This window comes from Pinus tabuliformis, chromosome 1_2 (genome assembly GCF_031772625.1).
Source record: "Pinus tabuliformis cultivar Carrire ecotype Pingquan chromosome 1_2, CPIR1, whole genome shotgun sequence".
Classification (NCBI taxonomy): domain Eukaryota; kingdom Viridiplantae; phylum Streptophyta; class Pinopsida; order Pinales; family Pinaceae; genus Pinus; species Pinus tabuliformis.
In genome coordinates, this window is record NC_142298.1 from 418,063,080 (window position 1) to 418,207,258 (window position 144,179).

Here is a 144,179-nt window from a genome sequence, read left to right on the forward strand (position 1 = left end):
AATATGGTTGTATTTAAACTTTTTTGCACCATAAGACATTGATTTTCTAATCCATATTAGCATTTTTTCATTTTCATTTCTTAAATATTTTATTTGTGGTTTAAATAATTTCATAGAATCCAATATGAGTTGAAGAATTCTATTTGGCTATATGCATTGATAGAAGTTCATAAATGTGATGCATTTTCTAAATGTAACTCTTAATGTAAGTAAATATATATATATATATATATATATATATATATATATATATATATATATATATATATATATATACAAAACAAATTATAATTAATTGATAATGAGTTTTAAGTGGTCTAAGTATGTAAATGTCACACTTTTAAAAAAAAAAAAAAATCCATATAATATGAAATGTTTTTCCCAACAACACATGGAATAATTAATTGGTAATGAATGTTAAGTAGATTGTTAAAGTTATTTAAAGGCACAAGTCATAAATAAATGTATTTAAATTTTATGCAGCATATGGTATTTGATTTTCCCACCTTTATTAACATTTCGTAAATTTCAATTCTTAAATAAATTATTTGTAATTGAAATAATCTCATAGAAACCAACAAGATGAGTATGTATTAAATTATATTTAGTATGTATGTATGTGTAAATGAAATTTATTTTTGAAATAAAGATCTCAATGTAAGTAAAAATATATATATTTTTAGAAAATTAATAATTTAAAATCAATTATTTATGAGTTCTAACTGGTTTATTCTATTTTGAATTGACAAATTTTTCTAACTATGCATTATTAAATCAATTATTCCTATATGCAATCATGTCATATAAGTCAATAAGTCAAGAAACCATTAATTGATTTTTATTTAACTATCATGTGGTTTAATATGAATGTATAAATGTGAAATTGCTATTTCTAGAATAAAAAAACCACATAAAGAAAATGAATTTTCTAATAAAACATGGATTAATGACTTCACCATGAGCATTAAGTAGACTATTTAAGCTCATTCAAGAGATGGGCCATAAATGGATGCCTTTAAACTTTTTTCACCATATGACATGCTTTTCCCATCAATATTAACATTTTGTAGATTTCAATTCTTAAATAAACTATTTGTACTTAAAATAGTCTCATAGAATCCAACAAGACTCAAAAGTTATTTATTGAATTTCATTTAGTTATATGTATTCATATAAGTTTATAATTGTAATTTATTTTTTGAAATAAAGCTATTAATGTAAGTAAAGATATATCTTATACAAAACTAATTAGAATTAATTGATAATAAACTTTAAGTGGTTTATTCAGACTACATGAAAAATCAAGTGTCATAGATGAATGCCTTTTAATACATATTTAATATTCAAAATCAATATCTTAATGATAATTTATTTGTATTTACATTACGTATTTAATAATTAAAGAACACGGGGACTTATATAAATTTCAACTAAAATACATGAGTTATGTTTCACACTTATTTCTTCCCCATTAAAAATGCTTATCATTTTCTCTTCTTAGTGAAAGTAATGATCAATCATGGCTTTCCATACAATTGGTTGACACTAAAATTACATTGAGACTATTACTGGTTTTGACATTGTTGACAAGGAGAGATCAATATCCACACTGCCATCAACAGTGCTAATATTTGAAAACCCTCGCCTCCACTACTTACAAGAAGTCACCACTAAATTTCCTTGTTTACTTCAATTTGTGAAATTGTCCATCATAATGGAATGACTTGAATACCCATTTAAGAACTCTCATTTGATGTACTTGGATTTGAGTGGAGATAGATCAATGGTGCCTAACTTTCTTGAAATACCTAGATCAACAATGTATAACTTTTATAGTGGATGCCTGCATGCTATGAAGATGAATGATGGCCCCCTCATTAGTGGTTCATAAAGGCACATAGGGACCGTAGGAAATTGAGCACAAGAACATTTTACTAAGGTTTTAGTAGACTAGTTTCAAAGAAATGCAAGGGACACTTATCATTGTCATTTATAATAAGATCTTCACATCACCATCATTCAATCAACAAATCCCCTGTAGGTTGGGGGAAAGGGGGTTAGAGTTGCCATATTAATATGATCTAGCTTAAATCAATTTCTTCTAACAATTTGATTTCACACTCCTTTTGTGTATTGATACTATTGTACATAAAAACCACATGTTTGACCTATTCATGATCTCTAATTGGTTTGAAATTACTAAAATTATTTTAATATTGAATCAAGTTAATATGATGATTTACAAAAGAATGAATGTTGTTGAAGGCCTTGTAATAAAATACTTGCAAACAAAGGTGCAATTCTTACTAAAGAAATTATAATAATTTACTTGATAAATGTTATGTGCAATATTCACTATTCACAATGCATAATTCACTAGTAAGGCTAATGAGAAATGTGTCATAGGTAAATGATTTGATATTTTTGAAGCATACGATATGTGATTTCTCAATCGATAGTTTTCATAAATTTATATGCTTGAATCAATTAATGGTTGTAAATGCAATCATATCATATTGAAAATCAACAATGTACAAAGTGAGTTATTCATTGTTTACATATAAAATGCACTGATATGAGTGCATAAATGTGATATGTAATTTTTGAGATAAAAATGTATTCTAAATAATTTTGCATTTCTTAAAAAAACATATATATGATGATAATAATTGATAAGTGGATTATCAAGGTTTGATTAGACACAATCATGGATGAATTATGTCATTGAACTTTTTGAATTGTAAGGCATCTAATTTCATTATTTAAAGTCATTTTTTTGTAAATTCGTATTTTAAATAAACTGAAATCATCACTTGAGCTAGAATTATATTATTGACTTGTACTTAGTTATGTCCATTAATATGAGTATATAAATGTGATTTATAATATCCATATACTATGATGCATTTTTTTCGAAAAATAAGTCTTTTAATTTCTTGATAATAAGTATTAAGTTGACTATTTAGGCTAATGGGTGATGGCTCATAAGTGAATACTACTCGTTAAGTTGTAGGGTATTCAATTTTTAACGCATAATTTTTTTTTCATATATTCTTAAATCAACTATTTGTATATGCAATCATCTCATCTCATTTAATTTAATAAGGAATCCATTTATTGACTTTTATTTGTCTATCACGTAATTTATTAGGACTGTATTAATCTCATATTGTATTGTTTTGAAACAAAACTCTATGCAAAACAAAATTCTCTTCTTAATAAAACATGGAATAATTAATTAACAAATTATGTGTTAAGTGGACCATCTAGACTCATTAAAGAGATGGGTAAAAAATGGTTGTATTTAAACTTTTTGCAACATATGACATTGATTTTCCAATCCATATTAGCGTTTTGTCATTTTCAATTCTTAAATAGTTTATTTGTGGTTTAAATAATTTCATTATTAGAATCCAATATGACTTGAAGACAAAATCACTGCTGATATTGGACATGAATGGGAAGTTATTTATTGAATTTCATTTAGTTATTTGTATTCATATAAGTTTATAAATGTAATTTATTTTTGATTTCACACTCCTATTGTGTATTGATACTATTGCACATAACAACCCCATGTTTGACCCATTCACGATTTCTAATTGGTTGGAGATTACTAAAATTATTTTAATGTTGAATCAAGTTAATATGAAAATTTACAAAAGAATGAATGTTGTTGAAGGCCTTGTAATAAAAAACTTCCAAATTTAATGAAATATGTGTTGGTAGTTAGTTACCGCTTAGGGGGAAACCTCAAGGATAGTACATATCGTCAGGACAGTACATACCTCAAGGTCAACCCCAAACTTAGTACATACCTCAAGGTCAACCCCAGTATCAATATATACCTCAAGGTCAACCCCAGTTTCAATATGTGCCTCAAGGTTATCAACCTCAAGGTCAGTACCCAACTCAAGGTTTCCAACCACCTTCTAGTCAACCATTTGTACAAGGAGCTGGAAATGTACCACTTAATTATCAACCCTACATTCAACCTGGTTATGGTCCTCCATATGCACAACCTTTTATGGATCCATACCCCAGAATGAATATGGTGCGGGATCCATCTCAAACTCAACAGACTATGCAACCGAACGTGTAGTTATCAAGTCAACCTGAACGACCTTTGGTTTCTGGTCCAACCCAGCAACCTGTCCAGCCTATTGTTCAAACCTCTACACCTAGTTTAGTTTAGCAGCCTGGTCCTAGTTCGCCTCGAACTCCGCCTCAAACTATTGCTACAACTACTGCAACTTTTGTTCAACCTACCGAACCTATTTCTGGAGTATCAGTAGCTCCGGTTTCTACTATTCCTGCATCAATACAAACTCCTCAAGCCTCTTTACCATAGTCAGGACCTACAGTTCAGAGTTTGGTCTAGATGCCTGCAGGACAAGCTGGTCCAAGTACGGTTATCACAAGTCAACCACAATTTACTTATCAACCATACCAAGGACAGTACCGATTCGGACCTAATGTACAAAACCCAGTTTATTAGTATCAACCGTACCCTAGCTATACTTATCAAAAACCTCAACAACCCTAGTTTGGTCCGGTTAATCCTGGTTTTCCAAGAGGTTATAATATTCCTAATGCAAATCCAATTCCAGGTTATCGTAGATATCCTCCTCCTGGGAATGGTCTTGGTACCCAAGGTTTTTGCGACCCTAACCGTCAGTTACCTTTTATTGCAATTTTGGATTTACCTGATTTGTTGTGCCTTATGAACAATCCGATTTACTATCTTCTGTATTGGCCGCCAATGCCTAATAAATTTCCCAGTGATATCTCAAAGTTCGAGGGTAAGTTAGGAGAGGATCTGTCAAATCTTTTGATGACTTATCACCTCTGGTGTGCATCTAATTCCATCATTGATGATTCAATTCGCTTATGTTTTTTTCAACGAACTCTGATTGGTTTTGCTACCAAATGGTACATTGAGTTACCACGAGGCTCTTTTTATAATTTTAGTTAGTTAGCTACTTCTTTCTTAACTCATTTTTAGTTTCCTGTCAGATATGACAATGGTACGAAATTGTTAACTTCACCAAAACAATCCACGTCCACATATATTTCTAATCATATTCATGAATGGCGACGTAGAAGGCGTTTAGTGAAAGTTTTTATTTCGGATCAAATTTTAGTAGAATGGTTTGTTAAATCATTGTTACCTAAAATCACTGAAGATGTAGCTAAGGCAAGAGTTGTTACTGAAGAGCAAGTCATTGCTCAGGCTCAGTACCTTGACCTTGTCTATATGCAGCCAAGTACTTTACATGAAAAAAATCCCCGATCTTCCGAAACACAATCAAATAATTGCAACTCTTTCTGGGTCTCATGCCGCTGATGGTATGATTGGTTCAGTTAGTACTAAAAGAAAGAAGAAATCTTCAAAGAATTCTTCTCCTATTATAACTTTACCAGATTCCCCGACAAGAGACTCTTCCGCTGAAATTCTTGCTGATATCCATGTCATAGAATCATCTACAGCCAAATCAAAATCTGGTGGTAAAAATAAGGGGAAGAAGAAAAACAAACAAAACTCAAAAGAGAAAATAGATAAAATGAATCTAATGACGAGAAACGTAAACCTCACTATGCTTGTCTCATTTGTGATGAGGATCATTTTACCAAAGACTGCCCACATCGAGCAGAGGTTTCGAAAATCATCAAAGGTTCTCAAATGCCTGTTGTCTTGAAGGATCCTTTTCCTAATAAAGATAGTAAGATGATCAGTTCTTCCTCAAATGCCTCAGAAGAACCCATTATGATGATGTCTCATGTCAGGATTGCGACGCGATCGCAAGATTATGGTAGTAAAAATCCTGTTGGTGGTAAAGAAGTAGAATCTTCTAATTCAAACCCATCAACTACAACTCCTCCTAGTTCTGATCCGCTACAGATCAAGAAACCTAACCCTGACTTAGTAATCAAACCGCCTGCTAAAGGTATACTTCGGAAATCAGCTTTCAATCCACATGCGAGAGCTGCTTAGAATTATAACATTGTTGAAGACTTAGCTATTTCCCCTTCAGCAATGTCGGCTTTGGAAGTGTTGCAATCATGCCCAGCACAACGTAAATTACTATTGTCTACTATAGGAGTTGTTGCTATTCAGGATTCAAACCTAATAATCTTTGATTTAGAGAATAGTACACTTCGCCTACCTCATCAAATGGCTTTCGAGATTCTAGTGTTAGTCAAAAATAGACCTTGCTTTCGGACTGTGATTAATGAGGGAGCTTGTACATGTATTATGTCGATCTAGTGTTGGAGATCGGTTGGTTCTCCTACACTCTATCAGTCTCTGACAATTCTAAAGGTTTTTGATGGCTGAGGGTTCCATCCTTTTGGCATTTTGTAGGATTTACCTATAGGGCGAAGGCAAAATTGTAAATCTAGATGTGGAGGTGGTTGATGCCCCTCTAGATTACAACCTTCTCTTGGGTCGCAGTTGGTCTTACGTTATGACTGCTATTATTTCATCAGTATTTCGGCTTATCAAGTTTCCTCATAATGGAAAGATCGTTACGATAGACCAGCTAACTTATTTTTCATCCGACCCAGCCTCTTCAGATAGTATTCAGCATGTTGGTAAACCAACTATACCTTACAAGGATGTTGAGGTAGGTTTGATTAAAGATTCTGGTTTAATAGGAGCTTTTTCCTTCCCTCCTCCTAACGTATCACCTTCTATTGCAACTTTTCATATGATTTCATCGAACAATATTGCTTTTGATGATCCTTGGATCCTGCCTTCTGATTCTAAGGTGGATTCATTTAATGGCGCGATGCCTTTGAGTCCCTTTGAAATTGCATATCAGGCCGTACAGTCGTTTTTTGACTCTTGTTCAACCGAAACTAATCCAATGAATGTGGTCCATGGAGAATCACTTTCGATATCAACCTCAGCTTCAACAACATTTTCTGAGCCTGTTCATACTGATGAGCAGATTCGTGAACTTTTGTCTATTGATGATTTACCATGGGAAGATCTTCATCATCGATCTTCATTTTTACCTGAGCTTGATCATTTTGAAAATGATTCTTCATCTATTTTTACCACTGACTATGTCAAAGAACCAAAGAATCCATTGAAACATTCTAATTCTGAGTTAAATTTGGGAAATATCTCTTGAATAGTTCCTATTGACATTTCAGTTAAACTTGGAATTATCGAAAACATTCATATAGGTGCTTCCTGTACAGACGATGAAATCAAAACTTATAAATCCCTATTTCAAGAATTTCGTGACGTGTTTGCCTGGTCATATGAAGAAATGCCAGGAATCGATCCATCAATTGTTTTCCATGAAATTAAAACCTACCCAGATGCTAAACCTGTTCGGCAACGTTTGCGTCAAATACATCTGAGAAAAGCTGCTACTATTAAAGCTGAAGTTGTGAAATTACTTCGAGCAGGTTTCATTTATCCAATTCCTTTAACGGATTGGGTATCGAACATTGTTCCTGTTAACAAAAAAACAAGGAACGATAAGAATATGTATTGATTATAGGGACATTAATCGAGCTTGTCCTAAAGATAATTATCCAACCCCCTATATCGATCAAATTATTGATGATTGTCCAGCAGTGAAATGTTCTCCTTTATGGATGGTTTTTCCGGTTACAATCAAATCAACATACTCCCTACTGATCAACCTAAAACGGCTTTCATTTGTCCATGGGGGACTTTTTCTTATTGCAAATTACCTTTTGGATTTAAGAACGCTGGAGCAACTTTTCAAAGGGCTATGTCTTACGCATTTCATGACATCAACCACATTGTGCAACCTTATCTCGATGATTTACCTGCCCATTCATTATGTAGATCTGATCATCTCACTCATTTACGAGCCATCTTTATGAGATGTAGGCATTATCAAATTAGGTTGAATCCACATAAATGTGTATTCTATGTAGAAATGGGTCATTTACTGGGATTTGTCATTTCAAAAGCTAGCATTCGTGTTGATCCCTCACAGGTTGAAGCTATCATCAACTTACCTCCTCCTTCGACTCTTCGCTAACTCCAAAGTTTGCAAGGGGAAGCAAACTTTTTTATGTCATTTCATTCCTAACTATGCCAAGATAACAAAAGGTTTTACTAGGTTGTTGAAACAGAATACTCCATTCTTTTGGGATGAGATAGCTGACAAATCTTTTGATGCACTTAAACACGTGTTAACCCATGCACCGTTATTGCATCCTCCCAATTACAACCAGGATTACTTTTTGTACCTCGCCGCTTCTCATTCTACCATTGGGATGGTTTTAGTTCAGGAAGATGAATTCAACAATGAACATGTGATTTACTATCTTAGTCGAACTTTGAATCTGGCTGAGCTTAAATATTCGCATGTGAAGAAATTAGCCTTGGCAGTTGTTCAAGCTGTCCAAAGATTTCGTCATTACATTTTGTTACGCAAAACCACGGTAATTTCTGACTGTAACCCTATGATGTACATCTTGACCAAACAATTGCTAGGGGGCAAGTATTCCAAATGGATAGTTATCCTGCAGGAATTTGACTTGGAATTTGAAAAATCCAAGGCTAAGAAATATTTTGTTTTTGCGGAACTGATGTGTGATTTCCCACGTACTGATACTGAAATTGTGGCGAAAGAGCCCATTGTGAACGAATCCTTGTTTCTTATCAGTACTCTTGATCCATGGTATGGAGATATTGTTGTTTATCTCCAAACCCAATCTTTTTGGCCTAAAATCTCACGATCTTAGCGATGGAAAATACGTTTCCAATCCCAACAACACAATATTATTGGAGATACACTCTATCGTCGTGGCGCGGATTCTGTTTTTCGACGTTGTCTAACTCATGAAGAAGCTGAAAAGGTTCTGAATGACTATCACTCTGGAGCATGTGGCAGTCATATGTCTGGGTATGCCACAGCCCAAAAGATATTGCGCATTGGTTATTTCTGGACATCCTTATTCAAAGATTGTATCTATGTAGTACGGAAATGCCACAATTGTCAAATTTTTGATCGTAAGATGCGTGCTCCACCCACTCCTCTCCACCCTATAATTGTTGTCAGTCCTTTCACAAAGTGGGGTATTGACTTTATTACATGTAACCCTCACTCAGCCATGGGGCATGCGTATATCATCCTAGCAGTAGATTATTTTACTAAGTGGGCCGAGGCGATGCTTACATTTTCGGCAGATGGAAAAACTGTTGCAACTTTCATATTCGATCTTATAATTTCTAGATTCGGTGTTCCTCAAGCTATTATTACTGATCATGGAAGTCATTTTCGAAACATCATGATGACTGAACTGACAGATGAACTTGGCCTGCATCAGGATAGTTCTACTCCATATTACCCACAGGCTAATGGTCTAGTTGAAGCTATCAATAAAGTTCTAGTCACTATGATCCAATGAATCAATGGTATTCATAGGTCAAATTGGCATAGCATGTTATTTTCAGCACTTTGGGCATATCGAACCTCAGTGAAAACATCAACTGGTTTCACTCCTTTTCAACTAATTTACGATTTGGAAGCAGTGTTACCTATTGAATGCGAAATTCTATCATTGCAAATAGCCATAGAATTACTCCCAGCCACTTCTAAAGAGGAGAAACGTTTTTTGTACTTAGCTTAGTTAGAGGAGAATCGACGCAATTTTGCATTAGCAATCGAAACTCATGTGAAACGAATAAAAGCTCAGTACGACCGAAATGTTACACCTCGTAATTTTTCGGAAGGAGACTTAGTTTTACTATATGATCAAGCAAATGATAAGCTAGGGGCTGGAAAATTTGTACCAATGTGGAATGGTCCTTATATTGTTAAGTGAAAGCTGGCAAAAGGGGCCTATGAATTGGTAAATTTTGACAGTGTCTCTTTGGGTAAACCCAGAAATGGGCTTTATCTGAAGAGATATTATGCTTAAATTTCGGTGTGGAGATTTTTGTTAGATTAGTTTCTTTATAGCCAATGTGTTTAGAATAGAAAAGCATGCCTAGTTTAGAGAGTGTTTTTATCATTATTCCTGCTTATCTTGGTTTTACTCTTGATATTGCAGATGTCAACGTCTCTTCAAACATACATTGGTTTTGTTGATGGTGCTTGTCGTAGTACACGGAACATTTGTTCCGCAGCTTGGGTTATCTATTCACCCTCTGATGAGTTAGTATCTATGCATGGGGTAAGCCTCGGTCAAACAACAAATAACATTGTAGAGTATAGTGTAGTGATTGAGTTATTATCTGAATCCATCTCATTTGGGATTCAGAGTTTGATTGTTAGGTTAGATTCTGAACTCATTGTATTACAACTTAACAGGGTTTATGCCATTAGAAATCCAGTTTTATTAAGATTATATTTGAGAGTTTGTCTCTTGGAACGTGGATTTGATTACATTGAATATTAGCATATTCCAAGACATTTAAATACATTAGCAGATGCAGTTGCTTCTTGTGTGATAAATAGACATTTGCAATAATCAAAACAGTAAATTTGAAACATTCAATAACATGTTACACAAGATAGCTGGTAATAATGATATATCATAGCATATAAGAAGTGTGTCAAATATACATCGTCTTCGATCATAGGTTGAAAAACACCTTATGATCGGCAAAAATGATAATACAAAAAGGCAAAAATGTCATGTGAGTCTACAAAAGCGATCATCCTATCCCTGGTGATGATCACGATAAGAAACCACTGCTCGGGCCACCCTACAAAGGAACCTCCTAAAGGTCCTAGGACCCCAATAACATATCATTGTAACCTAAGTGCAATATCATCTATTCCAGTCTCTGGAATATCTGCTATCAAACACTCTAAATGATTCTCCAAATTGGTTAGGATCTTGTAGATTGGTCCTGTGGGGCTGGTACTACTGCAGTTGGGTGTCTCCTCTCATAAGGCTCGAGAGCGGCTAGTCGTCGTGGACCCACATCTGCATTTAAAAAAAATTATTGTCAATTTTGCATGATTTAAAAAACAAAAAAAATTAGTTAAAACTTTGAAAGTGTTGAAAATGATCTTACCTGAATCATCCCATTGCTCTCCTGGTGGAAGAATCATGTCTGGGTCACCGCGATAATCCATCCCGGCATATGGAAAATCCTTAATCACAAAAATTTGGTTCCTCAACGAACGAAAATACTCGGGCAGAAATTGAACAACCTCTGAACCCTCCTCAGTATGACGGGCCATCACTGCAACCCAATGCATTATCCTAGGCTCTTGAGGAAGACCAGCCTCAATAGAAAGATGTTGTGGGACCAGCATAGGGACCCTCTCTAGACCAAAGCTCACAACCAGGAAACCGTATCCAAAATTTTTTAGTTGTCCATTCTTTGCTTTGGTTAGTTGGCCTTTTACATTCACCAACACAGCCTCGCACCAATTGAATATGGTACCTCGATAACAGTCTATAGCCATTTGCATCTAGGATCCAGTAGCTACATGTAATGCTACACTCCCGCATAGTCTGGTGATAGTGAATGCAATAACCTTAAGTTCAGGACGGTCGATAGTTTTAATATCAATCCGTTTTTCCTTTGTTTGATCATTGCAAAACTCTAATCGGAGACTAGCGACAGACTGGCCACCTGGCCTAGTCCTGAAAAGAGATAATCGTTCGCCTCTCTTGGGCAAACCAGTCAAAAAATATATGTCCTCTAGCTCAATTTCGAGCCAATGGCCACCAATCATGAAACACTGGTCCTATATGCTCCACCTGTCTACCAGCCATTGCAAGAAGTCTACTTGGGCCCTCATGCCTGGTATGGCCCAGAACTTAAACAGTCTGCATGCTCTCAATGCATTCAATGTGGGTAGATGATTTATTGCAGCAAGATCCACATCCTCATGCTCATGTTCCCACCAAATAAGCATTTTGTATGTCCTACAATGCAAAAAATACGTATTAGAACAATTTAGTTCGAAAATTTTTGGGTGGAAATGGAGAAATTTGAATTTTTAAATCCATTTCACGAGGTCCGCACCCACTGGTTACAGAAAGTGCATAGGTCTGCACTCGTCATAAGCAATAGGTGCAGACCCATGACTTTTTTCTTTGTAGAAAAAAAATCGGGGTCCGCAGGGGCTGCATGTTGCACCTGCGGACCCCCGCGAGCGATTTTCTAAACCAAATTCTCCTTTAAAAATCAATTTTAAAGCCTAAAAGCAAAATATAAACAGTTGAAATGAAAGATAAGGATGATGTGGATTACCTAGAGCTGACGTTTTTCAATTCCAACAGATGGATTTTCCACAATCTTCATAGGATGTTTTTTACCCAAAAGCTCTCACTTCTCACTCTGAAATCAAATGGTAAAAATGAATTTACAAAAGCCCTTTTTATAATATTTTTTGAATAAATGAATTTTTAATTTATTTATTTTTCACTTTAAAAAGGTAACTTTTTTATACATTTTTATTTATCTTAAAACAGGTATGAGTAATGTTTTGAGTTTTTGTGCAGAATATTGGATTTTTCAGGGAAAATTGATCATTTTCAACAAAGAGTACTTTTATCACTTTTTCGAGCTCTTTCAAAAACTTGCGAAAAAGTGAAACATTGGAGTCCTCTGTAAGATCTTTTCTAACTCGTAAAATATGAAAAGATTGTTGAGTTTTTTCCTTTTTAAACTCGTTAAACGGAATTAAAAAGGCGGTCCACTTACAGCTCTTTTCTGACTGTATAAACATGAAAAGATCGTAAGACTTTTGTTGTTTCAAGTTCGATACTGGTTCTAAAACGACGTGTCTTCGATCGCTTTTTTACTTTGTCGAATCAGAGCCACTAATTATGAAAAGTACTCCTTGATCGTAATGGTCAAACGGTTCTCTCAAGTATTATTTTATACTTTTTCGGGTTTGGGGGACACAAATTTATGAAAAAGGACACCCATGGAGATTTCTTAAGTTTTTCTTCTGACTCCCTAAAATTTAAAAACACCGAGTTTCTCCTATACTGGACTCGTTAAAATTTAACAGAAAAGGACCTGTTCAATTTTAAACAGGAACAAACCATTCCTTCTTAGGGTTCGAATTTTAAACTAAGTTGGACTCATCCAAAGGATGAGCTTATAAATAAGAAAATGTTATCCTCCTCAAGCTTGTCAAAAATAAAGAGGTACTTGCCAGAAATGGTGGGGGAAAAGAGAGAAAAATGAACTTGTTTGTTACACTTTGTGTTTTAGAAAAGCAGTTAACCACTCTTGAACACGACACTTTTTGTTCACCTGGGTTGGGAAATCCTTTGCCTAACAGTTAATCAAACCATATTGAAAGTCTTCAGCCAGTTTCTGGGAATTAGCTTTCGGTCAATTGTCACCAAACCATCTACAATGTCATTATGTGTTCAAGAGGTCAGTTCAAATAAACCATTCATTTGCAAAATATCTGTCATCCATTTTGACCATCCCTGAGTTAGTCCTTGCCAAATATATTTCTTCAAAACTTGATCTATGATTTCATGTTGTGGGCTTGCCTACGATAGATCACTTTCTATCGACTTCAGCTCATTATCTAGAAATCATCAATACCTTGGAATCTACATGCCCTAATGGTAGGTTGCTCGCCTTCGACGATAGGTTACATCATTGACCTTTGATCAAAGGACTCTATGACATGTTTGACATCAGCTCATTTATTCACATTTCATGGATTGTGTTATCTCAAAATTAGGCCCTGGAAGGCTGCAGACCAGGAAGACTTCAAGTAACTATTTCAAACCTACTTTAGGTTGAGGTTTAGCCTCCCCAACCTAAGAGGGCTCTCTCAAAGGATTAAAGGTTTTTTATTATGATCAAGATGACTAACTCTTGTGAAACAAATAAGAAATGAAAATTGTGGAAACACAACTAACAAGTATCCATTGGGCTTATGGAGTCATATATGATTCAGTATTAACAGCAGGGTTGGCTTTGCATAGAAGTCAAGGCATTCAGATTGCAACACACCAAACACATAGAAGGCAGTTTACAAGTATATGAAGGAAATTAGAGCATTGTTAATGATTTATAAGTAATCACATACTCATAACACTGTAGATAACATGAAAAGACAACAAAATAAACTCATTACATTGAACTCTTTATGATTCTTGAGAAGCATAAGCCAGTACTGTATTACCAAAAAAACAGAGTCTTTACATAAGCCAAATATCAAAGCTTTTTTTTATAAATTTCCAACCCTTGGTACATTTCTCTTTCTCCTATATATAGAGTTCTTTTACAAAGCTGAGATTCCTCCTCCAACATGAGGGGAACTCGAATTCTACTTCTTATGACACCTATTCAAATTTTAACTACCTATTAAATGTAACAAACTGCTACTAGAATTTTTAGAGATCTAAGTCAAATAGGAGTCTAACTCCATATCATGCTAATAATAGCCTTAATTACAATCATTCTTGTTCTTTGACAAGTGGTCTTTTTTTAGTTTGGCTGTGGTGGATGTTCGAAGCTCCATACTGGTCCTCAATGTCACATCTTCTCCATTGCCCCTGAAAAATAGGACATTGCCCCTGTTTATCTGCCTTTGGTTTTCCTCAAAGATATTTGAATCCAATGAACCATGTCCTTCATCTTTGATTATACAAAATGTATCAGAATGCCACGTCCTTGATGTGCTGTCAACCTTTTCCATGTGTGAAGACAAAAGCTCCTCCAAGTTGTCTGACATATCATGGACTGTAGTAAATGTGATCACTTTATAACAAAAAGTTTAGAGTTGGGTTCAAATATATGTTTCCTCCACCTGTCTTGACCTTGTTGAAAGTTGATACCTTTAGATGATCCCTTGAAGATATTCCTTTTTCAAAAAATTTCCCTCGGTCTTTCAAAATCGGTTGACTGAGTTTAAATTATGTAGCTTCAGCAGTTTCGTAGCGCGCTACGAAACTGCTGTGCATTAGTCATCATCTTCAGTAGTTTCGTAGCGCGCTACGAAACTGCTGTGTAATTCCAAAAACACAGTTTCAACCCAAAATTTTGCTATTTTGAGCCTCTTGATATTTAAACATCCTTTTCAATTGCTCCAAAGCTTTTCAAAACTGAGTGGAAATGTATGATTCTTCAAGAAAGATTATAACAAGGAAAACCATCAAAATTTGAAACATAGCCTTACTTGATGTGTGACTCCCTTAAGGAAATTCTTTCTGCTGGCTTAGTTATATCTTTAAGTCTTAAATTTGTTTCTTCATGACTCTGATCCCAGCTCTCAGGTTTGTATTGACCTTTCTGATGAATTGTGCTTCCTTTATTGCAGGGACAGTCCAGCTACAGAATTGAACATTACAATCAACCACCTCGGGTATTTGAAATGTTTTGTCCTCCCACCAAGCTTGCATTTGGTTAAAATAAGCCTCCTTAATTGCAAATTTCCTGGAGGCTTTCTTCAGTCTAGCAATTTCAAAGTTTTCCAATTCCAACCTCCTTTTCAACTCTTCCACACTATCTTCTTCTTGAAGGGTAACTGCTTTGCCTTTATCTTTTCCTTCATGAGGCTATGTTACCTCCCCTGTTTCATCTGCTCTTGGCAGTACCTCCTGTAATTGTTTAAAATTGCTCGTTATGGGTCTTCTTGGCTTAAAGACAAATTGATCAACCTGATCATCAAACTTAAGTTTTTCCGAGGCTTTGACTCTCTTAGCCTTCTCTTTTCCTGACTCTATCAAATCTTCTTGAACTAGGGGAGATTCTTCAATATCAATGGCTTGCAGTAAGTCATTCAAGTCTCCCTTTGAAACAGGGCTTTCCTCAATAATCACTGACTTGCCTTTTTCTTTAGCTACCTGGCTCCTAGTCCTTCTTCTTTGGACTCCTTCACCTGTGTTTGATTCATGTGCACATTCTTTGACCTGAGTTTTCTCTTTCAGGGACTGCTGGGGTGTATCTTGGATAGTCAGTGGCTTGGTGGATTCCCTTACTTGTTTCCTAGCCTTCAACTTTGCAAACCTCCTAGATCTTGTTTCTGCCTGATGACTAGTTGTTGTCGAAAGATCTTTTGCAGCTTGAGGACTGAGATCGGTCTCGTTCTTGAAACTAGACATGAATATGAATGTGGGCCAGTCCCTACCTACTCTCTGGAGTTCATGCAGAACGATCAACTTAATTAAACCATGGTGAAACAATGAGGTCTCACAGGCTTCTTTCCTTAGCTGCACCTTATCACACATTTTGCTTAAGCTATGAAATAAGTAAAAAGGTAAATCAAGGGATATTTTTCCTGTAAAATGTAGCAGAAGCTTGAAATGATATGAATACACCTTATTATATCTCCCTTCACAGGTAAGGTACCTATGTATACATGTAAGCAGATTGGCATATGAGTCCTTGACATAATTTCTAAGCACAAACTTGTTTAAATCTGAGTCAATGTACTCTGGCTTTAGAAATTCTTTGCAGGGGGTCATATCAAATTTGAAATTCTTAAACCAAGTTTCTTGTCCCCTTGGAATCTCAGTGACTGTGGATATTACCTCTGGTGAGACTTGCAATTCGATCATCCCAACCTTTGAATTCAGCCCTGTGAAATTCAATGCAAATTCCTTGGTGATTTGTGCATGACCTCCCTGGAGTTTCTCACAAAAATTCCAACATCCAACCTGCTTGAATGCATGCTCAACTTCTTTTTTTTTCAAGATAATGTCTACACCTTCAGGTTCATTTCTCAAACATCTACCTAATCTGTGGTCTTTTCTTTCTGTCGATCCCTCCATGAGACTTCTGTGTCATGAAGGTTTGAAATACTATCACTGCTCAAACTTCAATCTCTGCCTCGCTTGATAACAATGCATTCAAATTGAAAACTTGCAGACTTGTTCCTCACGCAACGAATACAGTCATAATTAAGATTGTGAATACCTGGCTTTTCTTGGAACTTGCAATCCGAGCGTACCAAGGTATCTAGCAATTGTAATGATGGAGATAAGAGGTTGGACATGATATGTGGAGTGTATAAGCTGACAGTGAATGATGCAACCATAACTGAACTTGACAGATTTGACAGTTAGGAAAGATTTGCTATGGATTGCACGAATCTCCGATTTTGTAGCGCAGCCAGTGTAAAATTTGAATTATCCGCTACGAAATCACCTAAAACATATTGCACTGCGAAACTGCTAAAAAGGATTTATGCGTTGCGAAAACTCTTCAAAGTGATTTATGCGCTACGAAATCACCTAAAGAGCTTTGTGGCACATAGTAAACTTTGAACAAAACTGACACATGGTTATGAGACCAGTGATGGATGAGAATGCATAGTTAACCTTTATTTAAGTATACCATCAAGACCCCTAAGACTCAGACTCTAAGGAAAACAAAAATCAAACTTAGACTAGCACCGGCCTTTACCATCAAACTAATGTGAGAAACTTGGCCATTAGAATTCTTAAGTGATAATAGATTGTACTGAGTACTTTGATAGCCATTGACATTACTGGTGGTTTCTCTCACACTTGTTAATAATTCACATCATTGACTGGTAATCAAGTGGTTTCTACCATGTTCGACTTCGACACATTCATTCACATGGATAGAATTGTACTAATTCAGGAAGCAGAAATCAAGACCCTGGATCTAGTTTCTAGCATCCAAGCTACGACGAATTTTGTTATTCATTATACAGTGGACTATTCATAAACAGATGGTTGCATCCATACTGTATCTACATATGTCTATGCTCTTGGTGTATTACAAAATCATTCCTATATTAGAACAATTTAGTTAGTTTTCTAGTCAATTTTGATCTAAGTATGGGAATGCCTACCTCAGCGATGATATGTTCACATATATATATTTTGCATTGAATGTTTTTACAGGTTCCAACTAGGGTGTCCACAGGATGATCCTTGAAATGATAAAGTACTTCACTCTTCATAGATGACAAACTCTATCTTCATCTATTATAGACTTCGCACTTTAGGGGGCAATCTGTTGCACAAAAAATTGTCACCTTGACATTCTACAATCTGTGTGAGTCCATTACCACTCATACTTTCCTCCTTTGCAAGTCTTAAGCCTCAGTTCTTCATATCAAGCCTTGAAAATAAGAGAAAGTCCTCAAAAGTCTCTAAAACTTTGGTTCCACACTTTCTCTTAGCATTACCTGCGGTCCCGCACCTGAAGCTCATGTCCCCTGCGCACCTGACCGCTCTGTCTCTGTGTTATGGGTGCAGACCCCTGTAAAAGTTAAAAAGGCACAAGTATATTCTTAAAAACTCACTTTGAGTCATTTCTAGAAGCTTCTGGAAGGAATCTTGAGGTGGCAAGTTCGCTCCCTTAAGGTTCATGCATCCCATACCTTAAGGAGCTAACCCCTTGATGTGAGGAGCTTATCCCTTTGAAGGAGGACTCTATCCCTTCATAGGTGGACCTATAACCTCCTTCCTCTACACTATAAAATTAAGCATTGGGCTAGTTACTTGGGAGGTTGAAAGCTGAATATTTTTGAGGTGAAATGCTACTAGAACTTAGTCTTCCTAATTGATATTTTATGAGGAGATATTACATACCTCTTTGATCTCATTTAGAAGAGTGTACAGCTTGTCAAAGTAAAGGAGATTCCTGTTTCAGACCCTGGGAAGAGCTTGTTCAACATCAAGGCTGAAAAGGTTGTAAGTTTCTTCTACTTCAAAGTTAATACAAATAAGTTTGTTTTTCTCAATAAGCTGTGTTTTATGGTTTATTTTATGGATTCCTTGATCACCATAATGAACATGATTTATGATATTAGCTATGTAGGTGTTATTTGATGTTTGCTTGTTTGTGATTGCAGGTTCTCAAAAGGAAACTCTTTTGGACGGTTGAAGGATGGCTGCTACAAACTAGCGTTGGACTTAAGGTAGGGTCTAAACACCTCTATAGTTTTTATTTATGAATCACATAAGTTTAGAGAAAGATATATTATTTGTCTACTTGTTGCTAGATATCTTTTTATACTAGGGAGATCAGCCTTGTTCGCAAGATCGATTTATCCGGCAAACAGTATTATGAGCAGTTTGATCATTAAATGGTAGATTGTCCTACGTTTATCACACAAATGTGTGAGAAAGGGGTACTACAGCCTACTCTGACTCAGAATATCCAAATGATGAGGTCTGAACCACGCGGAGAAGACCCCAATGTAAACATGGTGCTCAGAAGTGGTGCTTCCATAGGGGAAGACAAGGGAAAGTAGCCCGAGGAAGATACATGGGTTCGCAAGGCTCCTACAAAGGAACCTGTTTTACTTGGAATGCACAAAGGAGACATTTATGAAAGATAAGAAGAGCTTCGCAGAGGCCTCTACTTCAAGTAGTAAGGATCCACCAGAGACAAGAATGGATCCTTATGCTAACTACCCTTTTAGAGACATGCATGAAATTGCTGCACAATAATAAGGTAGTTAAAGGATTACATGAGTTGATAATGAGGTGTGCAGGGTTAGGAGAACTGCGCGTAGTCTGGAAACTAGGAAAGCATACATTGCGCACTGGGAGGGAGATGCGATTAATGGTGCAAATTGGCGAATATGAAATGGATCAGGTAATCCTAGATTTGGGCTCAGATGCGAATGTGTTACCAAAGCAGACATGGGAACACATGGGCAGGCCCGCATTACAGTGGTCCCCTATTCAATTATGGATGGCGAACCAATAAAAGATCTTGCCCATGGGAAGGTTGCAAGGGGTAATAGTGGACATCGAAGGCGTGAACACACAGACGGACTTTGAGGTGATAGAAATTGTGGATGACAGCAACCCTTACCCTACATTGCTAGGAATAGACTGGGCCACTGATATGAATGGAGTCATCAACCTGAAGAAGTGGAAGATGATATTCGAGAAAAAGTCCCTACCTGTAGTCATTCCGCTAGATCCAGCCAAAGGAGCGTGCTACACTAAACTCGTGCGCGACGATGGAAGTGATGATGAGCTGGATTGTATCTACAAGATAACTGCGCGAGATCTGGATTGGGTGAATCTGACTGTAGATGGAAGAATCTCGTGGGAGCGCACAAGTTCCTGCACCTCGGATTCAAATGAAGAAGATGAACGCTAGCACAATCGGTTGAATGAAGTAACAACATTGAATTGCAACATGATGACTAGATCACTACGTTGCGTAAAAACCCAGGCCCAAGATCTACCAACATATGATGGATTGACAGCGGTGGATGGATTTTTGAGCAAGTTTGAGAGCGCGGTACCGGAGCACCAACGATTCGATGCGTTCAAGTGGGCATTGCGTGCAACACCTGCATGTTGGTGGGGAACACATCAAGGAACTTTTGAAAACTAGCACAGCTGTAGGAGGATGATGCGACTACATTTTGGGGAACTGGAACTACGAATAGCAGATAAATACGATGGATGTGATGACCCGCACACGCACCTCGTAAAATGGACCAAGGCCTATGGAGAAGAACCTCAGCCTAAATGGGTACACTTATTCTACCATACCTTGAATGTCATACCGAGGAACTGGTATACCAAGACAGAACTCCAACATGGTACGGGCGAATGGGATGTCTTGCGTGAGGGATTTTTGTTAACATTCACCTTTGAAGACACATGGTCGAATACTGTTGACAACGCACTGCAAGCCATGAAGGCCTCCATCTTCAAAGTACCACAGGAACCGTGGGAAGTAGTTCAACCAATATGGTCAACCCAATTAAGCCATACCCTAGAATGTTATAACGTACAGGTAGAGGAGGATGATGATGACCCCTGAAACATTAATATTCCAGAAACTGAAGGGAGTCACGAAGTTTGAGGACCATCAATTGAGGACCCCGACATAACTGCACCACTGAAAACAAAGTAGGTAAACATTGGTACCGATGCAGAGTCGAAGTATGTGACACTTGGGAACTATTAGGATGATGCTACAGTGGATAAGGTCGTCGAGTTACTCTGCGAATATCAGGATTTGTTCCCAACCAAAATCATGGATTTAAAGGGGATCATTGGTGACTTAGGGATGATGAAGATTACTCTGAAACTAGACGCAAAGCCAGCTAAGCAGTGACCTTTCTGGTTGAATTCGAAGTATAAAGAAAAGGTCCACGAAGATTTGGACAAAATTATTGCAGCAGGAATAATTGAACCAGTGGAAGAATCTGACTAGGTGAGTCCTATGGTAGTGCAGGAGAAAAAACAAAAGGGTGAAATTCGAATCTATGTGGACCTCAGGAAGCTCAATGAAGCATGTGTTCACGATCCATTCCCAACACTGTTTACAGATGAAGTAATGGAAAATGTTGGTAGAGAAGAAGCTTACTCATTCACAGATGGTTTCTCGGGGTACCATCAGATCAAGATCGCACCGGAAGATAGGAGAAAGACAAACTTCGCAACTAAATGGGGTTGCTTTCAATACATTGTTATGCCTTTTGGACTGAAGAACACGCCAATGACATTTTCGCGCGTAGTGGTGGCCACATTCAAGGAATTCATCCACAAGTTTTTAGAGATTTATTTCGATGATTGGACTGTATTTAGGTTAGTTAAAGACCATATAGCGAGCTTATGGTTGATGCTGGATACTTGCCGACGACACCAGATTGCACTGAATCTTAAGAAGTGCACCTTCCTCGTCCCCTTTGGAAATTTGCTTAGCCATGTGGTCTGCAAACAAGGCCTGATGGTGGATCCTGGGAAGATTATTGTTATTCTCAATCTGGAAGCACCGTGAAGTGTCAAACAACTACGCGCCACATTGGGGCACACTGGTTACTATCAAAAGTTTATTAAGAGCTATGCACAAATCACAGTGCCAATGGAATGTTTGTTGAAAAAGGATGCTACATATCGTTGGAATGATGATTGCAAGAAAATTCTGGAGGTTCTAAAGGAAAAAATAGCATCTGCTCCCATTTTGGTCTTTCCAAAATGGGACATCGAATTTCATGTACATGTTGATGTGCCGTGTATCGCATTGGGTGTTGTACTCATGCAGGAAGGTGCAGAAGGCATCGATCACCCGATCGCATTCGCAAGTCGGCAGTTGTCCAAGGCTAAAAAGAACTATTCTATTATTGAGCGTGAAGGATTGGCGATGGTATATGCACTCCAGAAATACCACCACCATCTGCTTAGTGGGCACTTTAAGATGTATACCGATCATTCCACATTGAAATACTTGGTGAACAAGCCTGTGTTGGGGGTAGGGGCTCATATGCAGATGGCTATTACTATTTTAGAGTATGACTTCGAGGTCATCGTAAAGCCGGCATGCTTAAATGTAGGACCGGATCAGCTATCATGAATTGAGAATGATGAGGAGCCAACAAATTTGGAGGAAGGAATACCTGATGCACAACTCTATGCAGTGCGTGTCTTGGATAGCCACTTTGAAGACATAATCCATTTCTTAACTACAAGGACCACGCCGCAGGGATATTCAGTCTAGCATAAGAAAGAATTGGTGGTAGCGCGACAGATTTTTCTATCATCGCAGGGCACCTCTACAAAATGGGAAATGATGAGATATTATGAAGATATGTACCTAAATTTGAACGAGGATAGATCCTGACAGAAGCACATGGGGGGGATGCACGAGGACAATATGCGGGACAGACGACGACACAAAAGATTCTTCACATCGAACTATGGTGGCCAACCTTACATCAAGATTCGAAAGCATATTGTCAGGCCTGCAACGTATGTCAATGGACTGGGAAACCATTGTGAAGGGATGAGATGCCAGTCAATCCACAGATGACACTGCAACCATTTGAAAAATGGGCAATCAACTTTGTGGGGCCGATCAAACCTCAGGGGAAGATGGGTGTGCGCTACATCATCACTGCGACATAATACCTGACTCGATGGGTGGAAGCACAACTGGTTAAGGACTACACGGCTACCACGGCTATGAAATTTTTGTTCGAAAATGTGTTGACATGGTTTGGATGCCTAAAAATTCTAATGAGTGACCATGGAATGCACTTCCTAAATGAAACTATCAACGCACTCACCGAGGAGTTCCAAGTGTATCATCAACAAAGTACGTCATACCATCCACAAGCTAATGGAACAGTGGAAGCATTCAACAAGATTCTGGAGACTGCGTTGACCAAAGTATGTAACGCGCAATGAAACAACTGGGACTTGCGCATACCTGCCGTATTATGGGTATACCAAACCACGTGCAAGAAATTGACAGGTGAGACACCTTTTAGGTTAGTCTATGGCATGGAAGCAGTCATGCCAATGGAATACATTGTACCCAGTCTATGGATTGCAGCAATGACAGGCATGGAAAACTGCAAAGCCTTGGAAGAGAGGCTCGCGCAATTGGAAGAACTGGAGGAAGAATGGTTTCTGGCGGGATTACATCAGCAGGTACAAAAATAGTGCGAGAAAGATTGGCACGATCACCATATCAAGTTGTGCACATTCAAGGTAAACGATTTAGTATTGTTGTATGATAGCAAGTTCAAAAAATTCCCTGGAAAATTCTGAATTCATTGGTTGGGACCATATGTGGTAAAAGAGGTCACAGACGGAGGCGTGGTCTAGCTCGTCAAACTGAATGGAGAGCCCTTCCCAAGAAGAGTAAATGGTAATCACTTGAAGCCCTACACGGGTGGGCTAACTATCTGACTAACCGACCAAAGCACAATCTCACCACTCCAGACAGTTGAAAGAGAGTGCGGGACTATAAAACAGTCTATTAGGGAGTTTCACAACAACATGGGTGTGTGCAAGGTTGGTATGTCACAAGGGTCGTGGTTGCGCATAAGGGGTTGCGCTACTACGTGGATAGACAAGGAAGTGACCATTGGTGTCACTGCTTATGACAAGATGTCCGAGTTAAGATGAAAAGGAGCAGGCGACGGGCAATTAAGACACAGAGTCAAAATTAGGTTTGAAATGATCTGCCGCCAATATAGCATTAATGAGCCAGAAAGGGGGGGAACGATCGAGTTTGAATTTCAATAGGCCTATAAATCACAGCTGGTCATCCACCGAACAAACCGTGGCATCTTGAGAATTAAGTTATTGTGCTATCCAATAGGTATAGACCCATCGAAATTCGACGCTTTGAGCATAAGCCCAATGTTTGCAACATTGCCAAAAGAGATGCAGGACCTTCTAGACAGTATAATGTCGACGACCGAGGATGTTGTGCCAAGCCCAATGCCAGTGGTGGGAGATGTACTGGAAATTCCTAGATAGGTATCAGGACTGGTCCGGATGTCGCTGCAAAAATTGCGATCTGGCAAGTGATCTATGAAAGATAAGGGCAAGATGGTGAATCTTGAGACAAAAGATAGAATTCCATGTAAAAGTTCGTCTTTAGGCCATGTGTCCATGACGAGACTTGAACATTGGGACCTCATGGATAGCAACAACTCTCTTGCAAAATTGCAACACAAGCTTCAACAAACATTGAGTATACTGAACCAGAGATCACAAGCTTACTGCTCTTGCACAAAAATTTCACGCATCTGACATCTCAGCTAGAGATAAAATCCTATGAGGGGTCGCTTTTTGTTAACCTAGCAAAGTAGAATGAGCATCATCAGTTAAGCGAATCAGTAGGGACAATGGAACAGGAGCTTGAATAAGCGTTGCAGGAGGCAATGATGGAGCAACAGATTGTAGTGTGTCACTCATAGTGATGGTGGACCGCGAACCCTTGGCAGCGTGACTTGCCACACCGATGGGGTGACTCGAGGGTGAGTCACAATGTTTGTGTTGGGGGCCTGTTAGGCATTGGATCCCCCGCGTAATGGTTTTGGGGCTTAAAGCCCACAATTTTGGGTAATGGTATTGTAAAGGCTCCACGAAGTGCACGGAGTGCGAATTGTAATGAGTCAAGTCAAAGGGTTGTCCACCCAAAAATATTGTAAATTAATATAGAATGTGTTGGCCTACCCATGGTCTGCGGACCATGGAAATGTATAAATAGAGTGAGGCTCTAAGTGTAGAAGTCAGTTTTTTGGTAAGTCTTGATCTGAAGTGATATGGGTTGTTGAATGCGATATTCGCTCTGAGTCTATAAGTCCAAGTCGTGGGTCATAGTAGTAGAAGAGGCTCTGCAACTATGTGCAAAAAGGCCTGGTAGAGTCCACAGCTGTGTGTGTGGACCCCTGCAGCTAAGTGTGCAGGGTGGAATTGGATTGTACTGGAACATAAGGTTAATAAAAGATAAGGTGATTTTGGAATATTGTGCATCTATTTGAAGATCTGTATGCTTATGCTTCTGTTATGTGGTTATGCATCTCTTTACAGTTTATGTTTGCGCGCACTGGTTATAATGTTGAATGATTGATCAAGATTACTAGGCCCACAAAATTAAGTCAAATCTATAATAATAACGCTGTAAGGTTAGAGGATCTAGAAAGTGCCCCGTCGCACTCTGTACTAAGCTACTCAAAGGTCAGACAGCTGTGCAGAGCTGAACTGGTGCACAAGATCAGTTCACAACCTTTCCAGATCTCATCAAGACATCACTAGGGTGCAGAAACCTGGTTCCAGCACCCTCCCATACTACCTCAAGTGAGACCTCAGTCCGCGCTTCATGGACTGTTGCCGAAAAAGGGGTAGTTTCGGGATTTGTTTGGGTAAAACACTTCTTAACCTAGGTCAAGCCCCAACAAGCCAACAAGTAGTAAGGATCAACCAGAGATAGGGATGGATCCTTCTATTCTAACTACCTTTTTAGAGACATACATGAAATTTTTGTGCGACAATAAGGTAGTTAAAGGACTACAGGAGTTGATAACTAGGTGCGCAGGGTCAGGGGAACTGCGCATAGTTTGGAAACTGGGAAAGCATGCATTGTGCACCAGGAGGGAAATGAGATTGACAGCACAGATTGGTGAATATGAAATGGATCAAGTAATCCTAGACCTGGGCTCGGATACAAATGTGTTACCAAAGCATACATGGGAATGCATGGGCAGGCCCACATTACAGTGGTCCCCTATTCAATTACGAATGGTGAACCAATAGAAGATTTTTTCCATGGGGAGATTGCAAGGGGTAACAATTGATATTGAAGGCACGAGCACTTAGACGGACTTTGAAGTGATAGAGATTGTTGATGACAGCAATCCTTATCCCGCATTCCTAGGAATAGACTGGGCCACTGACATGAATGGAGTCATCGATCTGAAAAAGCAGAAGATGATATTCGAGAAAAAGTCCCTACGCATAGTAGTTCCACTAGACCCAGCCAAAGGAGCACGCTACACCAAACTAGTGTGTGACGATGAAAGCGATGATGAGATAGACTGTATTTACCAAATAACAATGCAAGACTAGGATTGAGTGAACTCGACTGTAGATGGGAGAATCTCATGGGAGAGCAACAGTTCCTATACTTTGGATTCAGACGAAGAAGTAGAATGATGGCAGAACCAGTTGCACGAAGTAACAATGCTAAATTACAACATGATGATTAGATCACTGCGGTGCATGACGACAGAAGCGAGGGAACTGCCAACATATGATGGGGTAACAGTGGTGGATGAATTCTTAGGAAAATTTGAAAGTGCAGTACCAGAATAGTAGCGGTACAGTGCACTGGAATGGGCATTACACGTGACACCCACATAATGGTGGAGTACACATCAGAAGACTATTGGAAGCTGGCGCGAATGTAGAATATGGATGGGCTTACGGTTTGGAAGTCCCCAACGTCGAACGAGAGCTGGGTTGCCAGGACGAAGCAGTTTGCACACCCACTTGTGTCAATGGGTGCATACATGTGTTGTGCAAACACATCCTAGACTACGGATCGAAAATCAGAACCAGACACGTCGACACACACCACAAATATTCCATGACGAAGCATTCAAAAAGCTATGCAGAATCATGAACAGAGTTCACCAGGAAAAATGAACTAACTGGGACCTGTGCGTACCAGTGGTTCGATGGGCCTATAGGGCCATAAGAAAAAACTTGAGCGCGGAAATGACCCCAACACTAATGAGAAGAGACAAAACTAGGAGAGTAGAGAATAATCCTTAGACCACATCTCCCACAGTTGGGATAGGACGTGAGGACCTGGATAAAGGGATTAGGCAGTTACAGGAAGCCATTCGGCGAGGGAGCTTGAAACTTCACAAACTCAACAAAGATTGCACACGAATGAGGAGGAAAAGCATGACATTGGATGAAGAAATCAGCAAACTAGAAACTGAAGTTGCGCAAGCAGGCCACGCTGAGAAACTAAGCATGATGGGACAAAGTCTAGCCAGCCCTACTACTACATTAGAAGAAGTTGTGACCCTGCTACCATGGCTGTGACCACACCTTACTAAACAGGGGAGTGTACCATACAAAGAAGAACCCGACACACCAACGAACGCAATGGTAGATGATGGGTGCCCGTGGCTCGGGCCAGTAGGAAAATTGAAGCCTCGCACTAGGGGTGCGACCACCTAACTATCCGTAGGAAGCACAGTCTCAACATTCCAAGCAGTTGAAAGAGAGCGCGGGACTATAAAAGAGTTTGTATGGGAGCTGCATGACAAGGAGGTTGTGCATAGGATCGGTATATCATAGGGGTCATGGCCACACATAGGGAGCTACGCTGCTGCACAAGTAGGCTAGGAGGTGACCGTTCGTATCACTGTTCATGATAAGAGGTCCAATTTAGGGCAAAAGGGAGCGGGCGGAGGGCAATTAAGACACGAATTAAGAGATAGATTTGGGATGATATGCCGCTAAAGAGACATTAATGACTTAGAAGTGGGGGGAAAGGGTCAAATTCAAATTCAAAAGATGCTATAAAACCATCAGGGCTAGCCACAGGGCAACACTTGGTTGTTTGAGAATTGAGCAAGTACAGAGCACTGAGCGCCATGTACCCTTACCACCCTCAACTGCAAACATGATGACAACTGGAAGAACAAGAGTGTGATTCGTGGAAGTTACCCTAGAGCCCTGTATAGTCCAGGAAGAGCGTCAAGAGACGACAGCTGCACCAGAATTTCCTAAGTCACCCTCCATGCCGCGACCACAGAAAGAAAAGAAAACAATGGGGCCAATCCGGGTATCACCATAGAACCCCCAGTTTAGTAAATTATCAATGAAAGAGAAGGGAAAAGTTGTCACCCTTAAAACTGAGGAGGAGGAGGAAGATTTGAAAGCTCTAATCACCCAAATTGAAGTGCAAGACGTTGAGGCAGAGACTGGCTCTCAAGTGCCTTTGGAAATAAAGTTACCCCTCTACATTGCCCCGTGGAAGGGGAAAGCCAGGATACCGAAGGACCTGGAGGCCATGAAGAGTGCGCTCCAGACCTCGCTCCTTCCATATGAAATAAGGTTTGAAGGTCCAATAATGGGATAGGTACCTAATATGAAGTTCGAATACTGGGACCTCGTAGACAGTGAGAAGTTCCCACAGTTAGCTGCAGAGAAATTACTGCATCAGAAATGGCTACGTGGTGTGGAGAAGGTTGGGTTACTCCATTTGCGATGGATACCCCACTACCACCATGCACCCATCACAATTTTTGTCATCCAGTAGCTTCTGTGCCTAGTACATGATGGGTATCTCTGGCTGGAGGAGCCGATTCCCATCACGACCGATTTAATTTGCCGGATTTCTTCGCTGCCCACCAAAGGAAATGACCCAGTAGCCATAGCAGGAAAGAGCAGCGACTTGGCCCTCGCAGAAGCTATGAAGGCCAAATATAAGCTAGAGAAGAGGAGGTGAGGGTATGTAATAGTGAGCATCAAGGACCAATGGGTGCGCGTAGCCACCCACCTGCTGGCTGGAAAGTTAATGAGGAAATGTCGCGCGGACAAAGTGCTAGTGTCTTTAATTGCATTGGCAGAGAAATGCGCAGAGGGGGCCCAGTTCAACTGGGCATACTTCCTCTATGACGAGTTTTTGACAAATTGTAGACAGGCCCAGGAGTAGGGTAAGACCTTCCACTATGCGTGGTTTCTCTTATCCATCTTGTTGGTTGCAGGAGAGCTATCGGAAGACAACTAGTTTCCCACGGTTGAGGGCGACCTACTTGAAGCCATGAGGTACACCTCCCTCTGGGAAATGAAAAACGTGATGAGGGTTCGTGAGATAAAGGTGTTTTGGGTGTTCGTAGAGGCGAACATACAAACATGGATCAACCGTAGGCTGTGATTGTCCCCTACAATATATAACAGCTTGCAAAGTACGATAGAGTTCAAGGCAAATATGCATAACCTTTATATCCAGGTGCGCAAGGATCTAGCTCGAACGTGGGTGAAGCTTCCATTCATTGCAACAGATGATGCAATCTTTGATGTGATGGTGTCATGGTCTCTAGAGTGGTGCGCTCTGGACTTGGAAGAAATGGGAAAGATCACAAAACAACAGCGGAAGAAGGAAACCAAGCTACGCATTGCACAAATAGCAGAGAGAAAGCGCCAGGAACAAGAAGTGGACATGCAATAGAAGGCGGCTAAGGCAGTAGAGGAAGCGCAGATGGCAGAGACCACAACCACACCCACTAAAGAGACCAAGGAAGGCCAGGGAATGTCCATAGAGCAAGACATATAGGTGGCTGAGACAGAGGAACACACAGACCCTGCACCAAAATCAACCCAACTCAAGAGGTTGTGCGTCCATGAGAGGCCAACCGCCCGAAAAAATACAAAGGCAACAAAGACCTCTAAGGGAGAACTTGTTGACCTTGGCAAACCAGTTCGCGATGCCACCAAGGATTCCTTTGAAGAATTGATGATGGAGTAGAAAATTGTGTTGGGGGTGCTCAGAGCACAGTTGCAGGCATTACAGGTGCGACCCCCAGGAATGATGACACTACACCTTGCGGAAGGTACATCCGAAGCCGAGAAGATGTTGCGCGCCTGCATAATGAACACTTTTGTGTTACCAGAAGGCGCAGTCTTAGTAACACCTGAGGGTGATATGAGGGGCTGGGGGTTGAATTTGGCCGCCCTTCCCAGAGAAATCCTATACCAGCTGCAAGATGGGGTGATTGCTGAGCTTCGTGCCAGCAAGGGATACGCCCTCCAAGTCTTGAGCAAGTAGAAGTTAAATTTAAAACAGCTCAGCCTGTAGCGTGACAACCTAGTCGCACAAACCCAAGGATTAGAACAAGTCGTGGACGAGGCCTATAGCAGCATACCAGAGTTGGTCGTGTCAGCGGCACTCCCAATAGTGGAAAAGACTCACCAACTAGTGGCTAGAGTCCATAAGGCCTAGGAGGAGGCTGTGAAGGTTCAGTTGGAGCTGAACCTGTAGATCGCGGAGCTGCAACTGAAGGTGCAACCCCCTACACCCCGGAAGTCAGAGAGAAGTGCCACCGCGCAATTCAATCAAGGTTGGAAGCAATAGAGCATGATGTACAAGACTGCACGAGATTGTTGGATCAGTCCCTCTTCACACTCACCTCACTACAGGAAGATCCAGCCATATAGTGCTTGGAGATAGAAGCATGGCAGTTACAGTAAGCATATGACAATATGAGGGGGACCGCACAGATGGTTTCCCTCACTCATCAACTTTCCAAGATGAAGGAGGCCCAGGCTCTAAAGGAATAGGTGGACACTACGTGCCAGAAAGAAGCAGTGCTTAAAGCGCACATCCAGCCTTGGCTCGAGGAAGCATTCACGGTCACCGCCATGATTGAGGGAAAGCTAGCCCAGATGCAGGATACATATGCGTTAAGGCAAGAAGGTGCCTCTGACAATGATGCATCGGAGAGTCATGCACAACTGATACAGTGGACATCAGAATAATGTGTGGCAGACGTAAGCGAAGTGCAAAAGTTGTTGGATGGACTTCGTACGAAGATCACCACACTAGCCGAGTGACTTGGGATGAGTCACGATGATTGTGTTGGGGGCCTGTTGGGGCGCAGATCCCCCCCATAACATGTGTTGGGGCTTAAAGCCTGAGTTTTGGTCAATGTAATGTAAATACCCCACAAAATGCGGGTGCGAAGTGCCAGAGTCTAGGGTTGTCCACCCTAAAATAATGTAATTTAATATAGAATGTGTCAGCCTACCCATGGTCTGTGGACCATGGGATTGTATAAATAGAGCGAGGCTATAAGTTTAAAGTAAGTTTTTTTAGCATTGAAAAATAATATGGGTTTTGAATGAGGAATTCACTCTGAGTCTGTAAGTCTGAGTCTTGGGTGGTAGCAGTAGGAAGAGGCTCTGCAGCTGAGTGCGCAGAGGCCTGGTAGAGTTCGCAGCTATGTGTGCGGACCCTTGCAGCCAAGTGCACAGGGCAGTTTTGGAATTGTATCTAAACAGAGGATTAATAAAAGATAAGTTACTTGTGGAATATTCTATGTCTATGCTTCTGATATCTTTATGCATCTCTTTACTATTTATGATTGCGCGCACTTGTTATGAATGTTGAATGATTAAAAATAATATTGGGTATATGCAATTAAGTTAAGATCTATAATAAAGGAATAAGGATCTAGGCAGCACCTCGTCATGCTAGTTACAAAGCTATGTGGAAGCAGTTGCATAAGTTTCAAAGGATAGACGGCTACGCGAAGCAGCGCCAGTGTGCATGATCAGCTCGTGAACATCCCAGACAGTGTGGAAACCTGGTTTGAGCACCCTCCCATACTACTTCGGGTGAGACCTCATTCCGCGCACCGCAGACTGTTGCTGAAAGGGCCGGTAGTTTTGGGATTTGCTTGGCTAAATCACTTCTGAACCTAGGTCGGGCCCCAATAAGCCAAAAGCCAATTTACCCAAATGGGGCCCATAGTTTGGCGCTTCATCTCCTAGGGTTAGGTTTTTGGATGTTTAAGGTTTTCCATTGTTTCTCAACAATAAATAGGCCTTCAAGCCTAATTGTAACATAGTTCAAAGGCATGTAGCTACCACATCTCTTCTCAGAGATAAGCTACCATCACCCACACTAGTTTACTTCCATTTCTATTTGATATTTTAGTATTTGATATTAATGAAATGAATTGTTATTTCTCCTGCATCTTTGTATTTATTGTTATATATGTATTTTTTTATGTTCCTATTTAAATACGGATTAGTGGTATTAGAGTGGTCTGCTCTTTCTCTATTTTCTTTACATGTCCCCAACGAGGTCAGGATATAAGGAGTTAGGGCTTGAACTGGTTGAAGCTTTCCAAGACCAGCCTCGCAAATCCCAACGACCTCCCATGGCGAAAGAGAAGAAAGATGAGGAGGAAGGAGATCCTATAAAAATCTTGCTTGAAGAATCCCTCAAGTGATAAAGGAACACGATGATGGACAACTTTTCCCAGATCCTTCAGTGACTACCCAGGGGCAACACATCTACTTCCAGCAGCTAGTCTGGAAATGTCACACCATTTAAGGTACAAGTTAACTTTGACATTCCCATATTTGAGGGTCATATAGATGCAGATGCTGTAGATAAATGGTTAAATCTGCTAGAAGAGTATTTTTTTGTTCATGATATTTCCAGCTGGGAAAAGATTACTTTTTCTCTTATCAAAGTTGGCCCCCACGTCAAGGACTAGTGGGAAACCTACTGCGAGCATGAGGATAAAAGTATGGGCTCACTGTTTTCAGCTGCATGCACTTGGAATTCATTTCGGGATGCCATCAGGGAGTAGTACTACCCTGTCAGGAACTATGAGGATAAATACATAAAGTGGACCACACTGTGGTAGGGAAGAGACCAAGTCATGCCGGAGTTTACCAATATTTTTCATACCCTTCAGACAAAGTTGGCTATAAAGGATTCTGAGTAGCATTTGGTACTCAAATATCGCGACTGCCTACACAAGTACATCCAAGATGAGATGGAGTTCCTGGACATCTCATCGCTTGGCACGTCATATCGATACACTGTTAAGATCGAGAATAAGTTTAAATAGAAGAAGTGAGACTTTGGATCTACAAATCCGAAGTAAGGGAATGGCTTCCTCGAACCATAGAACCAAGGACAAATCCAAGACAGTGTGACCCAAGAAAATCCATTGAAGTTGCAATAAAAGAACAAGACCACAAAGTCAAAGAAGTACACAAGAATGTCATGTGAGTTCCATAAGAGCCCCACTCATAACACAATTGTGTGTTGGGCCAAGTTGTCACTAGTGGCCAAGTTGAAGGCTTTAGAATCAGATGCATGTTCTGACCCTGAGTTAGAACATGGCAAGAGGAATGACAAAGGGAACCAGATTATTAATGCAGAGCCCAATGCCACTATTGCCACTGTGAAGATCCAGAAGAATGATCCCGAAGATCCAGAGGAGGGGGAGCATCCTTTCCACTCACAAATGTGAGTGAAGGGTTTGCTGCTGCAATTCAGTAAGATTGTGGCAACCAAAAGAACCTCATTTCATCAAAAGTCATGAAGCGGTTGAGCCTACCAACTACACCACACCCACAATTATATAGTATCGGGTGGCTTCACTAAGGACGAGATATCTTATTCTGCCAGTAGTGCTGCCTTCCCTATAGCATCAAGCCCTTCACAGATGAGGTATTGTGTGGTGTTGCACCTCTTGATGTTTATGATGTATTATTATGCCAACCATACTCTTAGAAGCGACATGTTGTGTATGAGTCAAGGCTTCCCATTGTTATTATTTCTTTGGGTAATTCATCATACAGGATACCAGACGTAGCCCCACCTACTGCCACGTCTTTGATCTCTGCTAACAAATGTAGTAAGATCATATTCTAGACTAGGAAATTCATTTTATTTCTAGTTTTCTCTCAAAGTAAGGTGAGATCTTAGCCACATCCATGGCCGCTAGGAAGGGTTCCTCCACACAGTAGAAGCAGGTGAATACGGTCATGAAAGAATACAGGAACATCTTCTCCTCACCCACAGGTGTAATGTTGCACTGTGAGGTCAAGCATTCATTCGATCTAACTCCCAGAGCACCTCTACTCAAAGAGTTGATATATCATTGCTCCATTTTGGAAAATTCCAAGTACAAGCAGTAACATGATCAACATCGGGTGCTGCAAAATTTTCATGTGGGTGACAAAGTTTGGTTGCATCTATAGAAAGAATACCTTACAGGAGCCCATCAGAAGCTCAGACCACTCCAATATGGTCCTTACACCATTACCAAGGATGTGAGAAACAATTCTTTAGAGCACAACATTCCCCCATTCCTTGGCTTGCACCGAGTGTTCAATGTGGACCATACTTCCCACCATTGTTGGACACATCAAACATTGCAAAACAACTCACACCTACAGATTTAAATCCAGATTGCATGGAACAAGCCACAACTGATTGGATCATGGACACGTAGATCAAGAACACCAGACATCAAAGGATCCAACTATATCGAGTTGTCAAAGCAGGCCAACTCCATTAGGGAAAGTGGCTCGAAAGGGACCAAGTTCAATAGAAGTTTCCTCATCTAATGGAGGAACTCAATGCAATAAGGACCATTGCTTCCTAAGGGGTGAGGAATGATCCAGGTGGATATTGGTGGCCACCCACCTATTCCACTTGGACCCCAACCATATTTTCTTTCAGTTATTCAGTTTCCTTATTTTTAGCACAATTTATTATTTTTGGCATTTTTTCGGGTCCTGAACTTTTGGAGCCATATTAAGGCCCTAAATGAATATTTTTTGTGAAATCTAGGACCAACATGGGTCTTAGACCCATGTTCATCTTTCAAAAGTTGTAGTCCTCGAATAGATATTTCTAACAAGGTATTGTGTGCGTCAAATGGATATCGTATGCCAAAGTTACGACCCTAGGAAGTTGATGTACCAATTTATCCAAATGGGGTCCATAATTTGCTACTTCATCTCCTAGGGTTAGGTTTTTTTATTTTTAGGGTTTTCCATTGTTTCTCAAGAATAAATAGGCCTTCAAGCCTCATTGTAACATAGTTCAAAGGCATGTAGCCACCACATCTCTTCTCAGAGATAAGCTACCATTGCCCAAGCTAGTTTATTTCCATTTCTGTTTGTAAGCATATTTCGATATTTGATATTAATGAAATGAACTATTATTTCTACTGCATCTTTGTATTTATGGTTATATATGTAATTTTTTGCGTTCCTATCTATATCTGGATTAGTGGTATCAGAGCGGTCTGCTATTTCTCTATTTTTCTTTCCATGTCCCCAACGAGGTTGGGATATAAGGATTTAGGGCTTGAACTAGACAAACCTTTGTAAGACCAGCCATGTAAATCCTGACGTTCTCCCATGGCGGAAGAAAAGAAAGACCAGGGGGTAAGAGATCATATCAAAATCTTGCTCAAAGAATCCCTCGATTGACAAAGGAATGCGATGATGGACAACTTTTCCCAGATCCTTCAGCAACTACCTATGGACAACGCATCTACCTCCAACCGCTAGTCTAGAAATGTCACACCCTTTATGGTACAAGTTAACTTTGACATTCCCATTTTTGAGGGTCAGATAGATGCGGATGCCTAGATAAATGGTTAAATATTCTAGAAGGGTATTTTTTTGTTCATGATTTTTCTAGCAGTGAAAAGATTAATTTCGCTCTTCACAAAGCCACCCCCCACGTCAAGGACTGGTGGGAAACCTACTGCGAGTAGAAGGATGAAAGTACGGGCTCACTTTTTTCAGTTGCACCCACTTGGAATTCATTTTGGGATGCCATCAAGGAGTATTACTACCCTATCAGGAGCTACGAAGATAAATACATAAAGTGGACCACGCTGCGACAGGGAAGGGACCAAGACATGTCGGAGTTTACCAATATTTTTCATACCCTTCACACAAAGTTGGGTATAAACGATTCAGAGCGGCATTTGGTGCTCAAATACAATGACTACCTACATAGGTACATCCAGGATGAGATGGAGTTCCTGGACATCTCATCCCTCGACACAACATACTGATACGCTATCAAGATCGAGCGGAAGTTTAAATAGAAGAAGTGAGACTTTGGATCCGTGAATCAGAAGCAATGGAAAGGCTTCCCCAAACCACATAACCAAGGACAAAGCCAAGACGGTGTGACCCAAGACAACCCGTCGAAGCCGCAAGAAAAGAACAACAACACAAAGTCAAAGAAGGACACAGGAAAGTGGTGTGAGTTCCATAAGAGTCCCACTCATAACACAAGTGAGTGTCGGGCCAAGCAATCGCTGGTGGCCGAGTTGAAGGCTTCAGAATTAGATTCATGTTCTGACCCTAATTTATAACTTGAAAAGAGGAATAAAAAATGGAAGCAGATTATTGATGCGGAACCCAATGCCACTGTTTCCATTGCTAAGATCCAGAAGAATGTTCCCAAAGATCTAGAGGAGGGGGTGCATCTTTTGAACTCACAAATGTGCATGAAGGGTTCACCATTACAATTCACTGTTGGTAGTGGTAGCCAAAAGAACCTCATTTCAACAGAGGCCGTGAAGCAGTTGAGCCTACCAACTACACCACACCTAGAACCGTACAGTATTGGGTGGCTTCACCAAGGATGAGATATTTGAGTCAGCCAGCAGTGCCGCCTTCCCTACAACATCAAGCCCTTCACAAATGAGGTACTGTGTGATGTTGCACCTCTTCATGTTTGTGATGTCTTATTAGGCCAACCATACTTGTGGAAGCAACATGATGTGTATTAGTCAAGGACTTGCGTTGTTATTATTTCTTTGGGTAATTCATTATACAGGATACCGGAGGTATCCCAACCTACCGCCACCTCTTTGATCTCTGCTAAGAAATGCAGTAAGATCAACTCCCAGACTAGGAAATTCATTTTCCTTCTAGTTCACTCTCAAAGTAATGGGAATATCATAGCCACATCCATGGCCCCCAGGAAGGGTTCCTCCACGTAGCAGAAGTAGGTGGATACAGTCATGAAAGAATACAAGAGAATCTTCTCCTCACCCATAGGGGTACCATTGCACTGTCAGGTCAAGCATTCATTCGATTTGACTCCCAGAGTACCTCTACCCAATGGGCCAATATATCGCCACTCCATTCTGGAAAATTCCAAGTACAAGCAGCGACATGATCAAGATCGGGTGCCACACAAGTTTCAAGTGGGCAACAAAGTCTAGTTGCATATGCAGAAAGAATGCCCTACAAGAGCCCATCGGAAGCTTAGACCACTCCAATATGGTCCTTACACCATTACCAAGGTTGTGGGAAACAATTATTTAGAGCACAACATTACCCCATTCCTTGGCTTGCACCGAGTGTTCAATGTGGAAGGCCTTCGACCATATTTCCCACCATTGCTGGACACATCAGACATTGTAGAACAAATCACACCTATAGAGTTAAATCTAGATTGCATGGAACAAGCCACAACTGGTCAGATCATGGAAACACAGATCAATAACACTCGACAACAAAGTATCCAACTATATCAAGTTGTCAAAGTAGGCCAACTCCTTTACTAGGGCATGTGGCTCACAAGGGACCAAGTTCAGCAGAAGTTTCCTCATCTCATAGAGGAACTCAATGCAATGGGGACCATTGCTTTCTAAGGGAGGAGGAATGATCCAGGTGGATATTGGTGACCACCCATCTATTCCACTTGGACCCCCACCATTGTTTCTTTCAATTTTTTAGTTTCCTTATTTGTAGCACAATTTACTATTTTTGGCATTTTTTCGGGTCCTAAACTTTTGAAGCCGTTTCGAGGCCCTAAAAGACATTTTTTGGGACAACTAGGACCATCGTGGGTGTTGGGTTGATGGGCCCTAACCCAGGTTCAACGTTAAGGAGCCAATAAAATCCCTATACTACTTCCTCTTTCAGCATCAACCTGCGGAGCGCGGATTGAAGTCTCACCCAAAGCAGTATGGGGGGATGAAAGAACTAAGTTTCTGCACCCTAAGATGGTTTTGATGTCAGTTATATGCTTTAACCTTCCTTCACACAGACTGATAAGCCCTTTAGGGCTTATCAAAGTACTTCTCTTATTTGTTCTTGAAGCCTCCGCAAAAGTCTTTGATCATCCTTCACAGGCCCTAAATAGATAGATTAGGCACTTATGCGCCTCTATAATTACTCTTTTGTACTTACTTAGATTCACTTAACTATTGGTTAACTTTAACATGCATTATGGTTATCTTCATGTAAACAAATATTCTTACTTGCATTCATATGACAAAGTAAAATACATGGATTCGCACATCAATATAGAATTAAATCATAACCCCAGTATTCAACATAACATAATCACACATTCATAAATAACGCATACACAAATAATTCCAAAATACTTCTCTTTATTGATAATCCATATTTCCAGTACATACTCTTACTACCCTGTGCACACAACTCCAGTGGTCAGCACACTCAGCTGTGGACTTCTACCCTAGGCCTCTGCACACTCAGCAGTAGAGCCTCTTCCTACATTAAGACTCTTTGCTCTTAGCTCTCACAGACCCATGCATAAAAACATAACAAGACTCAACTGAACTGCACTGCATTAGACTCCTCTAGGACTCCCTTTATATACAATCCCATGGTCCGCAGAACAAGGGAGGATCTCATCAAGATGACACAACTATCTAAACTAAGGGCAGAAAACCCTTTTTGACTGCTTACATATTTATGCTCCGCGGCCACAAAATGTGGAGACTTTACATTCTTTGCTACAAAATTTGGGCCTTTAGCCCTAGAACTTAAGCTTTTAACCCCAAAATTGACCCCAAGGTACTCGTTCCCAATAGGCCCCCAACACAAATTTGGTGACTCAGCCTCGAGTCACTCTGTTGGCGTGAAGATCCTATCGTGAAGACCTCCCAGCTCCACTTATGCCACTTGCGACTTTGGCGGTGCACTATGTTGTCGCCTACTTCATTTGCTCGACCAACTGCTCTGTCACTAGCCCTGTACCATCTACATGTACCTTCTGCTGCATTTCTTGTAGACTAGTGGATTTGCCTTCAATGGTGGTCGTGAGCACATATGCTTCATCTAGCCAAGGCTTCAATCGAGCCTTGAATAATGCTTCCCTATGCTGTGTTGCATCCACCTGCTCTTTTAGCACCTTTTCTTCCAGCAACTTTGCTAGCCTTTGGGTAATGGTGACCATGCACATCATCACTTTAACCTCGTCATACTTTGCTACAGCTCCTACACCTCTGTTTCTAGCCTCTGCACGTTGGGATTCTCTTGTAAGCTAGTGACTACTTTGAGTGACTGCTCGAAGAGTGTAGTGCAATCCTTTACTATGCTATCTATGGCTACAACGACACCCTTAACAGCTGCCCGCGTTTCTCTCTGACTTTTGGTGGAGTTGAAGGTTGGGCCCTCAACTCAAGTTCTATAATCTTAAGGTTTTGTTCAAACTGAACCTTTGCCAATTTTTTTCTCACATCGCACACTCCAGTGGCGAGCTTCTGAATTTGCACATCCACTCACTCATCTTCAGGAATTTCTAGTTATGGGACAGACCTGCATGCTTCAACCACTACCTTGGTCATGTGCTCATTATTGTCTGTGATGGCCTTAAAGAGATCAATAGCAGAGTTCTTTTGTGCAACCATCTTAGCATTGTTCACCCTTTGCTCACTGATAACGTGTAGCATGTGTTGTCTGCGGGCCCGAAGTTCTGTGATCAAACCATCCTGCAAAGTGTGAAGGGCTTCACTTGGAAGCGTGGCTAGCTTTATTCCAACCTCCTTGAGAGAGATGACAGTGGCCTTATCAGATTCTGCTTCTATATTTAGTGCTCCATCCAATAGTGTTATTTCCTGGGGATCCAGTGTCTGCACCATCCCTGCTGCTTCCAAGGTGCCAGGTGCTAAACTAGTTGACCCTGCACTGCTTCATCCCACACCGGTTTGTACCTACAACACCTAGATTTTCAGCTCATGCAGACCCATCTAAATGCTGCACAAGGCCTATTTCTTCTACTGCTCAAACTGCTACAATAGTTTCTCTATCACATCTCTCACCGCATCACCAATGTCATTCAAATCACCTTCAGTCAAGGTGATTGGTTGAGGGAGGTCTTGTTGGCCTTAGACTTCTTCCACGGCCCTACTTTCTCCTGTTCCCTGATGTGCTTAATCCAGAATGTAGTAGTCTCTGTGTCCACTCCTCCCTGCTCTGACTGTTGTTCTTCCTCCTTTGTCTCTAGGGAAGGAAAATTTTGACTCCTGTCAGAACTGCACTCCTCCTCTTCTTCCTGTCCTCCTATTTGCTTCGCAGTAGTGTGCTCTGCCTTGGTTTTATCCTTAGCCTCCTTGTTCCTTTTCTTGGCCAATTATTCCATCTTTAGTCTGGCCTCTTCCTTTTTTTGCTACGTTGTAGACTTGATAGACCCAGCTATCAAGTCTGAAGTAGTACGCCAATCTGTCTGCTAGTGGTCAAGGACCATTGTGATTACATCGTCTGTGGCCAGGTATGGAAGGTCATACCACTTTTGTTTACGATCCTTCATCGCGCGCATGGAGACCTAATGGAAGTCCACCTTGAACTCCACATACTCTATCAACTGATCATAAACTATCGGTGACAACCATAGCTTGCAGTTGATGGCCATATGGATACTCATCTCCATCAAGGTCGAAAATACCTTGTTGTCCTTGACCCTTTGGGGATCCTTTGTAGCCCAGAGTGAAGCGAACTTCGCTGCTTCCTGTAGGTCCTGCAAAACTGGAGGAAATTGACTATCCTCTAGTAACTCCCATGCGACTAGCACTATGGACAATAGTAGCCATGCATAGTGAAACGTTTTGCTTTGATCTTGCACCTCTTTGCAGTTCGTGAGGAACTTGTTGTAGAGGTAGCGCACCTAGTTGAACCATATGCCCTCCGTGCACTGGCCTGCTAATGATACTACTGGTGCCAGTGCTTCATGTGCACGACACTTCTTCATAATCTTTCCTACCAGGATCCGAGCGGCTACCTTGATCGTGGGATTGGTTATGCTAGTGATAAAGTAGTTGCGCGACTTCTTAGCGAGCTTAAATTTATCCTTCATTGCTTCAGCGAGATCGCACTCACCTGTCTTTCCACCAAATGCCATGGCTGAATTTTCTCCTGCATGCAACAGCTGAGTGATCCTATGGATCAGCATATCAGTGATCAATATTAGCTTCTCGAGCCACAGGCACCCATCATGCACTAAGCACAACAGCTTCTTGATCACTATCATGGTTATGGGTGTGCGGTTGTAATGCGATACCCACAACATGTTTAACAAACCAGCCTTATCCACCCCTTTTACCCACTTTCTTGGCTCCAGCGTGGTCACACCAGAGTCTTTATAGAAGATGCGGTGCATGAGTTGATCTGTGGCTAAGTGGGGAAAGCACTCCATATCAGCCAAATCCCAATCCTCTAATTTTAAATTGGGGATGTGCCCCAGGCACAGTCCTTCAAAGACAATTTTGTCCGGTGACAAGGGTATATGCAATGTGACCTTGCTTTCAACAATGTCCTTCAGAAGCTTTGTCTTTCCTCTGCATGGAGGAATATACTCAGGCAGCTACGAGATAGGGTCAGACCCATCGACGTCAATGTCCTCGACCCCCATGTCAATTTCTTCCTCATCCATATGGATTTCTTCAACATCCTCTTCTGGCTCCAGGTCAATTAGCTTGCCCTTCTCCTGCATAGTGGGATTTTCCTTCTATGGGTGCTTTCTAGGTGATGTGCACACTGGCTGTGGCACTTTCTACTTATCTTTCTTTGTTTTTGGACCCTCTTTGGTCAGCGTAGGCCTCGGCCTGGGCGACCTCAGTGATTTAGGCACTTCTGTCGGTACTTCGACACTCCCAACCTCCGGGGCAACTCCCTCAGCTACCATTGCTACTTCTGGGGTAGTTTCCTTAGCTGTCATTGCTTCTCTAGTGATCATGGTTTTTGCAGGCACTGACATGATACTAGACAGCAACTCTTGTGTTTCCTTTGGCAACTTCTCAAACGCTGAAATCGCTACCAAAGCTTCGAATTACTCACAGTTCATATGCGCCTGAGAGCTTAGCACCTCAATTCTAAAAATTCCAAGTGTTTTTCACTGGGTAGCCACATGTAATTTATAGGTATTTTCAAATTCAAATCCGATCGTTCCCCCAAAAATTCATTCATAAATGCTAGATTGGTGGCATATTTTCACATATTGTTCCCTTAAATTTCAACTTAAATGCTGCCCCCTCGCTCCATTTAGCCATTTTTTGACTGTCAAGTCATGAACAGCGACCATAATGGTCACTTTCCAGCTGCCTTGCACGGTCCCTTCTTGGATAGCACAGATCCCTATGTGTTTCTGCTAACACTGTGACATTCCTCCACTCTGCGCAATTCTCCAATCGCACAACTCCCCAACTCAAGCAATGTAGTTTATAGTCCCGCGCCTCCTTTCAACTGCCTGGAGAGCTAAGACTATGCTTCCATCATGTAGTCATCTAGCCAAATCGCTAGTGTATGGCTTCAATTGGCTACCATTCACTCACCCTGGGAATGGTTCTCCATTGAACTTTACTAACTCAACTACTCCACCATTCGTAATCTCCTTGATGACATATGGCCCTAGCCAATGCATTCGAAATTTTCCTGGGAATTTATCAAACTTGTTGTCATATAATAAAACTAAATCATTTACCTTCAAGGTTTGCAGTTTGATGTGCTGATCGTTACATGCCTTTTCACACTCCTTTTGAACTTGTTGATGGAATCCAATTAGAAATCTATCTTCTTCAAGCTCTATTAGCTGCTCAAGCCTCTCCTCCAGGGCTCCAGAATCTAGCATTCCTATGAATGTCGCTATGCGCAGACTAGGTACAATGTACTCCATCGGCATCACATCTTCCATGTCATAAACCAGTCTGAACAGTGTTTGTCCAGTCAACTTCTTGCCAGTCGTTCTATAAGACCATAGCACTGCGTGCACGCGAACATCCCAGTCATTTATTTGAGCATTGCAAGCCTTTCATAGCACATTCTCCAGTATTTTATTAAATGCTTCCACCATCCCATTAGCTTGTGGATGATATGGCATGCTCTTCTGATGGTAAACCTGAAACTCTTCCGTCATCGCGCTGATAGTCTCATTAAGAAAGTGTGTACCACAATGGCTCATTAAAATTTTTGGACAACCAAAACTTGTCAACATGTACTCTAAGATAAATTTTGCTGTTGTCATGCTTGTATAGTCTTTCATAGGTTGCGCCTCCACCCATCTGGTTAAGTACTCAATCGTGGTGATGATGTACCCACAAAGGCAATCACCCACTTCTCGAAGGGCTGTAATGATATCTGTGGATTTAGTGGTAGATCATCCCTGCGCGAGGGTCTGATTGTCCTTTGGCACATATCGCATGTCCTATAATACGCTTATGAATCCTTATGAAAGGTTGGCTACCACAACCTAGTGTGTAGAATCTTCTGTGCTATTGTGTTTCCTACATAATGACCCCCCACGACTCCTCCATGAGCCTCAATGAGGATGTTGTTTCATTCAAACTATGGCACATAACGTTGCAATATTTCAACTTCTCCCTTTTTGTACAAGTGTCCTGCAATGACAGAAAATTCTGTCGCGTGTACCACCAATTCCTTCTTTTGTTGGCTTGTATATCCTTCTGGAGCCATACCTGTCGTTTAGAAGTGTATAATATATTCAAAATGGCTCTCTACAACACGCACTACAAAGAGCTACATGTTATGTAGTCCTTCCTTCATATTAGTAGGCTCTTCACCAGTTTTAATGCATGAGAGGTGATCAGGTCCTGCATTCAATCATCCTGGTTTCATAATGACTTCAAAATCATATGCTTGGAGCAACAAAAGCCACCTGCATATCTCCCCCCCCAACACAGGCTTATTGACCAGGTATTTCGATGCAAAATGGTTTATATACATCTTAAAATATCCACTCAATAGATAATGCCTAAACTTCTGGAGAGTGTACACCATAGCTAATCCTTTGCACTCTGTCGTGGAATAATTTTTCTCAACTTTGGATAACTTTCTACTTGCAAATGCTATAGGATGATCCAAGTCCCCTTCATGAGCCTGTGTTAGTACTGTTACTAATGCAATACATGATGCGTCCACATGCACATGAAATTCCTTCTTCCAATCTGAGAAGACTAGGATTAGCACGGTAACCATTTTCTCCTTTAGCACATCCAAGCTCTTCTGGCATTCTTCATTCCAACAAAATGTAACATCCCTCTTTAGCATTTTTTCCATCGACGGGTGATTTGGGCATAGCTCTTGATGAATTTCCTATAGTATCCTGTATGTCCGAGTGTTGCGTGTAGCTGTTTCACACTCCTTGGCGCCTCCAAATTGATTATGACAGCGATCTTTGCTGGGTCTACCATCAATCCCTCTCTGCATACCACATGGCCCAGCAAGATCCAAAAATGGACACAAAACAAATGTTTCTTCAGATTGAGCATGATCTGGTACCTTTGGCATGTATCTAGCATCAAGCACAAACTTTCCACATGGAGCTTTACCAGTCCAAACACTGTCCAATCATCAAATTATGCCTCCAGAAATTTATGAATGAAATACTTGAACGTCGTGATGACTACGCATGAAAAAATCATTGGCGCATTCTTCATCCCAAAAGGAATCATCGTATACTGGAAGCATCCCCATTCATTCGTGAAGGTCGTCTTACTTCTATCCTCCGGCATGATCTTGATCTGATGGTACCTAGAGAACCCATCAGTGAATGAATATGCTTCTTGGCCACCAACATTATACAAGACCTCATTAGTGAATGAGGTTGGGAAGGGATCATTCATGCAAGCATCATTCAACTTCCTGAGATCTATGCATATCCTTATTTCTTCCTTCTGCTTCTTTTCTTGAACCACTATTGGGCTCACCGAATCAGGTTCTTCCACAGGTTCAATAATACATGTCATGAGCATCTTGTTTAACTCTAAGCAGACCCTTTCTTTATACATCAGATTGAGGTGGTAAGGTATTTGCTTCACAGGTTTCGCGTCCATTTTAGGGTAATCTTCATGAAACCCAGGTCTCCTATTATCCCTTTCAGATTTGAAAACTTCATGGGGAATAGATCTTGATATTCACGGAGTAGTTCGGCGACCTTATCTACTGTCGCGTCGTCCCAATAATCCCCAATATTTGCAAAATTTGGCTCTGCCTCCGTGCCAACGTTCACCTGTCTAGTTTTGAGTGACTTGGTTATGTCTAGGTTCTCTAGTTGTGGTCCTTCAACTTCACGGTGACCTTCAATCTCTAGAATATTAAACTTCCTCAGGTCTTCATCTTCTTCTTCTGTTATTACATTGTAAAACTCCAACGCATGGCTCAACTAGGCATTCTAATCACGTTGAATCAAATTTAGAGGATCTTGTGGTATCCTAAAGATTGTTGTCTTAACCTCCTGCAACGCTTCATCAATAGATTCAAATCCATCCTCAAAACTAAACATCATCAAAACTCCTTAGCGCAAAATATCCCATTCTTCGATGTCGTGGCAGAGTTCCATCTCCAAGTACCAATTCATTGGTATAACATCCAAGGTATGACAAAACAGATGGACCCACTCCAGTTAAGGCTTTGCTCCGTATACTTTAGTCCATTTGGCCAAGTGGTCACCCGGATCATTTCTCCCCTCATACTTTTCTGTTAATCTCACCTTTGGATGACCAAAGCGTACCCTCATCATCCTTCTATATTTGCACCAATCATCAAAGCTATCCTCATGCATACCCCACCATCTTGCGGGCATAGCACACATCGCCTAATCTAATGACTGGAAGCAAAGTTTCTCTAGTACTTTCCCTTCAAATGCATCCAAAAAGTGATCAACATCAATTAACCCATTATAGTAAGGCAAATTTCTTACCTCTAATGATACATAACACAATGACTTGCTCATCCTATTACAACGCAGCGTAGATACTTCATGAAGTTGACTCTGCGAGTGCTCTACTTCTTCATCTGAATCTGATGTGCAGGAGCTCTCGCAGTCCCACGCAATATGTCTGTCTACTATCAGATTTACCCAATCCTAATCCCGCATCGTAATTTTGTAAATCTGGTCCAAATCGTCATCACTTTCATAATCGTAGATTGGTTCAGTATAGCGCGGTCCTTCGGCAGGGTCTAGTGGCACCACTATGCGGAGTGATTTCTTCTCAAATATCATCTTTCACTTCTTCATATTGATTACCCCATTCGTGTCAGTGGCCCAATCGATCCCAAGGAGTGCGGGGTAGGGATTGTTGTCATCCACAATCTCTATCACTTCAAAATTAGCTAGTGCGCTCATGCCCTCAATATCAATTGTTACCCCCTGCAACCTACCCATTGGGATTATTTTCTATTGATTTTCCATCCTTAACTGAATTGGAAACCACTATAGCACAGGTCTCCCCATTCTCTCCCATGTCTGTTTCGGCAAAACATTCATGTCGGACCCTAGGTCCAAGATAACTTGGTCCATTTCGTATTCTCCTATCTACGTGGTAAGTCTCATCTCACGTCTAGTTCTTGCCTTATGATTACCAAGACTTCTAATTATGTGTAGTCCATTAGTATCATTTTCCTTTCCATCACACCTATTGATCAGCTCCTGCAATCCCTTCACATCCTTACTATCACGGAGCAGTTTCATGAAATTTTCCAAGAATGTGGTAATCATGGACGGGTCCATTTCTTCAGCCAGCTTCTCTTGACTTCCTAAGGTGGAGGCCTTAGCGAAACTTTTCTTCGCTTCCATAAATGTTTCTTTTGCATGTTCTAGATCAAACCTAGTCTTCTTTTCTTGTGCTTTGCAGACCCACTCGCCTTCTTCGGGTTGCTTACCCTTATCCTCACCAGTCGTCATTCCACTCCACAACACAATATTTACCTTAGGGTGTTCCTTGTGAGGCTCAGCCCTCATCATCTGCGGGTTCTAAGTCAGTTGCTGAGGTTACACCCCCTTCTCATGTAGCTTAGCTAATAATATAGGGCAATCCTCCATTGCATGGTCAAACTAAGTGCAACAGTGGCATGATAGCTGCGTCGGATTCTGGTAGTCTCGCGCGTAGTGTCCTGGTCCTCCACAACTGTAACAAATAATTTTCCCTCAACCTCTACCAGGTCCTCCTCCACCTCGACCTCATCTGCACCCCTAATACTCGCCTCATGCTCCTCTAGCACCTTGGTCCGGGGGCTATGTTTATGCTTACATCTTGTATGCAGGTGCCCTATCCATCATTAATTTGTAACTCTGGCAATTGCACTCATCATGACCCACATATTGACAGATGTTGCAAAAGAGTTGTTTCAGTGTCTAAACATATTTCTGCAGCAAATGACAATTGTCTCTCATATGCTTCCCAGCTACCTAACAGATAGCACACCATAACGTAGGCCCTGCACTTGGCCCTGCTGCAGCTTCTGGCCTTAGAGGCATCAGTCTCCCTGATGTAACACAATTTGTGAAAACAAGAGAGTGATCTTTGTCATGCCCCTAGCTTTTTCACTTTACGAACCACACTTCTTCACACGCCTCTAGCCGAGCCGTTCTATCTTTCTTCAGACTTTGCATTTCGAGGCAAGGGTTCTGCAACTACACATGAATCTGCTAAACCCCTAGATTAGCATCCTGCATTGGTGTCTCATGTAAGCTCATCATGATTTCCAGAGCTTCCGCCTGGGTCCTAATCTTTCGTTGTGATAACACAACCCTTAGATGAGGTAGGAGCGAGGTCACAAACCATTCACAGCGCTACCCATCAGCCATATTCATGTTGACTTCATAGGTCATACACTTCAATCTTTGATCCAAATCCCAAGGCTTCTCACTGGGCTTCATCATGACCTCTTTGAATCCCACAATTGATTGTGCCTCTGACTTAGGTCTGCTAGATTTCTTATTCAGCACAGTTTGGATATCTGCCAATGTGGATGTCAGATTATCAGTGCAATACTTAATGTACCAAGTTAGTGTGTGGTCTTACAAAGCACTAACCAACATTTCTTTCTTCATTTGATCATTCGTGATACCCTGAGCTTCCCATACAGCCTACGCAATGAACCAAAATTGGTCTGGATCTTCATTTCCCACGCCCTTAAACACAGGTAGCTTTATGGAGTTCACCATGTTGAATGGTGGTGGAGGTGGTGGTGGTGTGGGTGAGGGGGTAAGCGGTGGAGGTGATGATGGAGGCGGTGTGGATGGATGAGGTGAGTATGGAGGTGGTGTAGGTATTCATGGGAATCCTTGTCTTATCAATTTAATAGCACTCAACAGAGAAGCCTATGCTGCTCCCTTGTCGTCACTTAGAAGAGGTTCAATCAGCGTGATATGTTTAGGGCCTTTTCTTCCTCCATCCTTGAAATTCCTTCCACTTCGTGCATCCCCAAAAATCAAGGTAACTGCATAACCTTCTTTTCACACAAGAGCATATTAATCCAAGTATTTAACGATTTTAGATACTTGCCTTGTGGCCATTTGAAGAAGCGGCACTCTGCTTTACTATAACTGACTGAAGTATCAACCGCAAACTCTGTCACAAACCATCCTATGATACGGTCGAGCCAGTGATAAAAAATGCATGTGATCTTATCTTTAGAGGCTTCCAATTTCCGCACTGACTCCGGAGTCCAGAAAATCAGACCATCAAGCCTCCACCACCCTTGGTTGTCTGCCAACTTCACGATCCACTCATATAATTCAACCGGGAAGGAACATAAGAAGATATCATGTATCTCTGTGTACAGATATCTATCCAACCATTGTTCTTTCGTTAATTATGGATTCTTGTTTTCTTGCACTAGGAATTGATGGATCTTTCTATCCAACCAGTCTTCAATCTCCTTCTTAGTTGGATTCTAATGATGCGACATCACACATCTCGTTATGCAGCTCCAAATCCCAACAACGGAACCATTTTTTGGCTTGATGGGCCCTAACCCAAGTTCATCATTAAGCTACCAAGAAAATCCCTACACTATTGGCCCTTTTGGCATCAATACGAGAAGCATGGACTGAAGTTTCACCCGAAGCAGTATGCAGCGATGAAGGAACTAAGTTTCTGCACCCTCAGATGGTTGTGATGTCGGTTATATGCCCTAACCTTCCTTCTTGCAGACTGATAAGACCTTTAGGGATTATCAAGGTACTTCTCTTATTTTTTCTTGAAGCCTTCACAAAAGTCTCTAATCATCCTTCGTGGACCCTAAATAGATAGATCAAGCACTTACATGCCTCTATAATTACTCTTACTTATGTACTTACTCAGATTCCCTTAAGTATTGGTTAACTTTAACATGCATTATGATTATCTTTGCATAAACAAATATTCTTACTTGCGTTCATATGAAAAAGTAAAATATATGGATTTTCACATAAATATAGCATTAATTCATAACCCCAGTATTCAACGTAACATAATTGCACATTCATAAATAACGTATACACAGATAATTCCAAAATACTTCTCTTTATTGATAATCTAGAATTCAAGTACTGACTCTGACTACCCTACATACACAGTTGCAAGGGTCTGTGCACTCAGGTGTGGACTTCTACCCTAGACCTTTGCGCACTCAACTATAGAGCCTCTTCCTACCCTAAGACTCATCGCTCTTAGCTCTCACAGACCCATGCATAAAAAAACAACAAGACTCAACTGAACTAAACTGCCTTAGACTCTTCTAAGACTCCCTTTTATAAAATCCCATGGTCCACAGACCAAGGGCGGATCTCATCAAGCTGACACAACTATCTAAACTAAGGGCAAAAAACCCTTTTTTACTGCTTACATCTTCATGCTCCACGGCCACAAAATTCAGAGACTTTACATTCTTTACTACAAAGTTTGGGCCTTTAACCCCAAAACTTGGGCTTTTAACCCCAACATTGACCCGAGGGGACCCGTTCCCAACATTGGGTCATAGACCCATGTTGGTCACTCAAAATTTTTAGTCCTTGGATAGATATTTCTAACGAGGGATTGTGCTCATCAAATGGAGATCGTATGCCAAAGTTACGACCCTGGGAAGTTGATGCACCAATTTACCCAAACGGGGCCCATAGTTTGGTGCTTCATCTCCTAGGGTTAGGTTTTCAGATGTTTATGGTTTTCCATTGTTTCTCAACAATAAATAGGACTTTGAGCCTCATTGTAACACAATTCAAAGGCATGTAGCCACCACATCTCTTCTCATACATAAGCTACCATTGCCCAAGCTAGTCTTATTTCCATTATGTTTATAAGCATATTGCAGTATTTGATATTAATGAAATGTATTGTTATTTCTACTGCATCTTTGTATTTATGGTTATATTTGTAATTTTTTGCATTCCTATTTAAATTCAAATCAGAATTGTGGTTGAATAGATACTTGTACACAGATGAGACATAAGCCTTCTTTTGTTTCTTTCCTTGTGAATTGCACAAGTGGTTTTCCAAATTAACGAATAGTCAGGAGGCTTGATGACCCTATTGTGTGGACTCCAGAGTTGGTGAAGCTCCTGGAAGCTTCAGAAAATAACATCCCACGGGCTATTGATCATTGGATTGATCGTATCTTAGGAGGATTCATCAATGAGGTCACGAATAACACGACCATAAACTATAGTGAAGCAGAGCACATGTTCTTCAAGGGACCATGAGGTAAGTATTTAAAATCCCTGAAAAATTGGATTAATATGTTGTTGTGTGAAAAAAGGGTTATTCCATTACCTTGATGTTTGAGACTACACGAAGCAGAAAACCCTTTAGAAGGAGCTGAGAATCAGGCTCTGAATATAGTTCTTTGTTAGGATCCTCTTCTAGTGATGATGAAGGAACTATTCTTTGTACACTGTGAAGTGCATTACAGATAGTAATTCAAGGTATCCCAAGGAAACCTCACCCATCCACTCCACTTCCACCTCCACCTTTGCCACATACACCTACACCTTCACCTCCACTTCCACCTTCGTCACATACAACTACACCTTCATCTCCACCTCCACCTATGCATCAACCATTCAACATGGTGAGCACAATGAAGATGTTGATCTTTAAAGGGGTAAGGAGTGAAGATCCCGAACAATTATGGTTCATTGCAGATGTTGTGTGGATAGCGTAGAAGATTGCTTATGATAATATAAAGAAAGTGCAGCTGGTCACAATGCTGCAGGATAGGGCATTGATTTGGTATATCAAGTTCTGTCAAGATAGACCTATGATCTGAAATGGTCATAAGTTAAAACTGATGTAGAATTGATTAGCCATTAATGAATTGAATGTTAACTGAAAGTGCAGAAACCGAGAGAACTGCTTGACAAGGAAAAATTTATGATAGCTGATAAAACATAAGTAAGATGCAAAATAGTAATGAAATCAACAAATACATAGTGATACCAGACAACAATATTGATTACAGAGTTTGTCCCTGATGGACTACGTCTCCTGGTCCGCTTTCAAGATGGGTGACCGGTTTATTAGGATTGAAATGGAAGAGGTAAATTACATAGAGATTTTACGAGACTTAATGTGCACACAGGAACTTTTGATCTCTATCAAAGGATATCTCTCTAAACCAACTTTCCAACTCCTATCATGGTTCTCAATTCTGACTCTGGATGCTCCTATTACACTGAAAAAAAATTGATTATGACCTCTAGAACCTGCATACAAAACCCAAAGCCACCAATGTCCACTTCAATATGAAAAACAACCTCTTATAGACTTGCAAGTACATTCGAACTCCCTCCATTGAGTTTAGGAACGAATTTTGTCTAATTTGGGTCCTTGGAGTTAGGGTCTTATCATTGTTTGCCACCTTAGGGTTATCGTTCATGGTCATTGAATTAATTTTTTTAAAAACTTCACAACAAAACCTAAATATAACCATATATTAAAATTGAAACTGCTGCAGCTTGCTGACCGAGTGGAGGAGGCTAACCGTTACATGTGACCAACCGTGTTCTAACCGCAGGCTGCCACCTACTGGTTATCTCCGGTGCTTCCGTCGTAGACATCACTCTGACGTTTTTGCATGTGCCCACGTTCCTTTGGCCATTGCAGCTTACCCTGGCAGTTCCAACGTGGTGATATAACCTCCGGCCTTGTTCACATCCTATAGCCTGCCATGGTAGTTGCTACAGTTAACTCCAAGTCCAACAGTTAACATAACTCTGACGGTTTATATGGTCACATGAACCTGCTGCGGTTAGAGACTCCGTGTGGTCAGATCTGGACATTTCGGACTGTTTTTATAATTTGTAATGGTTTTGTAATGTATTTGCATAGCCCAAGGGTTAAAACATAGGTTTATATGTTTTGTTTTCAAACATTTTTTATTACATTGTTTGTATTGGCATATGGTTAGGGTTTAGGTTTTGGTTAGGATTAGGGTTTAGACTTTAATACATGGTTTGGAATGTAGTCATACATAGTTTGTAATGTATCAAAGGTTTTCATAGGGTTTAGGACTTAGGGTTATATTCTTTAAGGTTTGAAGCCTAGGTTTTTAGGTTATGTTTTTTTCCTTACATCGAAAAGAAACTATTTACATAAAATTGTCACAAAGTGACATTTGTGACATTTGTCTCATGATGATGACAACAAAACCCTACTCGAAGAAAAACCCACATTGACAACAAATCTTGCGAGGCGGATGACAAACACATGTCTATGACCAAATCCTAGTGGAACTAATGACAACCACATGTCGACAGGTAGGTACAAAACCACATGAACTAAACACCATGAAAAAAACCATAGTCATCACCTGAATAACCTGAACCATAAACAACACTGTTGAAGCTAATGACGCTCAACTGAATGCTGACAATGACACTAAAATTATGTAACTAATCTGACGAGATCATCCTAGATAAATCCTTTCCACTTGAAATATTTTGGACCAAAAAAGTTTAACTAAACAAATAGTCTATGAGGGTAGAGCTCCCTCACTTTCCACCTTGTCCTGATGATGTACCAATACATTTGATCAATCACCTATAAGTGATGACCCTGATGATGATGATCATGGCATGTTTTGATTCGGTGACCTATTCCATCCATCAATAGTATGAAAAACTTGTGACGATGGTCAAACAACCTATTATGAACATGGAAACTGATTTATTTCCATGAAGAACCATGAGTTAGTGATTCAAATCATCTTTGAAAACAGTCTCTACAAGATATTGTTCAATACATTTGACATGTATTAATAGTCTATTTTGCAGAATAACAATGACAATCAAAGATGTTTTTGACATCAAACCAGCTACTTGACTTGACATACTTTCCTGTTTCCTGATTACTAAGTGAACTTGATGCCATAAACCCATCAAACTGTAAGGTGAAAATTGCTACAACTTAGTTTGTCTTTGAAAGTATTGAATTAGTTGTTGATTTATTTGAATTACTTTTCCCTTATTCATAAAATGATGTTTCCATTGATTAGCACTTTCCCCTGATGCATTAGTTTCCATTAGATACTTTGACACTGCTTTATAAAAGGCTTTGATATGAAAACAAATAGGCTTCCTCTCCACTTCAAAAGAGGCTTCCAAACCATTTTAAACATGAATTGGTGACACAATATAAGAGAGATTTAACACTGACTTCCCCAATACTGACTTGCATCCCTGTAACTGTTAATTTCAAAACTTGAACTGAATTGATTCATTCTGACATTAGGAAGAGGAGCTTTAGGTACAAAATGTAATTCATGTTGTATTCCATGCATATGAGTAATATGTTTGGTTTATTTAAATAGAATTGGAAAAGTTTCTACCTCTTTGATCACAATATCTTGAAGCTGAGACTCATAACCTAAACAAACATCATGTTGATTCTTATGTTGTTCCTTTACACACATGATTACAAATATTTTATTTGAACTTATTAATCACTTCATCTGATTAGAAACAACTAAATTCAAGTGATTTTTATTTTGATGTGCCCTGACAATAAATTCAACCCCATCTTTCTTAAGGTGATATTTTTTCTCTCTCCTATCAAATACTACATCACGATCATAAAGATAAGGACTTCCTAAGACAACTCCACATATGTCTACTTGAACCACATCTATTTCCACTTCATCAATGTAATTAGATGTAATGGAAAATCTTAATTGACACTATTTTGTGACTTTTATCTGAGTTAATTTATTTAGGCATCCTAATGGGTAAGGTCTTGGATGATTGTGTTTCCAAACCCAAACTCTTAACTAAATATTTAGATATTAAATTTTCCTGTGATCCATTGTCAAACATTGTATCTATCTTTGTGTCCTTAGAAATTATCCTTATGTTAAACAATTCAACTCTTTTATCCTCATTTGAAGGATTTATGTTTGATGAAGATGAAATAGTATTCGAACTTGAACCAGTGTCAGAAGTTTTACCTGTCGTAACCATAGTAGTTATTCTCCTTTCATCACCTAAATCTGAACCTAGATCATGCTAGACTACTACAATTTCCTTCTTTTCATCCTTCTCCTTAAGGAAATTTTTGGGCTTAAGTTTTGGATGAAGTTTCCAACACTTAGATTCATCATGACCGATTCTCTAGCAATGAGAAAAAGTAGATCTTTCCTTCTGAGCTATCGCTGATTTCTTTCTCTTTGAATTGTTCTTTCTCTTACTGTCATTGGAAGCTTTGATTTCCAACTATTTGGATGATTGTGATGAAAAGTTGAATGGTTTTCCACCTGATTCAATATGTATGGCCTGAACACACACTTCATCAAAATCATCAAGATTAAAGATCAATCATTTATGCTGCAAATATGAATGTAAATTGTCGATGTATTTTAACAAAGTTTCACTTGTATCTAATGAAATACCAAGTGCCGATGCTTTCTTTCTGAATTCCTGAGTAAACTCCTGAACACTCTACCCTTTACTTGCCTTAGATGCTGCCAATCAATAACAGTTTGTTGCATGTATCCTAAAGGATAGAATTGTTTCCTAAGAGCTTTTAAAAACTTAGACCATGAAGAGATGACTTTACCTTTTCACTTTACATCTATCTGAGTTTTACTTTCCCACCAGATTAATATTGTTCCCCCCATTCTAAGTGCAGCTAACTAAATTGTCGTTTTATCATCAGAAATGTTCTGAATACGACACTACAGTTCTAACTGCTTAATCCAGTTATCTAGCTTTTCAGGATTCATTTCGCCATCATAAATAGGTAACTCAAGTTTTACATCAAGTTTTAAAAGAGATATTTTCTTAGGTTTCTTTTCTATTTCAGATTCTACACTGGAATAAGAAGAAGAAGATGATGATGATGGAGATGATAGAGGTGAAGGTGGTTTACCAGCCTTGCCTTTGCCTTTGTCCTTCTTCGATGTCTTTGAAGAAGAAGATGCATCTCTTGCTTTCTTGTCTTCGTAAAGTTCTCCCAACATCTGTTGCATAGTCAAGAATTCTTGCTGAGAATATTCTTCACTCATCTTGGGTTCAGTATTTTCACCTGCATCAGATCTTGTCATGGTCGACTTATGAATGATTTGTCACTTTCCAATCTCTAGATCAATCTGCTTAAGGATTCCTTCTCCACCTTGCGACTTTGACCTGATTAACATTCAATGTAAAATTATATAAATGCAACCTGCTCTAATACCAAATTATATGATCTAAAATGATCATAAGTTAAAACTACTGTAGAATTGATTAGCCATTAATGAATTGAATGTTAACTGAAAGTGTGAAAACCAAGAGAACTGATTGAGAAGAAAGACTTTACGACCGCTGATAAAACATAAGTAAGATGCAAAAAAGTAATGAAATCAGCAAATACACAACAATACTAGACAACAATATTTATTATGGAGTTCGTCCATGATGTACTACGTCTCCGGGTCCGCTTTCAAGATGGGTGAACACTTTCATAGGATTGAAATAGAAGAGATAGATTACACAAAGATTTGACCAAACTGAATCTGCACATAGGAAATTCTAGTCTCTTTCAAAGGATATCTCTATAAACCATCTTTCCAACGCCTATCACGGTTCTCAATTCTGACTCCAGATGCTCCTATTACACTGAAAACAAAATCGACTATGACCTACATAACCTGCATACAAAACCCAAAACCACCAATTTCCACTTCAATGTGCAAAAAAAACCTCTTATAGCCCTGAAAGTACATTAAAACTCCCTCCACTAAATTTAGGAATGAATTTGGTCTAATTTGGGTTCTTGGAGTTAGGGCCTTATCATGGTTTGCCACCTTAGGGTTATCGTTCATGGTCATTGAATTAATTTTTTAACAAACTTCACAACAAAACCCAAATATAACCATATATTAAAATTGAAACCACTGCGGCTTTCTGACCTGGCGGAGGAGGTTGACCGTTACATGTCACCAACTGCATTCTAACCGCAAGCTGCCACCTAGTGGTTATCTCCGGCGGTTCAGACGTAGACATCACTCTGACGGTTTTGCATGTGTCCACGTTCCTCCAACTGTTGTGGCTTACCCTAGCGGTTCTGACACGATGATATAACCTCCAGCCCTATTCACATGCTACAACCCACCATGGTAGTTGCTGCGATTAACTCCAAGCCCAACAGTTAACATAACTTCGACGGTTTATACACATCTAGTCACATGAACCCGCTGCGGTTAGAGACTCCGCGCGGTCAGATCTGGTGGTTTAGGACTGTGTTTATAATTTTTAATGGTTTTGTAATGTATTTACATAGCCCAAGGGTTAAAACATAGGTTTATATGTTTTGTTTTCAAACATTTTTTAATAAATTGTTTGTATTGGCATATGGTTAGGGTTTATTTTTTGGTTAGGATTAGGGGTTTAGATTTTAATACATGGTTTGGAATGTAGTCATACATAGTTTGTAATGTATCAAAGGTTTTGATAGGGTTTAGGACATAGGGTTATATGCTTTAGGGTTTGAATTCTAGGTTCTTAGGTTTAGTTTTTGTCCTTACATCGAAAAGAAACCATTTACATAAAATTGTCACAAAGTGACATTTGTGACATTTGTCTCATGATGATGACAACCAAACCCTACTTGACAATAAACCCACATCGACACCAAATTCTGTGAGGCGAACAACAAAAACATGTCGATGACAAAATCCTGATAGAACAAACGAAAACCACATGTCAACAACCAGGTACAAAACCACATCAACTAAACACCATGAAAAAAACCATAGTCATCACCGAAACAACCTGAACCATAAACAACACTATTGAAGCTGAGGACACTGAACTGAATGCTGAAAATGACACTGAAATTATGTAACTGACCTGATGAGATCCTCCTGGATCAACATGGCATGATGGTAACAGAGACTCAGCAGGAGTTGAACAATGAGTTTAAGAAGCCTAAGTCTCATGCACAATCTGTAACTGACTTTTAGGAAATACAATAGGCGATAAATGATTCCTCGTGGAATTTTAATTAGAGACTAAAATGCTTGATCTGATGGGATAATATGAAGCTCACGGATGACCAACAAAGAGACTGGTACATTGCTTCATTGTTGCCCCATCTGAGATTACCATTATCACATCAAAAGATAGGAATGCAAGAAGAAGCTGTGGAGATCGCAATGAGGTTGGAAGCCTCACCAGTATAGGATATGAATGTTGGAGTTCAATAGATTTAGTCGCAGCTGGAAATTCTGAACATGGAGTTGCAGAGTTTGAAGACAGGAAAGGATGCTCAGCCCGAGGTGCGTGCCGAAGTGTGGTGCATAAAATGTAAGGATAAGGGAGATGATAAGGATCATTTCCCTATTTATTAGAATTATTTTATCGGGGGAGGTCCTATACCTTTGAAGACTAGAAACATTGCGGGACCAAGCGCAGCAGTACCATTATGGTGTGCTATGTGCCAAATAGCCAGGAAGCACATAACTAATACTTTTCACCTCTTACAAAAGTTTGTACAGAAACCACAACAATTGTTTTGTACTTTCTATAAATCGGTTGGGCATGATGAGAAAAAATTTTGAAGCTATGAATTGATGTTGGAGTGGACCCCTACTATTGGCTTGAGGGAGCTTGACCTAGTGTTACACAGTAATTTATCACTATCTTCATCCCAGTCTTCCTACTGTGTCATGAGTCCAAAGTCATACATGTTCATGTTAGACAAATGCTCTCTGATGTTGCCAAATGACCCAATTTTCCAAAGGTTTTTGCCTCATTGCATCTATTGGCCAAATAAATGTGCTGAAGGGCACTCCAAAACAGTCAAGAAGCGCTGCCATCGCGAAAGTACACTTGATTCCTGCGATGGTCCAATTTTATGTGCCAGCGCGACTGTCGCTTGTAATCTTCCGTGATGACCTGACTAGCTACATTATTCAATAGCGATGTCAGCGCGAAAGGCCAGTTATGTGCCCGCAATGATCCAGATTGGGCGAATTTGTTCCAACAATCAGCCTTCCAGATGACTCCATACCTGGTTGTTGGCCTAGTTTATGTCGCCCTCCTTTCTTTGGCATGGTTGTTCCATCTGTTATCACAAAATCACTACTGAGGGCTGCAACCAAGTAAGATTTCATGTAACTATTTCAACCTATCTTTAGACCAAAGATTAGCCTCTTTGATCAGAGAGGGCTCTCTCACAACTCTTGATAAAATCCTTCAAACACTAGATGGCTAACTCTTTATTCACTTATGAAAGCATAACTGGTTGGAAACACATCAAACTGGCTCTCATTGGGCTATGGAGTCTATAATATTAAGTAAACAAGGAAAACACAGTGATCTCATGGAAATCAAGGCTCTTAGCATTACATGTCAAACATACTCCACCAAAACATAGCTTGCTGAATACACAGGAAGTCAGAGCATATAATTATGAATTCTGAGTGATTGCATTACAACAAGACTATAAAAGAACATAAAGTATAAAACACCATCACTACATTTGAACATGACAATCCTTCGAGAATCTTGAGAAGAGAACAACTCTGTTTTACTATTACTGTCAAAAAAAAGGTCTTACAATGGCCCAAAACAACACTGTTTTTCTATAAAGTATCCAACCTTTTTTACATAAAAGTTATTCCTATATATAGCCAATCAAAACACTACTGCATGAGACTCCTCAACAAGCATGAAGGGAGCTCGGAATTTTGACATTAATGACCTTAACTATATCATAAACAAACTAATTGATTACAAGAGATATGGTGCTACGAAAACAGAGGACTCCATCACATTGGCACTTGAAGTCTTTCTCCTCGTATACTTTGCTGCGTTCTTGGAGCTTGCCACCTGTAGCATTACAATAATAACCAAACCAAACTGAAAGCAGATTCAATGTATGAACAGCTTCGGATGCCTGATGCAAAGATGATTCATCAACCAATAAGAAAATGAAGCCTATATTCACGGTTGCTGCCTCCCATCGGTGTTCATGTATTAATGATCCAGTTTCAAGCCATTTAATCCTTGGATAATCCCGTGTGACTGAAGAAAACTCATGATCTGGCCATCCCATAACTAGACAAGTGTATCACTTAACACCTCAGCAGCTCTATCATAACCCTAAAAACTCGGACATAAAGTGAAACTTTCAACAAAAGACAAAACTTCACCTTTTCTTCGAATATTTACACCTGGCATCCTTTTTTAAATATCTGACTGACCTTCTATAACCTCCATGCTGGCATTAAGTCATCTCTTTAAATATTTGCTGACCTCAGCATTCAAACTCAAGTTTTCAACATAACCAGTCATCTACAGCAGTTTCGTAGCGCGCTACGAAACTGCTGTAGGTCATCAAAATTAAATACATGAACCTTAAAGCAACAATAACTCAAGTCTGTGATTTTTTCAGTCATTCTATACAGGTGTAAGGACATCAAAAAGTCTCAAAAAGCTTTAAAAAGACGATGGCCAAAATATATCAAAATTTGGAAAACACATTCCTCCTTGAATCATTTAGCTAGTTTGTCTAGCTTTTCTTTCAGGCTGATGACTTCTTCCTTCAACTTCTTGTTCTCTGCTCTTAGACTTGCATTCATTTGTTTCATAATCTTTGCCTGCTTCAGAGCTGGCACTGTCCATACATAGGCATCAGATACTGAGCTAGCTTGACTGATCAAACTTGTTTTACCTTTCATTACAGCTTTCTTATAGCTTGTATATCTTACTGCCTTTTCTTTAAAAACATTTTGAACCTGAGGTATTTCCTTACTTGCTCCAGCTTGTTTCTTAATGGCAATCACATTTCCACTTTGACTGATAACAACCTTATTATCCTTGTTCTTGTTTTTAGCTGCTTGGACTATTTCATAGAAGATTTCAAGTGTCTCTGTCCTAGGCATCTCTGAAGGTGCTTTCTCTTTCTGAGCTTTTTCCACTTCTTTCATTTGCCTTCTAGTCATTGGTCTGCGTGGTTTAAAGGCATACTCTTCACTTGGTTCTTCAAACTTTAACCTTTTAGAAGCCTTTGACTTCTTAGAACTTTCAGGTGAGGATTGTGTTAGATCAATATGCATTGGTGATACCAATTGATCTTGCTCAAGTTCAAGTGGTTCAATTTGGATTGGATGATCTTGCTCTAATTCAATGGCTTCAAGTAAGTCATTTAAACTACCCTTTGAAATAGGACTTTCTTCCACAGGGGCTGACTTTCCTTTTTCTTTGCTTAGCTGGCCTCTAGTTCTCACCCTTGAAACCCTTTCAACTTCACTGGATTTAGTTTCATCTTTTCTTTTGTGAGTCTTCTGTTTTGATGACTGAGGTGTTTCCTTAGGAGATGACTTAGAGGTTTCCTTTTCAGATACTCTAGATGATTTTGAAGTTTTATCTACTGATGCTTCAGGTGTTTCTTTAACTGCTGGCTTAGGAGTTTTCTTCATTGATGCTTCAGGTGTTTCTTTAACTGTTACAGACCTCTCTGATTTCTTTGTTTTAGCTTTGGGCTTCTTATGGTCTGTTATTTCTCTCCTAATTTCAGCCAAAGTAGTTTCCTCACTCCTTTCTTCTCTTTCTCTTACAGGTAATGGAGTGAGGCCCGTTTTACTTGGGAAACCGGCCATAAACACAAATGAATCCCAGTCTTTACCAATTTTATGTAGGCTATCCAACACCAGCAGTTTAACCAGACCATGATGAAAAAGAGATGTTTCATAAGCATCTTTCTTTAACTGAATCTTATCACACATCTTGCTAATACTCCTGAACAAGTAAAAAGGTATGTCTATTGAACTCTTACCAGTGAAGTGTAACAGCAGCTTGAAGTGGTATGAGTAGACTTTGTTGTACCTACCCTCACATGTCAGGTACTTCTGGATACATGTCAATAGCATAGCATAATTCTCCTTTAGATAGCTCCTTGGGACAGCTTTAGTGAGATCTTCATCTACATAAGGTGCCTTCAAGAACTCCTTACACGGACCCATGTCAAACTTGAAATTCTTGAACCACTCTTGGCCACCCCTCGGGATTTCTGTGACAGTAGAAATGACTTCAGGAGACACCGGAAACTCCAACATGGCCACCTTCGAATTCAGTCCAGTGAAGTTCAATGCAAATGCCTTGGTCACTTCTGCATGTCCACCCTTTAATTTTTCACAAAATCGCCAACAACCAGCACTTCGAAATGCCTTTTCTACCTCCTCATCTCTGAGAGTTACATCTAACCCCTCCGGCTCTGTTCTCACACATTTACCCGAACGGTGTTCCTTTCTTTCCATGCTTCTTTGAGTATTTTTACACAAGGGAATGACGGTGGTTTGCAGCACGAAAACAATCTTTAGCTGTAGAGAGCAGGCTCGCTTGCAGTAGTCCGTTTAAAACAAAGCTCAGGCTTTTCATAGAGCAAAAACATTCATATGATATGAAGAACTCATTATGGAATGACCACCCCCTATAACGTCCTCCAAACTGACACACAACTATATGACTTCGGACCTTATGGCAAAATAATGGCTAATCATGACATAGAAAGGGTGTGAAAAGACAATCATGACCGGATTTGTGACTCACTACTCTCGGATTAGACATTCAGAGAAAAACGCTGCAAAAAACCCTGAAACTCCGATTTCGTAGCGCGGGCAGTTCAAATTTAAGAGGATGCGCTACGAAATCGCTGACAAACAGAGCGCTACGAAAACACGCAAACATTATTTCGCAGCAAAACTGACCAATCACACCCGCGCTGCGAAACTGCGCAAGTACCAAAGACATCATACCCGCGCTGTGAAACTGCGCAAAGTACCAATGACATGACATGACATAACTAACAATGATGGAGGGTTTCTAATGATCTTGCCTTTACATGAATTCTCATCCACAACTCTTGAATTTCAAATTTGAAATTGACATCAACTAACAAACCTATTTACAAGACCTCAATACTTTATAAAAACTTATGGACAATCTTATATACATGAACTATAGTTCCTAGTGATAACAGTGGCTCCACTAGGGATAGTGTGCCCCTGTGGTACACTAAGAACACGCAGTACCAGTGCTTTATCCATTTATTACACTCACATCTGGCTGACAAGCATTCCTCTCAAACTTTGTGGGCCTTCTCCTCGGGCTAAAGTCTTCTAGTTCAGCTTGTCACTTATTGCTAACACAAAACACTTCAAAAACAATGATTATTTACAATGATCATGGATTACTTGGCAGATTTTTTACTGATAATAATGCTTTAAGAACCTGCCATTGACAGGCCCACCAGCATACTGTGATCCATCAACTTCTTGCAAAATATAAGTATTGTTTCCATGGAAAGCAGAGATCAAATATGGCCCCTTCCATAAATTCTCAAATTTGCCATGTTTGCCCTTTTCTTCAATCTTGGCTTCCCATTTCAAAACCTTGTCATCAATCTGAAAGGTCACATCTTTAATCTTCTTGTCAAAAGCCCTCTTGACTCTATTCTGATTTTGTTGATAATCTTCAACCACTTCATTCCTTTTTTCTTGTAATGCAATCAATTGATTAATCCTCCGCTGTATGGCATTTGGCTCTTCTTCAAGTCCTTGAATTAATTTCATAACTGGGACACCAAGAGATGTTGGAAAAATAGCTTCTGCTTCGTACACAAGTTCATAAGGAGAGGTTCCAATAGATCTTTTAGTGCATATGCGATCAGCCCACAATGCATACTTCAGTTTCAAATGCCAAGTTTTCTTGTTTTCTTGCAGTAATTTTTCATAATCCTCACAAGACTCTTATTTGAACTTTCAGCTAGACCGTTGCCTTGTGGATAATAGGCTGTTGAGTGACCAAGAGAAATATGATATTGGTGGCAAAAGTTTATCATTCTCTTAGACTTAAAAGCTTGAGCATTATCTGTGATAAGCTTGAGTGGACATCCAAACCTTGATAAAATATTGTTCTCTAAGAAGGAAATAATGACTGCATCATTAGCTTGTCTAGTTGGTACTGCCTCTATCCACTTTGTGAAATAATCAGTGGCTGTAAGTATCCACCGATGTTGGCTTGATGAAGAGGGATGTATCTCACCTATAAAATCCAGCCCCCACTGCTGAAAGGGCGCTTCTACATAAATAGGAACTAGAGGCATAGGCATGAGCTTCCTTTTACCTTCAAACAATTGACATTCATGACAGGCTGCAACCTTTTTATAAATATCTTTGAACATGGTGGGCCAAAAATACCCGGCTCTCAATATTTTATTAGCAGTAGCCTTCCAATAATGGTGACCTCCACAATCTCCCTTATGAAACTCTTCAATCACCCTATCAGCCTCCTCTTCAATCAAACAACTTAATAGAATTCCTCCAGCATCCTTCCAAAATAAATTCTGCTCATAAACAAAATATCTAAGGGATTTCAGCTTGATGAAACGAGCTCTAGACTTGGAAAGATTGTCAGGGGCTCTGTTGTGTTGTAAAACAAATGAGACATCCTTATACCATTCAGATATCAGAAATTTTTCATTAATTTGAACCAACTCTTCCTCTTCTTCAAAAATTTCTGATATTTCTGCATTAAAATTAATGTCACTGCAGTCTAGATTTGAGTGAGTTAGCAACTCTGCTAACCCTTGACCCTTCACCAATTTAGTTGGCCTAATTTCAATATCATATTCCAGCAATTTGGCTATCCATTTCCCTCTTTTACCATCCGGGTCTGCTTGTGTGAGAATTTCTTTAATAACAGCACTTGGCACAAATGCAATAATATGAGAATGAAGCACATAGATTCTAAAATCTTTGATTGCCTTTACCAAAGCATATGCTTGCTTTTCTAAAATATTATACTTTAATTCAGCATTTGCCAATGTTTTACTAAAGAATGAGATAGGCTGCTCAGTACCTTGATTCCCTTTCTGTAAAAGAACTCCAGCGATTGTATCTTCAGAGGCATAGGTGAATATTAAAAATTCCTTGGAGAAATCAGGGCTAATAAGAACCGGCGCTTGAGTGAGTGCTTTTTTAATTTCTTCAAATGACTTTCTTGCCTCAGCTGTCCACTTAAAGTCTGCTCCCTTCTTTAGCATTTTTGTGATGTGCTTAACCACCTCTGCAAAGTTGGGAATGAACCTCCTAACAAAATTAACTTTACCAAGAAAAGACTGAACTTCTTTCTTACTCCTTGGCAAATCCAGCCTTGAAATAGCACTAACTCTATTTGGATCTATTTTGATGCCTTCTTGAGAAATGATATGCCCAAGCAACTTACCAGAAGTCAAAGCAAAGATACTTTTAGTTGGATTCAAAGAAATGCCGAACCTTCTACACTTCAATAATATCTTCTCCAGATGCTTTAAATGATCTTCCTCTCTCTTTGAAAAGACTGTGATATCATCAAGGTATACCACAACTGATTTATCTTTCTCCTCTGCAAAAGCAATGTCCATAGCCCTTTGGAAAGTCGCCCCTGCATTCATGAGGCCAAAAGGCATCTTGGCATACATAAAGGTGCCCCATGGTGTGGTAAAAGCTGTCTTCTCCTGATCCTCTGGATGAACAAGGATTTGATTGTATCCTGAAAAGCCATCTAACATTGACATTCTTTGAGAGCCTACAATATTCTGCAACATAAGATCCATTTTAGGAAGAGGATAATTGTCCTTCAGTGAAGCCTTGTTCAAATTCCTAAAGTCTATGCAAATCCTTATTTCTCCGTTCTTTTTCCTAACTGGAACCAAGTTGGCCAACCAATTTGAAAATCTGATAGGAACAATAATCTTTGCATCAAACAGCTTCTTGACTTCTTTCTCAATTAATGGCATTAGCAGAGGATTTATTCTTCTCAATTTTTGCTTAAAAGGTTTCTCATTTGGCTTGATGGGGATTGTATGTTGTATAACTGAGGAATCATATTGTTTGAGATCAGTATAATTCCAAGCAAACACATCAATAAACTTCTTCATTAGATCAATGTACTTAACTTTTAGATCAGCTGATAAAAATTTTGAAATTTTGATCAATTTAGGCGCTACTAAATCACCTAGATTGCAGTTCTCTATCTCCTCTTCATTTGCTTGCAACCTTGGCGCCTTAAAGACATCATTCTGATCAAAAAGCTTCTCAAGTGGAATCAGACCTTTAGGAATGAGATTATTTTGGAGCTGTAACACCTCAGACTTTTCTTTTGTTTCTACTAACATGTTTTGCTGATCAATTTGACAATGCTCAAATTCTCCTTTCAATTCTATAAAACTTTTCACCTGTTGGTCATCTTCAAAGACTTGCCAATTTAATATATTATCAGGAATTACTGGCCTATGGCGGACTTTGACTTCATAACTATCAGTAGCATGTTTAGGAATGACAAAAAGACTAGCTGCTACAGCAAGAGAATCTGCCATAGAATTCTGCTCTCTGGTTTTGATATTGAAAGTGTATGATTGAAACTTTTCCAACAATTCTAACACCAAGTTCCTATAAGCTCTCATTCTTGCATCTTTTGTTTGATAAACACCTTGAACTTGTTTTATAACTAGCTCAGAGTCCCCATAAACAGCAATGTTTTTTGCCTTGAACTCAATCAAATTTTCTAAGCCTAAAACCAAGGACTCATACTCGGCCATGTTATTTGTGCAATCAAAATTGAGCTTATAAGACAGAAACTTACTTTCATCATCTGGACTCATGATCCAAATTCCAGCGCCAGCTCCTTCCTTCCCTGCTGCTCCATCAAAATACAAAGACCAGCAACCAGAAATATCTTCTTCATTACTTTGCTGCAACTCTTCACACTGATTTTCTGCTTTTTCTTTCTGTGATTCTTCTCCCACTGATTCATTAAATAGAATGGCTGATCCCAAGCCTGTATCACAAGAATAGATAGGAAAATTCTGTGGTTTATCCTTGCTACTCACCATATATGCCATCCTGGTTTCCTGGTATAACCTTCTCTGCTCTCCAAATACTGGAATAGTAGCATAAGTCAAATCCATTTGCATGGTACCTTTAATTTTAGCTGCCCATGACCTTGAAAGTAATATTCCAAATTTAGGTGGAACATCAGCCACAACAATATCCATGACAGTGGTTTTAGCTGGGATTTGTGTAAGTGCCACAACAACATCCTTAATTAACCCAATACAATGAACCCTCTTAGAATCAAAAGAAAATAAGTCTTTATAAGGTCTAGTCACTTCCAATCCTAACCTTTCCATAATGACTTTGGGCATAAGATTATGAGATGCTCCTGAGTCCAACATGGCATTATGAAGAGTCATTTCATGTATATTGATGCTTATATAAAAAGGAGGAAATTCATCATTCTGCTCATCTTCAAGCCTTGGGCCTAAACAAATGATAGGATTGTCTTCTTGCAAATTTAAAATATCAGCTCCTCCTGGGGGAGAATTAAGCATTTCCACAATCTTGCTTCTATACTTGTTTACTTTCAAAATTTCATTAAATGGGACTGATATTTTGATTTTAGAAATCTCATTTTCTATATTGAACACTGGAGTAGACCTCTCAATTTCCTTAGGAAGAACAAGAGTTTGATTATCTTTCTTTTCAATAGGAGCATCACCTTTTTCTTCAGCTTGTTTTGGCTTTTCTTTTTTATCTTCCACTGCTTTTGAAATATTCTTCTTAGGCTGACCCTTGTTTGCTGTAATGGGGACATCTCTATTTCTGAGGTTATATTGCTTTTGAATTTCAAATATGGCATGCTGATAACCCTTTAGGAAATCTGAAGGTTCTTCTTCAACTTTTTGTTGGCTAGACTCATCATGTTCCTCTTTTGTTAGAAAGATCTCTGAATCTTCTTCACCAAGACAATGAATAGATTCTTCAGGTTCCTCAGATTCTTCTTCTCCATCTACCATATTTTGCTGAAACGGAGGTCTTACAGGAGGATCAGCTTGTTGATTTCTATTCTCCCTTGGCCTTTGTTGATTTTGTGGCCTTCTAAACTGAGGATTTCTAAACCGAGGTTCTTGTTGTGCTTGAGGAGCAGCAGTATTCCCAAGTGCTAATTGGTCCATCAATTTTTCCATAGTCTTTATCATGGTTTCAACTTTATCCTCTTGAGTAGAAGTAGAAGGCCTTTCCTCTTCCTTTATCTTGGTCTTAGCCATCTTGGACTTTTTAGCAGCAAGTATATTCACCTCTACTTTGATAGCATCATTTTGCATGTCAGCCAATGTAGCAGACTCTCTTTCTCTGAGTAAAAGAGAGAAGTCAGAATCAAAGGACTCAGCATATCTTAATTGTGCTAAAGCTCCAGGAGGTTTCAAGTGAGCTGGAATAGAATTATAAATCTTGTTAAACCTCTTAGAAAAATTTTGAATAGTCTCATCTGGAGTTCTTCTTAAATTATTGTATTCAGTGAGGGCCTGAACTGGATTAGTTCTATTTCCCCACTTCCTCAGAAAGCTATCTTCAAACTCAGCCCAACTGTGAATGCTACCAGCTCCCAAGGCCTTGAACCATTTCCTAACCTCTCCAATGAAAGACTGAGCAAACAATCTCAATTTGACATCTTCATCATCCACTTCATACCTATCAATAAAGTCATTGAATCTATCCACATGCTCTTCAGTTGTAATGTCCTCATCTCCTCCCCATGTTGGGATCCTAGCAGCATATTTATTTGGTAAATCATGCAGAACAGCAGGAAGAGCCAAAGGAGCATACCTAGCAGGTACGGCCATAATGAAAGGAGGAAGAGTGACAATAGGTATGTTATGACCAGAACTAGTATGAAATGTGGCTTGAGGGCTATTTGGACTTGCAGAAGCAGAGGACAAAATATGAGTACGAAAAGGACTATTAGGACTTTGTAGACCACTAACAAAAGAACTCCAATTTGGGAGAGGTAAACCAATCTTTGAGTTGAGCAAAATTTCGAAAGGGTCAAGCTCCTTGAGCTGTTTTAAATCTTCTTTCTCTAATAATAGCTCAGAAGAAACAATTTCCCAAAACTCCTCTTTATCTTTATGTGAAATTAGAGAAGAAGTATCAATACCTCTCTTTTGTAGATCCAAAATGATACCAATTAATGCTTCTTCATTTTCAGACCTTAATATGACCTCTTGAACTTTATCATCAATAAGTTTATTCTCAGGACTTCTAGAAAACTCAGTAAATAATGACTTTGAAATACTTGAAGTACCTGGTATATCAGAGAATCTTTGTTTACTCCTTGAGATGATATTAGGATTTTCCACAGGACTAGGTGGATTTGGATCAGGGTTACTCCTTGTGTACCTTCCTTTCGAAGCCACCTTTAAACTTTTAAATAACAAATGGAGTCACCAAGGTAGAATGCAGCCTCGAAAATCATTTGAACTCCTGCTACCTTCAGAAATTCAATCTTAAGCTCCCGGCAGACGCACCAAAATGTTATCACAAAATCACTACTGAGGGCTGCAACCAAGTAAGATTTCATGTAACTATTTCAACCTATCTTTAGACCAAAGATTAGCCTCTTTGATCAGAGAGGGCTCTCTCACAACTCTTGATAAAATCCTTCAAACACTAGATGGCTAACTCTTTATTCACTTATGAAAGCATAACTGGTTGGAAACACATCAAACTGGCTCTCATTGGGCTATGGAGTCTATAATATTAAGTAAACAAGGAAAACACAGTGATCTCATGGAAATCAAGGCTCTTAGCATTACATGTCAAACATACTCCACCAAAACATAGCTTGCTGAATACACAGGAAGTCAGAGCATATAATTATGAATTCTGAGTGATTGCATTACAACAAGACTATAAAAGAACATAAAGTATAAAACACCATCACTACATTTGAACATGACAATCCTTCGAGAATCTTGAGAAGAGAACAACTCTGTTTTACTATTACTGTCAAAAAAAAGGTCTTACAATGGCCCAAAACAACACTGTTTTTCTATAAAGTATCCAACCTTTTTTACATAAAAGTTATTCCTATATATAGCCAATCAAAACACTACTGCATGAGACTCCTCAACAAGCATGAAGGGAGCTCGGAATTTTGACATTAATGACCTTAACTATATCATAAACAAACTAATTGATTACAAGAGATATGGTGCTACGAAAACAGAGGACTCCATCACATTGGCACTTTAAGTCTTTCTCCTCGTATACTTTGCTGCGTTCTTGGAGCTTGCCACCTGTAGCATTACAATAATAACCAAACCAAACTGAAAGCAGATTCAATGTATGAACAGCTTCGGATGCCTGATGCAAAGATGATTCATCAACCAATAAGAAAATGAAGCCTATATTCACGGTTGCTGCCTCCCATCGGTGTTCATGTATTAATGATCCAGTTTCAAGCCATTTAATCCTTGGATAATCCCGTGTGACTGAAGAAAACTCATGATCTGGCCATCCCATAACTAGACAAGTGTATCACTTAACACCTCAGCAGCTCTATCATAACCCTAAAAACTCGGACATAAAGTGAAACTTTCAACAAAAGACAAAACTTCACCTTTTCTTCGAATATTTACACCTGGCATCCTTTTTTAAATATCTGACTGACCTTCTATAACCTCCATGCTGGCATTAAGTCATCTCTTTAAATATTTGCTGACCTCAGCATTCAAACTCAAGTTTTCAACATAACCAGTCATCTACAGCAGTTTCGTAGCGCGCTACGAAACTGCTGTAGGTCATCAAAATTAAATACATGAACCTTAAAGCAACAATAACTCAAGTCTGTGATTTTTTCAGTCATTCTATACAGGTGTAAGGACATCAAAAAGTCTCAAAAAGCTTTAAAAAGACGATGGCCAAAATATATCAAAATTTGGAAAACACATTCCTCCTTGAATCATTTAGCTAGTTTGTCTAGCTTTTCTTTCAGGCTGATGACTTCTTCCTTCAACTTCTTGTTCTCTGCTCTTAGACTTGCATTCATTTGTTTCATAATCTTTGCCTGCTTCAGAGCTGGCACTATCCATACATAGGCATCAGATACTGAGCTAGCTTGACTGATCAAACTTGTTTTACCTTTCATTACAGCTTTCTTATAGCTTGTATATCTTACTGCCTTTTCTTTAAAAACATTTTGAACCTGAGGTATTTCCTTACTTGCTCCAGCTTGTTTCTTAATGGCAATCACATTTCCACTTTGACTGATAACAACCTTATTATCCTTGTTCTTGTTTTTAGCTGCTTGGACTATTTCAGAGAAGATTTCAAGTGTCTCTGTCCTAGGCATCTCTGAAGGTGCTTTCTCTTTCTGAGCTTTTTCCACTTCTTTCATTTGCCTTCTAGTCATTGGTCTGCGTGGTTTAAAGGCATACTCTTCACTTGGTTCTTCAAACTTTAACCTTTTAGAAGCCTTTGACTTCTTAGAACTTTCAGGTGAGGATTGTGTTAGATCAATATGCATTGGTGATACCAATTGATCTTGCTCAAGTTCAAGTGGTTCAATTTGGATTGGATGATCTTGCTCTAATTCAATGGCTTCAAGTAAGTCATTTAAACTACCCTTTGAAATAGGACTTTCTTCCACAGGGGCTGACTTTCCTTTTTCTTTGCTTAGCTGGCCTCTAGTTCTCACCCTTGAAACCCTTTCAACTTCACTGGATTTAGTTTCATCTTTTCTTTTGTGAGTCTTCTGTTTTGATGACTGAGGTGTTTCCTTAGGAGATGACTTAGAGGTTTCCTTTTCAGATACTCTAGATGATTTTGAAGTTTTATCTACTGATGCTTCAGGTGTTTCTTTAACTGCTGGCTTAGGAGTTTTCTTCATTGATGCTTCAGGTGTTTCTTTAACTGTTACAGACCTCTCTGATTTCTTTGTTTTAGCTTTGGGCTTCTTATGGTCTGTTATTTCTCTCCTAATTTCAGCCAAAGTAGTTTCCTCACTCCTTTCTTCTCTTTCTCTTACAGGTAATGGAGTGAGGCCCGTTTTACTTGGGAAACCGGCCATAAACACAAATGAATCCCAGTCTTTACCAATTTTATGTAGGCTATCCAACACCAGCAGTTTAACCAGACCATGATGAAAAAGAGATGTTTCATAAGCATCTTTCTTTAACTGAATCTTATCACACATCTTGCTAATACTCCTGAACAAGTAAAAAGGTATGTCTATTGAACTCTTACCAGTGAAGTGTAACAGCAGCTTGAAGTGGTATGAGTAGACTTTGTTGTACCTACCCTCACATGTCAGGTACTTCTGGATACATGTCAATAGCATAGCATAATTCTCCTTTAGATAGCTCCTTGGGACAGCTTTAGTGAGATCTTCATCTACATAAGGTGCCTTCAAGAACTCCTTACACGGACCCATGTCAAACTTGAAATTCTTGAACCACTCTTGGCCACCCCTCGGGATTTCTGTGACAGTAGAAATGACTTCAGGAGACACCGGAAACTCCAACATGGCCACCTTCGAATTCAGTCCAGTGAAGTTCAATGCAAATGCCTTGGTCACTTCTGCATGTCCACCCTTTAATTTTTCACAAAATCGCCAACAACCAGCACTTCGAAATGCCTTTGCTACCTCCTCATCTCTGAGAGTTACATCTAACCCCTCCGGCTCTGTTCTCACACATTTACCCGAACGGTGTTCCTTTCTTTCCATGCTTCTTTGAGTATTTTTACACAAGGGAATGACGGTGGTTTGCAGCACGAAAACAATCTTTAGCTGTAGAGAGCAGGCTCGCTTGCAGTAGTCCGTTTAAAACAAAGCTCAGGCTTTTCATAGAGCAAAAACATTCATATGATATGAAGAACTCATTATGGAATGACCACCCCCTATAACGTCCTCCAAACTGACACACAACTATATGACTTCGGACCTTATGGCAAAATAATGGCTAATCATGACATAGAAAGGGTGTGAAAAGACAATCATGACCGGATTTGTGACTCACTACTCTCGGATTAGACATTCAGAGAAAAACGCTGCAAAAAACCCTGAAACTCTGATTTCGTAGCGCGGGCAGTTCAAATTTAAGAGGATGCGCTACGAAATCGCTGACAAACAGAGCGCTACGAAAACACGCAAACATTATTTCGCAGCAAAACTGACCAATCACACCCGCGCTGCGAAACTGCGCAAAGTACCAATGACATGACATGACATAACTAACAATGATGGAGGGTGTCTAATGATCTTGCCTTTACACGAATTCTCATCCACAACTCTTGAATTTCAAATTTGAAATTGACATCAACTAACAAACCTATTTACAAGACCTCAATACTTTATAAAAACTTATGGACAATCTTATATACATGAACTATAGTTCCTAGTGATAACACCATCATTTGTGCTACCTTCCTTGGAGATAAGCTCACTCTCCCACCTTTCATGGAGACTCCTTCTCCTATTTAAACTCTCACCATTGTTATGTGCTACTAGTTTTGGAGTTCTTAGTCTTTGGAATGGTTGCTAATAGTGCTGCTAGTGTTTGTGAGTTTGCTAGATAGCTGGTGTGAGTGTGACAAGTGTGGGATTGTTGATAGCTTGTGGAATGTTGTGAAGTGCCCTTAATCTTGTGTAAAACTTGTGAGTGAGAGAGACTTGTATGTTGGGAGATCCATCTTCAAAGAGTGAATGCTTGAGGAACATGCTGGTTGGATCCCTTCTGAGAAGGCTTGTGACGTCAAGACTTTGGTTGTAAGCTTACTCTTATTTCATAATTAATGCAATCAATGATGTTTTCCTATGTCTTGTATGTAATGTACTTGATAGCTCATGACTTCTTGACTTTGTGAGTAAATAGATCATTGTTGTTCCGGTTACGTGCTTTGTTGTATTTCCTTTGCATTGTTTCAGGTTGATTACTCATTAGGAGAAGGAAGCGGAAGCTGGAGCAGTGCAATGGAACTCCATCGACCACCGGTTGAGGTAGGCCTCCAACTATGACTGTTTAAGGAAAGCTATTGTTGATCTGTCCTTGTTTGTGACTAGACCCACTTTAGGGCTAGAGGGGTTGCCTCTGTCTGCAGAGGGAACACTTTCCTACATCACAAATTGGCGACTCCGCTGTGGAGGTTTGGCCTTTGTTCTTTTCTTGTTTACTCTTGTCTTGATTTTTGTTTTGGTCTCTTTCGAAGTTTTGGGATTAGTTACTAGTCTTCTGAGTTTCCTAGCCTGATCTGGGAAATGCCCTTATTTGATTAAAGATTTATTGTCTTTGATTTGGGAGTTTTTGGTTCGCCTGTTACTGTTTTGAACATCATCACGGCTTTTAATCTAACAGTCGCACTGTTATCGCGTCACCCCTTTTGTAGTAACCTGTTCATCGCGTAATTACGCCTAACAGTTGCGACGGTTTTGTAAATCGGACCATCGCGGGAAAGTCATGTACTTCCGTGCTGACATCGCTTTGCTACTACGGTGTGCTCCCTATCAGTGCTTGTTGCTTGTGTATCACCTGCGCTGATTGTTGTAGAATTGATTTTTTCAAATTTTCCTCCTGAATCCATCAGTCTTGCTAGTCCCTTGCTGTTCTCACTTGTTTGATAACTTGTTTTTCACTGTTTAGAGGTTGAGGCACTCTCTTGTAAGCTTTGTGGAATGGATCTTGTTTTTCTTGCTTTGTGACCTAGTTTCATTGTTTTAGGTCTTTTGGATCAATTTCTCTTGGTTGTTTGGTTGCTCAAAGATTCATTTGTAGCTTGCTGGTTTGATTGAGCTTTCCCCTTTGCTTGCTTTTGGTTGATTGTTTAGTGAATGTTATTGGACCAAACTTGGCATTGATTCGATTTGTCTTCACTATCCGGACATAGATTATAATTGTATGGATCAACCGTTTTTCCACATTTTTCTATTGCTTATTGGTTTCTTTTAGATTTAAGAGACATCAAAATCAAAAGGATTGCATTTCATTTAGCATGCGAAAGTTAAAGTGAATTTGCATTTCAAGTTTCATATTGAAAAGCGAATGATTAAATCTCTCATTAGTAGTATCCGTGCACTTTAGGAATTGATGTCTGTTTTCATTGAGTGACTGCTTTGTTGTCTTGTTTTTCTTGGTTTGGGAATGATCTCTCTACCCTCCCATAGGTAGGTGTTCATTGAAAAGAAAGGATATTTCATATATTCTAGTTGCATCCTAGGATTTGTTATATACCCATGGTAAGGCCTGAAAACTGAAACATAATCCAAGATCAACTCTAAAATGAACTGAATAAATCTAACAATGCATTGGAACATAACGCACACATTTAGAGGTCTAGGCTAGAGACGTGCTCCAGTGTCGTTAAACCTAGTCACTTTTGTTTCCACTCAAGGTTGCGTGATTCCTCCTTCTGTGACTCAATAGTGGTCTAGCACGGAATTGTGCTCCCATTTACCATCGAGTATATGCTGGGAGACCCCACTAGGTTATCATCCTTTATCCATAGGAAGCCATGTCTACCGCCTTACAAGCCGTAACGCACTGAACACAGCATTCGGGAAGATTGACTGTCGTACGAAAAGTCCTTGGTTTTCATATAACTGCCAAGGTGTAGATGCAATTTTATGGATTTGTCTGGTAAATGTTTTGCCTAGTTCTCTAGAGTAGTCACTTTCGTTCCTTTTTGGACTCCCTGAAAGAAAAGGTCCATCTGAGCACTTGTCACTTCAGGCTCATTAAATATTTGAAGGTGACTAGAGTCATCTTTTGTCCTTTTCTCGACTCTTTAAAGATGAAAAGGTCAATTTTTGTTCTTGTGTCTTAAAATTTATTCGGCCACGATTCACATTTACCTTGTTAGATCTTGTTTGCGTTAGCTTGAGTAGGGTCCTTCCTCGTTAGTTTTCCTAGGATTTTTTGAAGTCATCATCCTCGCGGAATCACTGATCCCGTCCCCTGTTCCAAGTGAGCAAGGGTCTCCTTCTTCTGTTGCTCCTGAGGTACCGGTTGTGAGTGATACTCTCCCTGTTATTCCAAGTATCCAATCGATTAACTCTCGCGCTCTAGAGGATGAGACTTACGAAATTCACTGGAACCCTGTTTGGGAGCCTTCCAAAGAAGATATTCCCGGTACTCCTCCTAGTGTTTCGGTCCCAATGTCTTCTTCTGATATGGAAGACACATCCCCCATCACAAGTGAAGAATCCATTGCAACGAGTGGTGAAATTCCCACCTCAACAGAAACTGCACCTTTTCGTATCACCCCTCTTGGTGTTATGTTGCCTTTACACTATAAGGCTTTGAGGGATGTTATGTCTTCTAGGACCCCCCTACCAGTTCTATGCGGTCACACACCATTACTCTGACCTCGGAGTCCTTTATTCCTCAAATTCACAATGTGTCTGTCACTTCCGTCCCGACTATTCCAACTGTCTGTGCAGCTTCTTCAACCCCCGTTGTCGGTGCCATTACTGCATCCTCAGTTGTGACCACTTCTGCTGGACCTTCTCCAGGGTCAACTAATAGTGGCCCATCGGCATCCGCACCCAGAGTTGTTAATCCTACACTAAGTGCCCCACCTTCTTCTGGTTCTATTCCAGCAGGGGGGCATACGATCAATATTTGCATGCTCTTCAGAATGCGGATCCTCAAAATCTATTTCATTATTATGATTCTAGAGGGGCTCATATCTATTACCGTGGACCTCTGCCTCCTTAGCCTGCAGTGGAGGTCACGGTCCCATTATTCGTTGCTTGGACCACCACTGGTTACGGTGGTGGCCAAGTATCACCTGCACATCTTCAAGGGCCACCTTATCAAGGCCAACCGTCTTACATGCAACCTTCTTATGGTTAGCAGTATTACGGGCAGTCTTATCCAGGGAAACCTAGAGGCCCACAAGGACAACCCTTCTAGGGACAACCTTTGGCCTCTGGTGGTTCGTCTTTTACCTATTTTCCACAACCTTCTGGTAATCCGGGACAACCTTACATGCAACAAGGTCAACCTGGTGTCCAGCAAGGCTACCCTTCTGGGCAAGTCGGTCAACCTTACGTTCAGCAAGGCCAACCCACTGTCCAGTATGGTCAACCATCTGGACAAGTCAGTCAGCCTCAAATCCAATTAGGTCAACCAACTGTCCAGTCTGCTTAGCCATCCGGTCTATCAAGAAAACCCTCAGTTGTGCAAGGACAGCCCAACAACCAGCAAGCGCAACCTTCTGGGTAGATGGGTCAATCTCAATCTCAACTGGGTCAACCTTATGGCCAAATGGCTCAGTCTCAATTCTCTCAAGGACATCCTTCTGGGCCTACTCAACCGAGCACTCAAATGATTGTTGCTTCTCAAGCTAAACCCAGTTTTCAGCCCCAGGCTAGGCTCCAAACCCAATCCGGTCTTCAAATGTAGGTTGGATCTCAATCCAAACTGGCCTATCAAATGCGACCTGCCTCCCAGGCTTAGTTTGGAGCCCAGCCGCCTTATGGTTTCCAGCAATCCCAAGGGCAAACTCACTTTTCCCCGTATCAAAATTATCAACAACTGCAGGTGAGTCCTTATCAGAATTACCAGCAACTGTATGTTACTCCTGCAGGCCAAGTTGGTAATCAATGGAATGTTGGGGGGAAAATCTAAGGTCAGCCATCCTATAACCCCTATGGACAAAATCCCTACGGACAAAACCCTCCTGGGCCAAATCCGTCTGGATAAAATCAATGGGGGCAACCAGTAGCTGACTGGAACTCTAGTACTACCTCCTACCCGCAACCTCAGATGTCCTTTAACCCTCAATTACCCTTTTTAGCGACGTTGGAATTACCGGATGTGTCCAAACTGAAAAATGATCCTATTCTTCATAATCTGTATTGGCCCCCGGTTTCAACTAAGATTCCTGGTGATTGTCCCAAATTCGATGGTAAAGTTGGAGAAGATCCCCAATGTTATAGACATTTTTGTGCCTTACAGCTCTAAGCATGAAATGTCCATAAACCAAGGGCTCCTAAGTCCCTAAAAGTGTTGTTCCGACCCCTAGAGGAACAAGGTCAACAAATTACAGCTTCTCCCAGAAGTTCTCCACCAGAAACTGCTCAAAATCAGTCAAATCAGGATCATTTCAGCTGCTCCACTAGCTACCTGCGTTGCATAGCACCCAAGTACACTAGATAGGTGCATTGCAATGCACCTAAATGCACTACCAGGGTGCGTTGAGTGGGAAATGACAAATGGCAGTGCCATTCCGCGAGGTGGAAAGACAATGGAAGCTTCCAAAATCTTCTCCAATGACACTTGCCTCACTGAGTTCGACCAAGGATGAGTAAGAGGCTCTCAATCTCCAAGTGGAAGCAAGAACTGACAGAGAGAAGACACTAGTCAAATGACAAGCTGACTCATCTTCTTTGCATACATCTATATATGGATCCCTCATCCTAGAGATCCAGAGGCTGGAATTTTGTACATTGCAGAGAATTGCTGTTGGTTTTGAGATAGATATCAGAGTATTGGGTGATTTATGCTTTGTTGGAGGTGAAGAGGGGATTCCTTTGCTGGGAGGCTGATGCTGGATCAGGAATCATCAATTGTAACTCCTCCTGGATCTTCTTGTTATATCAATAAAACTATTTGAGTTTCTCCTACATGCTTGTGTATCATTGATGTTTGTTACATTTGTATGTTTAGCTTAAATCTGATCCTAAGCTATTTATGAATATAAATCCATGTCTTTGTGTAGTTTTCTTCTTCTGTGATCTTACAGGAACTTGGTGAAGCTGGGCAAGTAAGGGAGCAGGTAGTTGGAAGCTGTCAAAGAGGAGAGAGATTGGATCAAAGGACTAGCGCAAGACACAGGTTGGTTCATCCTATTCCTCTTCGTTTATAGTTCATAAAGAAGAATACAAAAGTAGTTTTCTCTGTTCGTTGCTAAGGTCACTGTCACACCTTAGTGGGATAGGGTTGTTCTGAATAGACACTTTTCCCAACAACAAAATGGTGACTCCACTAGGGATCGTGTCTAATTAGTTTGTTTGTGTTTCTCTTGTTGTTTGTTTCATAAACTTAGAAGTAGCAATTGAACTGCATTTGCCATTTACAAATGCAAAGTAGACATCTGCTACTTCAATCCATTCACTGGATCTGTTTATGATTTGAACAGCTGATTCACAAATGATCTGATTGCCCTTTGTGATAGCTCTTAGACCTCCTTTAAATCAACCCTCTGATTATGCATTACTGATTGCTTTTACTCGGCCAAAAACCATAGATTAAACTGCAAACCGTGACCCAGAACTCGGATAGAATTCTCGTTTCTGCCCCAGCGCAGGCTCTGTGAAGAGGTTTTGCATTTCAACGCAGGTCCCGAGAGGGCTACCTGTGCTGCAATCCAGTTTCTCTGTGTAACAGGTGCGCTGATCAGCCTTGCCTTCTGCAGCTGAGGTTCTTGTGCTTCATTCTTTCCAGTTTTGTCTCTGTTTTTTGCAGCCTATGATCAGTATATGTGTCTGTTTAAAAACCCCTTTTCTTTGCCTTAATTCCACCTCCTTTGTACAAAAATATTGTAGGTGTTTTTGTGTGTTTGTGGCATCATTTACAATTTTCCATTGCAAAAGTAGAATAGTCATATTGTCGTCCTTTGATTTAGATCTGTCGTAACTGTCGATTTTGGTCTTAGGAGAAAGTTTATTTGTTGTTGACAGTCGATTATGCTTTTACTTTTGCCTTTGGTTTGAATTTGTGACTTTCTAGTGTCGAAACGAGTATTTATTTCAAAATCATAAAGTGTCGTAATCATCTCTACTTTTTGATTTCGAAAAGAAGCTTGTTTGTGTTTGTCACTTGAAAGCAAATTCAGATTTGTACATCAGCTTTCTTTTTAGGCATCAATATTAAGAAAGTGAAAAACAAATACATGCACATGTGCATTTGCATATTGATAGTTTGTATGGCTTGATTTAGGAAAAGTGCATTTACAGTGTGCTCTGTGCTCTTTGAGAAAAGATTGTGTCTTTCTTTTCCCCTTGCAGCTAGTATTTTCATTGCTGAAAAGAGATAAAAGTTTGCTTATCATCTTTAGATTGCATTTAGGAATTACATCTACATCTCGTGGTGAACCCAAAAGGCAAACTTCATAAGAAATATCAACTTAAAATAAATTGAATGAATCTAACAACGCTTTGGAACTTAACGCACAACATTTAGAGGTCTAGGCTAGAGACGCATTCCGACGTCATAAAGCCTGGTAACTGTTGTCCTCACTGATGGTTGGGTGATTCCTCCACTGTGAGACGATAAGTGCCAGTACGGACTTGTGCTCCCACGTACCGTTGAGTATATATTGGGAGACCCCTATAGGCTTAAAACCTTTTATCCATAGGAAGCCGTGTTGGCCGCCCTACTGATCGTAATGCACCGAACACAGCATTCGGGAAGATTGACTGCCGTACCGTAAAAAGTATTCTGTAGTTTTACGATTGGTTTGGTACTCCCTCTACCTAGATCTCCAGAGCAGTCCCTTTCGTTCCTTTTCAGACTCCTTAACGGAAAAGGTCCATCTGAGCACTTGTCACTTCAGGCTCATTAAAAATCGAAGGAGACTAGAGTCATCTTTTGTTTTTTCTCGACTCTTTAAAATTGAAAAAACAAGTTGTGTCAAAGCGTCTAAAAATTTATTTTAAATGGAATATTCATTACCCTTTTCCTACGTTGATCTTAGGTTGAGAAAATGGAGTCTAACAACCAAGGAATTCCCCTTGGTGGAAATCCTAGTCCCTTCTCCTCTTGGGGAGATGTTGGTGCACCCCATATGGCCACCTTGTCGCTTCCAGGACTGACAATTGGCTTGCCAGTATGGCTCTTCTCAACCAATGTTGTTCAGAACACCACTATTCCTGAACAATCGAATCGACAATTAGACGAGTCCAGAGTTACCCACCAACCTTCTACTTCCTCTAATTCTTCTTCTCCTCCTTCCTCTTCGCTTGATGGGGCTGGCAAAGCCAAAAGTCAAGTTCCTAAGGAGAAGAAGGAAAAGGAGAAGAAAGAGAAGAAGAAGAAGGAGCCAAAGGCGAATGGGGGGAAACAAGTGTCGTCTAACGAAAATCCACACACTGCACCGACCAGGCCTAAATCGGCATGTGTCATTTGCAAGGGAGACCACTTTCAAAGAGATTGTCCTTGCATCCCCCGGATACTAAGGGACTGGTCTCCCCGTTTGCACAATCCGGTGTCGTCAACCTCTGGTGATCATGTTGAAAGCACACCGTCAACTAGCGAAAGTGAAGCCCCAGGACAAAAAGGGAAAGCTAGATTTCCCTGTAAACTGTGCGAAGGCGATCATGCCATCCACCGTTGTCCCTTCTTAGACGAAGCTAAAAGAGTTTTGGATGATCGTCCGATTTCACCGTTACGACTTCCTCCTGGATATAAAAAACTCTTGCCGAGTCCGTCGCTAGTTGAGAATTTAGCTGGCCCGCTCAAGTGGTCGGCTGAAGTGCCTTTCATTGAAGATAAACCAGTTGAATCCATACCAGACGAAAGTCAAAGGGTCAAGGCGGCAGTTGACCCGGTCTTGCCTTCAGAGGTTTTATCTTCGGATGATACAGTCACTGAAGAGAACAAGGATGACACCGTCCAAATTCTCTTCATCAACACAGACTCCGACGAACATGGGGGCAATTCACCCATTCCTTTACCGCAGGAAGGAAGTTCATCAGAGCCATACCCGGCCGTCTACTCGGTCCCACCTCCAAGCAACCTAGTTGTCTCCTTCGACTGGAACCAACTAGGCAGACCCTATTTACCAGCAAGCATACCATTCTGAATTATCGTCCAAATATATAGAATGGTCATGGCTGGTACCATCATAGATGAGGGGGCTTCTGTGAGTATCCTTTCCTCTACTGCTTGGAAAGCGCTTGGTTCACCATCGCTTTTGCCTGAGATGATAAATCTGACAAGCTTTGATAAAGGAACCAGTCGACCTTTAGGGATCCTTCCCAATGTGCCCATAACATTGAGAGGGAAGACAGTTCAAATGAACGTAATGGTAGTTCAAGGACCCTTGGATTATAACCTACTCCTTGGACGAGACTATATTTATTGCATGGGAGCCATCGTCTCCTCACTCTTTAGAGTAATGTGTTTTCCGTACGAAGGAAGAGTGGTCAAGCTCGTGGACCAACTTTTATTTCCCAGATCACGCATAGCAAATAGTCATATACCATCCCTAAATGTTCTCTTCACGCAAGAAATGTCTCAACCCCCAGTCCGTCCTCCCGATGAGCGCGAGTAATTCGGAGGGATATGACTGAAACCCAGGGGGCATGCATCCTGGTCTGCTTTGGCAGGAAAACTTCGGGTATAGGGTAGGTTTCCGCGGGAGAATATGACTAGTCTGTACCCCGTCCGTCGGTGGAAGAGGGGTTATTCGAGAATAAGATTCTCTTGTCAAAGTTATGTGAGTGGCGGACATCGTTGCTCACCTTTGTTTATCTCGGTAGACATCGCCGAAGAAGTGTTTTGTTTGCACCGCGAATAGAACAATCTTTGGGTAACCTGTAAGAGGTAGGCCTTTCCTGATGGAACAAATGTTTTGTCTGCAAATTGAGGGGTAACCTTGAAACCATATTTTATACCTGGGGGCATGCAAACCTTTTGGAGTGCAAGCAAAGGGCGACTATTTATTTTTTAAATTTTTAGGTCCTCCCTTTAAACCTGTAGGCTAACCCTTTAAACTCGTAGGATTAGTCGTCACCTAACTTGCATAAAGAAAGGATGTGGGGCAAAAATCTAAAAGTTTCCGTTTTATATGAGACATTTGTTGGCATTATGTTTTCTGGTATGACTGTATGTTACAGATGTTGTACTTGATGGCAACTCCAGTGGTAAGGCTCTCAGTTTGTTGAAAATTAAGAAGGACGCAGGCAATCGGTTCAGAAAGTGCGTCCCCGCAGGTATACCATGCAGAACCCGCGTCCAGGGACGCCGGCCAGCCGTTCAGGGGGTGCGTCTACCCAGTGCACACATTTCAAGGCAGAGAAAAGCACGTGGGGGTTTCTTGTGTGGTATCTAGCCGACGGTTTTGTGTTTCTATGGTGTCGGCTCATGGTATTGTTCCATGTTTTGGGGAGGAGCTTGCCTATATAAAGCAAAGGAGTTCATTTGGATTGAGCAATTGTCTTGGGTTGAATATCTTATTTGGTGAGATCTAGTCCAGATCTAAGAGGGCGAATCTTCTAATGGACTGTGATCTCTATGGCGCATGATCAGATCTGTAGATCTGACTGATTGGGTTTGTCCTAAAGCCTTCATATCATTTATATCTGAAGGGTCGCGGGTTCAGTGAAGGGAAAGTGCGCCGGGACGCAGGTACTGTAAAGAGCAAGTGCGCCGAGACGCAGCACAGTAGAGAGAGACCTGCGTGGGGACGCAGGGCGATCAAGGTTCAGGTGCGTCTCTGAAGCAGAACGACGTGGCGCGATAGCATTTTCAAGTGCGTCTCTGTAGAGAAAGACGCGGCGCGATAATATCTTTGGGTGCGTCCCTGAAGCAACAGAACGCAGAGCAGTCAAAGGAACAGTGCGTGGGCACGCAGCAGAGCAGAAGGATATCTGCGTGTGGACGCAGAGTAGCAGAAGGTTAACGGCGTCTGGTCGCAGGCCACAGAAAGAAAAACTGCGTCTTTGTTTTAAGATGTTCTGTTGATTGAATTTCTCTGTTGATAAGGTGTTCTGGGTTGGTTCTGTTATTGTTGATCTGATATCTGTAGTGGTCTATATCTGTTATGTACTTGTTGATCATCTGATGCTTTATAAAAGGAAGTAGGGGGTTGTAGCTCCCTTCCAGGAGTAGACTGGAAAACGAGAAAGAGAGAGAGTTGTAGCTCTCTGCAGGTTGCAGCCTGCGTACTGGTAAAGGACTGCACCAGTACAAAATCATTGTAAAAGAAGTTTCTAAATTGAAAGAAGATAGAGACATATTGCAGCAGGTGGTTTTCACCCACATTGGGTTTCCACCTTACATCTTGTGTTCTTTGGTGTGACTATCTGTTTTTTCATGCTCATTATTTTATGGTACTGACATGCAAAAATAATTCAAAGATCAAATAAGGAAGATTTATTAAATTGCTTGATAATACTGATTCACCCCCCCTCTCAGTATTATTTCCAACAATTGGTATCAGAGCAGGTCCTTCAGAGAAGCTTGATCGCTTGAAGGTAGATCGTTCATCATGAGCAACTACGAGAGAGAAGCATCAATCAGGCCACCGATTTTTGATGGGACAAACTTCAATTATTGGAAGGTAAGAGTTACTGCATATCTTCAATCTCTTGGTACAGAAGTTTGGGACATTGTAGAAACAGGCTATGCTTTTCCTTCAGCTACTCCTACAGATCCAGCTGAGAAAAAGAAGTATGAAACAAATGCAAAAGCAGTCAGTTCTCTATTAGGAAGTATATCCCAAACAGAATTCATGAAGGTAATGCACTTCAAATCAGCAAAAGAGATATGGGACAAAATGGTCACGAGCTATGAAGGAGATGAACAGGTAAAACAAGCTAAACTTCAAACTCTCAGGATTCAATATGAGACTCTCAAGATGTATAATGATGAAAGTGTGGCTAATTATTTTCTTCGGGTAGATGAGATTGTTAATTGTATGAAAAATTTGGGTGAAGAAATAAAAGAGGCTATAGTAGTTCAAAAGATTCTAAGATCATTATCCCCCAAGTTTGAATCTAAAGTATCTGCAATAGAAGAAAAGGAAAATCTCTGTGTTCTCACTATGTCTCAGCTACATGGAATTCTAACTGCTTATGAAATGAGAAAGGGAGGTCCATCAGACAGAAGGGAAGCTGCTTTTAAGGCATCAGGCAAAGAAGATTACTATGAAGCAAGCCATGTTCCAGAAGAAGAGGAAGAAGAATCAAATTTTGTCAGAAATCTTCAAAGGGGTTCTGGAAGGTTCAGAGGTAAGCTACCTTTCAAATGCTTTTCTTGTGGAAGAGTAGGTCATTATGCTGCAAAATGTCCTTATAAGGATAAAGGAAAGGAACCTGCTAGATGGAACAAGAAACAAAGTGCAAATAAGAAAAGCTACTACACCCATGAAGATAGTGATGGCTTATCAAACAGTGATGAAGATGAACAAGGTAATAAATATACGTTGTTAATGGCATTTGAAGATGATGATTATGAGGATGCTGTAGATGTGGATAATCTCTATGATGAAATTACTAGACTCAAGAGATGTATAGAAGAAAAGAATGTGATCATTGATACTCTACAATTTCAAATTGATGAAAAGGAAAAACATCTTGAAAAACTAGAAGGTGAAATTGTTGGTCTCAGAAAAGAAATTGAGAAAACAAAAGCTATTAATCTTAAGTTTGTCAAAGGATCTGAAACTTTGGATGAGATTATCAATGTGCAGAGGTCTCCTCTAAACAAGACAGGTTTGGGCTATAATGGAGAAACCTCTCAAGCATCCACCTCAAAAAGTTATCTTGATGCAGCAAGAAGAAATGAGCAAAAGAACAATGAAGATAATCAGGTAAAGCAGGGACGAATTACAAACAGAAATTATCAGGGGCAATCCATCTTAAGGGTGAACAAAAGCTACAACCAGCCACAGGTAAAATCTTCTCAGTTTGGTTCAAGAATAGATGAAAATAGAAATTACAATCAGTTGGCTGGTAGATTCAATAACCGCAGAAGCTTCTTCAATGGACAATGCTTTTCTTGCCATAACTTTGGTCACAAAGCAGCTCAATGTGTTGCATATAAAACAATCATGACTAGGGAAGCTCAAAAACAAAGAAGTATGATTACAAAAAGGACCTATAACAACTTTTCGGCTCTTGAAAATGAAGTTGAATGTTCTATTTGCAATAATTTTGGTCATGAAGACTCTGAATGCAGGAGCAGGTTTCAGGAGAAAAAGGAACAAGAAGGGAAAAAGGAACAAGCCACAAGCACCAAAACATGGAGAATAAAGGAACCTCAAACAGAAAGATGTGGGATAGCATTTTATGCAGAAGGACAGGAAAATCTATGGTACATTGACAGTGGATGTTCGAAACATATGACAGGTGATAAAGAAAAACTTGAATCTTATTCTACTTTAGAAAAAGGAAAGAAAGTTTCTTTTGGAAATGATACTCCTGCAACTATAAAAGGAAAAGGTATTGCTCCTTTAAAAGAAAAGGTCAAGGCTGGAAATGTTTTGTATGTTGATGGATTGAAGCATAATCTACTAAGTGTCAGCCAGATGTGTGATCAAAGAACCGAGGTTATTTTCAGATCGAATGGATGTCTTGTTCGTGATCTTGATATAGGTAAAACAGTACTCAAAGGCAAAAGAACTCCAAATAATTTGTACATATTTGAAGAAGGACAACAACAATGCTATCTAAGCAAGGATGAAGAGCACTGGTTATGGCATCGAAGGTTGGGACATCTAAGCTTCTCACAAATAAGGAAAGCATGCAAATATCAGGCAGTTCGCGATCTTCCAGATATCAAAATTCCTGACAACACCATATGCAGATCATGTCAGTTTGGAAAACAAACCAGGACTAACTTTCCAGAGAAAGAAGGATCAGCTAGCATGCCTCTTGAGCTAGTACATACAGATACATGTGGTCCATTCAGGAAAAGAACACCTAGAGGAGAGGAATACTTGATATTATTTATTGATGATTTCTCCAGGTTTGTCTGGTTAGGACTTATGAAGCACAAAGATGAAGCATTCGAAAAATTCAAGTCCTTCAAAGCCTTGGTTGAAAATGAATCAGGTCACAAAATTAAGTGCCTCAGATCCGACAGAGGTGGGGAATTTACTTCAAATGAATTTTTTGATTTCTGTGATGAACATGGGATAAGGAGAGAATTCTCTACAGCTAGAACTCCTCAGCAAAATGGAGTTGTTGAAAGAATGAACAGAACAATCCAACAAATGGCTCGTGCTATGCTTGATGAATCAGGAACTCCCGCAACTTTCTAGGGTGAAGCTGCACATGCTGCGGTTATTATTCTCAACAAGACAAATGTCCGGGTGAACAGCACTCAAACTCCTCATGAGCTCTGGAGTGGTAAAACTCCTTCGGTAAAGCACTTCAAAATCTTTGGGAGCAAATGCTATATCAAGAATACTGATGAGCAGCTTGGCAAACTTGAACCTAGAGCAGATGAAGGCATTCTTCTTGGCTATTCTCCACATAGCAAAGCATACAAATGCTACAATAAAAGACTTGGCAGAATTGTTGACAGCATTGATGTAGTGGTTGATGAGAAGGGATATATTCCTAGGCAAGTACATCATGAAGATATAGAAGAAGATGAAGGCTACCCTCAAAGACAGAATGATGAAGAAGAAGAACCCCAAGGAGAACCTCAAGAAGAACCAGAGGAGCAGACAAGAATAGAAGAGAAAACTCCATCCAGATATGTTCAGAAGAATCATCCAGAATCTCAGATTGTGGGGCAGAAAGAAGCAGGTGTACAAACAAGAAGAACAGTTGCAGAAGCCTCAAGCTATTTGGCATTACTCTCCTCTACTGAACCACAAAATGTGAAAGAAGCATGCAAAGATGAATGTTGGGTGAAAGCGATGAATGAAGAACTTGAGCAAATCGAAAAGAACAACACTTGGGAGCTGGTTCCTAGAGCAAAGGATAAGAATGTTATCGGAACAAAATGGGTCTTCAAAAATAAATTGAATGAAAATGGAGAAGTAATTAGAAACAAAGCCAGACTTGTTTGTAAAGGGTATGCGCAGCAAGAAGGAATAGACTTTGAAGAAACTTTTGCTCCTGTTGCAAGACTTGAGGCCATCCGAATGTTCCTTGCTCTCTCAAGTTTTCAAAACTTCAAAGTATTTCAAATGGACGTGAAATCAGCCTTTCTGAATGGAGACTTGGAAGAAGAAGTGTACATTGAACAGCCAGATGGGTTCATTCTTGGAAATGATCCAAATCTTGTATGCTGATTGAAAAAGGCTCTCTATGGTCTCAAACAAGCTCCAAGGGCTTGGTACTACCGGTTGGACAAATATCTTCATCAACAAGGTTTCTCAAAAGGTTCAGCAGATAGCAATCTGTATATAAAAGTTGAAAATGACAAATTGCTAATACTTGTTGTGTATGTAGATGACATTATTTTTGGCAGCAATGAAGAAGCTATGAGTCAAAGCTTTGCCTCGGTCATGCAGAAAGAATTTGAAATGTCCTTGCTAGGAGAACTGACATATTTCCTTGGTTTGCAAATCCAACAAAAGGAAGGAGGAATCTTTTTATCTCAAACCAAGTATCTCAAGCAGATTTTGAAGAAATATGGCATGGAAGATGCAAAACCAGTATGTACACCCATGGTCACAGGATGTAGTCTCAGTGCAAATGATGAATCTGCAGCAGTACATCAACCAACCTACAGATCTATGATTGGAAGTTTACTATATTTGACAGGTACCCGACCGGACATCATGCATGCAGTTGGAATAGTTGGAAGATTTCAGGCAAATCCGAAGGAGACTCATCTTCAGGCAGTAAAGAGAATTTTCAAATATCTTCAAGGGACTCAAAATTATGGCTTATGGTATCCTAGAGATATAGATCTTACTCTTCATGCTTATACAGATGCAGATTGGGCCGGAAGCGTGGATGACAGGAAAAGCACAAGTGGTGGTGCGTTCTTTATGGGTTCCAGACTGGTATCTTGGTTCAGCAAGAAACAGAGTTCGATTGCCTTGTCTACAGCTGAAGCGGAATATGTTGCTGCTGCATCTTGTTGCACTCAACTCCTTTGGATGATGCAGACTTTGCAGGATTTTCAAATCACTTGTACACCACCTATCCCCATCTTATGTGATAACACAAGTGCAATCAGCATCTCAAAGAATCCGGTTATGCATTCAAAAACCAAGCACATACCAATCAAGTACCATTTTCTCCGGGAACAAGTGCTTGAACAGAAAGTCAAGTTGGAATATGTTCCTTCCAAGGAACAAGTTGCTGATATTCTTACCAAACCATTGCCCAGGGACACGTTTGAATACCTCAGGCAAAAGCTGGGGGTTGTTGATGCATCATCTTGTTGAACCTCTTCTTATTAGTGGTACAGGCTCAGGGGGAGCACATAATGCATTGTTGGCATTATGGAGAAGGAGATCTTGGAAATATCTGCAATAGGAGATCTGGTTCATATTCAGGGGGAGCATGAGCTTAGGGGGAGCATACCCTTTGCCCTTGATGTCAAAGGGGGAGAATGAAGCTGAAGTTTGTGAGGTTGCCATCAAGTCCAAAGGGGGAGATTGTTGGCATTATGTTTTCTGGTATGACTGTATGTTACAGATGTTGTACTTGATGGCAACTCCAGTGGTAAGGCTCTCAGTTTGTTGAAAATTAAGAAGGACGCAGGCAATCGGTTCAGAAAGTGCGTCCCCGCAGGTATACCATGTAGAACCCGCGTCCAGGGACGCCGGCCAGCCGTTCAGGGGGTGCGTCTACCCAGTGCACACATTTCAAGGCAGAGAAAAGCACATGGGGGTTTCTTGTGTGGTATCTAGTCGACGGTTTTGTGTTTCTATGGTGTCGGCTCGTGGTATTGTTCCATGTTTTGGGGAGGAGCTTGCCTATATAAAGCAAAGGAGTTCATTTGGATTGAGCAATTGTCTTGGGTTGAATATCTTATTTGGTGAGATCTAGTCCAGATCTAAGAGGGCGAATCTTCTAATGGACTGTGATCTCTATGGCGCATGATCAGATCTGTAGATCTGACTGATTGGGTTTGTCCTAAAGCCTTCATATCATTTATATCTGAAGGGTCGCAGGTTCAGTGAAGGGAAAGTGCGCCGAGACGCAGGTACTGTAAAGAGCAAGTGCGCCGAGACGCAGCACAGTAGAGAGAGACCTGCGTGGGGACGCAGGGCGATCAAGGTTCAGGTGCGTCTCTGAAGCAGAACGACGCGGCGCGATAGCATTTTCAGGTGCGTCTCTGTAGAGAAAGACGCGGCGCGATAATATCTTTGGGTGCGTCCCTGAAGCAACAGAACGCAGAGCAGTCAAAGGAACAGTGCGTGGGCACGCAGCAGAGCAGAAGGATATCTGCGTGTGGACGCAGAGTAGCAGAAGGTTAACGGCGTCTGGTCGCAGGCCACAGAAAGAAAAACTGCGTCTTTGTTTTAAGATGTTTTGTTGATTGAATTTCTCTGTTGATAAGGTGTTCTGGGTTGGTTCTGTTATTGCTGATCTGATATCTGTAGTGGTCTATATCTGTTATGTACTTGTTGATCATCTGATGCTTTATAAAAGGAAGTAGGGGGTTGTAGCTCCCTTCCAGGAGTAGACTGGAAAACGAGAAAGAGAGAGAGTTGTAGCTCTCTGCAGGTTGCAGCCTGCGTACTGGTAAAGGACTGCACCAGTACAAAATCATTGTAAAAGAAGTTTCTAAATTGAAAGAAGATAGAGACATATTGCAGCAGGTGGTTTTCACCCACATTGGGTTTCCACCTTACATCTTGTGTTCTTTGGTGTGACTATCTGTTTTTTCATGCTCATTATTTTATGGTACTGACATGCAAAAATAATTCAAAGATCAAATAAGGAAGATTTATTAAATTGCTTGATAATACTGATTCACCCCCCCTCTCAGTATTATTTCCAACAACATTCTTATCATATGACTGGATTATCAAGCAGTTTTAGCACATAGTTCAAGCTCGTTAAAAAATAAACATAAGACATGAGCAAATGTTTCCACCCGCGTTTAAGCTTGTTAAAAAATGAACTATTCCCCGGTAAATAACCACCGTGAATGTAGCTTATCAGCCATTAAAGCCTTGGTCGTGTTTGCACCATCACCTCCACTTTTCCATTGGCTGATCATTCACCTCCATTTGATTGTTTACCCATTTTGAGGAAGAGCTGCGAAGAGTGATTTCACTAGCCATCCTTGTGACACTACCGTGATTGGAAAATTCCAAACCTTACCTGGAATCAGCTGCTACCCATTTTATCACTCGTTCCTCGAAAGACGAGTCTTCTTTAAGCTCTTTTCATCTGACTCGTAAAATATGAAAAGATTTCCGAGTTTTGGCCTTCCAGCTCGTTAAAGCGACAGGAAGTGCTATCCCTCCTCTAGATTTTAATCTTTTTGGACCTGAGGGATTATTTCACAAAAAGATCGAGCGCTTGTTTTGTTCGGCTCGTTAAAACTATCGAAAATTCATCCCTTTTGTATTGTTTTATACTTTTTCTGGCTTAAGGGATTAGATGACGAAAAACGAATTTTGGAGTTAGCTTTATGTACCTTTTCAGACTCTCTAAAAATGAAAAGGACAAATTTATCTTTGTCGTTAAACTCGTTAAAAAGATTAATAGCGACAAACTTGTCTTTAGACGAGAACGAGTTTCACTATTGCTAGGCTCAGTAAAACATAGCGATCGGTTTGCCCAAAGGGCAAATTATAGAACAAGCATATGTTATCCTCCTCAATCTTGACAAAAATAAAGAGGTACTGGTCAGCAATGACTAGGGAAAAATTGGGAAGAAAACTCAAAGAATCTTTATTGGTAGCAAGTCGCTCTTGAACATGGCACTTCCACTCCGTGTCCGAGTCGGGTTGGGTTGTTTCATTCACCGGTCACATCACCATGGTCATACCATACCATCCACATTTGGGGTAAATGCTACCAATCCATCACATAAGTGTCGCCGACATGTTCAAGAGAAGTCACCTGTGTCCCATCCACTACCATACATTATACTTCATTCTTTCATGACCGCCATCTTGAACCGTATATCATCAGATCGTTTTCACCTCCATCAAAATCATTTGCTCTGTTCCATGTCATTGATGTGGGATTCATTAAGGCCCTCCTTTGATGGATCGCTTCTTGTCGACATCAGCTCATTATCCAAGAAGTTGATCTAGGAACACCCCATTCAATACTTTGAAGCTTGCATGCCTCAATGGCAAGTTTCTCACTTCCGGCGATAGGTATACATCAATGACCTTCGACCGAAAGATTTTGCGTGGTGTTCGACACCAAGTCCTTTACTCATACCACATGAATTGTACTGCAGTACCTTGAGGGTCATCATCATTATCGGTGATTCCTCTTGCGCTTGTTAACAGTTTACATTATTGACTGGTAATCAAGCGATGTCTTTCCATGTTCGACTTCGAAACATTTCTCACATGGATCGACTTGTACTTCGAGTGAAGATCGGACGAGATTGAAGACCTCGGATCTAGTTTCATCCATCCGGGCTGCGATATATATTCAGGACAAATAAAGACATTGAAATGTACAGCATTGCAGCACAGATGATCATCCTACCAAATGAATTTATAAAGCTGAGCATGGGAATGCCCGCCTCAGCTAGATCATGAAAAATAGTATGAAGATAATGTATTGCATTGTATCTTATTACAGGTCTCCTCCCAGCATTGAAAGAACTTCGGATCCTCCTAATAAAGCATTTCACCCGATAAACGGCCTCATACTTTAGGGGGCAACTGTTATAGACATTTTTGTGCCTTACAGCTATAAGCATGAAATGTCCATAAACCAAGGGCTCCTAAGTCCCTAAAAGTGTTGTTCCGACCCCTAGAGGAACAAGGTCAACAAATTACAGCTTCTCCCAGAAGTTCTCCACCAGAAACTTCTCAGAATCAGTCAAATCAGGATCATTTCAGCTGCTCCACTAGCTACCTGCGTTGCATAGCACCCAAGTACACTAGCTAGGTGCATTGCAATGCACCTAAATGCACTACCAGGGTGCGTTGAGTGGGAAATGACAAATGGCAGTGCCATTCCGCGAGGTGGAAAGACAATGGAAGCTTCCAGAATCTTCTCCAATGACACTTGCCTCACTGAGTTCGACCAAGGATGAGTAAGAGGCTCTCAGTCTCCATGTGGAAGCAAGAACTGACAGAGAGAAGACACTAGTCAAATGACAAGTTGACTCATCTTCTTTGCATACATCTATATATGGATCCCTCATCCCAGAGATCCAGAGGCTGGAATTTTGTACATTGCAGAGAATTGCTGTTGGTTTTGAGATAGATATCAGAGTATTGGGTGATTTATGCTTTGTTGGAGGTGAAGAGGGGATTCCTTTGCTGGGAGGCTGATGCTGGATCACGAATCATCGGTTGTAACTCCTCCTAGATCTTCTTGTTATATCAATAAAACTATTTGAGTTTCTCCTACATGCTTGTGTATCATTGATGTTTGTTACATTTGTATGTTTAGCTTAAATCTGATCCTAAGCTATTTATGAATATAAATCCATGTCTTTGTGTAGTTTTCTTCTTCTGTGATCTTACAGGAACTTGGTGAAGCTGGGCAAGTAAGGGAGCAGGTAGCTGGAAGCTGTCAAAGAGGAGAGAGATTGGATCAAAGGACTAGCGCAAGACACAGGTTGGTTCATCCTATTCCTCTTCGTTTATAGTTCATAAAGAAGAATACAAAAGTAGTTTTCTCTGTTTGTTGCTAAGGTCACTGTCACACCTTAGTGGGATAGGGTCGTTCTGAATAGACACTTTTCCCAACAACACCCAGGCTCACGTCATGACTTATCATCTATGGTGTTCATCGAATTCGTGGCTTGATGATTCAATCCGGCTCCACCTTTTTCAAAGGACTCTCACTGGCTCCGCTGCTAAATGGTATATTTAGTTATCTCGTGGATCTTTTCAGGATTTTAACTCGTTGGCTATGGCATTTTAAACTCATTTTCAGTTGTCGATTCGATATGAAGCAAGCACACACCTCCTGACATCCTTAAAACATACAATGGCTACACATATCTCTAATCATATCCATGAATGGAGACGGTGTCGTCGTTTGATTAAGTTTTGGATTCCCGATCAGCTTCTCACCGACTAGTTCACGACCTCATTCATCGGTCCGATAGCATGGGACATTTCTATGGGGGCATGTGTAACTGAAGAGCAGGCTATTGTGCATGCTCAGTACCTTGACTTGGTTTACTCCCAGTCCATTATGCTATATGATTATTTGCCTGATGCGCCGAGACCCAGAACTTCCAAAGCCCCGCCAACACCATCTGTTGACGGTATCATCGGTTCTGTTAATCCGCCTCAAAGAAAACTTCCGTGAATCATGGGAAGCAAAAGTCGAATGCTCCAAATGAAAATACTTCTCAGGCTGTATCCAATTTTGGTAGTACTTCTGAGGTTAACGCCGTTCAGTCCACCATGGCGGACAAAGCCTCAAAAGAAAAGAAGAAGGGAAAAGGAAATAATAAAGCGGATCAACCTAAGCAGGATTCCCCTAAGCCTCCACCCGAGGAAGGTGCCAAACGCAAGCCCAAGTACCCTTGTCTTATCTGTGATGAGGATCACTATACCAAAGACTGCCCAAGGTGGTCTGAAGTTAGTCATTTGTTGAAAGGTGCTCCCAGGACTCCTGCTATGCTCAAAGAGCCTTTTCCCTCGCAGCAAATGCAAATGGTCGCTGATCCATCCCAATCCTCTTCTCCCTTTGGTTCTCAAGTATCTATGGCTGGGACGATTCCCATCCACATCAGTACTCAGGCAAAAGAGTATCTTTCGCCTGCCAGGAAAGAGCCTGAGGTCCCCTCTAGCGCTCCTCTATCCAGCTCTGGTCTGCTCCATATCGAGAGACCTAGCACTGAGACGCCCGTCTGACCCCCTCCTAAAAGTGTACTCCAGAAATCTTCTTACAACCCTAATGCTCGTGCTGCCCAGCACTACAATACCATTGAGGACTTAGCCCAGGCTCCATCAGCTATGTCCGCTTTAGAAGTACTTCAGAGCTGCCCCTCTCAGAGGAAGTCCTTGCTATCGGCCATAGGTGGCATAGACCCGGCTGACTCGGATTTGATTACTTTTGACCTGGAAAGCCATATACCGAGACTACCTCACCAAATTTCCTTCCTCATACATGTCATCATCAATTCCAAAACGATTCATTGTATAGTCATTGATCAAGGCGCTTCAACTTGCATCATGTCTGTTGCCTGTTGGAAGGCTATTGGTTCTCTGACTCTGAGCCAGTCTCCTACGACCTTGGAAGCCTTTGATGGGAGAGAGTCTCGCCCTTATGGTATACTCCAATGTTTGCCCATTACTTTGGAAGGGAAGACAGTCGATGTCGAAGTTGAAGTTGTTGATGCTAATCTTACCTACAAACTCCTTCTGGGACATAGCTGGACATACGCCATGCGAGCCGTGGCTTCATCTCTATTTCGTGTCATTTGTTTCCCTCATCAGGGGAATATCGTCATAGTAGACCAGATGTCCTTCTTCGCTTCCTCTTCCGAAGTAACGTGCCCTTTGTGGAGCATACCTCCATCCCATATGAGAGTGTGGGAGCTGGAATTTTTAAAGATCCTACCCTGATGGGTGTTTTTTCACTCCCACCTCCTAACGTCGCTCCTATCAATATGATTTCCGTTCGCTTTGATCCGTGGGTTCTTCCCCCCACTGATCAGATAGAATCTTGGGGCGATGAGATGTCGTTGAGTCCTATCGAGCTCAACTATGTCGAAATTGTTTCTGCATCGGCTCCACCTCCTGAATCTGCTCCTTCGAGCAGAGCTCTCAACTCGTACTCTCATTCCCCTTGGCTTGGAGATGACGCTTCTTCGGATCCTTTAAAGGAAATATTTCCTTCTGATGAAGCCATTATCGAGACCATGTCTCTCGAGGAACCCCCTTGGTCTGATCATCACCATCGTTCCTCGTTTCTCCCTGCCCACCAGGAAATGCTTACCTGTCTCGAGTGGTTTGCTCCTTGTCTCCCATCCCAACCCCTTCAAACACCCACTCAAGTTTATCACGTGTCTTCTGAAGGAAATATGGGAAACATCACGTAGACCCAGCCCATCGACATCTCTGTGAAACTAGGGATTGTCGAGCATATCCATGTCAGAGTATCTTGTACTCCAGAGGAAATTCAGCTCTATACTGATCTCTTTCGCGAATTCTGTGATGTCTTCGCTTGGTCCTATGAAGAAATTCCTGGCATTGATCCTAGCATAGTAGTGCATGAGATACCTACGTATCCAGGTGCTAAGCCTATTCGCCAGCGTCTACGCCCCGTGCACCCCTGAAAGGCTGTGGCTATTAAAGCAGAAGTTGAAAAGCTTCTTAAGGCTGGTTTTATTTACCCCATCCCACTCAAAAATTGGGTCTCCAATATCATCCCTGTGACTAAAAAACAAGGTTCCATTCGAGTTTGTGTTGATTATCATGATATTAACCGGGCCTGTCCCAAAGATAACTTCCCCACACCCTTCATTGACTAGCTCATTGATGAGTGTGCTGGGAGTGAAATGTATTCATTCATGGATGGTTTTTCTAGGTATAACCAAATCAATATTGCACCCGCAGATCAGCACAAGACTGCCTTTATCTGTCCGTGGGGTACTTACACCTATAAAAAGCTCCCTTTTGGTTTGAAGAATGCCAATGCTACCTTCCAACGTGCAATGTCTTATGCATTTCATGACATTCAACACATTGTACAATCGTACCTATCTACCAGCTCATTCAGCAAAATGCCAGGACCATCCTGCTCATCTTCGCGAAATCTTTCTCCGCTCTCGACACTACCGCATCAGGCTCAATCCTCATAAGTGCGTCTTCTGCATTGAGTTAGGCAGACTGCTCGGGTTTATCGTCTCTCGAGAGGGCATCTGTTTGGATCCCCTTAAATTCGAGGCTATTTTGAATCTTCCTCCCCCTGCTTCTTTATAGAAATTGCAGAGTTTGCAGGGCAAAGCGAATTTTTTAAGACGATTCATTCTGAACTATGCCGAAGTGGCTAAAGGTTTCACGCGGTTATTAAAGCGAGATACCCCTTTTCATTAGGATGTCACTGCTCAAGAGTCCTTCGAGCATCTCAAGGGTCTCCTTATTCCTGCTCCGTTATTGCATCCTCCGAATTAGCATCGCGACTACACTCTGTATTTGGCCGCTGTCGATACCACTATTGGCATGGTTCTTGTTCAAGATGACGATGATGACACTGAGCATGTCATATATTATCTCAACTGCAATCTTCTAACAGAAACTTGATACGCTTACGTCGAAGAAGTTAGCATTGGCTGTCGTTTGTGCCATCCAACATTTTTGCCATTATATCTTGTTGCGTACTACGACCGTGGTTTCTGATTGCAACCTGATGACGTACATTCTGTCATGTCAGTTACTGGGGGGCAAGTACTCAAAGTGGATCGTTATCCTCCAAGATTTCGACTTGGAGTTTACCACCGCCAAGTCTAAGAAATCCCTTGTCTTTGCTGAGTTACTTTGTTGTTTGCCATCTCCTAGCGCGCCCTCTCGGTCAGAGGACCATATCCCGAATGAAACTATGTTCCTAATTAGCACCCTTGATCCCTAGTACGGGGATATCATTGTATATCTACAGAAGTCCTCTTTTCATCCCGATGTGTCTAAGGATGCTCGGCGATGGATTCGTCATCAGTCTCAGCCCTATCATATTATTGGGGACACCCTGTACCATCTCGACGCCAACTCTATTCTTTGTCGATGCCTAACATTCGAGGAAGTTGAGTGAGTTTTGAATGACTGCCATTCTAGTGCCTGTGGTGGTCACATGTCTGGATATGCTACTGCTCAAAAAATCCTCTCCTCCGGTTATTTTTGGCCCTCCATCTTTAAGGATTGCATTCTTGCCATCTGCTCCTGTCACAAGTGCCAGATCTACCAGCGGAAGATGCGTGCGCCTCCCGCTCCATTACACCCTATTGTTACCGTCGACCCTTTTGCAAAATGGGGCATTGATTATACGACCTGTAACCCTCGCTCGGCTGGGGGGCATGGGTATATCATTGTTGCCATCGATTACTTCACAAAATGGGCTGAGGCGATGCCCACATTATCTGAAGATGGTCACACAGCGGCACAATTTTTTTTTAATCATGTTATTTCACGGTTCGGAGTCCCTCAGGCTATCGTCAATGATCACGGGAAGCATTTCCGTAATCACATGATGATTGAGCTAACAACCCAACTAGGATTACGGCATGATAGCTCGACTCCATACTATCCTCAGGCCAATGGCCAAGTAGAAGCTGTCAACAAGGTTCTAGTTACGATGCTCCAACATACCGTTGGCATGCACAAGTCTAACTAGCACTTGATGTTGTTCTCCACCTTGTGGGCCTACCGAACTTCTATGAAGGATGCCACTGGTTTCACTCCATTTCAATTAGTTTACGGACTAGAGGCTACCCTTCCAATCGAATGTGAGATCTCTTCTTTGAAATTGGTCGTCGAATTACTCCCCAACACTACTCCGGTAGAAGAATGCCTTCTTTACCTAGAACGGTTGGACGAGACCCGTTGGCTAGCCTCTCTAGCTATCGAAGCACAGAAGAAGAGAGTGAAAACTCACTTCGATCATGTTGTCCATCGTCTTTCTTTTGTTGAGGGAGATTTAGTCCTGCTCCATGATCAAGCAAATGATAAGCTGGGGGTAGGCAAATTCAAGCCCATGTGGCACAGGCCTTATATTGTAAAGAGAGTTTTGCAGAAAGGGGCCTACGAGCTAATTGATTATGAAGGGAATCCTCTCGATAAGCCTAGAATGGGCTTTACTTGAAAAAGTACTATGCGTGAATTCCATGCACTTTGGTTTGTACATACGTTTGTTTTTTAGCAGGTGTGTTGAGTGTGTGTTTTCATGTTTTTTGGCTTGGTGTGAAGGCGTGATTTCTGCTTATTGTGTCTCTTGCTTCTTGTGCAGATGTCTTGTGCACCTTACGTTGGTTTCGCCGATGGTGCCTGCCGCAATACCCACAACTTGTCCTCTACGGCGTGGGTGATCTATGATCCTCATGGTGAGTTAATAGACCTTCAAGGTGTTTGTTTAGGTTGTACCAAAAACAATGTCGCTGAATATAGTGTTGTGATTGAGTTACTGGCCGAGGCGATTAATCTCGGTATTCATGCATTGGTTGTGAACCTGGACTCTCAACTTGTCGTCCACCAGCTCAATGGGCGATATTCCGTCAAAGGCCATCGGATTTTAAGGTTGTATTTACGTGTTAAATTGTTGGAGAGGGATTTTTATTTCATTACATATCAGCATATTCCACGACGATTAAACACATTAACTGATGCATTGGCTAATCATGTATTAGACAGACATTTACGTAACATGTAATTAAAACATCATACAAGAAGTATGTAAAACAAAATAATAAACCATAGGAATAATAAACCAAAGGAATATCATTCTAGCCTCATTCCATTCGATTCATGCCATCTCCTTCGAGCCTCTGATCCTTTGTGCCTGAATGCTTCCACCCTCCGGATTCGTATCGCTGACATGTTCAAGAGTATAATCCTTCTACAGTTTACACCCTCATCTTCTCCTCTGATACTCTGTTTCACCATCTACCACTTGTTCCTTATCTCATGTCATTGATGAGGGAAACATTATGGCCCTCCTGCGATGGGTCATCTCCTGTCGACATCAGCTCATTATCCAGGAGATTAATCTAGAGATCCCCTTTGGTACCTTAGAGCTTGCATGCCTCAATGGCAAGTTCTTCGCACCTGACAGTCGACTTTCATCATTGGTCATTGATTGGGTGATTCCACGAGTGTTCGACTTCAGCTCCTTCTTCACACTTCATGGATTGTGTTAGACAGTACCTTGAGAGCCATTGGCATTATTGGTGGTTTCTCTCGTGCTTGTTAACGGTTTTCATCATTGGCCGGTAAACAAGCGATGTTCTACCATGCTCAACTTCAGCACATCTATTCGCATGTTAGGATTTGTACTATGATCAGATGGGTTCAAGACCCCGAACTCAGATTACACATGTTCGGGCTGCGTGTATTGGTTTATGATTACATGACTCATTCATGGATGGCTGTGACCATACCTGAGTCTTCATGGATGACTGCAACCATACCTTTATCATCATCATGGTCTCATTAGCTAGATGGCTGCGTCCATACTACAGACCTATTTCGTATGTCTTTTGGATGGCTGCACCCATGCCTAGACTACATGTACTTTATTATCAGAGATATCAGTTGTACTTGTGTGCAGGTTCTTCCATATGGTGTTCTAGTTCAGTCAGTTTCGTAAAGCATTTCACCCCTCCCACTCTCTTGGGATTCATACTTTAGGGGGCATCTGTTACACAGTAATTTATCACTATCTTCATCCCAGTCTTCCTACTGTGTCATCAGTCCAAAGTCATACATGTTCATGTTAGACAAATGCTCTCTGATGTTGCCAAATGACCCACTTTTCCAAAGGTTTCTGCCTCATCGCATCTGTTGGCCAAATAAATGCACTGAAGGGCGCTCCAAAACAGTCCAAAAGCGTTGCCTTCGCAGAAGTACACCTGATTCCTGTGATGGTCCGATTTTATGTGCCAACGCGACTGTCACTTGTAATCTTCTGTGATGACCTGACTAGCTACGTTATTCAATAGAGATGTCAGTGTGAAAGGCCAGTTATGTGCCCGCGATGATCCATATTGGGCGAATTTGTTCCAACAATTAGCCTTCCCGATGACTCCAGACCTGGTTGTTGGCCTAGTTTATGTCACCCTCCTTTCTCTAGCATGGCTATTCTGTCATTTGTGCTACCTTCCTTGGAGATAAGCTCGCTGTCCCACCTTTCATGGAGACTCCTTCTTCTATTTAAACTCTCACCATTGTTATGTGCTGCTAGTTTTGGAGTTCTTAGTCTTTGGAATGGTTGCTGATACTGCTTTTGGTGTTTGTGAGTTTGCTAGATAGCTGGTGTGAATGTGACAAGTGTGGGATTGTTGATAGCTTGTGGAAGGTTGTGAAGTGCCCTTAATCTTGTGTAAAACTTGTGAGTGAGAGAGACTTGCATGTTGGGAGATCCATCTTCAAAGAGTGAATGCTTGAGGAACATGCTGGCTAGATCCCTTTTGAGAAGGCTTGTGACGTCAAGACATTGGTTGTAAGCTTACTCTTATTTCATAATTAATGCAATCAATGATGTTTTCCTATGTCTTGTATGTAATGTACTTGATAGCTCATGACTTCTTGACTTTGTGAGTAAATAGATCATTGTTGTTCCGGTTACGTGCTTTGTTGTATTTCCTTTGCATTGTTTCAGGTTGATTACTCATTAGGAGAAGGAAGTAGAAGCTGGAGCAGCGCAATGGAACTCCATTGACCACCAGTTGAGGTAGGCCTCCAACTATGACTGTTTAAGGAAAGCTATTGTTGATCTGTCCTTGTTTGTGACTAGACCCACTCTAGGGCTAGAGGGGTTGCCTCTGTCCACAGAGGGAACACTTTCCTGCATCACACCTAGGTTTACTGTTAATTAGCCAAACAAATTCCTACACTACTGGCACTTTAGGCATCAGCCCACGGAGCGTGGACCGAAGTCTCACCCGAAGTAGTATGAGGGGATGTTAGAATCAAGTTTCTGCACCCTAAGATGGTTCTAATGTCATTTGATTTCTTCTATCCCTACCTTCACGCAGGTGGTTAGGACTTGCAAGATAAATCCTCTATTTCGATCATTAATACCTTCACGAAAGTATATGATCGACCTTTGCACAGCCCTAACCTGTGACTCGAGTATCTTTGCGCTGTTATGGCAGTGTGCTGTGCAGATTCCTCAATTATCCTAAGTGATTTGCTTATCTTGTCAAATACTTAAAGTTATTACCACATAAGAAGATATTCGTAACTGCGTTCAATTATTCAATGTAATTACATTCATTCGCACATCATATAAGCATAATAAAGGAAATTCATACATAATATATCCAAACCCTTCAATAGAATAAAGACACAGAAATTACAGAATAACTCCTTTTATTAATATTTCCCAAGTGTTACAGACTTTGTCCACCTTGCGCATACAACTGCAGGGGTCCACGCACTTAGCTACAGACTTCTACCCTAGGCCTCTATGCACTCAGCTGCAGAGCCTCTATCTACACTACGACCTATGACTTAGACTTCTTCTTCAAAGCTATCACTATATTACATGACCTGCCATTCTATTGATTGATTGATTCCTAAACTACTTAGAGCATAGCTCTTTTTGTACAATCCCATGGTCCGTGGACCATGGGTAGGACTCTTACAGCTGACTTTGCTTCACAAAACTAAGGGCGAACTACCCTTTTTGACACATAACACCTTTGCTCTCCGTGACCACAAAATGAAGAGTCTTTACAATTATATTACAAAAATTGACCTAACATGTGCTTTTAACCCCAAAACTACCCTTGGGGGATCCCGCTCCCAATAGACCCCCAACACAAACATTGTGACTCACCCTCGAGTCACTTGGTAGGTGTGGAGATCTTTTCATGAAGCCCGTCCAACTCAACTATGATGACTGCAACTTCGGTCGTGCATTGTGCTGCTTCTTGCATCTTCAACTATTTTCTCAGTTATTGCCCCTGCGCTGTCAACCTGAAGTTGTTGTTGCGTCACTTGCAGAGTCGCAAGCTTTCCTTCAATGTTTCCTATGACTGCATAAGCTTCCTCCAGTAAGGGCTTTAGTTGCGCCTTCAACACTGCTTCCTTGTGCAACGCTACATCCACTAATTCCTTTAGCTACTTGGCTTCCTGCAACTTAGCTAACCTCCATGTTAGCGCGACAGTTTGTGTTGTACCCTTAACTTCGTCGTAGTGTTGTTGGAGTTTGCGCACTTCCGTCTCTAGCCTTTGGATGTTTGGGTCCTACTGCAAGCTGGTCAAGACCTCAAAAGATTGTTCGAACAACTGTGTGCAATCTGCTACTGCACTCTCCTTCGCCACAACTACTTTTGTGACAATGGTCGCCCACTGTTCCTTTACTTCTGGCAGTGTTGAAGGTTGGGCCCTCAACTAGAGCTCTATAATCTGTAGGTTCAGCTCCAACTAAACCCACACCATCTCTATCCGAGTGTCGCAAACCCCTGTGGCCAATTTGCAGATGCTGACCTTGACTGGCTCCTCCTCTGGAACGGCCAACTCTAGGACCATTCTATATGCCTCCTCCATGACCTGTATGATCTTCTTGCTCTAGCTAGTCACCTTAGCCTCAACGGCAATGGCAGCATTCCTCTGTAGGGCCATCTGCTCATTGTTTATCCTCTGTTCACTGATCACCTGGAGGGCACGATGCTCGTAGGCCCTCAGATCTGGAATTACTCCTTCCTACAAGAGGTGGAGTGCTTCGGGTGGAAGCGCTACGAGGTTTAGTCCAACTCCCTTCAAGGCACTGACAGTGGACCTGTTAGCCTCATTTTACATGGTCAATGCTCCATCTAGCAACACTATCACACTGGAAGACTTCATGCACAACATATCAGCAACCTCTGATGTGCTGATAGCCAAGCTGGTGGATAGCATACCAGCTTGTGATGCACGGGTCTGTAACTCCTGTAGCCTGGTCTGGATGGCCCCTAAGATGATCTGTTGTTGCTTTTCAAATTGTTGCAGGGCCTTCACAGTGACATCTCTAACTATGTCACCGATGTCATATAAGTCGCCCTTTGTCAATGTGATATGGTCTAGGGAAGTCTTGGTTGCCTTGGATTTAGGGACCTCTGCCAATACTTCGACCACTTCTGCAGTAGTTGCTTCAGCCCCCATATCAATTTCCTGCACATTCTCCTCGGCTCCCACTCCTTTGGCATCCATAGCTTCTATGCGTGTCGACATGACACTATTCACTAGTGCATGTGTCTCCTTTGACAATTGTTCAAACGTTGCACTTGCTACCAGATCTTGAAAGAATTCACAGTTGATGTGCACCTGAGAGTGCAAAAACTCAATTCTCAAAATGCCAAGTGTTTTTCACTAGACAACCACTTGTAATTTATAGGGCATTTTGAACTCAAATCTAACCGTTCCTCCCAAAATCAGTTCACTAATGCTGGATTGGCGGTAGATTTTTAAGGATCTAATCCATAAATTGTGTCTTAAATGTCGGCTGCCCGCTCCATTTGGCCTCACTTCTACCATCTTTTCATGAAAAGTGACTTTAACGGTCACTATCTGGCTGACCTGCATGATTTCTCCTTAGGTAGCGCATCTCCCTTCATGCTGCTACAGACCTAGTGACACATCCTTGCTTCGTACCATCTTCCAATCGCGCACCTCCCCAACCCAAGTAGTGTAGTTTATAGTCTTGTGCCTCCTTTCAGCTTCCTAGAGTGTTGAGACTATGCTACTTTCATTTAGTCACATGGTCAGACCACTGGTGTATGGCTTCAAGCAACTGCCATTCACCTTTCCTGGGAAGGGTTATCCATTTAATTTGACCAGCTGTACCACTCCTCCGTTGGTAATCTCCTTAATAACAAAAGGCCCTAACCAATGCATCCTGAATTTCTGTGGAAATTTATCAAACTTACTATCATATAAAAAAACTAGGTCATTTACCTTAAATGTGTGCAACTTGATGTGTCGATCATGCCATGCCTTTTCACGCTACTTTTGGACCTGGTAGTGAAATCCAGCAAAAAATCTTTCTTCTTTGAGCTCATCCAACTGCACGAGCCTCTCCTCCAGTGCTCCACGATCCATCATACCTATGAGCACTGCTATGCGTAGACTAGGCATGATGTATTCCATAGGAATTACTTCTTCCACACCATAGACAAGCCTAAAAGGGGTTTGTCTAGTCAACTTCTTACATGTTGTTCGATAAGCCCACAGTACTGTAGGTATGCGTAGGTCCCAATCACTTCGTTGAGAATTACAAACCTTGGTCAGCGTGTTTTCAAGCACTTTCTTGAATGCCTCCACTATCCTGTTAGCCTGTGGGTGATAAGGTGTGCTCTTCTGGTGATATACCTGAAATTCATGCATCAGTGCACTGATCGTCTCATTAAGGAATTGCGTTCCATGATCACTCATCAAGATCTTTGAACATCCAAATCACATTAGTACATGCTCAAATAGGAACTTCACAATAGACATGCCTGTGCAATCCTTCACCAGCTATTCTTCTGCCCAACAAGTCAAATACTTTGTCGCAGTGATAATGTGCCTTACTCCTATCTTTCCTTGTGGCTGAATGGGTCCTACAAAATCTATTGCCCACTTCTCTAAGGGTTACAATGTCATTTTTGGATTCAAAGGCATTTCATCCCTCCATGATGGCCTACCCATTCTTTGGCATACATCACATGCCTTGCAATATGCTTTTGAATCATGATGAAGGGTTGGCCCCCACAACCCTATGCATAGAATCTTATGTGTGGTTGCTTTTCCTGCATAATGTCCTCCTGTGGTGCCCCCGTGAGCATCTGCAAGGATGCTACTTATTTTGAACTCAAGTACATACCGTCGCAATATCTCATCAATCCCCATCTTGTATAGATGCCCAACAATGACAGAGAAATCAGCCACACGTGCCACTAATTCCTTATTTTGCTGGATAGCGTATCCTTCCGGTGCAATTATTTTTGTTAGGAAATGTATTATATCCTCAAAATGACCATCTAAAACATGCACTACAAATAGCTGCGCATCAAGCAATCCTTCTTCTAAGTTAGTAGGTTTCTCCCCTGTTTTGATGCATGACAAATGGTCTAGTCCCATGTTCAATCGTCTAGGCTTCACAACAACTTAAAAATCATACTCTTGGAACAATAAGAGCCATCTACAGATTCTCCCCCCCAACACAGGCTTATTGACCAGGTACTTTAGTGTGGACTGATCCATATACATCTTAAAATGGCCTCCTAGCAAGTAATTCCTATACTTATGGAGTGCATACACCATAGCTAGCCCCTCATGCTCAATAGTGGAACAGTTATTCTCTGCTTTCGATAATCTGCGGCTTGCAAACATGATAGGATGGTCCAATCCTTGTCCACCAGCCTGTGTCAGTACTACTCCCAGTGCTATACATGATGTGTCTACATGTACGTGAAACTCTTTTTTCCAGTCTAGGAAGACTAGAATCGGCGTAGTAACCATCTTTTCTTTCAATATATCCAAGATATTCCTACAGTCATCATTCCAGCAGAATGTGACATCCTTCTTCAACAATTTCTCCATAGGTTGGTGATCTGGGCATAGCCCTTGATAAACTTTATGTAATATTTTGTATGTCCTAGAGTAGCAGGTAGCTATTTCACACTCCTCAGCACTTCTAAGTTCAATATCACTGCGATCTTCATGGGGTCTACCATCAGTCCTTATCTGTAAACCACATGCCCCAATAGGTTCCCAAATGGAACACAAAATAGACACTTCTTGAGATTGAGCACGATATGGTATCTTCGACAGGTATCCAGCATTAGGCACAAGCTTGCTACATGGCACTTAACCAGCCCAAATACAGTCTAGTCAACGAAATATACCTCTGGGAACTTATGAATAAATTCCTTGAATTTCGCAACAACCATGCGCGAAAATATTGCAGGCACATTCTTCAATCCAAACAGCATTACAGTGTACTGAAAACCACCCCACTCAGTTGCGAAGGTTGTCTTGCTCCTATCCTCCGGCACGATTTTGATTTGGTGGCACCCAAAGAACCCATCAGTGAAGGAATATGCTTCCTGGTCACCTACATTGTCCAACACTTCATCACTGAACGGAGTCGGGAAAGGATCATGCACTCAAGCATCATTCAGTTTTCTGAGATCCACACATGTCCTTATCTCATCCTTCTGCTTCTTCTCTTACACCACCATTGGGCTTACCTAATCAAATTCTTCCACAGGCTCAATGATGCCTACCGCAAGCATATTGTCTAGCTCTAAGCGGACCTTCTCCTTATATTTCGGATTGAGACAGTAAGGCCTTTTCTTAACTGGATTCGTGTTGGGCTTTAACATGATCTTCATCATTCCTAGGTCCCTGATTATTCCTTTCAGATTCGTAAACTTGGTAGGGAATAAGTCCTGGTATTCGTGGAGCATTTCATTGACCTTATCCACCATTATGTCATCCCAATAGTCTCCAATCTTCGCGAATTTGGGTTTTTCCTCCGTACCAATGTTTACTTGTTTCATTTTCAACAACATGGTTATATCAGGGTTCCCAATATGAGATCCTTGAACCTCGTGGTGACCTTCTGTTTCCAGAATGTTAATCTTCCACAGTTCCTTGTCCTCTTCTTCAGTAGTTACATTATAGCATTCCAACGTGCGATTTGGATGAGTAGCCCATTCAGGCCGAATCAGGTCTAAAGGATCCTGCAGTATCCTAAAGGTTGCTTCTTTCACTTCTTGTAGAGCTTCATCAATACTGTCAAACCCATCCCCAAAACTGAATGTCATCATGAGTCCTTCATGTAGGATATCCCATTCACATGTCCCATGCTGGAGCCCTATTTCTATATACCAATTCATTGGGATAACGTCTAGCATATGACAGAACAGGTGAACCCACTCATGTTGGGGCTTTTCTCCATAAGCTTGGGCCCATTTGGCCAGATGCACATGCGGATCATTCTTCCCATCATACTTGTCTTTTAGTCACATCTTAGGCTTCCTAAATCATGTTCTCATCATCCTCCTACATTCGTGCCAATCATCAAAGCTTCCATTGTGCGTACCCCACCATCTTGCGGGCCTAGTGTGCAATGCCTAGTCCAAGGGCTGGAATCACTACTTTTCTGGTACCTCCCTTTCAAATGCATCCAAAAAGATATCCACCTCATTTAGACCATCATAAGTAGGTAGATTTCTTACCTTTGATGACACACAGCACAGCAACCGGGTCATCGTGTCGCAATTCACCGTAGTTACTTCATGTAACTAATTCTACCAGTGTTCTATTTCTTTGTCAGAGTCTAAAGTGTAGGAACTCTCGCGGTCCCATGTAATCCATCCATCTGTGTGGGATTCACCCAATCTTGGTCTCACACTATTATCTTATAGATACAATCCAGGTCATCATCACTCTCATGATCGTGAACAGGTTCAATATAGCGCGATCCTTCAGCAGGATCGAGGGGTACTATTACACACAGCAATTTCTTCTCAAAGATCATCTTTCACTTCTTCAGATTAATTACCCCACTCATATCAGTAGCCTAGTTAATTCCAAAGAGTGCAGCATAGGGATTGTTGTCATCCACTATCTTTATTACTTAAAAATCAGCTAGCGCACTCCCTCCCTCAATATCCACCATCACCCCCTACAGCCACCTAATGGGGATGATCTTTTGCTGCTTCACCATCCTTAGCTTAATCAAAGACCATTGTAGTGCAAGTCTCCCCTTTGCTCCCAAGTCTGCTTTGGTAGGACATTCGCATCTGACCCCAGGTCCAAAATGACTTGATCCATTGCATACTCTCATATCTATTTGGTCAGTCTCATCTCCTGTCCCATCCTTGTTTTATGCTTGCCAATCTTTCGTACTACATGCAACTCACCTAGTGCAGTTCCAGTGCATCTATTGATGAGTTCTTGTAACCCTTTTATAGCCTTACTATCACGTAGTAACTTCATAAAGGTTTCCAGGAAAGTTGTGAGCATAGAGGGGTCCATCTCCTGCTTAGGCTTATCCTTACTTCCTGAGGTGGAGGCCTCAGGGAAGCTCTTCTTATCTTCCATGGAGATTTCACATGCGTGGTCCAAATCAAACTCAGCCTCCTTTCTGGGGCTTTGTGAACCCATGTACTGTCTTCTAACTATTTTCCCTTGTCATCTCCTATGACGATTCCACTTCTGAGCACTATATTTACATTTGGATCTTCCTCACGTGGTTCAGACCTCATCATCTGCAATTTCTAAGTTGGCGGAGGTGGTACTGCCCCTTTGTCATATATCCTAGCTATCAGCGTAGGATAGCCTTCCATTTCATGATCAAACAATGTGCAATACTTGCACGACGGACGTGTCAGATTAGTGAAATCACGAGCATAGTGTCCTGGTCCTCCGCAATTGTAGCAAGTCAACTATCCTCGACCTCTACCAGGTCATCCTCTGCCTCGGACTCTTCCGCGCCCCTGAAATCCTGTTTGTGCCATTCCTACACTCTAGTCAAGGGGCCACGTTTTAGCCTAAACCCTATAGGCAAGAGTTTTGTCCATCATCAGTTCACAACTCCTGCAAGTACGCTCATCATGCCCTACCAACCTACAAAAGTTGCAGAATAGTTGTTGTGGTGTCTATACAAACTTCTGTAGCAAGTGACAATTATCTGTGGCATTTTTTCCAACTACCTGACAGATAGTGCACCATAATGCAGGCCCATGCTAGGTCATGCTTGAGCTTCTGGCCTTAAAGGCATCAGTACTCCTCTTGCAATATAGTTTGCAAAGATCAAGCAATGGTCTTTGTCATGACCTCGACTCTTGCATTTCAAGCACCATACATCCTCACGTACCTCTAGTCGAATCATCCAGTCCTGCTTCAGACTCTGCATCTCAAGGCACATATTCTTCAACTGCACATGGATTTGCTGAACTCCTATGTTAGGATCTTGCATCGAAGTTTCATGTAGTGTCATGGCAATCTCCAAGGCCTCTGCCTGAGTTGTTATCTTCTGCTGCAACAACGCACTCCTTAAGTGTGGTAGTAGCGAAGCCACAAACCACTCGTGATGTTGTCCATCTATGAAATTCATGTTGGCTTCACGAATTGTACATTTCAGCCTCTGATCTAGTTCCCAAGGCATCTCGGCTGGTTGTGTCATGATTTCTTTGAATCCCACAGTCAACTATGCCTCAGATTTAGGCCTACTAAATTTCCTATTCAGTGCTACCAGGATGTCTGCTACTCCAACATTTGGGTTATCGTTAGAGTACTTAATATACCAGGTTAGCACATGATCTTGGAGAGCACTAACCAGTGTTGCCTTCTTTATATGATCATCTGTAACACCTTGAGCTTCCCATACAGCCCTCATAATGAACCAGAATTGGTCCGGGTCCTCATTTCCCAAGCCTTTGAACAAAGGCAACTTCACTGTATTTTCCATACTGAACCGTGGTGGAGGCAGAGGTGGTATGGGTGAAGTTGGAGGTGAGGGTGGTGAAGTCGAAGGTGGTGTTGGCAGAGGTGGTATTCGCAGGAATGATTGTCTTATTAACTGAATAGCACTTCATGGAGAAACCTTCACTATCCCTTCTTCATCACCTCGCGGAGGTGAAATAAAGGGACTATACTCCGACCCTTTTTTCCTTTGTTCTTGTAAGCTTTTCTACTTTTTGTAGTCCCAAACATCAAGGTAGCTACATAAACTATTTTTCGCACAATAGCATTTTAATCTAGGTATTCAAATATTTTACGTGCTTACTTCACGGTCCTTTGAAAAAGCGTCATTCTGCCTTGCTGTAGCTGATTGAGGTGTCGACCATGAATTCAGTCACAAATCCTCCTATGACGTGATCAAGCCAATGATCAACAGCATGGGCGATCTTATCCTCTAATGCTTCCAACTTTCGCACTAGCTCTGGGGTCCACACAATAGGGCCGTCAAGTTTCCACCTTCCTTGGCTATATGCTAGGTTTGTGATCCACTCATATAGGTATTTTTCCAACCACTGTTCCTTTTTTAGTCGTAGGTTTCTTTTCTCCTGTGTTGCGAATTAGTGGATCTTTCTATCCAACTAGTCTCAAATCTCCTTCTTAGTTGGATTCTAATGATATGACATCACAAATATTTTATGCAGATTCCTATCCCAGAAATGGAACCATTTTTTGGCTTGAGGGGGCCTGACCCAGGTTCAGCATTAATTAGCCAATCAAATCCCTACACTACTGTCCCTTTCGACATCAGCCCACAAAGAATGGACCAAAGTCTCACCCCAAGTAGTATGGGGGGATGCTGGAACCAAGTTTCTGCACCCTGAGATGGTTGTGATGTCGTCTGATTTCTTCTATCCCTACCTTCACGTAGGTGGTTTTGCTCTAAGGCTTGCAAGAAAAATCCTCTATTCTGGTCCTCAATACCTTCACGAAAGTATATGATCGACCTTCGTGTAGACCTAACCTGTGGCTCAGGTATCTTCACACTGCTATGGTAGTGTGTCGTGCATATTCCTCAATTATCCTAACTGATTTTCTTATCTTGTCAAACACTTAAAGTTATTACCGCATAAGCAGATATTCGTAAGTGTGTTCAATTATTCAATTTAATTGCATTCATTCGTGCATCATATAAGCATAATAAAGGAAATTCATACATAATATATCCAAACCCATCAACAGAACAAAGACACAAAAATTGCAGAATAACTCCTTTTATTAATATCTCCCAAGTGTTACAGACTTTGTCCACCCTGTGCACACAGCTACAAGGGTCCACAAACTTAGCTGTGGACTTCTACCCTAGGCCTCTACGCACTCAGCTACAGAGCCTCTATCTACACTATGACCCACGACTTAGACTTCTTCTTCAGAGCTATCACTCTATTACATGATCTCCCATTCTATTAATTGATTGATTCCTAAACTACTTAGAGCTTAGCTCTTTTTATACAAACCCATGGTCCGTGGACCATGGGTATGTCTATTATAGCCGAATTTACTTTACAAAACTAAGGGCGGACTACCCTTTCTGACACATAACACCTTCACGCTCTACAACCACAAAATGTGGAGTCTTTACAATTACATTACAAAAATTGACTTAACATGGGCTTTTAGCCCCAAAACTTCCCTTGGGGGATCCCACTCCCAACACCTACATATCGAATGCAAGCCAAAAATCAGCCTCAAGATCAGGGCGTAGGTGCGGCATGTGGATGATTCAAGGGTCATGGAAGAGGAATAGGAGGAGGGGCTAGAAGAGGTCGTGGAAAATTTATTTGTTATAATTGTGTCGAAGTAGGACATTTTGCACTCGACTGTCAGAACCCAACACATCCGTCCTGTCAGTATTGAATATAGTTTAATCATGTGATAGAAGACTACCTGGTGCTGATAGGCAAAATGCAAGAAAAAAAGATGCAACAACCTATGCAAAACATACATATGATGAGGGCAGAGCATCACGAAGGGGACCAGAGCATCAATATCATAACGCGAAGTGGTATGGCCACAGGAGAAGATAAAGGAAAGAAGATAGAAACTAAAGGACGGGTGTGCAAGGCTGCTGAGAAGGAGGTTGGATTTGATCTCAACAGGGCTATAGAAACTTTTATGGAGGCCAAGAAGAATTTTGTTAAAGCTTCTACTTCATAGAGTCAAGAGAAATTGGCTGAAAATAGTGAAGTACAGGACATGGATCCCTTGCTATTGGCTACTTTTCTGAAAACTTGTATGAAGTTGTTGTGAGATAAGAAGGTGTAGATAATTGTACGGGAAAATGTAAGACTCTTTCATAACAGTGCGACGTAAAAAAATTGAGTAAAAATAATAAGCAAACAGGGCATGAGAGAGGCTCACCTTGCAAATTGGAGAATATGAAGTGGATCAAGTCATCTTATATATGAGATCTTATGCAAATGTACTACCTAAGCAGAGGTCGAAGAGAACGGGGAGACCTATGCTACAATGGTCTCCTATACAGTTGCGCATGGCTAACCAACTAAAAATCATTCCAATGGGATGCATCAATGGGGTAATAGTCAATATTGAGGGAGCGAGCGCTCTAGCCGATTTTGAAGTAATTGAAATAGTGGATAACAACAATCCTTATGCTACACTACTAGGAATTTATTGGGCCTTCGACATGGATGTTGTAATTAATATGAAGAAGTGAAGGATGAAATTTGAGAAGAAGGTGCTATAGGGATTAATGCACGGGTGTTTGGTGATGTAGAAACCCTCAAGGATCTTCCTAGGATCCTTGGCAAACAATTAGATTAGCTGCAACTGTCGCAAATATTCATGCATATCTATGATTAACAAATGATTATCAAAGCGAGGAGGAATTATTACCTCAAGTCTTAATGTGGTGTTGTTGGAGAGCACAATGTAGCTAGCCGGAAGACCCCTGAGCCAACTCCATATCAAAACCTTCACATAGCAAAGACAAGCGTAATATCACAGCATAAAACCTTGACAAACAATGCATGAACATATAAAGATATCTAGTTGCATATATATAAGCTGCTCATGTTAACAATGTTGGATAAACATATAAACAAGTTATACTACCAACATCTCGGAGTGGACAACACAATTGCAATTCTATATTGATGTAGAAAGAATTATTACAACCATTAGTTGTGCCAGCCTTCTGTTACCCCTCCATTTCCTCTCTCTCTCTCTCCCTTCTTAACCTCTTTTGATGCCTTATTTTGAGACTCTGCTCGATAGTTAAATAGGAAATCCTTTCAAATGGTTCAACCCCTTTCACAATGGCCCTAGCCTTGCATATATAGCATGTGAGGATTGGGTTTTCAAGACCTTCATGAGTTTCATTAGGTAAAAGCAGTGATGTTTCCATGCCTTTGTGCTCTTTCCCATTTGCATACTCCATTAGGAATTAGTAATTCCCCCAAACAGGTCAAATTCTGATGTTTCCTTGCTTTTGTGAGCTGACATAGGAGAGAATCTTGGCATATTTCTCAGTCAACTCATTCCTTTGACCCATAGAAACTCATTAGGGTTCACTAACACTCTTCCCGAGGTAATAGATAGATTTACTTTGGGCACTAATGCACTCTTAGCCTTTCTAGGAAGCTTTATAAAGCAAGTTGCTAGTGTTTAGATAGCGTTAGCTTGACAACTGGGCCTGTGAACTTGATCAGTCCTTCAGTCATCATGTATTTCTCCTCTGAGTTGATGATAAGATCATTTTCCTGTATAACAGATTCCCCCTAAAGTTTGATATCAGGGGCTGTGACGATGGCTGAAATACTTTGTATTTAATTGTCCTTTTCTTTGGCAAAAAGAGAGAGAGGATCGGAGCTTCGGGCGGTACAAGAGACTTGATACAACACATATATATAAATTTTATACAAGAAAATGACATCCTCATCAGCTCAGAGGACAAAGACATGATGATTGAAGGACTGACCAAGTTCACAGGCCCAGTTGTCAAGCTAACGTTGTGTAGACACTATCAGCCTGCTTTATAAAGCTTCTCAGCAAGCCTAAGGGTGTGTTAGTGCCTAGGGTAACTCTGCTTGTCACCTTGGGAACAACGTTAGTGACCCTACATCAGTTGTTATGTGTCAAAGGAGCGAATTAACTGAGAAAATATCCCTAGATTCTCTCCTATGCCAGCTCATAAAAGTAAGGAAACATCATAACTCAACCTGTTTGGGGGAATTACTAATTCCTAATGGAGTATGCAAATGGGAAAGAGCACTAAAGCATGGAAAAATCACTGCTTTTTCCTAATGGAACTCATGAAGGACTTCGAAACCCTAACCCTACATGCTATATATGCAAGGCTTGGGCCATTGTGAAACAGGTCGAACCATTTGAAAGGATTGCTTTTTTGACTATCGAGCAGTCTCAGATGAAGGCATCAGAAGAGGTTAAGAAGGGAGAGAGAGAGTGGAGCTAGAGGGGTAAGGGAAGGATGATGCAACTGATGGTAATAATCACTCTTTCTACATTAATATAGAACTATAGCTGTGTTGTTGGCTTATTTGGTCCTGACCTAGGTTCGAAAGAGTTATTAGCCAAACAAATCCTGTAGCTACCAGCCCTTTCAGCAACATCCCGCGGAGCACGGACTGAGGTCTCACCCGAGGTAGCAGGGGAGGGTGTTGGAACCAGGTTTCCACACCCTTGGGATGTCTTGATGTGGTCTTGAGGGGTTTCGAACCATTCTGTGGCCTTGCGCCACTCTGTGCTATTATCGGGCTTCTGCGTAGATCCGCACGGGTGCACCTTCTTACTAATGAAATTATTATATACCTGATCTTCTTGTTACAGTCTTTAAGTAAACATTTAACAATAAAACCTAGTGCAAGCAATTATAAAAATATATAAACTCATATAACAGATGCATGATCCATAACACAATAGATCCGCAATACTTCAGAAACCACTTGTCTTTATTAAAATCTTTCGTCAATACAACTAGATCCGCCCTGTGCACTCAGCCGCAGGGGTCCACGCACATAGCTGTGGACTCTATCAGGCCTCTTGCACACACAGCTGCAGAGCCTCTATCTATCTACCAACACCCTTGACTCGGACTTACAGACTTAGATAATACTGTCCTCACACATCCATAACACCAAGATCAAAAACAAGAACTTCTCAAAAACTACCTTCTAGCCATAGAGCCTTGCTCTATTTATACATTCCCATGGTCTGCGGACCATGGGTAGGCCAACTCACTTCCTATTATTTAACATTATTCTTGGGTGGACAACCCTTTGAATTGACTCATTACAATTCGTGCTCCACACACTTCGCGGAGTCTTTACCATACTTTTTCCCAAAATTGTGGCCTTTGGGTCCCAAAACCATTACGCAGGGCCTTCGCTACCCAACAGCCCCCCAACACAATCAACGCGAATCGTCTTGAGTCACTCAGCTGGTGAAGCAATCTTTGCACAAAGGTCATGCAACAACTTCTGTGCTTCGCTTACACTTGCAACAAATTCTTCTGCCATCTGCTATACTGGTTCTACGCAAGCCATCAATGCATCAGTATCTACTTCAGTCACCTACCCAGGTGCATATGCTACCTGCATGTGGGCCGCCTTTCGCTCGATGGTGGTGGAAACCACGAATGCCTCATCAAGCCAAGGCTAGATCCGTTCTTTAATCGCTGCTGCTTTTTGCTGAGAAGTGTCAGCCTTTATCTTAAGAGCCTGAACCTCCCTCATTTTGGCCAAACGTTGTGTAATAGCAACCATCTGCGCGGTCCCCCTAACATTATCATAGGCTTGTTGTAGCTCCCTTGCCTCTGTTTCCAATCGTTGTAAGGTCGGATCCTCCTATAGGGACGTGAGCATAATAAGTGATTGCTCAAACACATCGAAGCACTCCTGCATAGCATGTGCTATTGTTTCCTGTCCATATTGAATAATGCCTCTCCACTATTCGGTGACCTTCGGTGGTGTAGAAGGCCATGCTTTGAGTTTCAGCTCTGCGATCTGCAAGCTGAGAGCCAACTGAATCCTCATGGCCTCCTCCTTTGTTGTGCAGAACCCACTAGCCGACTTGTGGATTTGTATGCCAACAAGAAACTCGGCCACAATCTCTAGCTCAGGGTCATGCGAACATGCCTCCCCTACAAGTTGCTCCAACTGTTGATTCTGTGCGACCACTTCATCCCATTGGAGGCTCAACTATTCTATATTAATTCTTTGCTTGCTGAGTACCTGTACCATGCATCCTTCCCTGGTGCGGAGCTCCATCGTTGCGCTGTCCTGGAGCTGGTACAAGCTTTCGTGTGGGAGGGCAGCCAAATTTAATCCAAGCCCCATAAGTTGGCCCACCACAGCTCTGTCCACCGCATTTTCTATTATCAACGCTCCTACTGGGAGCGTGATAGTATTAGCCATTTGGGCCTTTAGTAGCTGCTTAGTGGCTGACATACCCATAACTCCATGAGTAGCGATGGTTCCCGACTGTGAGGCCCGTGCCCCAAGTTCTTGTATCTGCGTGCGAAGCACGCCCAACACAATTTGTTGCTTCGACATGGCCTCGTTGATTGTTTCCCGGGTGACTTTGTGAACTGTGTCCCCTATGTCACCTAGGTCACCCTCGGTCAATGTGGTAAGTTCTCCATCCCATTTAGATGCCTTGGCATTCTTCCATGGCTTCAACCATTCTATCAGCCGAGGTCATTTTATGGGTGAACCCGTGGTGGTTGGTGCCATTCCTTTCATCCCTATATCCGTGGCTAGCTCTCTCATCACCTTCAGGCCGCTTTCATCCTTTTTCGTCACAGCCCCTTTTGCGGGTTCCTTACCTGTAGAAGCCTGCGCTGCCTCTCAAGCTGCCCATACTTCTACAATGTGTTATTCATTCCTCTTTTGTTGTGCTACACGCTTAGCTTCAGCCTTTTGTTTTTGGATAGTGATCTCATCGTGCGCCACCATGTCGGGTCCGTGCCAATCTGGTGGCCAGGTATCCAATACTGTAAAGATAGCCTCGTCAATGGCAATGAAGGGAAGTGTGGACCACGTCTGGTCTAGGTCCTTGCGCACCCAGATGTATACATGGTGCATTTCTACCTTAAACTCGGCAATGTTCTTTACACTATCATATGTCTTGTCAGACATACGGGGTTTCTAGTTGATCCATTGTCAGACATTTGCTTCCATTAGTATCTAGAAAATCTTGATGCCCTCGATTCTTACAGCGTCCCTCGCTGCCCAGAGCAATTTGTATTTGGCTGCTTCTGGCCAATCATGTTCCAAGGAAGGGAACTAGTTATCTTTGGGTAGTTCACTTGTAACCAACATGATGGATAATAGCAACCATGCATAGTGGAAGGTCTTACCCTCCTCTTGGGCCTCCCTACAGTTGGTCAAGAATTCATCGTAGAAGAATTGCGCCCAATTCAACCGTTCCCCTTCTGTGCACTGCTCTTCTAGCACAACGACTATTGCTAGGACCTCGTTGGCGCGGCATTTCTGCATCACTTTTCCTACCAGCAACTGGGTCACAGTGCAAACCCCTTTATTCGGAATACTATCAATAGCATACCCTCGTTGTTTCTTCTCCAATTTGTATTTCTTTTTCAAGGTTTCCATCATCGTCACATCGCCACTCATAGCAACTATTTCCATGGGGTCCTTGCCTTCAAAGGGAAGCTACGTGATCTTGTGAATAAGTTTGGCCGTGATGGGAACAGGTTTGTCTATCCATAAGTATCCATTGTGTACCAAACAGAGCAGTTGTCGGATGACCAATATTGTGATGGGGGGCCGGTGAAAATGTGGAATGGACAGGAGACAGAGTAACCCCACTTCCTCCACCTTTTGCAGCCATTCCTTCGGCTGAAGTGTCGTAATAGTTCCCTCCACGCTTTGCTCCATTAGTTCGTTGGTCGCTAAATGGGGAAACTTATTAGTATCTGCAAGGTCCCAGTCTTCAAACTTCATAGTCGAGATGCAACCGCTCATCATTCCTTCGAGTGAAACCTCTTCAGGGAAGGATGGGGTGATGAGTATGTTGTCAACGTCATCCAAATTTGTAGGGACCTTGGCCTTCCCTTTGCTTGGAGGAACATACTTGGGTTGTCTTACTAGCTAGATATCTTCTTCGCCTTCTTCGTCTGGTTTTATTTCTTCAACATAGGTTTGATTTTGGCTGCCTGTGGTGTAGGATTTTGTGGAACCTCCTTGGTGGGGGTTATTGACCTGAGTAATGACTCTCGCAATTCCTTTGGAAATTCCTGAAACCACGGGCTTTCTTTCATCATTTTTTCATTCATCGTGCTCCTCTCGGTTTGGATCCAAGGCATCCTATTCTTCGAATGATCACACTTTGTTGTGTGCCCCTTCCCTTGTTTGTTATATACGATTTCGAATTCAAATTCAACCTTTCATCCTATTCATGGCTCATTAATGCAATTTTGGCGATTACCCCTATGCCTTAATTGCGCGCCACCCACTCCTTGGTGTCTTAAATGGGACATCTTATCATGAACATTAGCTACAATGGTCGCCTTCCATCCCTCCCACGCGACAGCGTAGCCCCTGGTACACAGGTGCATTCTATGCTTTTGACTGGCCCTAGGTGCCACGGCCGAATTGCGCAACTCTCCTGCAGCTTGTTTTATAGTCCCGCACCCTCTTTCAATTGCGTGGAGCACTGAGACTGGGCCTCCTACAGATAGTCAAGTGGTCGCACCTTTTGTGTGAGCCTTCCCTTTCCCTGCTAGCCCAAGCTGCGGGCACCCTTTGCGTACCTTCAAATTGAATAGCTTATTACGGTTTGTACTCCCTTGTTCAGTAGGGTGTAGTCACAACCATGATAGCAGGGTCACGGCTTGTGCTAGGATCATAGCAGGGCCGGCAAGGTCTGGTCCCTTCCTTCACGTGCTTGCATAGCCCGTTTGTGTGTCTCCTATTTTTATTTTGTTAATTTCTTCGTCCAGCCTTGCGCTTTTCCTTCTTAGCCTTGCCCCCATTTCCTCCAGTTCGCAAAGTCTCAAGCTACCACACCGAACGGCTTCCTGCAACCGCCGGATCCCTTCATCTAGGTCTATTCGTTCAAGTCGAATGGCAGGGGCAGTGGTTGGGGAAATTCTCTTTACTTCCCGTTCGACTAGGGATATAGTTTCCTTGGCACACCCTGCTCTGTTTATGGTCTTATTGGCCCTACGAACCCTTGTTACGTGCAGATTCAGTTGGGTCGATGGTTGTCCAGCATACCACCATGCCCATCATTGTAGATGGGTGGCCGCCCTTGTGATGCAGGAAAGTGTTCCCTCTGCGGACAGAGGCAACCTCTCTAGCCCTAGAGTGGGTCTAGCCACAAACAAGGACAAATCAACAATAGCTTTCCTTAAACAGTCATAGTTGGAGGCCTACCTCAACCGGTGGCCGATGGAGTTCCGTTGCGCTGCTCCAACTCCCGTTTCCTTGATGAGTGATCAACCTGAAACAATGCAAATGAAATACAACAAAGCACGTAACCAGAAAACAACAATGATCTATTTACTCACAAAGTCAAGAAGTCATGAGCTATCAAGTAAATTACATACATGACATAGGAAAACATCAATGATTGTATTAACAATGAAATAAGAAGAAGCTTACAACCAAATTCTTGACGTCGCAAGCCTTCTCAGAGGAATCTGGCCAGCATGTTCTCAAGCATTCACTCTTTGAAGATGGATCTCCCAACATACAAAATTCTCTCTCACTCATAAGTTTTACACAAAGTTAAGGGCACTTCACAACCTCCCACAAGTTATCAACAATCCCACACTTGTCACACTCACACCAACTATCTAGCAAACTCACAAACACTAACAGAACTGCTCAATCCAAGAATTTACCAACTAGCCAACTAACCAACTAGCAGAGCATAGTAATGGTGAGAGTTTAAATAGGAGAAGGAGTTTCTATGAAAGGTGGAAGAGTGAGCTTATCCCCAAGGAAGGTAGCACAAATGACGGAATAGCCATACCAGAGGAGGAAAGGTGACACAAACTATGCCAAAAACCAGGTCTGGAGTCATCCAGAAGGCCGACTGTTGCAACAAATTCGCCCAATTTGGATCATCGCGGGTGCATAACTAAGCTTTAGCACTGACATCGCTAGTGAGCAATGTAGCTAGTAAGATCATCACTAAAGATAATAAGTAACCTCCCGCTGGAGCATGAAATCAGACCATCACAAGAATCAGATGTACTTCCACGTTGAAAGCATGACTGGACTGTTTATGAGCGTCATTCAGTGCGTGTATTAAGTCCATAGTTGCGATGAGGCAAATAACTTAGGAAAAGTGGGTCATTTGGCAGCACAAGAGAGCATTTGTTCAATATGAGCATGTTTGACTTGGACACATGACACAGTAGAAGGACTGGGTGAAGGCAATGACAAATTACTGTGTAACAGATGCTCCCTAAAGTATGAAGCCCGAGAGAATGGGAGGGGTGAAATGCTTTACGAAACTGACTAAGCTGGAACACCATCTGGAAGAACCTGCGGGCGCAAGTACAGCTGATATCTCTGATAGTGAAATACATGTAGTCTAGGCATGGGCGTAGCCATCCAAAAGACATACAAACTAGGTCTGTGGTATGGACGTAGCCATCCAGCTAATAAGACCATGATAGTGATAAAGGTATGTTCGCAGCCATCCATGAAGACTCAGGTATGGTCATAGCCATCCATCAATGAGTCATGTAATCACGAACCAATCCACGCAGCCCAAAAATGTGTAATTTGGGTTTGGGGTCTTGAACCCAACCGATCATAGTACAAATTCTAACATGCAAATAGATGTGCTGAGGTCGAGCATGATAGAAAGTCGCTTGATTACCGGTCAATGATGGAAACCGCTAACAAGCACGAGAGAAACCACCAATAATGCTAATGGTTCTCAAGGTATTGTCTAGTGCAATCCACGAAGTGTGAAGAAGGAGTTGAATTCGAACACTCATGGAATCACCCAATCGATGACCAATGATGAAAGTTGATCGTCAGGTGCGAAGAACTTGCCATTGAGGCATGCAAGCTCTAAGGTACCAAAGGGGATCTCTAGATCAATCTCCTAGATAATGAGCTGATGTCGACAGGAGACAATTCATCACAGGAGGGCCATAATGTTTCCCTCATCAATGACACGAGATAAGGAACAAGTGGTTTACAGCAAAACAGAGTATCAGAGGAGGAGGCAAGGATGTAAATTGCAGAAGGATTATACTCTTGAACATGTCGGCAACATGACTCCGGAGGGTGGTAGCATTTAGGTACCAAGGGACCAGAGGCTCAATGGAGACAGGATGGATCAGATGGAATGAGACGAAATGACAACCCAAACCCGCAGAAGGCCAAATGACGATGTATGGATATCCCAACCTGACAAGAAACAAAAGTGTCAATGTTCAAGAGTGACTAGCTGCCAATGATGATTTCCAAATTTTCCCCCACCATTGTTGGCGAGTACCCCAATTATTTTTGAAAACAAGCTTGAAGGGAATAGCATATGCTTGTAATATAAGTTTTACCATTGGTCGAATCCAACCTAGTAATAGTTTAACGAGCCCTAGGGAGGAGAAGCTCGAGTCTCGTCATGGTGACGAGTCCAATGTCGTCAGGATTTAACGAGTCTGAAATAGGTAAAATTCGGAGTCTTTTTCATGTTTACAGAGTTTGAAAAAGACATAGAAAAGAAAACTCCAGGGAGGTCCTTTTTCGTATATTGGTGTCTCTTGAGCCCAAAAAAGTATAAAATGATACTCGAAAGAACCGCTTAACCATTACAATCAAGGAGTACTTTTCGTGATTAGTGATCTCGACTCGAAAGAGTAGAAAAGCGATCGAAATCACGTCATTTTGTAACCAATAACGAGCTTGAAATGACAAAAGCACGACAATATTTTTGTGAAACAATAATAATCTTTTTGTGCATATGCTTCCTGCATGTGGGCCACCTTTCATTTGATGGTGGTGGAAATCACAAATGCCTCATCAAGCCAAGGTTGGATCCGTTCTTTAATCACTGCTGCTTTCTACCAAGCGATGTCAGCCTGTATCTTAAGAGCCTGAGCCTCCCTCATTTTGGCAAATGCTGCATAATAAGAACCATCTGCTTGGTCCCCCTGACATTATCATAGGCATGTTGTAGCTCCCTTACCTCTGTTTCCAATCATTGTAAGGTTGGATCCTCCTATAAGGACATGAGCGTAATAAGTGATTAATCCAACACATCTAAGCACTCCTACATAGCACGTGCTATTATTTCCCGTCTGGATTGAATGATGCCTCTCCACTGTTCAGTGACCTCCAGAGGTGTAGAAGGCTGTGCTTTGAGTTTCAGTTCTGCAATCTGCAAGCTGAGAGCCAACTGAATCCTCACGGCCTCCTCCTTTGCTTCGCGGAACCCAATAGCCAATTTGTGGATTTGTATGCCAACAGGCAACTCAGCCGCAATCTCTAGCTCAGGGGCACGCAAACATGCCTCCCCTACAAGTTGCTCCAACTGCTAATTCTGTGCGACCGCTTCGTCCCGTTGGAGGCTCAACTATTCTATATTATTTCTTTGATTGCTGAGTACCTGTACCACATGTCCTTCCTTGGCACGAAGCTCCATCGTTGCGCTATCCTAGAGCTGGTACAAGCTTTCATGCGGGGGGCAACCAAATTTAATCCAAGCCATGTAAGTTGGCCCACCACAGCTCTGTTTGCCACATTTTCTGTTATCAACACTCCTACTGGGAGCACGATAGTAGTTATTTGGGCCTTTAGCAGCTGCTCAGTGGCTGACATACCAGTAATTCCATGAGTAGCAATGGTTCCCAACTGTGAGGCCCATGCCCCAACTTCCTGCATCTGCGTGTGGAGTGCCCCCAACACAATCTGTTGCTCCAACATGGCCTCGTCGATTGCTTCCCAGGTGACTTTGCAAACTGTGTTTTTTATGTCACATAGGTCACCCTCGGTCAATGTGGTAAGTTCTCCATCCCATTTAGATGCCTTGGCCTTCTTCTGCAACTTCGTCCATTCTGTCCGCTGCGGTCATTTTAAGGGCGAACCCATGGTGGTTGGTGTCGTTCCTTCTGTCCCTGTATCCATGGTCGCCTGTGTGGTCACCTTCGGACCACTTTCATCCTTTGTCATTGCAACCCCTTCTGCGGGTGCCTTACCTGTAGAAGCCTACGTTGCCTCCTGGGCCACCCGTACTTTTGCAGCGTGTTGTTTGTTCCTATTTTGCTGTGCTACATGCTTACCTTCAACCTTCTGTTTTTGGATAGTGGTCTCATTGTGCCCCACTGCATTGGGTTCGTGCCACTCTGGTGGCCAGGTATCCAATACCACAAAGATAGCCTCGTCAATGGCAATGAAGGGAAGTGTGGACCACGTCTGGTCTGGGTCCTTGCATGCCCGGATGTATACATGGTGCATGTCTACCTTAAACTCAGTGATGTTCTTCACACTGTCATATGTCTCATCGAACAGACAGGGTTGTTGGTTGATCCATTGTCGAACGTTTACTTCCATTAGTATCCAGAAAATCTTGATGCCCTGGATTCTTGCAGCATTCCTCGTCACCCAGAGCGACACATATTTGGCGGCTTCTGGCCAATCTTGGTCCAAGGAAGGGAACTGGCTATCTTCAGGTAGTTCACTTGTAACCAACATGATGGATAACAGCAACCACGCATAGTGGAAGGTCTTACCCTCCTCTTGGGAATCCCTGCAATTGGTCAGGAATTTGTCACAGAGGAAGTGTGCCCAATTGAACCGTTCACCTTCTGTGCACTGCTCTGCTAGCACGACAACTATTGCTGGGACCTCGTTGGTGCGGCATTTCCACATCACTTTTCCTGCCAGCAACTTGGTAGCAGCGTGGACCCCTTTATTCAAAATACTGTCAATAGCATACCCTCGTTTCTTCTTCTCCAATTTGTATTTCCTTTTCAAGGTTTCCATCATCGTCACATCGCCACTCATAGCAACTATTTCCATGGGGTCCCTTCCTTCACAAGGAAGCTGCGTGATCTTGTGAATAAGTTCGGTCGTGATGGGAATGGGTTTGTCTATCCATAAGTATCCATCATGTACCAAATAGAGTAGTTGTTGGATGACCAATATTGTGATTGGGGGGCCAGTGAAAATGTGGAATGGACAAGAGACAGAGTAACCCAGCTTCCTCCACCTTTCGTAGCCACTCCTTCAGCTGAAGTGTTGTAACAGTTCCCTCCACACTTTGCTCCATTAGTTCATTGGTCGCCAAATGGGGAAACTTATCGATATCTGCAAGGTCCCAGTCTTCAAACTTCATAGTCGAGATGCGGCCAGTCTCATTTCCTTCGAGTAGAACCCCTTTAGGGAGGGACGGGGTGATGAGTATGTTGTCAACGTCATCTAGATTTGCAGGGACCTTGGCCTTCCCTTTGCCTGGAGGAACATACTTGGGTCATCTTACTGGCTGGATATCTTCTTCGCATTCTTCGTGTGGTTCTATTTCTTCAACATAGGTTGGAGGTTCCTCTTCCTCATCATCGCTTTCAATAGTAGCAGCTTTGCCCTTTTCTTCTATTGTGAGCTTGCTAAATCGTAGATTTCGCGGTGACATCCTTACTGGTCTTGGTACCTGGGGGTCCTTCTTGGTCCATGGCATCCTGGGTGATTTAGGGATTTCGGCTGCCTGTGACGTAGGATTCTGTGGAACCTACTTGGTGGGGGTTATCGACCTGAGTAATGACTCTTGCAATTCCTTTGGCAATTCTAGAAACTATGGGCTTTCTTTCATCAGTTTTTCATTCATCTTTCTCCTCTCGGTTTGAATATAGGGTGTCCTATTCTTCGAATGATCATGCTTTGTTGTGTGCCCCTTCCCTTGTTTGTTATATACGATTTCGAATTCAAATTTAGCCTTTCGTCGTATTCATGGCTCATTAATGCAATTTTGGTGGTTACCCCTATGCCTTAATTGCCCGTCGCCCACTTCTCAATGTCTTAAATGGAATATCTTATCATGAACAGTAACTGCAACGGTCACCTTCCATCCCCCCCACGTGGTAGCGTAGCCCCTGGTACACGGGTACGTTCTATGCTTTTGACTGGCCCTTCATGCCATGGCTGAATCATGTAACTTTTCTACAGCTTGTTCTATAGTCCTACACCCTCTTTCAACTGCATGGAGCGTTGAGACTAGGACTCCTACAGATAGTCAGGTGGTCACACCTTTTGTGCAAGCCTTCCTTTTCCCTACTAGCCTGGGCTGTAGGCACCCTTCGTGTACCTTCAAATTGAATAGCTTATTGCAGTTTGTACTCCCTTGTTCAGTAGGGTGTAGTCGCAACCATGATAGTAGGGTCACGACCTGTGCTAGGATCATAAGAGGGCTAGCCAGGTCCGGTCCCTTCCTTCGTGTGCTCACATGGCCCATTTGTGTGTCTCCTATTTTTGTTTTGTCAATTTCTTCGTCCAGCCTCACGCTTTTCCTTCTTAGCCTTGCCCCCATTTCCTCCAAATCGCAAAGTCTCAGGTTACCATGCCGAATGGCTTCCTACAACCACCAGATCCCTTCATCCAGGTCTATTCATTTAGGTCGAATGGCAGGGGCAGTGGTCGGGGAAATTCTCTTTACTTCCAGTCTAACCAGGGATAGAGTTTCCTTGGCACACCTTGCTCTATTTACAGTCTTATCAACCCAGCAAACCCTTGTTACGCACAGATTTAGTTGGTTCGATGGTTGCGCAGCATACCACCATGCCCGTCGTTGTAGATGGGTGGCCACCATGCTCCATCATGGCTGCCCTGGCTGCCTTCGCTATGCACGTCCTCCAACCCATACTTGGAACCGCCTTCTACCTCCGCGCTTATTCCTCCTCATCTTCCTTTGTGCACACCACCCTGGTGTGATTCCCGTGTGCGGTGCCTCTTCCGTCACCCCCTACAGCTTCGGCCTTATGATTGAAGTTACGCAAGGGTTGAAAAAATCCTCCTCCTTTGTTGCACCATTGTTCAATGGTTGTTTCCGTACCTTGGCTTTCATGCATCGTAGCGATCTAATCATCATGTTACAATTGAGTGTTGTGACTTCATGCAATTGGTTCTGCCATTGTTCGATCTCCTTGTCTAAATCCAAGGTGCAGGAACTATCGCGCTCCCATGAGATTCTCCCATCCACTGTGGGATTCACCCGATCCTAGTCTTGCACTGTTATCTGGTAGATGCAATCCAGTTCATCGTCACTGTTGTCGTCGTGCACTGGTTTGGTGTAGCGCGCTCCTTCATTTGGGTCCAGTGGAACTATTACCCGGAGTGACCTTTTTTTCGAATGTCATTTTCCATCTTTCTAAGTTGATGACCCCATTCATGTTCGTGGCCCAATCTATTCCTAGCAATGCAGGGTATGGATTATTGTCATCAACAATTTCTATTACCTCAAAGTCGGTCTGCGTACTTACGCCTTCAATGTCCACTGTCACCCCTTGCAGTCGTCCCATTGGTAACATCTTTTGCTGGTTCGCCAACCGCAGTTGAATAGGAGACCACTGCAATGCGAGCCTACCCATGCGTTCCCACGTTTGCTTAGGCAACACATTTGCATCCGACCCTAAATCCAGAATGACCTGGTCCATCCCGTACTTGCCGATTTGCGCCATCATTCCCATATCCCATCCAGTGCACAAAACATGTTTTCCCAATTTCTAGACTATGCTCAACTCCCCTGACCCTACGCACTTAGTGATTAGCTCTTGTAATCCTTTAACGGCTCTATTGTTGCACAGCAACTTCATACATGTCTCTAGAAAGGTGGTAAGCATAGAGGGATGCATTCTTGGCTCAATTGGATCCCTTCTACCTGGAGTAGATACTTCTGTGAAGCTCTTCTGAGCTTCCTTAGATGTCTTCTTCACCTATTCCATCTCAAAGTTAGTTTCCCTTGTAGGGGCATCACGACCCTTCTCATCTTCTACAGGCTATTTCCACACATCTCCCCCTGTAACTGCGCCACTCCTTAGTACCATGTTTACACTAGGGTCCTCTTCGCGTGGTTCTGACTTCATAATTTGGACATTTTGAGTTGGAGTGGGCTGTAATACCCCCTTTTCACACATCTGGGCTATTAGCGTCAGACAGTCTACCATTTCATGGTCAAACCGCTCACAGTATGGACACGATATTCTCGTAGGTTTAGTATAGTCATGAGCGTAATGCCCCAACCCGCCTCAATTATAATAGATCAACTATTCGCGGTCCCGTCCATGCCCCATACCTCTTCCTCGTCCACATCCTTGGAATCCCCCATGGGGCTCTGCAGCTGGGTCAAAACCTCGCACCTCAGTCTGCATTCAATAGGCTGTGGTCCTATCCATCATTAGCTTGTAGCTTCGACAACTTCAGTCATCGTGACCTACTGACCTACAGAAGTTGCAATACAGTTGCTACGGAGTCTAGGTATACTTCTACATTAGGTGGCAGTTGTCTGTTGCATGCTTTCCTCCTACTTGACAAATCGCACGCCACAGGGTAGGCACCGCACTTGGTCTTGCTTGTACCTCCAGCGTTAATGGCATCGGCCCCCCTCCCACCAGATAATTCATGAATACGAGGTAGTGGTCTTTGTCGTGACCTTGACCTTTACATTTGATGCATCCTACTTTTTTACGCACCTCTAGTAGGGGTGCCCTTTCTTGCTTCAAGCTTTGCATTTCTAAGCACGATTTTTGTAGTTGCACGTGGATTTGCTAAAATCCCAACCCCGGATCTTGTATTAGAGTTTCATGCAACCTCATCATTGTCTCTAATGCTTCAGCTTGGGTTGAGATCTTTTTCTGTGATAGCGTTGTCCTCAGATGTGGTTTCAATGATGCCACAAACCACGCGCAGTGCTGCATGTCCGCCAGCGTCAAGTTCGCCTCGTGGATTGTATGTTTCAATATCTGATCTAGATCCCATGGGGTTTCACCATGCATCATCGTGATCTCCTTGAACCCGATGATCCACTACGTTTCTGATTTTGGTCGGCTAAATTCTTTGTTTAGTGCATCCTTAATCGTCACTATTCCTGCATTTGGGTGATCGCTAGAGTATTTTATATACCACGTCAATGTGTAGTCCTGCAACATGATAACCAGAGAAGCCTTCTTGATGTTTTCATCTGGTACGCCTTGGGCTTCCCATATATCCTTTACCACGAACCAGAATTGGTTTGGTTCCTCATTTCCTACACCTCTAAGTATTGGCAACTTGATCGCACCTACCATCCCAACCCTCGATGGTGGTGACGGTGGGGTAGGTGAAGATGGGTTGGATGTAGGTGAAGTAGGTGATGGTGTGGACGGTAGTGGTATTAATGGAATGTGTTGCTTTATCAATCGGACTGTGCTTCTCAGAGAGAACGTTGTGAGCTCCTCATCGCTTTCTCGCGAGAGTGAAATCAAATGATTGTTTTCTAATCCTTCGGTCCCTCGGTAGCCTCTTTCGCTCCTCGTTACCCCAAACATCAATGGATGTGCATAACCCATTTTTCACATAATAGCATTTTAATCCAAGTATTCAAAAATTTGATGTACTTACACCGTGGCCCTTGGAGAAATTGCCTTTCTGCCTCGCTGTAACTCACAATTGTGTCTATCACAAACTCGGTTATAAACCCTCCTATTACTCAATCCAACCAGTGATCTACCGCCCGTGCAATTTTTTCTTCAGATGCTTCCAGCCTACGCACCAACTCTGGAGTCCACATGATGGGATGATCCAGTCTGCACCTTCCCTAACTGTCAGTTAGCCTCACAATCCACTCATACAGCTCTGTCGAGAAAGATGCGAAGAAGATCTCGTGGATTTCTGTGTATATTTAGTGATCCAACCACCTTTCCTCAGATATCTGCGGGTTTCTGTTTTCTTGTACCACGAATTCGTGAAACTTCTGATCCATCCAATCTTCAAGTTCTTTCTTCATAGGGTTCCAGTGTTCCGACATCAAACATACCTTAGGTAGATCCCAGTACTGGAAACAGAACCATTTGTTGGCTTATTGGGCCCTGACATAGGTTCAGAAGAGTTATTAGCCAAACAAATCCCACAGCTACCGGCCCTTTCGGTAACAGCCTGCAGAGCACGAACTCTCACCCAAGGTAGCAGGGGAGGGTGCTAGAACCAGGTTTCCACACCCTTGGGATGTCTTGATGTGATCTGGAGGGGTCGGTAACCGTTCTATGGCCTCGCGCCACTGTGTACTATTATCAGGCTTCCGTGTAGATCCGCACTGGTGCACCTTCTTATTAATGAAATTATTATAGATCTGATCTTCTTGTTATAGTCTTTAAGCAAACATTTAATAATAAAACCCAGTGTGCACAATTATAAAAATATATAAACTCATATAACAGGTGCATAAACCATAACACAATAGATCTGCGATACTTCAGAAACCACTTATCTTTATTAAAATCTTCCGTCAATACAACCCCTGCACACTCAGCTGCAGGGGTCCGCACACATAGCTGTGGACTCTATCAAGCCTCTGCGCACACAGCTGTAAAGCCTCTATCTATCTACCAACACCCTTGACTCGGACTTACAGACTCAAATAATACTGTCTTCACACACCCATAACACCAAGATCAAAAACAAGAACTTCTCAAAAACTGTCTTCTAGCCATAAAGCCTTGCTCTATTTATACATTCCCATGGTCCACAGACCATGGGTTTCCACTTCACCTTAACATCATAGTTTGATACATGTGAATAAATGCATTGAGGTTGAACATGTACAAAATCATCTAATTACCAGTCAATAATGGAGATTGATAACAGACACAAGGATGGCCATCGATAATGGTGATGGTCTCCAAGATGCACAATACCATCTAGTGAGTGTGAATAATGTTTTTGTCGTCAAACACTCGTAGAATCATTTAACCAAAATCCAATAATTAAAACCCCTGACCAAACACAAGGTGACCTGCCACTAATGTCTGCAAGTACTAAGGCACTGAAGTGTTTCTGGGTCTTCTTCCTAGATAGAGTATTGAAGTCGATGGGAAGAGACCTGTCGAAAGGTAGGCAAGAAGGTGTCCTACATTAGTCGACACGAAATGGGACAAGAATGATTGTCTTTTGAGGAATATTTTGAGCATTGGACAAAGCGACAGAGGGCATGATGATAGGATATGCTTTATGGTTTGATGGAGGAACAGAGGATAAAGGTTTTCCCTTGAACAATAGAAGGCATGGCAACAATTTTAACCATGCAGCACTAGACTCATGAACACCAAAGAGTGTTAGGATACATAGATGCAAGAACATTAGGGTATATAGGCTAAACTCATAGGATGGTAAGATTCATATTGAGAGGCCTTCACAAGTAAGGTTTATCTGAGGGAGTGCCATGTTCAAGGGAGCGACAGCTACCAAAAAACTCGTTTCACAATATGGAACACAAATCAATTGTATTGTCCACTTTCCCCATCTGATTAGTTTAGTGAGTCCAGATGAGTAAACTCATTGATCTTTTCATGTTTTAAGAGTCTGAAAAGGACCGTAAAAAGAGTGAATCTATGCCCTATCTGATTAGTTTAATGAGTCCAAATAGGCAAACTCGTCAATATTTTCATGTTTTAAGAGTCTGAAAAGGATCGTAAAAAAAGTGACTCTATTCCTCATCTGTGTAATTAATGATTCTAGACAAGACAACTTGGTGGTCTTTTCATATTTCGAGAGTCTAAAAAGATCATAAATAATGACTCCAAGGTGGTCCCTTTGTCATAGTTTTTAACCAGGTGCAACAAAGGTTTAACAATATACCCAGAACGATTCCTTTTCCATAAGTTAATCTACTGAGTCTTGATAAATAGAAACCTATGCTCAATAGATTTTTGCCTCATTTTGTTACGAGTACGAGGAGATGGAGTAAACTCGGTATTCATCGTGAAATTTTAATGAGTCACATGACGACAAACTCAATAGACCTTCATCGAATTTTAACGAGTCAAACGAATAAAACTTGAGGTATCTTTTTTAGTTTTGTGAGCGAGGAAAAAGAGGTAAAAGAACTACTCACTCCTTCGTATATTTAACGAGCCCGAAGAAGGGAAAAACCCCTGGATTTTTCGCTTTAAGAGCCATAAATATTCCCAAAAAAAGAAAGCACTCATATCATCGTCGTAAGTGTTTAACGAGCCCATTGACGGAAACTTGGGGTTATTTTTATAATGAGTGAGAAAAGTTCCTAAAACAAATGCTTGAAGCTTATTCATAAGTTTTTAACGAGTCTAAAGAAGGAACTCGGGGTTTTTTCATTTTTATGAGCAGGAAAAAAGTCCCAAAAAAGAATGCTCAGTCGATCTTTTTCAGTTTAGTGAGCTAGAAAAAGAGGGAAAAAGAGCTGCTCAGACCATCATCGTAAGTGTTTAACAAGCCCACCGATGAAAAACTCAAGGATTTTTCAGTTTTAGAGCAAGAAAACATCCCATAAAAGAAATCTCTCATTGAGAATCAAACATGGTCATTTCTGCCGTTCAATCCTGAAAATTATTTCATCAAAACATGAGCAATTTCTGTCAATATGGAGTCATGGCACGCGATAAATATCATTGGAAATGGATTAATTCTACTTTAATGACTTCAATTAAGATAAGTCATGTCTCCAAAGTGACTATAAGGGAGTTCTTGAGCCTCCACTTTCACCATTTGCATCATTTGAGAGATATGAGAGTGTTTTGTAGCTAAAGGGGAGTAGATTTTCCATGGACGATTGCGGGAGGTCCAGGTGACCTTTCAACATGTTGTCAGTCCCAAGTAGATGCGAAAACCCTGATCTTGCATTATTCAACCTTTTTAAGTTTCTTTTGGGGTGATTGTTTGGACATTTGTGGAGCGCTAGTTCATTAATTGTGCCTAACGCCCCCTTCCAGGCCTAAAGGGAGCTTTAAACGCCCTTTACGACCTGGGGGTGGGCATTAGTCCTCCCTGTTTTTCACTAGGGGGGAGTTAGTGCATGAGGGAGCACCCCAAAACCCCAGGCAGTGATTTAATGAGCTTTTTTGCCCCATTTGTACTAATTTTTGGGTTGATTTGTGCACATTTTGAGCCATTATGACTAGTCTATGGAGAGAACGGGCGCATGACCAACAAGAATTACTGATGTGAAATGATCCTGATTGCATACTTGTATTGCGCCATTGTGGGTTGATGAAGTATTCACAGTTGGACTTGATGAAAGGTCAGGAGGACCTTTTGAGCTGGATTATTCAGTACTGGGATGAACACGAGCAGGTGTTCCGGATTGGGGACCATGATTTGGCTATTGACCGAGATGACATATATTTCTTGACAGGTTTGTCATGTAGAGGAGCACAGGAAAACCTGACCGGTGGTAGGCCTGATCCCTGATCCACCCTAGAGTTGGTTTGAGCTTACTGCATCCCTGAGAGCGGACTCGTCAACAACAGAGTCCCTATAGAGAGGATTAGATCTAGATCTATGAGGGCCATTTTATGGATGATTATGTGCTTAACGGGGTCAAAAAGTCCCCATGTTGTGACAAAGGCCCAAATGTTGCTTGCAGTTGGCTGTGTCCAGCCACAGATATTCAACTAGTGTGAGGCAGTGCTTCATCAGTTGAAGGTGTTGTTGACCACATGCAAGACTTAGACCCAACAGAGTTTTGGTTATGGCACTCTCATTGTCTCCTTCATACTTAAGAGGGTGCCAGTTATGTGCCTGTGGATAAGCTTAGGTCCCCTTGATCCGAGGGAGACTAGACAGAGGCGATGGTCATTGCTTGATCCTTGCACAAGAGGAGGACCCATCCAACATTTTTTCAAAGAAGATTTCTTCGAATGGCTCAATGGCCAGATTGTGATGATCAACGAGTATGCCTACGAGGGCATAGTATTCACTGGTGACCCTCACTTGATTTTGTTGCCTGGTACAAACTGGGGCCTCAAGGTAAGAAGGATTTTGAAAGTACTTAAAGTATTTTTAATCTTTTGAATGTTTATGTTCTGTTTTTTATTTTATTTTATGGGTGAACAAGTGATGACATGAAGCTTTTTTCTTGACACAAATATGGCACCAGTATGATTTGCAGGCGAGGAGGCCAACTACCCTAAGGGGGGGGTGATGCTGAGAGTCTTCGTGAGGTTCTGAGGAACCTAGAGGGCTTGAGCATGGGTGTGCCCCCCTTCTGATGAGGGAGATCCCCACTCATATGTAGCGACACCCAATTGGTGTGCTTGAGTGGTTTCTTGTTCCTTTTTTACGGATAGCTAGAGCAGTGTTATATTTTCATGAGTAGTAGGCTCTATTAGCAGACGCGTGGTATAGCCAGCGGGTGTTTATAGCTAGGATTAGTAGCCATTTTGTACTTAAAAAACCCAAGTTTTGGGAAATTTCCTGATGTAAAAGTCTGGATTCGATATATATATATCTACAGATATTTTGGTATTTTATGATGTAATTTTTTTTAATTGTTTTTGTAAATTTTTAACTGTGTAAATATTTACTTTCATACATGTATCTATAGTGAATGAGACAGATGCCAATTTAACACATAGTTTTCCAATGAATCAACAATTGTATTAAATTCTCTAGGAATGTGTTCATGTGTGATAACCTGAAATTGACGTTCCAAGAGTCATACCCTCATATAATGATGTAACAAGATTGGATTACAAATGTGATAATGATTTGTCAATTGAATAACAACAAGTTGAGAGTCTAACTTGACCACCAGATTGGAGATGTCCCTTGATGATGCTTCAGTGAGAAGTGAAATTACATACATGTACTCAACAATATTGTTGGTGGTAGTACCAAGAAAGACTCCCCCAGAACAAAACAGTTTTGACTCAGGTGTGTAAATGAACCAAGGAGCTGATGCAATGTGCCGTGTGTGACGACTAGCACCATCCGCATATCCTACGTATTCTAAGGGTAATGAAGACATATGCATACCAAGAAATATGTATGAGATAAATACTTCAATAAATACCAAAAAATCCAGTCACATCAAAAAGAAGCAAAACTTATAAATACATAAAATTACAAAGCATATGCCTAGTGCAGTACTAGGCATAATACATTTTCAGATAGAGCCCATTTCGGGACTCAGCAAGTGGGACTCCTTCCCAGTCTTGAAGTTCATATACCCCTTTTGAGAGGGCTTTCTTGACAAAATATGGACTGAGCCATAAGGTTTGAAGTGTTCCTACCACCAAGAGGTCATGTTTTTTATCGTAGAGTAAAACAAGATCTCCCTCTCGGTAAGAACGAGGCTTGAACTTTTTGTCATATTGGGCTTTGACCCGGTGCTTGTGGGCTTAGAGTTCCAATTTGGCATCTCGATGGGTGTCATCCAGTTGATTTAGGTATAGCAGGTGCACTTCTTTGGCAGTCGTGCCAGGAGAGAGTTCAACGGCGATTTGTAAGGAAGGAATCTGACACTCGATTGGTAAAACTGCTTCCAGGCCATAAGCTAGTTGAATAGGTGTGAAGCCTGTAGCAGTTTTAACTGAAGTTTGGTGTGAAGCCTGTAGCAAGATATAACATTCAATGCCAGTGGGTTTTATGATACCCTACTAACCTACAAATCATGGTTTTTAAGACGCCATTGATGGGCTCTACTTGACAATTAACTTGGGGGTAGTAGTGTAGGTTTTAACCCCGTACAAAAATTACCTGCATACGAATTCTTAAACACAGAAAATAAAAAATGCGAGAGCATAACACATAAAACACATATACACAGAGATTTTCCCGTGGATCCCAAAACTGGGACTACCAGCTTGATTTTTCATTATGTTCCTTTCAATGTTACAATACATATTTATACATGCCGAAGCAGGGTCACGGCCTACCACCCCCCTATGACCCCCCCGCTGCACAATCAAAACAACAAAGGGGGGGCTCTACCCCCCCTCTAACCCCCTGGTTCACTACATAGGTTAGTCGTGGAAAGAATATAACACAACCCAACAAGTAGGAGGATGATTGATCCTGGCAAAAATCAAGCAATGATGTTAAGTCAGACATCATGTGATTCTAAAATGAGACCCATGGTTTATAACAATCGTGTGGGGCACACCAAAGTGATAGATGACCCGATTAAATAGGAATAACACCATGGTTTCTCCATGGGCCCGAAAGGTGGGAAGGGCTTCGGCCCATTTCATGAAATAGTCCACAACTATGATAATATAGTTGTGTCCAATAGAGGAAGTGGGGTTGTAAGTTACAAAGTCTATCCCCCATTTGGCAAAGGGGACAATGGAGATAACCAGGTGCAGTAAGGCCGGAGGAGTGCACATTTTATTTGTAAACATTTGACAAGGGTGGCACTGCCGAATAGCCTTGATACAATCTCTAAACAAGGTTGGACAATAGTAGCCTATGCGCAATTTTTTTGGGCAGTAGATATGACAAAAAGATGATCGCCACATGCCCCAGCATGACAGTCATTTAAAATGTGTTCTGCCTCCTCATGAGTGAGGCAACGTCAAAGAACTGTATCAGCACCACAACGATATAATGTATCGTTAAGCACTAAATAGTGTCGCGCTTGGTGGCAGATGCGATGATGGTCACCTAACGATAGTTCAAGGTAGAAATGTTGTGCTTGGAGGTAGACAAGAATGTCACCATACCAAGGGTTAGTAGTGTCGATAAGATAGACAGCATCATCTGGAAAAGGATCGTGGGCTATCTCGTAAGGATCGACAATGGGAAGATCCAATAAATGTTCGGCGAAGACTAAGGAATATTTCACCTTGGCCGCAGTGAAAACCAAATCAAATTGTTGGAGGATCACTACCCATTTGGAATTCTTCCCTCCAATGACTTGATGAGACAAAATGTGTCTCATGTGATTCTCCAAGGTGATGACAGTAGTCTGTCACAGTAGTATGTAATGTCAAGAGCGGTTGATAGCAAATACAACTCTCAAGGACAACTTTTCCACATGTGAATATCTGAGTTCAGGCCTAGCTAGGCCTTTTGACAGATAGTATATCACATGCTCACTCCTGTCATCGTGAGTTTGAACCAAGACCATTCTTAGAGAGGATGGTGAGGCTACCAAGTATAGAAGAAAGTCACGCCCATAGTTGGGAGCACTAAGGAGTGGGGTTGATATAAGCGCCTTTTTCAAGGCATCAAATGATCGTTGATATTGATCATCCCACAAGTATGGAACTCCCTTCTTAAGTAGGCGCATGAAGCCTTTCGTTAACTCAACATAGTTTACAATGGACTGTCGTAAGAATTTTTGTTTCCCCTGTAAACATTGGAGCTACAAAATGGATTGTGGTTTGGGAAATTGAGTAATTACCTTTACCATATCAGGATCAACCCTAATCATGTACTTGGAGAGAATGAATCCAAGTAAACATCAAGACTCGACAAAGAAAACACATTTATGTGGATTAAGATGTATGTTATAGAATATGAACATAAGAAAGATAGCTCTTAAATGATCTAGGTGTTGTCCTCACTTCTTGGAATGGGCTAGAAGGTCATCCAAGTAACTTTGAATGATATGTCTGATATTGTGAAATGCATAGTCCATGGCCCTTTGAAATGTTTCTCCAACATTCTTTAAACCGAATGGCAGTTTTCGATAGGAAAATATTCCCCATGGGCAAATGAAGGCAATTTTGTGCTGGTATTTTGGTTTTATGGAAATTTGGTTATAACCTGAGAAATCATCCATGAATGAGAATGATTCACAACTAGCATAGTCGTCAATGATTTGGTCAATGAATGGTGTCAGATAATTATCCTTCAAACACGTGGCATTCAAGTCCTGATAGTCGACACACACGTGGATGGTTCCTTATTTCTTATCGATGGGAACCAGATTGGTAACCCATTCTGTTAAGGGAATGAGGTAGATGAAACTAGCACATAACAACTTTCCCAATTCAGTCTTAATGGCTATCGTTTTGCGGGGGTGGACTGGTTGAAGCATTTGGTGGATAGGTTTAACATCGTAGTATATCTTGATCTCATGCTCGCCAATAGGCGGATCTCTGCCGGGCATTTCCTCGTAAGATCAAGCGAATACATTGCGGAATTCATTAAAAGGCAGGTGAAGCTTGCAATTTCCTCGGGAGTGCAATCTGCTCTAACCTGGATGTTTTCTATGATGCATGTCATGACAGAAATATCGATGAGAAATGTCTTTGAAATATTTCCCATGTTTCCCTCTGAGTCCAAAGTTTGGATAGTCATTTTTATACAGCAAAATTACCCCCTCATCAGCTCAGAGGGGAAAGACATAATAGCTAAAGCAAAGACCAAGATCACATGCCTTGTTTCCACACTAATGCTAGCTATACACTGACAACCTACTTTATAAAGCTTCTCTGTAAGCCTAAGGGAGCATTAGTGACCCTACTAAATCTAGTTGTTAGTTCGAGAACAATATTAGTGGATCCTAATGAGCATCTAGAGGTCAAAGGAGTGAATTGACTCATAAATATCTCTATATTCCCTCCTAAATCTACTCATAAATGCAAGGAAACATCTCAAGTTCGACCTATTTGTGGGATTTCTAAATCCTAATGAAGGAGGAAAATCAGAAAGAACTGAAAAGCATGGCAGCATCATTGTTTTTACCTTAAGAGACTCATGGAGGAACTTGGCAACCCTAACTCAATTGCTACATAAGAAAAGCTATGGCTATGGTGATAGAGGTCAAATCATTTGAAAGGATAGCTTACTTGATTGTTGAGCATAGTCTCAAATCTAAGCATAAGAAGTTGGTAAGAAGGGAGAGAGAGAGAGAAGCTAGAGGGGAAAGGGAGGGTTGATTCAATAGTTGGTTGTGATCACTCTTCCGACATTAATATAGAACTGCAGTTGTACTGTCTACTCCATGGTGTTGGTACTATCATTCATTTACTTGTCTGTCCAATACCTTTTAGCATGAGTAGCTTAGTTACGTGTAACTAGATTTCTTTTATGTATTCATGTATTAGTTATCAAGGTTGTATGTTGTGATTATGCTTATCTCTTCTATGTGTAGGACTTGATCTGGAGCCGGCTCAGGGGACTTCCACCTAGCTGTGTTGTGCTCTCCAGCAAATCTACATGGAGGCTTAAGGTAATCAATCTATCTTTCTTTGATTGTTAGTTATTGTTTATGGACATGCATGTAACTTTGTGATAGTTGTAGATAATATTATAGTCTTCCAAAGGTCCCAGGAAGACCTTTGAGGGTATCTCCATTCTCCATACACAGTTCATTTTATCCTATAGAAGAATCGGCGACTCCACCGGGGACTATAAATTTAGTTCCCGGTTCACTTGGACAATTCTCAGTTTCCTCCTCCTCCTAAGACCCACCAAAACCTTGTTGCATTTTGCCTTCATATATTCAGCCTTGAATCTGATCCTAAAAGCCCTGTTTTGAGCTCTTTTCCCACACTAATGCAGGTTAGCAGACTAAACAGTACTTTATAAATCTCTATGTCTACACAAATAGAGCGTTAGTGGACCCAGTAACTCTCTGTGGCCACTGCTACAGAGCGTTAGTCCCCCAAATCTTGACATACAGTTGTGTCTATAAACTCAAAGGGATGGGAAGCCTACTCATGGACTAAAAGGGATTTGCAGCTGCATTTTGTTAGCAAGATTGGTGTCCTAAAAGATTGATTTTTTAGGAAATAAGTTTTTTTTTTCTTTCTTAAAAAGTTTTTATCAAAGAAAAATCAACAATTTTTTATTCATTCTTCTACTTAGCTGGTTACAATCTGCTTTATTTTGGTTTCAAATAGTTGTTAGAAAGCATTGGAAAGATTTCTATTGGTTATGCATGTGTTATAATGACTAGGATGCATGGAACAAATATGAATATGTGAAAGACTCTCACCTATAGAATACAACTTGTTTCATTGAATTGAATATTTTTTTTTAAGCATTGTCTTTTGCATGATTTTTGAGTTAGAGTCCCATCACATTTCATACATCAACTCCCCTACTGAAGACACTAAAAAAGTACGCATAAAATTTACCTAAAATCAATCAGTAACTCTTTATTGAGAAAATAAACATTAGTTCAGGCTAGGATCTTGGGATAGGCAGTGTGAGTAAACTGCCCAAGATCAAAAACCAAAACTAGTGCCATTAAAAGAGACAAAATTCCTTCTGCACTTATACTACTGGGACCACTCCAGTCAAAGCAGAGCTAAATACGAGACAACATCGGATTGTAAGTGAAGGTAGCCCGCCTTCGCTTGCAACTTCTTTGGGTATTCTATCTATTGGGGATCCCTTTGGGGATTATAGAGCTGAGTCGGGGACTTAGGTATCCTACCCACACAGCGTACTGTCTGTGACTATGTCCCCCCGGGTAGTGTCTGTGAGCTGAGGTATCCTTAGTGGCCAAACTTTTAGGGACTTACACAAGGTGACTGAGGTGGGCTACCCTGGTACCTAACACAGATGGACCTAATCTGTCTTCAGTTTTTGGGAGGGTGCTCATCTTCACGTGAGTACTTGGCACCTCAATCTGAGGTTCAGGCGAAGCTCTAGAGTAACCGTAACTATACATTTGACCAGCCCTCTCTGTTATTCATTATGATATTGGGTTTCATCTCCAGTGATCAGTGCTTATCAGACAGGGTCATTTCCCTCTTTTTGCTGATTGATCAACTTAGTGTATTTTTTATATTTTTTAGGTACCCGAGTGTTATCATTGAGACTTTAACAAATATCACGATAAAATTTATTGATAAAAATTAACAGCCACCATGGCTACATCCAGCCCTCATTTTCAATCTAGACGATTGTTAGGACTTCCTCCACTCATTGTGGAAGATCTGCCAAGCTCCAGTGAACTGGATTCCCCATCTTCGGGAAATCAATCTCCTAGATCTCACATAGATTCTGTTTGGACAACCAATGATTCAAGTTTACTGGAGGATTTATTTCCTGAGGGATTTCTTCCTCCCTTTAACCCTCCGCTCACGAATCCGTTGGACCCACTCCTAGTTCCCGTGGCACTTGTACTCCATGTTTCTTTAGTTGGAACATTTCCATCCATCCCGTCGACGACTAACAGGTCGTGGAACTTTGTGGACACTTTTGGTCCCCCACCACTTCCCCAGTTGACAATCACCACCACACCGTTGATGGTGAACCCTGCTATCCCATTTGTCCCAGGTACAAACCCTCACATGACACCCTCCACGAGTGGAACCCAGCCTATGTCGGGTTCCACCCCTTTAGTGTCAAACTCTATACCTTCAACAAGTGCTACATACAGTGCTCCTTATAACGCTCAATATAGCATGGTTAGCGTTGGTCCCCTCAACCAACAATATGGTTGGCATCCATTGTACAGTTCAAACCCCAGATTCAAGTATCTGGGAGCACTCCCAATATTCATGTATCGATGAGGAACGTAACAATTCCCCCTCCATTTTTAGGCATGCATGGCCAATCACTGATTGACATGAGCACTCCTTATGTCAATCAAGGACATATGGTTAGTTCTGTGGTGGGCAGGAATCCTCAAGGAGGTCCCAACCAATCCATGGGGGCACCCTACTCACAAATTCAAATGAGTCAAGAGGGCACTACTCTTCCTGGGGGCAATTCTATACCCCAACATCACAATCCCCATGGAAATCCACACTACAACGCCATACCCCAAGGCAGTTACTATACCACGCAGCCTATGTATAATATTGGGACTCAAACAATGGGAGGACTGCAAGGATCCTCAAGTCATATGTCATCACCTTGGTCCGAGTCAGGGGCACCACACACTCTGCCTTTCTTGGCAACGTTGGATATCCCCGACTTGTACAAAATTACAAATGACCCCATCTATCATAACTTACTTTGGCCGCCAATCCCGCATAAAATACCAACAGACATCCCCAAGTTCGAAGGGAAACAAGGGGAGGATCTAGGCACCCATATCACCACCTATCATCTTTGGTGTGTTTCCAACTCCATGGTGGATGATAGTGTCCAGTTAAGTCTTTTTCCCCGCACCCTCACTGGCAACGTAGCCAAGTGGTACATTGAGTTACCACGTGCGTCAGTAAATACCTTCGATGCTCTAGCGATGGAATTCTTAAAGCACTTCCAGCTACCCATCCGCTATGAGACTGGGATAGAGCTCCTCACTTCATTACATCAGGATATCGCCACCCACATCTCTAATCATATACATGAATGGAGATGTAGGCAAAGGTTATTCAAAGCTCCCCTCCCAGACTATCTCTCAGCGGATTGGTTCTGCAAGTCCCTACTCCCTCAAATCGCTAAGGATGTCGCCTTAGGTGGTGCGGTCATAGAAGACCAATCCATATGTCATGCCCAGCACTTAGATCTGATATATTCACATTTTGGCACTCTTTACGATGTAATACCCAATGCCCCTTGCAACTCCAATGCTTCCGCTACTCAGCACCTCGGAGTGCGTGCCGATGGGATTGTCGGCACAACCTCTGGGACTACTGTAAAACAACTCAATGGTCACATTGCCCAGATTGTAGTGGACCCCTCTACCAAATCGACTACTCTTCCTATCACCGCAACAAACTCTGTGCAGTCTACGAAAAAAACCAGTGGTAAGAATAAGAAGAATAAGAAAATGACTGCTCCTTCTGAGGAGCAGTCAACAAAGAAGCAAAAACCAAAGCAGAAGGTTGCTGCACCTCCTGACAATGGAAAGGATAAACCTACCCGATTCCCTTGCAAAATCTGTGCGTAAGACCACATGACATATCTGTGTCTGCGTCTTTAGGAATGCACAGATTTCATTTCTAAAAAGGACACCGGAAGGACCCCTGCTATCCTAAATAATCCTTTCCCCGCTCAGTAGCAGCAACACCTTATTGCAAACCAACCCCAACCCCCGCAAGGGGGAAATGGTGGTTTGCAACATCCTTCAGCTGGTGAAGGATCTTCTACCGTTTACACCTTTGAAATGGTAAATCTACAAACTAGAGCCAAATCTTATGGAGCTCCTGTCGCTCATGCAGAGGAACCTTCATCAAGTCAAAACCCACTACTGCCTAATGATTTGCATATCAAAAGGCCAGTTGCTAACCTTGTGATTTGCCCCCCTAAAGGGGCACTTCGACACACAATGCACAATACATTTGCACGTGCCGCCCAAAACTACAGCATTGTAGAAGACTTGGCGCAAGCACCGTCAGCTATGTTGGTGCTCGAAGTATTAAAAACATGTCTAGCAAAAAGGAAAGCTTTGCTTTCGAATATTGGTGGTATCGACCCATAGGATTCCATGCTTGTAATTTTCAACATGGAAAAGTGTAAACCTCCCCTTTCCCACCAGCTTGCATTTCAGGTGCAAATCTTTTTGAAAGGTAAAGGTATACATAGAACTGTCATTGATGAAGGTGCTTCTACCTGCATCATGTTGGCTTCATGTTGGCTCATTGTGGGTTCTCCAACCCTATCCCCACCGTCGAATTCCATTAAAGCTTTCGACGGTCACACTTTCATCCCAAAAGGTTACCTTGCTAACTACCCCATCACTTTGAGTGGGAAAACAGTCAACGGTGGATATCGAAGTCATGGACCATAAACTCGACTATGATCTGCTTTTGGGCTGCACTTGGACTTATGCCATGAATGCCATTGTGTCTTCGGTCTTTCGTATCATCCTATTTCCCTTAGATGGAAAGATAGTCACAATAGACCAGTTGTCTTTTTTCACCCCAGATTACTCCCCGTTACCTAGCAGCTTTGTACCCTTAGTGGGTGGTGTACCTGACTCTTATGTTAGTATCGATACCGGTCTATTGAAGGGCTCTTCCCTGATGGGTTGTTTTCCTCTTCCGCTGCTTGCAGTTCCATAGACAGTCTCTATGGTTTCATCCATTCCTCACGAACCGACCGATCCTTGGATCCTCCTAGCCCCTTCAGACATTGACACTTATGGAGAACAAATGCCGCTGTCACTAGCTGAATTGGCCTACCAAGCCATTCAATCTGCATCCAAATCTCTGGTCACTTTGGTTATGGCCAACGGTCCCACTACCCCTCCCATAACCACTCCTTTCGATCCACTCAATCAAGTCCTATCTATGGACAAAGCTATTAGAGAAATCATGAGTTTAGAAGAGCGACCTTAGGAGGACTCCCACCACCATGTTTCGATATCTGATTTGGACATGATGCCTCTTCAAATCTTGTCATCTGACACACCTGAAATCATTTCCTCATCATATATGACTATCCAAACTTTGGACTCAGAGCAAAACATGGGCAATCTTTCACAGACATTTCTCATTGATATTTCAGTCATGACAGGCATCATGGAAAACATAAAGATTCGAGCCAATCACAATCCCAAGGAAATTGTGAGCTTCACCTACCTTTTGAAGGACTTTTGCCACGTTTTCCCTTGGTCTTATGAGGAAATGCATGGCATAGTTTCTTCTATTGTCAAGCATGAGATCAAGAAAGATCGAGAATTCTTTTTATGGTATTTTTCTTGCTCGTTAATCCAAAAAATCCTTGAGCCTCCTTCTTCAGGCTCATTAAATTACCATGAAGAAGATCGAGAATTCCTTTTATGGTATTTTTCTTGCTCGTTAATCCAAAAAATCCTTGATTCTCCTTCTCTAGGCTCGTTTAACTACCACAAAGAAGTTCGAGCATTCTTTTTATGGTATTTTTCTTGCTTTTTAATCTGAAAAACCTCGAGTCTCCTTCTTTGGGCTCAGTAAACTACTACAAAGAAGATATGAGCACTTTTCTTTTATGGGATATTTTCTCACTCTCAAAAAACTGAAAAATGATCGATTTTGTCATCGTTGGGCTCGTTAAACACATACGACGATGGTTCGAACAACTCCTTTTCGGTCTTTTTCTAGCTCATTAAACTAAAAAAGATCATTGGAGCATTCTTTTTAGGCACTTTTTTCTCGCTCATAAAACTGAAAAAATCCCAAGTTTTTTCTTTTAGGCTCATTAAATATTTATAAAGATGACCCGAGGATTCTTTTAGGTACTTTTCTCACTCGTTAAACTGAAAAATCCTGAGTTTTTGTCACCGGGCTTGTTAAAAATCTACGGAAATAACAAGAGAACTTGCTTTTTTGGAACCATTTCTTGCTCTTAAAATCGAAAAATCCTCAAGTTTTTCCCCTTCTTTAGGATCACTAAATCTACAAAGAAGGAATGAGCAGTTATTTTACGTATTTTTTCCTTGCTCAATAAACTGAAAAAGGTACCTTGAGTTTTCTTCATTTGACTCGTTAAAATTTGATGAAGGTATTGAGTTTGTCATTGCGTGACTCATTAAAAATTCATAATGAAAAATGAGTTTAGTTAATCTCCTCGTACTCGTAACATAATGAGGTCAACGTCTATTGAACATAGGTTTCTCTTTATCTAGATTCAATAGATTAACTCATGGAAAAGTAACCGATCCAGGTATACTATTAACCTTTTGTTGCACCCAGTTAACAACTATGACAAAGGGACCACCCTGGAGTCGTTCTTTATGATCTTTTCAAAATCTCTAAATATGAAATTGGGTCTGACGCGCAACCTAAGTTTGTAAAGGTAAGTGATTTTTGGGATGAAGATACAGTTGATAGAGTGGAGGAACTTTTGTGTGATTACTAGGACTTATTTCCTACCAAGTTCTCAAACCTGAAAGGAATAGTAGGGGATCTGGGAGTGATGAATATCACCTTAAAGCTTGATGCGAAGCCCATGAAATAGAGACCCTACTGTATAAATCCTAAGTATAAGTAGAAGGTGTGCAGGGAGCTAGACAAAATATTGGAAGCTGGAATCATTGAGGCAGTAGAAAAGTCTGATTGGGTAAGCCCTATGGTTGTTCAAGAAAAGAAGCAACAAGGTGGAATCAAGATATGCGTAGATCTGAGAAATCTTAATGAAGCATGCATTCATGACCCATTTCGAACCCCGTTTACAGATGAAGTTTTGGAGAATGTTGGAGGGCAAGAACCTTATTTGTTCATTGATGGTTTCTCAAGGTACCATCAGATTAAGATCACACCAGAGGATCATAGAAAGACAACCTTTTCAATAGGGTGGGGATGCTTTCAATACACAGTGATGCCATTTGGGCTAAAGAATGTGCCCGAGATCTTTTCTAGGGTTGTAATTTGAATGTTTCAAGAGTTTATCCATAACTTCTTAGAAGTGTATTTTGATGACTGGATTGTGTTGGATTGGTAAATCACG